This window comes from Python bivittatus, unplaced genomic scaffold (assembly GCF_059951505.1).
Source record: "Python bivittatus isolate LINGU-HERP-01145 unplaced genomic scaffold, Pbiv_v1 ctg000200_np1212, whole genome shotgun sequence".
In the NCBI taxonomy this organism is placed as follows: domain Eukaryota; kingdom Metazoa; phylum Chordata; class Lepidosauria; order Squamata; family Pythonidae; genus Python; species Python bivittatus.
Genome location: NW_028277040.1, coordinates 20,100,352 through 20,242,750, shown reverse-complemented (window position 1 = coordinate 20,242,750; position 142,399 = coordinate 20,100,352). Strand labels below are relative to the sequence as shown.

The window sequence follows — 142,399 nt, the reverse complement described above, 5'->3', positions numbered from 1 at the left end:
GGAAATGTTCTCCCCCCAGGACTGATCCCCCCTGGATGCTGGAGCCTCAACCCTCCGAAAGGGCCTAGAAGGGGGGTTTCTGTTTGCATCTCACCCTGAACGCCGCCTGAACGCACCCGCCACACTCACACATGCAGAGATTCCCTGCCTTCTGATCTGGAAAATTAAACAGCATTTTAATTACGGTGATTTATTTACCTGATAAATGAACTGAAGAACGGAGCTGCTGCTGCTGCTGCCGCCGCCGCTAAAAAGAAATTGCTAGCTGCTCCCTTTTTACTGTGGGAATCTCTGCGTCTTGCAGAGACGGGAGGGTCCTGTTTTCAGCTCCTCGACAAGTTTTCTTTTAAGTTAGGCTCTATTTACTTACCTGGTTATCTCTCTTTCTCTCACAGGCACCCTTCTGTGGGGGTCGGGGAGGAGAACACTGTCAGTAAAACTTGGCCGTACGCTTCTGATTCCTAGTCGCTAGAGGGAATAATCGGAGTGTATTGTCCTGTTCAGGACTTGCTTGGGGCTTCCCATCAGCAAAAGGTTGGTCCCTGGCTGGGTTTGGGACTTAAGTTGTTTTCCCAGTCATCCTAATGCTTTATGCCAGGCTTAACAGTACAGGTTATTTTTCATTATTTTTCAGCCTCCCCCAGCCCCCAGATGTGTTGAAATTAGGGGTTTGGGAGTCAACCATATTTTGGCTCTGGATAAGTGAGGGCCGGAACTAGCATCAATGAGGCATTCTGAAGTCCTTCTGGTGTCAAGAGGAGACCTCCCAACAGTCCCACTGATATTTCTCATTAATGCAATTAAGACTTGTATAAATGCTTATATTTTGGCAACGCCCCCCCCCCCAGTAGTGTAGCGACCCAGAGGAATAAATTTGGAAGAAAAGAAAGAGTTACGGTTTGTTAGTCCTGATTGGCCTTTCATGCCGAAAATCTGCAGATGGACGGAAGCCCCCTGTGCAAGGACGCCTCCGGATTCCCGACTCAGGGACCTGGGTTCAAGAGCTGTGTGGAGAATGTGCTGCAGGGTTCCCGTGCCTGGAGGGAGAACAAAAGGTGCCTTGGCTGTAAGTTATAATTGTTAGAAGTGGGCACGGGTGGTGGTGGTGGTGGTGCGTAATTTAAACCCTCACGGTTGGAACCCTTTTTCCAAGGGTTTCCCAGCAAGAAATATCTATGAAGGGCTGTCATCAGTAAGGCTGAATCTTCTAATCTGCTCCTCTCTCCAGATGGGAAGTTCATTCATAGCGTTCCCACGCAGCACTTCTCCCTCCAGCCAAGGAATCCAGGAAGGAAGGTGCTGTGCGGGGTGTCCGCAGGGTATCGTCAAAAAAGTCAAGATGGCGGTCATGAGGGCGCGATACAAGCTGTCGTGGCCACCATCTTGATTTTATTTACCATGCCCCGCGGACACCCCCGATGCCGTGGATCTTCCTGTCCAGATCCCAGAAATAATAAGTTTAACTAGCTAGTAACTAAGTAACTAAAGATTCACAGTCTTTCTGGTGAGTTTTTTTAATGAGAAATGTCCTTATTAAGCTATGAAATCAAAACTGTAGATATAAAAGGGAGTTTACTGAGAAAATGAAATACAGAACCTCAAGAGAAGGCAACCATCAGATTCCAAATATAATCAATACAGTGAGGCTATCTGAAAGAAGTATTTATTACCTCCTCGAATAAGCTCTGGGTTTCCAACCCATGTCCAGAGTTTATCGCAGCCATTCACTGTTCTTTCAAAGAAATGTCCTTTGAATTATTGCTACTGCATCTACTGCTCGTAGTAAGAGTAATAATAATGTGAGATTCAAACCACGGATCCTTGAAATGCCTGACTAGAAAACACGGGTTATAAATCAAAGAAAGAAAGAAAGAAGTAAAGTCGAGCCCAATTTAAAAGGCGCGATCCGGTTCAGTTCAGAGTGTCTGTATATTTCCCAGCCGTTGGAGAAAGGCGGTGGTTTTAAAGCGAAGTTCACTCAGTCCAGCAAGGGCCTTTAAGGTCCAACGAGGGCCGGTGAGCCATTACAGAAGACAACGAGGAAAACGCCGTGATGTCCCAGGGAAGACCCGAATGAGAGGTTCGGGGCAGGTGGAGGCTGAGAGGGTTGGCGGTCACGGAGGCCTCGAGGAAGGATGGAAGCCGCACAGCCGAAGCTTCCGAGGCTCAAGAGAGAGGTCGGCGCATCGGCGATTTAGCACGAGGGTTTTCCCAAAGGCCCATCTGGAAAGCTGCTGCATTTCTCCAGAGCGGCCCCGCAGCACGCCCCTGGGCTTCGAAAGCCGAAGCCGGTGCTTGGGGAGCATTGCTGTCCCGCGAGGCGCCAGCGAAGCGGCGGAGAAAAGGCCAGGCCACCGCCGCCCCCCCAACGCGGACGCCCGCGGACCGAGCAACCAAAGCACGGCCGATTTGCTTGTACAGTATTTAAAACACGGAGCCGACGCGGTCGCGGAACCTTTGCCTTCCTGGTAGGTGGAGGTACTGCTCCCGTCAGGCTGAAGCGCGTACTGGTCAGGGCTGATGGGAGCGGTAGTCCAACCCGTTGGGAAGGCTGGCCTCAGCTTTTGACAGTCCGCACAGCAGAGGCAGGAGGCTCGGCGGACCGCGGAGTCCTTCCGCGCCTCTTGCTTGCATTTTCGCCCGACAGGCGGCTCAGCTTTTCTGGCGGATCTTTCTCCGGCCGGGTCTCTGCCAGCGATAGTGCCCTGCTCTCGGCTTAGCGTTTTGTCGTATTTGGGGAGAAATCGCCCATCGGGCCTAAGGCGGCTGTGGACGTTTCAGAGCGCATTCAAGGTATTTTCCCCAACAGTACTTCTGCCGCGTTCCTTATTTGCTTAGGCCCGCCTTTCCTGAACATAATTTTTAAAAACTTGTTTTAAGATAAAATCTGTTCAAAACTATTTCTCTGTGGTGGAAAAATAATAAAATAAAGCTGCAAACTCCCTCCCTCCCCTTGCCTCTCCGGCTGCAAACTCTTTGCTCCCCCCCCCCCCCGCTTCCCCTTGCCTCTCTTTCTGCCGCCCCTTCCCTCTTGCCTCTCCTGCAGCAAAGTCTTTCCCCCATTTCCCTCTGCCGTTTCTGCCCCCCCCCCACACACACACACTTGCACATGTAAAACAGGGCCAGTCCCAGGCTATGGCATGACCCAAGGATGACCATGTTCCGCTGCTGAAATAGCCCTCTTAACATAACGCTGAGGAGAAGAACTACGTTTACTGCAATGATCGTTGGGTGCCCGCTTTCCAAGAAAGAGGGACCCAATGATCATTGCAATAAAGATGGTTCTTCTCCTCAGCGTTGTGCCCCTTTCTTTGACAAAAATTCCACAACACCTTCCTCAACGGAGAGTGTCTGCTTCAAACTGTCCTTCCAAGGCGGATTATTGTGTCAGATAATAATTCCATCAATCTGCTTCAAGGGTAGGGAGGAGTGAACAGAAAGAAAGCCAGAAAGAGGGGGGGAAATGGCGATTCTCTATTTCCCCCGGCTGCCCAGGCCCTTCTCCCCGCTGAACAAATCGGCGCTATATTTCTGCCCTTCTTTTGGGGCGGAGGCGGGAATAGGGTGGGGGATATTTTCCATTTTCCAAGCCATTAATAGTTCGGCTTACTTCGTTTTCCAAACAAGAGGACGCCGCGCGTTCTCTCCTGCGGCAACCTCCCTGCTCATGATAAGTGTCCCAGGACTCAAGGTAGTGATTGGCAGAAATATGGTTTAGACACTAAAGTTTAGTGTCCCTGAGAAACGATTGGGGAACTCTGGGGCCGGCGGCAGTTCTTGCAAACCAAATCGGTTCCTTGCAAGATGGCTGCTCTATCGATTCCGACCATTGCTTTTTCTAAATGACTCCTGAGATCTGGTGAAAGTATTTTAATATGGTAATGGTCCGGGTCAAGCGATTTTTAAAGGAATGTATACAAAATACCTACAACTCGTTGCAAAGAATACGCTTATTGAGACAAAGAATATTCTACCATGCGTCGTTTTAATGGAAATCCTGGGAAGAAAAAAAGAGAAAATTTGCAATACTAAATTGGCAGGAACCGGTCCCTTTTAAGGCTTAATCCCACTGATATCTATTTACTAATAAATTGTATAAAATTCAATGAAGTTTCCGCCCAGAGAAATTGGTCTGGGGATTTCAGCCTAAGCATAAAGCGAGGTTGTAATGACGAGCAATCTCCCTTTTTGTGGAACAGTTTGAATTAATATCTGCAATTTTACTCACCAATTGTATGCAAAGGTAGGGTGATCTTTTTCGAGCACCTCTTTGATTTGCATACATTTCAATTTCAGTGGATTACCTGTGAAGTCCTGGGCATCGTGCATCTCCCACAAACCGCTGGAAGCACATCTTACACTTGCAGTCCTTTGCACAATCACCCAAGCAAGGATTTTGCGTTTTGCAGCAAACTGGTTAGCAGAGTCCCAGGCTTGCACAGATATGTTGCACCAAGTTCAAATTCTAAGGGAACCCAGGCGGCCATCATTTTCTGCTTCCTGGTGGGCCCAGCCCTGGGTGCAATGGCACACGTATTGGCCCAAATAGGGTAGAAGGGGTATGGGGGAAGGGACCCAGATGGACTAGTGTGTACTTGACATGTGATTCCATAGCTATTACTAACTTTGGAAGAATTCCAGGAGAAGCCATGATGTAGTCAGAAATAGAACGAATCTTAATTGAGGGAAAACACTAGAAACGGCTTTGCTCTGGGCAAGGCGACTCTTGAAACCAAGCGAGGGAGGCGGGGCGGGGGGGGGGGAAGGAGGGAGGGTCTATGCAATCTTCCCCGCCAAGGCATTTCCCCATCCATTTGTTCCTGTGCTGCAAACGTCCCTTTATCTCTTTCCCTCCCTTTCCCTTTCTGCACCAACCTCCTCCTCCTCCTCCTCCTCCTCCTGGCGTTGTTTCCATATTTCCAGAGATCGCCTCTGTAGAACTTCTGCGAAAGAGCCGTTTAGTTGCACCAGGCGGCGGTGGCAGCAGCGAGGCTGGCGAGAAGGTTGGGACCTGGAAGCACTTAGGACTCCATCCTTCGATTTTAAGGAACAAGGGCTGGCTGCAGGTCCTTCCCTCGCAGGGCCATGTGCCAACCCATGTGCCATCGCAGCATCTGCCCAGGAGGCCCCGTCTATCTGGCCTCTCTCTTGAACTTGCCATCGGCTGCCGACTCCTACTTCCCCGCCCTGCTCTATTCGCAGAACTCCAGGGTTTGGACGGGCGCCCGTGGCCTCTGGGCAGCTCCGGGTCAGCCATGCTATGAGTCGCTCCGCGCAGCCGCCGCCTTACCTCGGCCCGGCGGCGGATCCCCTCCCGCTTCCCCTGTTTCTCGTAGCAGCAAAAACCGCCCGGATAGCCCCCGCAAGGCGTCCTCCCTTCACCGAGGAGCGCTAAACCCGGACGAGAACGGCAGCCGAAGTCGCTGAGGAGCTTTGGCTGAAGACCCCGGCGGGGAGGCGGCAACGGGTGGCAGATCCCCAGCAACGGCGCTCCAAAAGCAAAGCGGGGGGTGCCGGGCTGGCCAGCGGCCGTTCTTTGGAGGTCGGCCCTGAGCGCCTCGGGCTGTCGGGTGGACCTCCAACAAGCCGTCAACTTGAACCTGACGCTACAACTCGAGACTGCCCAGCCTGGCCAGCGTCGTCGCCTGCATGAAGGTACGTTCAAAGGCGCCCCAGGCCATTAGCTCCGCTCTGCTCTTGCTTCCAGCTTCCAGCTTCCAGGATCCAGCGGGTTAGGGGTCAGCCCCATTGGTGTTCTGAGCCAAACTTTAGGAGCGCCCGATTTCAAGGGAATGTGCTTCTTTAAGGAAGGGGTTGGGGTCCTCGCCCCATGTTCCGGATCGGGGCGCGCATGTTATACCACGGCGGGTCGTGTGCCCGGAGAAAGGGTTGCAGGGTATTGACGTGGCCGGCCCACCCCTAAGCTGCTTTCATCGGGAGGCCTCAGGTCCCCGCTCCCTTCCTCTTTCTCAGATCCGGCTTTCTCGCCTCCTGAGCAGCGTTCCCCGGACGCTCATTCCCCGGCAGCTGGCTGAGAGGCGGCCCCTTCTGGGAAACCCCGACCGGACCAAATGACCGAACCCTGGCCCTGTTTGTCGCCGGTTTGCCTTGGCTTCCCCGGCGAGGAAGGGCGCAGAGGAAGCGGCGCCTTACACCAAGCAGCAGAGGGCCAAGCGGGAAGGCCAGTTCCTTCTCCAAGAGTTCAACAGCCGACAGAAAAGGAGAGGGTTGTCTCGCAGACCCGCTCTCAGCGATCAGCAAGTGAAGCTTTGGGTTCCAGAACCGGAGGATGAAGAAGCGAGGGCGGCGGCGGCGGCCACGTGAACAGCAGGCGCTCGCCCGCTCTCCCACCCCGGGTGCCGCGCGTTGGCGCTTCCTTCGGGAGCTTCGAGGACCGGCCTCCAGAACCGCTATTTCTGGAGCACAATTCCGGTGGGGAGTTTTGGAAGGGATCCAGACCTCCAAGGGCAGATCTTTGTTCATGAACCGTTTGAGCTCCGCAGATTGGCCGGACTCGTCCTTCTCAGAAAGCAAGGAGGAGAAGGATAAAAAAGTAAACGAGGGCTTTCCCTCCGCTTTTCTTCAATCGATTTGCTGCTTGCCACCTTTCCCGCCTCCATCCCGCCTTTAGTTCACGGCGAAGACGCGCAAAACTGCTCTGAAATCGCCATTGGCAGAAGGATAACGGTGCGCGTGACGCGGGTTGGCTGGAACCGAAGCAGTCTAGGCAAAAATCATCTAGGGATTCTCCGTCTCTCTTGCAGGAGGAGGATGAAGCTGTGGTTCCCGACTTCTCACTCTCCCAGCGGGCATGAGGGTGCTCTTCACAAAATCAGAACACTTTTGCAAAACAAAAAATCCCCCCCCCCCAATTTGCACAGATTATTTGTAACCCGATTATTTGGTTGAGCACCTCCGCTTTTCGTCTGGCGTGACCGTGCTTTATTCTGGCTTTCGGAGCGACCCGAGGCCTTAGGGGAGTCACGTGACCGTCCCCTCCAGTTTCCGCCTTAATCTGCCGCTATTTCTTCTCCGGGAGCCGCCGAGACTTCGCTCGCTCCCCTTGCTGGGCCAGGCGATGCCGCCAGCGCACCCCGCCCTCTCTTTTAATTTCTACGGTTTCAGAAGGAAAGAAAGGTTCCTTTTTGACAGAGGATGGCGGCAGGCGCTGGAGGCCTGATTGCCTTTCTTCCTGTGCTCGGGGGAAACTCCCGGCCGCCAAACTTCTGCCCAGCCGAACCGGCTTCCGTCGATCGGGAAGCCGTTCAGTCCCTGGAATTCGACCGCAACCCCCGGCCCGCACCCCTCCAGTTTGCTTGCCCCGCACAAGCTCTTTCCTGGAAGCTGAATCGAGAACCGCGGGGCGGACTTCCAAGGACGTTTTGTCCGTCTCGGAGTCGGAGCGTTGTCGGAGCGGAACTGGACAGGTGAAGGCTGTTTGCACCCCGGGGCCTGTTCCGGAGTTTCCTTGACCCCTTCTGGCGACTCGCAACCTCCGCCGTTCTCCTCTGGCCCCAATTTCGCCCCTTCACCAGCTTTTAAGTGGAAGAAACATTGGGGAGGAGTGTTTGGCGGACCTGTTGTGTGGGATGAGTGTGTGTGTGTGTGTGTGTGTGTGAGAGAGAGAGAGAGAGAGAGAGAATGAGAGAGAGAGAGAGAGAGATTCCCCTCATTCCTAACAAGCATCTCCGGCAAGGGGGGTGGGGAAGACACGTACCACCGCCCACTGCCAAGGACAAACTCTTTTCTCTTCCCCTCGGAAGGAAGAAGCTACCAAACTCTCTCATTTTGTGTTTTGTTTCTTCTTTTTTTAGCCCGTCCTCATTTCACCCGGCCCCACGTCCCGCCCCCCAAAGCGGACCCATTTCGTCTTGCAAGGCCCAGCCCGCTTTTCGGTTTCCCCAAGTTCTCCCTCGCTTCCCCAACCGCTGCCGTTGTCTGTGCGCTGTGCCTCTCCTTCCCACAGGCCTCCCTCCGTGGTTTAGCTTGACTTTGGCCTTGTCCCCAAGCCACAGGCCAAAGAACTGGCGGGCACAAAAGGGCTTCGGGTCTCCCCAGGCCTGGCTTCCCCTCCCCCCACCCCCACCCCCGTCGCTGCAGCTCGAAGCTTCCAGTTGGCTCAAGTGTCTCCCAGGCGCAGAGATCCCGAATGATCTTGTGTGCTTTCGTGGATAGTCCTGTAAATCGTTTTCTAGGTGACAAAATCTGAGTGGGATTAGATTAAAATACAGGCGTCATGGGGCATGCATTCTTTTCTTTCTCACAGAAGAGAGAGTAAAGTGTTTTGTGCAATTTGATTCCACTCCTCCCCCTGTTCAAGACAATATTTCTGATCTGAACTTTCATGATTAAAAAAATCCTTCCAGTACCTTCTGTAAGGAGGAATTCTCTGCAATCTACCTAAAAGGAGAAATTAGTAGGTAAATTATGTTAATCTCTATATTAAGTCTTAATCTAATTTAAAGAATCAATTTAATACTATTTATGCCACATCCATGCTGAGATTATTTGACTGTAAATTAGTAAATTATTATGATAATAATGCTATGTCATGTGTGAAAGCATCTATCATATTTTAATGCGGACATACAAGGTTAATTTTATACACTTACTTTTTTCTTTAAAAAAGGAATGCCTAGAATTATCTTTCAGGAAAAAAATGACTGTAGTTACAAACAATCACCATTTTACAAACCATGCTTAAAAAAATACTGAAAGTTTCTAATGAGAAACACAAATATTGTAGTATTTGATTTCATATTATCACTGTAGTGTTCTAAATATTTCACAATGTTTATAATACCAAAGAAACAAAGCCTGCAAACAGTTGATTCCCAAGAAGAAAGTTCTATTTGTTCCTTCTGCATTTTATAGCATACATTTTTTGTTCACCTACTGAGGACACAATAGATCTCAGCCTTTTGCTAATGCATTAAAGCCATTAAAACCAAACACTTTTTCATATCAAGACTCTGCACCATAAAATCAGTGAGTTCTTTCTTTCATTGAATCAACTGGAGACTAGGAAGCTTTGGTTTGATGTATTTCTACATTGCCTGGAAAAAATGCAGTTATAGCAATGCATTATTTATTTAGTGTAATGATTCCTGTGCCATTGCGGATTATGTCTTCTTGCAATATTTATCCTTATGTGAAACGAACTAAAATAAGGAAGAAGCAGAGACAACACTCTTTATCTATTATGTATATTAGGTAATTTATCTATGGATTTATTTTGATTAGGCCAGTGAAATAGATACAAAACATCTATTCATCCAGGATATAAAACGCTTTTTTCTGTATCAAGTACAGGCATATCTGCCATCATACATATTTTGGTATATGGCGGTAAGCAGATAAAAGATAATAAGGGTAGAATGGAGCTAATTTAGAAATAGTTAGATAGCTGGCTGGTAGATAAATTGATAGTCAGCTCCTCATTATATTCGATACATATTTTCTTTTCTTTTCTTTTTACTACGGTCCACCAGAACGTCCACATGAATCCTGAGGAATGCCCTACAAACATCTCTCTGTAAGAACGCGCATATTCACATCTATGGGGGGGGGGGTTCTTCACCGACATTAAGTCAATTTTTCCTAGCTTTTGATTATAAACCTAGTCCTTGTGAAGTGGGCTCTCGGTAACTACCACAAGTGCAGCCCTCGCACTTGTTTACTCCGATGAAAGCTTCGTATAAAACACAGAGCTCCCCTCCGCCCGCAAGGAAGAGGGCAGACCGATTGCAGCCTTCGCTTAACAGAGGCCAGAGGTGGTTTTGTTTCGTTTCGTTTTAAAAAGATTGCGGGTGGTTTCCTAACCGGACGAGGGGATGGTTATCCTCTCCTTTTTAGAGAAGAAACTCGGGTGTAAGCCGAGTTTGGTGCAGTCGGGTCTGGGTGCTCCACCGCGGCGGTGGTGTGGCGCGCGCTGGGCTTCTGGGCGAGAGAGCGCGCCGCTAGTGTGCAGATAAGAATGCGCTATCACTCTCCCTCTCCCTCTCTCCCCCTCTCCCCCCTCCCTCTCTGGCGCGCGCGCGCACACCCACCGAGGCAAAAACACGCCCAAACAGGATGGCCAGGCAGGCTTCCTTGGTGACACAGGCACGCATATCGCTCTTCTTCTTCTTCCCAAATCCGCATCTTGCTGGCGTGGAGGAGCTGCCCTTCGCTCTGATAGGCTGAGCCGGGGGCGCTGGTGCAGTCCCTGGGACTTTGATAAGGCGGGGGAGGGCAGGTTGCTCGGATTGCTTTCGGCGGCGGCGGGCGCTTTTGTGCTTCCGAAAAGCGCATAAATAATTAAAGTTTGACAGGAAGGAGAGACGCAGACCTGGAGCGGCCATAAATGAAATGACGCAGGATCGCTTCTCCAGTCAGCTTTTACGAGAGCTGCCAGACAGTGTCTGTTCACGTTCGCCAGATACGAGGGGCGCCATAACAAAGTTAAGGTCAAGTTAGTGTCTTATCTTGGGTGGCATCAACATGCCGCTCCTTTTTCTCCTGGCGAATCGAGCAAAGCGCAGGAGAGGAACCAGGGCGAGAGAGCCAGCGCGAGGCTCCCCACCCATCCTGAATCCTGGGCGACTCGTCCCCATTTTCCCCGGAGGCTCCTCGGAGCTGTCACTCGCCTCATCTCGGCAGGCTTCCAAGACGGCAAACGGTAACGTCTCTGCAGGATGCTTCCCCAAGCGCTCGTTTGCTTTCTGGGCTGATGCAGCGGATGAGAAAAGGGGGGGGGGGGACGGGGGGGAGGCAGAGGTGTATTTAATAAGAGGCGGCCGAGTCCCGCAGCGAGTCAACCGCTTCTTCCAACTCCGGGGGTCTGAGCCACCGGGAAGACCCTGGCTGCTGTGGTGGGTTCCTCGCTTTCCCACCACGTAAGTGGCTTTTTGGGCGGCAGAAGAGCGGAAGGCTTTTTGCTCGCTCTCACTCTTATCACCGCCGTCGCCCGCCCTCCTCTTTTCCTATAGCAAATGGTAGCCACGTCCTTGAACTTGGAATGGTGGAAACTAGTTGATGGCTGCTCCAAAAGCGTAAGTCCTTGAGCTTCGGGTTGGTTTGTGTGCTGAGCTGTCGGGGCCCGGATTTTTGGTTGATGGGGTGGGAGGGTGGCTGGTCGAATGAGAAAAGGTCCTGGTGGAATTGTCTGTAAGATCCTGACGTGCTAGTCCGGAGTCTTCGGGGGGGGGGGTACCCAAAAGAACGCCCTGCCTGCGTCTATTGCGATTTGGAAATACAGGAGCCATTTTAGCTGCGCCATGCCCGTTTGGGGAAGGCGGGGGGGGGGGGGGGAGGAGAAGGCGTCCATTACAGCAGAAGCAGAACCAAAAATTCTGCGCCTTGGAAAGGCGGGAGGTGACATTGGTCTCCCGTGGTTGTTATTGGGTGGGTGCGGGGCTGGTAGGTGTCCGGTGATGGTCGAATATCAGGTGTTCGTTGGCTCTAAGGTGCGTCTGAGGCGGTCGATTCCAGGGAAGCAGGCGGCTGTGATCTATGGCAAGCCTTCAAGGAGTCCGGATAGCCCTGAGGCGCAGGATAGTTCCCTCCTCCCTCCTTTTCCTTTTCCAAACAGGGGAAGAGGCTTTGATTTGGGAAGTGGCCAGGCTCTGCTGAAGAATACTTGGCCAGCCATGTTGTCTCTCCCTCTCGGCTTCCTTTCTAGAGCAGAATGCGAAGAGTCGAAGTGCGGGGTCCCTGGGGAAGCCAGTGGCATCACCATTCCGCCTGCAATGTTTATGAGTTCCAAATAATTTCATATTATCAATAAGATAGATTATGTATAATGCAAACACTTGTTGTCTCATCTGTTTTGGTATCTGTTGATAGGTGTGTAAAAAACGTAAAATAATTGTATACACATATACACACTGCTTCACATGCTTATCTGCCTAAAAGCTTCTTCAATAAAACATTTAAAATAGGCTATGATTAGCCATGTTTGCAAATAATTTTTTGCATAAAATGTTACAAAGTTGTCTACAGGATAATTTGATTTTCTTCTTTTCTTAAAATAAGTTAGGTGTCCTTAGAAATTTCCTTTCCTTTCCTTTCCTTTCCTCCTCCCCACCCCCCCGCATCCAGATACTGTTAATATTAAACTAAACAAGCCGCCTCATCTATTAACCACCCTTTAAGGTGATTTTTGGTTGTAATAACGGTATTGTCCAGCATAGGATTTTGGATTGTTATTGCTAGAACCATCACGGCTAGTTTGTTTTCTAGATAACAGAGTGTGATATCATTTGTTTAGTTGGATGTAATTGCGGAGAGAAGATATAGAAATACAATTGGAATTTTTTTTCAGCTTGATGTCTTTAAAAACATGTCTGTTTAGGCACGGTGCATTTTCATTTGGAAGGCAAAGCAACATCCTGGAGTTAAACTTGACTATGGCAGCTTAGTCAAGTTAGGTGGGAAAAGAAAGGAAGCGAAACAGATGGATCTTCTGGAGACATTTGAATTCTGACTTGTGAAATGCGTCCCTTCTTGCTGGAGGTTTTTCCGTGCGTGTGTTGTTGCTTTTATTGATTTTGTGCGCCTTGAATGTGGAGCCCAAGGGGAAGCGGAGCGCAAAGAAAGTGGAGAGGCATGGGGTGTTTCGATTGCACGGGAGTGAGATGAAACGGGAACAAAAGGTGGTCCGGAATTCCCTACCGAAAAGCAGATCCGAAGGGGAAGACTGTTTCTCCCACTCCTTCCCCTTCCAATGACCTTGACCGGCGCGAGTGCAGGTCTTGAACAGCCCCTTGGAATCTCCCTGGGCGCCCCACTCTAAAATGTCTGGTGTAGAGCCCCTCCTCTGCTCGGTCAGATGCTCTCAGAGGGTTGCTCAGTATCCAGAAACAAGGACCACTTGCAGAGATTCAGGGTGTAATCCTTTTTTTCACTCCCCGCCCCCCTCTCTGAGCTGCACTACACTAAAGTGTATGGAATGTGCATGTCCCTCTGGGTGTGAGAGAGTATCATCGAATAGAAGGGCAGCGAAGAAGGTCCTTCTGCCCGACACGGTGTTTGGGATGTCCGTTTCAAAAATAAAAATAGGGAGAGCCGCGGGGCGAGGGAGGAAGAAGCCTCTAGGTGTGGGGTGAAGCCGTGGGCGAAGAACCCCACTCTGCTCCCAGAACTTTGCCAGAGCGAGGCTATCAAGAGGGAAGCGAGCGAGCAAGAGAGCGAGAGAAGAGGCGGGGAAGAAAAAAAAGAAAGCGCTTAGGTTATTTTTAAGTGTTTTTTTTTTTTAAATGAGGATGCCATAATCCGATATTGGAGGCTGGCTCGCAGAGCGGGGAGGGGAGGGGAAAAATTGCTCTGGAGCACATTTTTGGCCTTACAGGCTCTCTGACTGCCTGGTTGGGGGCTGCTTGTGTTTCAGAAAGAGGGAAGGAAAGGGGGGAGGGGGGAGCAGAGGCATCCTGACGAGCGTTTGCAAGAATGGGGCTTGGCCTCCGGGTATTGCTGGCATGCCCAGGTGATCCGCCGTCCTACTTATAGGTCGCCCTCGCTTCTGCTTCGGAAGGGGGGGGGGAGGGAGGGCGGAGGGAGATGGAAGGCGGGCGAGAGCTTGAAATGGTTCCCTTAGGGCGAGCCAGTGCCCGGTTTGACTCCGCGGAGGCCGGGGGCTTCTTGGAAGGGCTCTTGAATCAAAGCTTCCGCTAAGGCGAGCAGGCAGGAAGACCAGCAGCTGCTCTGGGGTGGGGGGAGTGGCTGATATAGATATAAGGACATTTCTCCATCGCCTCCGTCTCGTGACACAATCACCCCTCGAATCAATCAAGATGAATTGCGCGTCAGCCCGCGGTGGGACTGTTCCCCCCTTCTCCGCGGCGGGCCCTGCCCAGTGTTTGGCGGGCACATAGATGGGGCTTCTGGAGATCCAGAGAGCTCAGCTCCGTGGCTGGTGCCGCCGCCTGCTTCCACTCTCCCCAAGGCAGCGGCGGAGGAGGGGAACAAGCAGCCATGAGTGACTTGGACGACTGCGGCAGCCCTGGGGCCCTGGGCAGGTACCTCCCCGCGGCCTATTATGTCTCCCCCTCAGATTTCCCCGGCAAGCCCCCGTTCCTGTCCCAGCCGCCTTCCTGTCAAATGCCTTTCTCTTACGCCTCCGCCCTGCCCGGCCAGGTGCAACCGGTGGGCGAAGTGCACGCTGCCTTCCGGGACTACTCAGGAGGCGGAGGAAGCAGCAGCAAGTGGGTTTACCGAAGTGCCTACTCCCCGGGCTACTACGAGGAGGTCTTCCACAGCCGGGACTTCCTGCAGCCGCCCGCCCGCAGGAGCGACGCCCTCCTCAAAAGTGACCAGGTCTGCGGCGCCCACCCCGGGGCCGCCGCCGCCACCTTCTACAGCGCCGTAGGCAGGAATGGCATTCTCCCGCAGGGCTTCGACCGGTTTTACGAGGCGGCCCGCGGCGGCACCCCTTCCCCGGCGGAGGCAGAGCAGGAGCGCGATAAGGACCTCAAGCCGCCGCCGCCGCCGCCGCCGCCGCCGCGGGACGCTTGCGCCACAAGCTCCCGCCTTCCCAGGCCGAAGAAGAAAGCGGGGAACGAGAGCAACGCGGACTCCTCCGCGGGGGAGGCCCGCGCTCTGAAGAGCCCCAGTGCAGGTAAGGAGGAGGGTGGCTCGGCCCTCTAGAGCCCTCACCTTCCTCCTTTCTCAAAAGGGGGAATCCCAACTCGAGAAAGGTGGACGGAGGGAGAAGGAGGCGGCAGGCAGACGGGAACCCACCACTTTGCCAAGCCCCGGGCTTTTTTAGGTGCCGTGTTATAAGCACCTTAAAAAGCCTCCTTTATATATTCTCGGTTTATAAAGCCTGCTTGGGAAAGGAAGCTCTTGGAGGTGGGCTTCGATCCTTTCCTTGGAGGAGAATTGTAACTGGGAAGAAACTGGGGAGGAACGAGCTTTGCGAAGACATTTCTGGTCCCTTAAAAGCACTCAAGCAAACAAAGGAAGTCGGTCGCTGTTAAGCGGGGGGTTTGTCCGATGGGATGAAGGGTTGTTTCTGAAGAGAGGAAGGAGTAACGAAACGGGAGCCCTGGCAAGCCGGTCTTCGTTTCACCCCATTCAAATCACTTTCCTTTCAGAAATGCAGAAGCCAAAATATCCTCACCTGGGACTGATTTCCATTGAGTTCAAGGGGGCTTCAGCCTCAGAAAGCACTAGGCCCTTAGGCGACCTTTCTTTCTCCCTTGCCTCTCCAGCTTTCCTTTCCAAGCCACTATACCGAACTTAACTGGAGGGAGGCCGAAAGTTGGAGGAGGAGGGGAGAAGGAGTCAGTTTTCCAGGGAATATTCATGTCTAGCTGTTCATGAGCATTTTGGAATGAGGCCACTTCTGTTACTTCCATTCCTCCTTTTTCTTCTTTTTCTGAACGTTTCAGCGCTTTCCCAGAAATCACGGAAAAAGAGGTGTCCTTATACCAAGTACCAGATTAGAGTCCTGGAACGGGAATTTTTCTTCAACGTGTACATCAACAAAGAGAAAAGACTCCAGTTGTCCAGAATGTTGAATCTCACAGATCGACAAGTCAAAATTTGGTTCCAGAATCGAAGGATGAAAGAAAAGAAACTAAACCAAGACCATATGCAATATTTCACAGGAAACCCCTTGTTTTGAGAGGACAAGCGGGGACAGTGGGGAGGAAGGACTGGTCTCCCTTTATTATCCAACCAGACATTTGAGCACAAAAATCCAGAGGTTTACATGACATCCACTCTGCGGACATAAGAAGCTTTTTTTTTTTTAATGGTCTACACTTCTTCTTTGTCTCCTGGTGATCTCATGGGATTGATGGAACAGAACCTTCCTAAAGGCAAATGGGGTAAATCCAACACTCCATACTAAAGTTGTTGTGTTGTCTTTCTTCTTTAAAAAACAAAAACAAAAACCAAATCACCCACAGCATTGATTTATTTTATTTTCTCACCCCCTTTTCATGGCTGCAACCATGGTCCTCATGTGAATCTGACAATGTAAAAATGAGCGCTGTAAGCAACCCAGATTACTCTTTCCTTCTCCTCAGGGCTGTGAGACAGGAACACACTTCTCCCCATGCACCCCATATCGTTGTAAAGGGGATACTGTGCACTGGATCCCTAACCTCATGCTGGTTAGAGAGGGTTGGGAGGTCTGTTGTCATATCAAAGCATGGGACACTGACTTGTTCTTGTGCCTCAGCTGTGGCTAGTAAAGCTGAAGTTGTATCTTCCACCTGCATTGTCTGCCAAATTATCCATTTCTGAAGAACCACAACCTCATCCTTTCTGGGGCACATGAAATTGAATCATCATGCATGTGGTCTGATGAAGCAGTGATGCCTTATATACTTTCTAGAAGGCCCCATTGATTCATATTTTTAATGGGACAAATTCAGAAAGGGGAATGTTTTCTACACCGAGAATCTGTCTGTTTGTTAATGTGAAACTTTATCAGGATTAAAGGCTGAGTAGCTAAACATGTGTAAAAGTCCATCCCATTGTCATCAGTAAACATTGCAAATATTTTATCCCAGAACCCTAAAAACAGGGTCATAAAAATACCCTGATTAGACATCTGGTGTATATCCATACAAAGAAATCTCACTATGTGGTAAAGTTTGGAGAAACTCAGCCGTGGTCTTGGAACCATTCCACTCTTAGAAACTTCCAGCTCCAAAACTTGAATTTAGTGGAGTGGAATTGGGCTAAGGAGAGCAATATTTTTAAAAGGCATTTCTTCCATATTGTTGATATGCAGAAACAAACCAACAGGAGAATTCTTCTTTGCTACTAAGTTGCTAACACTTAATTTTTTTTCCAAGAAGAATTTGGGAGAGGCTCTTCTCTCCACTTTGTTGCTGTGATCTGTTTAAGCTGTTTACAAAACCTTGAACTGTCTAGACAACACCATAAAAACTCAGGGTCTGTAACAGCTTAATTAGGCTATATTGTACACCTTGTGGTAGGCAGGAAAAAAAAAAAGATTTCCACAAGTGCAGTAAAAGAGGCAAGTGAGAAAACAATTTGACTTTTTTAAAGAAAGGAAAGGGAAAGGGGAAAGAAAAGGGAAAGGGAAAGGGGGGGGGGAATAGAAATGGTTTGGATTTTCTTTGTATCCATTAAGGCCAGATTGAAGGAATAAAATACCAGGGAACACACAAAGCATGCCTTAAACTAGGAGAATGTATGAAGACAGGGAGAATAATTTAATTTTTCAATTAAAACCAGAGAAACATAAGTATATGCCTTTGAACTTCCAAGATGTCAAGGTCATCACCTTTAACCTTTCTGAATAATTAGAAGCCTTAAAGCTTTGTCTCTTATTTTCAACTACCACCCACCCGCCTGGGCTTTCCCCCCATTTCTCACTTCCCATTTTCCTCTCTTCTTTTTCTCTCTCCCACTGGCAAATACATCACTCACCCATACACACGCAGAGAGAGAGAGAGAGAGAGAGAGAGAGAGAGAGAGAGAGAGAGAGAGAGAGAGAGAGAGAGAGATACTGCATATCAATTCACATCAGTGAATCCATCAGTTTAAACTTAGAGCACTTCCCTGTACTTATCTAGAAAGAAATGTGCAGAATATTTCATCGGTCTGTTTATTAGAAATCCCTTTTCAGTTGTCTTTTAAATAATTCCTTTTGAAAATATTATTGTTAGGGTTTTTTTCCATGTAAAATATTAATTGCAAAAGCATTATTCTTCTTAGTCTAGTTCTCTAGTTAGATCAAGCATGTGTTATGAAAAATTGTTTAAAAGAAAAGAAGAAGCAAATTGATTTGATTCTCTTAAAATAAATGAGAATGAATTCTTGGATTCCTGTGGAACATTGATCACTCCAAAAAGTGACACTTTGAAATGCAGATGCTAGTCTATGTTTCATAGGAAATACAGATAATCTTAAGATACTTGAGGGAAAATTATCTTTACATTATGAGAAATATATATCAGCCTTATTCAATGTCTAACCATTTTTACATAGAGATGAATTCTCTGTTAAGATATCTGCCCAATGATAGATTCAGTCCATCAGTATTGCATGTATTTCTTAATAAATACCATAAGCATTTAAAATAATAATTCCAAATATCTTGTACAAGTTTATATTTACCCTTATATTCCCCTATAACAAAGAAAGAGAACATAATGGTCAGAAAAAGAAAACACAGGAATTAAAAACAAAATACACCATATGCTATTCTAGTAAATTCCACGTGAGGGCGCACTCATATTCCAGAATGTATATTTGTCCTGATATTCGGGTATTTCCCCACAATAATAATGCCACTAATAAGATATATAAGCAACTGGAAGTGAGAAAACACAGCAGAATCAAGATTTATTAAAGAAGTAATTCACAGATATAATACAAACTATATTTAATTAAAAATGGATTTTGTGTCATTATCTACAATATGACACAATATGTCATATTGTACACATATTGTACATAGTATGACACATAGGATACACATACACAAATACATGTGTGTGTGTGTGTAATATAGTTTATGATAGGGGGTAATCTGAATCCTGAACTGACTTTCAATGAGAAGACAAATGTAGGCAGATCGAACAGTTTTGGAAAATATGTAATCTTAATTAATGGAGAAATGGTTGGCTAACATTTGGAGAGTCTCTTCTCGCAGGGAAAAAAAGAGCATTATTTACCAGAGAGAAGGTAGATTTTTCTTAAATGAACGGCTCATTACTGAGGATCTAAATTTCATTCTCAGCAGGAAGAACAGTCACAACTACTTTTCAGAAGATATCTAAAATGCATCTCTTTTTTTCTCAATAGAAAGAGAAATTTCCCTCTGAGGTTGTCCATTGATTTGGCCAATCTTAATTCTCTCCAAAGATGCACTTTTAAAAGAACTATAGCAGCAAAGGACGCCATTCCCTCTCCTTTCTTCCTCTACGTAGGTCCCAACTACTGAGGGAGAGGCAAAATGGGAGATAACAAACCAGACAAAGTCGTCTTTGAGAAATAGATGCGGGATTCTATTTACTGGGTAGATCTTTAATATTTTTTTAAAAATTTAACAGGAAGCTCATTATTATTCTAGTTACCTAAAATAATGAATTCTACTCAAAATAAATTTTAAAAAATATTCGTGAAAGAATTGGAAATCTGGGAAATGATTATTTACCTGTTTGAATAAAAAATAAACAAAACAGTATAATATTCTGAGAACAGACAATGTCAAGACGTTTTGTTGCCTTCCCCCCACTTTGATTTGTTCCCCCATTCAATTAGTGCACATGCTGTATACCATTGCATGGAGGTGAAAAGAGACTGTTAAATTCCACCCCTGAATCCTTTTTTCTACCATTTTTATCATGTTTTAAAAAATGTAATATTGTGATTGAAGGATATTTCATGTTATATAATTATCTATCATTTATATCTATCTATCTATCTATCTATCTATCTATCTATCTATCTATCTATCTATCTATCCTCTGCCTATTTAAAATTGTTAAATATGTATATTTGCTTTGTCCTTTTTGGGACTTTAAGACATGAGTGATTCTGGTTCTGGGTGGAGTTACTAGATTACTATTTCATTATTTCTTTTAATGTAGTTCTTGTTAATGATTTCTAAACTCAGCCAGTGAAAGCCTTGCATCTATCTTACTCTCTGTCTGTCTATCAGCGTTTAAATTATGATGAATATTTCCTTGAAAAGCTACACTGGCTTGAAATTAAACATAAGGCTCACCCGCCCACTCCAGTGGCTTTATGTCCTGTTTTTTCCAGGTCTTCTGGTGAACAGAAAGACTATATGTACACGGCTATAAGCGAATCCGCCTGGCCAGACCCCCTCCCTGATGAAATGCTTCTAGCATCTGAAACGGAACTCTGCTTCCGTGTCTGAAACTCCTCTGTTGTGAAACAAAGGCAAAACATGGATTTCTCTGACGGGGTTTTGTTCATCATATGCACCTTCCTTCTATAACATTTATTTGTGTAACAAAAATAATGAAGAATTGGGGAGCTGTCCAAATATGGTCCAGAATTTTGACTCTGAATTTTGGCTTTGCGCGATATTAAAACATCTCTTCCCCTCTTTGAATAGAAATATTTTGGCTGTTGCATAGGCTGCAATGAACAATGAAAATGGAATAATCTAATTCTCATATTATTAAGAGTGGGGCACTTTGGTGCTGTTTGGCAGTACGTTAACGGGTCTTAATTAAAAGGAAAACCTTCTGATGCACTCAGCTCTACACCGGGGAGAAATGTAAGCAAATAGATCTGTTTATAAATTCCTCCTACAGGAAAAAATTAAATGAACAGAAAAAGTCCATCTGTATTACAGCTTTTCCGAGGTTCCTCTATTTCTGATAAATTCCAGTCTTTTCATGATATTTAATGATCAAAAGTTCAGCTTTGCGTTTTCACGGTGTAATGTCTCTCGATTAAGAGGATTCTCCCTTTCGCTTTAATAAAGAGAGCAAATAAAAGAAAAAGCAGCAAAAATGTGGGGGGGGGAGTGAGAGTGGGGAAACCCTACCCAGATGCAACACATGGAATAAATCTGAAGGATTAAAATTAAAATGCTAAGCAATGACATTCCTCTCAGCTTTTACGTTCTATTATTTATTCAGACAGAAAAAAGTAGCATCAACACATATTTTACTGCAAATAGTCATCGACTTATAAATGGAGCTTCTGAGGGTTTCACTCCTTTCGAAGAAAAAATATGGAACAGTCAACAGGAAACCCTTTGCTGTAATGCAGATTGTATATCTCATTTATGGCACAATATTGATTTATTTATTCATGTTAATTACTACAGTTCCACCTTAATATGATTTAAAACTGGAGTGACATTAAGTACACAAAGTCTAAGGAATCAGCTTCTTAAAGAGATGCTTATTCGCCCTCTGGAAGTGTTACACAAATGTTACATTTCGATTTTCATCCCCACCTCTTCTTTTCAAATCACCTCACTTGCTCAGCTGAAAGCAGGTTCTTTAAAGGAGCCATTGGGTGTGAGCAGGGCTTCCTGAGGAGCAGCCGGGCATTGCCCTGAGTCACCTTTATCTAGACCCAGATAATTGGGGGTTAGATTTTGTGGCGGTAATAACTGCCATCCCAAATCCAGAAAAACGCAAAATGGAAAGCAAGTCAACTCCTTGAGTCTCTCGAAATAGAAAGCAGAGCGAGTCCCAGATTATTGTTTTAACGTTACAACTGGGCGACAAACACCAATAAAATAGAATAGTTAAAATAAGATAAAATAAAATAAAATAAAATAAAATAAACCTCGGAGAATGCTCCCACTGGGCTATTGCTAGGGCCCTTCTTCAAATGACGGCGGGGTACGAATGGCCGTTTGATGGGAATAAAATCCCTGATTAGATTTCACGGCAAAGTCTTAAAAGTGCAGGCAAGGGAAGGGGGAAACGAGGTATTGGGTTGCTTTAAACTCGGCGGGCCGTCTGGCGTCTTGTTTTGAGAGGAGAAGAGGAGAGAGAAATTGCTGGGAAGCCCATAAAACCCCGGCCCCCAAAGAGAGAGCATCGTGACCTCCACTTTTGTCTGCTCCCCAGCCCGGCCAAAGGCTTAGCAATGGCTCTGATAATGATCTCCAGTTGGAGATGAGCGAGCGGGGTCCCTCTGTGCTCGCCTCCGCCCTAGGCGGCCACCAGACTCCGGTGAGGAGCCTGCTCTCTGAGTCCTCCTCCCCACCTCCGCCCAGGACACCGGCCAGGAGTCGCCCAGGATGGGAAAGTGCTTCGCAAAATCCGGACGGTGTTGGGTGGGGAAACTGTTAGGAAGGTACAAAGACTTCAACTCTCGGGTCGCAATAGAGCCGGGAGACAAAAGCTGTAAAAAGCACCGCCTCTTAACCTGGCATTGATGTTGTATTTGAACAGCTGCGATCAACTTCTGAAAGGTCTGTCTCATTGTCACAGCGAGATTTTTTAAGCCGGGGGTTGTGTGCAGAAAAAGGCCGCGGGAATCTTTTTTTAAAAGGAGAGAGAGAAAAGAGAGAGAGGAAAGGAAACCGTCCCCTGCAATCCCAGGGATAGGAAATGATTTCGAGGAGAGTAGGCTGGCGAGGGAGCTCTTTGGCAACAATAGGATGCCAAGAGGGTTTGAACCGGCCTTTAAAAGATCTGAGATTTGGCTTGGCTGAAGTTTTCCTTGAAAAGGAAGGAGGAGAAGGAGAGGGGACCTATTCAATTAACAAGGAGGAGCGGATGGCCCCAGATATGACCATGAAGCAGCACCATATTTATTCTTCAAAAGTGAAGGATGAATGTGGTATGCCGGACTATGCATATCAGATACATTTTTAAGAGGAGGTGAGAGGGCTAGGGGACGGAGAAAAGCATATTCAATTTTTTAATGAAAAACCTAGTAATGTCACAATCATGCGTTCCTTAACCTTATTTCATATGAAAGAAAGACAAAACTCTATTCTAATCTATACTGAAAAAGTACATTTTAAAAAAACTTTTAGATTTTCAAATCGATAGACAGTGATGCTGTTCCATTTTTATGTTGGGCAATTTGTGCATCCTTGTCATTTTTGAAATGTATAATGTAAGGCCAAGAAAAGTATAATTTTTGTTTGTCTTAGCTGAGCTCATGCATTGGTGTTTAAACAGTTCATCAGTATAAGATAAAATTATTGTAGAATGCCTTTTAACATCATAGCTTTTTTTGTTCTGTTGTACTGGGCAATGTGATTTTGTTCATATGTGTATTAAAAGAGAGGTCTGTGATTCCTTTTTCTTTTTTTTCCCCCATGACCTAAGAAAACTAAAAAAAAGAAAAAGAAAAGAAACCCCTTATCGTAAAAGTCCAGCTTTTATATCTGACAATTTGTATTAAAACAAAAGTTGACCTTCTTGGTTAGCAGAGAAGAGGAAAAATCAATAGTATAATTTTCAATAATTCATAACATGAACACTATTAGGCGAAATCTTAACTATTAATCTTATCCTTTACAAAGTCTAGATTGATTTGTTAATAAAATATCTTTCTTGTGTGTGGCTACAGAGGGAATAACTCTTGAAAAAGCTTCAGAAGCAAGAAAATTACCAAGTGGCCCGAGCATGTAGATGAGAATTGTATTGATCGCCCTGATTCCTCTTAATCTGTATTAATAAATTCTGTTACCTTTTGGATCTTATACTTGTCAGAAGGCAATGCTTTTAGAAAACCATAAAAGGAAAATATTTCTCACCCTTGTATTCTTCCGAAATAATGACATTTCTAGGGAACATCCATCCTGCAGATACTCTCTGTCCCCAACCAGCTCTCCATGTCTTTCTTTTGTTAGGGAGATGTTACTGGTTGGGTCCCCCCCCCCCCCGAATAGTTTAATTCTGAAGAGAAAGACAAAAGTGTGTGTGGTCTGAGATCGAGGAACAGTTCTTCTGAGGGCACAGTTGAGGCCAGTTAATGGAAGTGGGGCCATCATGCATCTGGAGACAGAAACTGACCATGATGATGGCCAGTACTCTACATTTTGCATTATTTGACTGCATGTTTTGGTACCGTCCTCTCCCCACCCCCCTTTTACCCTCTATGTAGCCTAGCCAGGCTTATAACTGAAGGAGCTGTCTTATATTTTTGGAACAAAACAACAGAAACTGCTTTAGATTCAGGCTGAGCTCAGACACTGACTGACTCGCTTCTGTTGTTGTTATAAAAAGGAATTGGGGGGGGGAGAAATTAGGTCAGTTCAATGCATTTCCTTGCTTTAAATCAGCGCAGTGCGCCAGGGTTGACTTTTGCAAATACACCCCCCCAGAAAGAGGGGTGGGGGTACAGAGAGAGAGGAAGAGAGGCAGAGAGGAAGAGGAGGAGAAGAAAGGCGGCAGGGGCCGCGGCGGGTAGGCAGAGCGCGTGCACTTCCGCGTGGGCGTCCTAGGTGTCGCTGTTGTCCACCTTTGCGCCGCAGCTCGGCGTGTCCCGGGGAGCACGTGATCGGCGGGGAGGTCGCGGCTCGCAGGCCGTTTTCAAATCTCATTGGCTCGGCTGTCATGTGGTTGTGCGGAGGCATCCACAATTACACCGGGAATGTTTTCGTAGAGATGTCAGCCTACAAAGGACACCCTCTCTCTTCTTCCAATTCCTCCCCAAAATGTCTTTTCCCAACAGCTCTCCTGCCGCCAACACGTTCCTAGTCGATTCCTTGATCAGTGCCTGCAGGAGCGATAGCTTTTACTCCAACAGCGCCAGCATGTACGTGCCACCGAGCACAGACATTGGCACTTATGGGATGCAAACCTGTGGACTTCTACCGTCTCTGGCCAAAAGGGAAGTCAATCATCAAAACATGGGCATGAACGTGCATTCGTACATCCCTCCAGTAGACAACTGGACCGACCCCAGCAGGCCGTGCCGAATAGAGCAACCTGTTACGCAGCAGGTGCCCACTTGTTCCTTTGCGACCAATATTAAGGAAGAAACCAATTGCTGCATGTACTCGGACAAGAGGTCCAAGCTGGGCTCCTCTTCCGACGTTCCTTCCTACCAGAGGTTAGTCTCTGACTCGTGTCCCCTCGAAAACCCCGAGGTCCCCGTCCCAGGGTATTTCAGGCTGAGCCAGACCTACGCCAGTGGAAAAGCCCAAGAGTACAGTGACAGCCCTGAAACCAGTTCCACTCTCATGCTGCAGTTAAACCCGCGCGGCGCTTCCAAACCGCAGGTCGCCCCGCAACTCCCGATGGAGAAGAAAATGAATGAGAACCCCGGCGCCAACGCCGGCGCCAACGCCCCCGGCAACAGCAGCGGCGGCGGCGGCGGCGGCCACCAGCACCACCACCAGCCGGAGAACTCCGCCAAAGCCGCTCAAGTGGGGAGCCCCGAGCCCAAGTCCGCGCTGCCGGACGAGAGGAGCTGCCTGGCCGAAGCCACCGTCTCCAGCCCAGAAACCCACGAGAAGGAAAGCAAAGGTCGGTATGCTTGCCACGCTGGGAGCGCCAGAGGTGGTGGCCAGGCTGGCCGAGCCAGCCTGTAAAGCGAGGGAGCCACTGCCTAAGGCAGCCGTCACTGCTCAGCAGAAAGGACGCTCCCTCCCTCCCTCCGTCCCTCCCTCCCTCCGTCCCGTCCCGTCCCGTCCTCGCTCGCCCGCTCGCTTCCCCTCCGTTGGGTGCTGCAGGTGCTAGGCGCTCAGGGGAAGTGGGAGCTGCTAGGGGCTTCCCACAGTCCCTGCTGAAAGAGTCTCCCTCCTGGCCCTGGAGCTCGCTGTCTTCCCTCATTGCAGCGAGCGTCCAAACAGTACCTTCCCAGGTTGTGAAATTACGGTCTGTGCAACCCCCACCCCCACCCCAGACAGACTGAGATCCAACCTCACCTCTGTGGATTTTCACTAATCTAACTACAGACACATCAGACTAATAGTGTTCTTCTTCCTTCAGGGGAGGCGGTGAAGAACTAGGTAACGTGTGAAAGAGGGAGGCAGTTAGAAACAGCCTTTTCTTTGCTAGACCAGGAAATCCAGTAATTGGATCCAGTTTGGATCTCCAAAGGTTAATGATAGTTTGGAGGAGGATTTTATTAAATACTTAAAGGATATGTGCTTAGTTCATTATTCTTTAAAAGGGATGGGCGGCGAGCCACAGATTTCATCTCCAGGGGTTGGGGGGAGGAAGAAGCCCCAAAAAATGTTCAACCCCACAAATAATTTTGCAGCCCCTGCTGAGAATGTGACCTTATTTTGTGCATTTAAAATAAAGAACAACAGCAGGCCACTATGAACAAATCAAAGTTAAATTCTGCATCTAATGGGAGGATGGAGTGGAGAGAATCCTAAACGGCAAATGAAAAAATATCATCACTCAGTTTGGTATTCATTGCTCAAACTTTGGGATTAGTTGAGAGTTTAAAATATCCCTGCTTTTGGGGTTTTGTTCAATGGCAGGAGCGTTATAGATGAGGCCCTTTCGAAATGAATGGGATGAGAGGGTTTTTCACCGAGGTTTTCCCTCCATTCTTTTGGTTAGAATCGGTGGTTTACAAGGTGTGGGCTGATTGTAAAAGTCACACCCATCAAGGTAGTATTGTTGACAAGGCGGCAGGGTTGAAATGGTCAGCCGGCATTGTAGCTGAGCCAAAATGTGTCTATTCACAAACTGAGTGCCTAGATATGCCACAAAGAATACAACTGAACAGTCCCTATCATGGTAAATTGTGTTGCTGGCATTTTAGAAATCCTAATATGGAAAGAATGTTTAAAAAATCACGCTCCTTCCTGAGTTCATGTAGACACCTCGCTGGCAATGTTTCATGCCAACAAGGAAGGCACCCTGTCTGTCAGACACAATGGAAATGGGTTCATGGCCAAGGCTATAGTATAACAGACTGAGGTCTTTTCTTTTCTTTTCTGTTCTGTTTTGTTTCGTCTTGTCTTCCTCCCCCTCCCGCTTCCTTCTCCCTTTGATTTTGCTAGAGGAAATCAAGTCTGATACTCCAACCAGCAATTGGTTAACGGCAAAGAGTGGCAGGAAGAAGAGGTGCCCTTATACTAAACACCAAACACTGGAATTAGAGAAAGAATTCTTGTTCAATATGTATCTCACCCGAGAGCGCCGCCTAGAGATCAGTAAGAGCGTAAACCTCACTGACAGGCAGGTCAAGATCTGGTTTCAAAACCGCAGAATGAAGCTCAAGAAGATGAGTAGGGAGAACCGAATTCGAGAACTGACCGCTAATCTGACCTTCTCTTAAACTGCTCAACCCGGGCTGGCCATAACTCAGATACAGGCGCCATTGCCACCGGTTGCTCCATAATTAAGAAAGACTGGCCCAGGGCGGGAGGGTGGGAGGGTGGGTGGGGGAGTACATGCCTTCATGTTCCATTTTTAAAATTTCTGATAGAATGTGACCTTTTGTCATTCTTTTTAGTGTGCAAATGTCCATGTATGTTCCTATGACAAGTACGTCTCTCTCTCTCTCTATATTAAAAAGGGTTCACACGTATAATTTATTTGTTTTTCTTCATCGTAATGCAGGGTAAACTCTGATTGATCCTTATCATTTGGTCTTAACTTATTAGAGCTGTTGACTATTCAGACAATGTAACTTTTTTATGTTTTTAACTAACCAAGGAGTATTTATGTGGGGATTACTACACGGGCCATAACATTTGGAATATATGCAACAGTTTAAGAATGATGAAATAAAATAAATAAATAAATAAATAAATACGCTTCCTGGATTTGGGAAGCGAAAGAAAAGACAAGCAAGCAAGCACATTTGACGATGTAAATCTCCATCCTTCCATGTGCTTCATGGTTTGTGCTTCATGCCACGGACTCTTTCATCCTCAGCTATAGACGTATCCTTCTCTCTCTCCTTGTGGTGCATACGTGGAATCGTGGTCTCTAACAAGCAATATGTCTCCTTTTTTGTGCATGTCCTATTCGCATGTATAATGCAATAAATTCTGTAAAGTTATCGAGTTCCATTGGTCTTTCCAGAAAATCTGAGCAGCAAAGGGTTGGCCAAATCCCTTCCTGCGGGCATGGGAAAAGGCAAGCACGCAGGGAAGGGAAGCTGGCCACCGACTGCTTCCCACCTTCCTCTTTCTCTTCCTCCTTCTCCTTCTCCTTCTTTTCTTTCTTACTGTTAGTGTAAGGCCAAATGCAGCGGCTAAGTGCTGGTCGCTGTGTGGCCGGGAACCTTTCAGGGTTGGCAAAATCTTTGATCTAAGGCCAAGGCAAACCTCCCTTCCACTATTACATGGTCAGTGGCTTTAAAAACAAGCAAAGCAGACACCTCAAACTAAAATAAAGCGCTCTTTGGAGACAGGATAAACAGACTGTTTTGTAAATATTGGCCACCAGCAATCTAGCAGGCAAGGGAAACTTAAGCGAAACTCCCCACACGTTTTGCTTTATTTTCTTTAAATGCTATGTGTTTAACTGGGCAGGGGAAACTCTGATGGGTGTTACTCAGTCGCCTTCTGAAAATCAGGGAAATAACTTTGCCCATCTATCCGACCTAGCCCTTTCCCCTCCACTTTCCAAAGCTGCCCCGTTGCAATGGGTGCACAGGATTCATGTGGGCCTGGATCAATACAAATCTGTTTCAGTGTCCTTGCAATCTTGGAAACTTTGATTGTTCTTGCACCAACATCAGGATAATGAAGTTCACGACTTTTTGCCTCCCGCATTCCTGCGAAATAAATATTGCCAGCAGCCACCTTACCTTCTGCAAAAGGAAGATGGAAGGGAGGGAGGGAGGAGAAGGAGAGAGAGAAAGCTGGATGCAAAAAACCCGTGGGAGTTTGCAAATGAACGTGACTCTCAGGTGAAGTCCAAATGCTTGGACGCGCGTCCACCTTCGGAAAGCGAAGGGGAGCCTTTCCTGAAAAGCAGGCATCCATTGACCCACCTTGAGTTCTAAACCAGGATCCTGCCAAAAATACTGCATTGCTCTCCTAATGATACGGTGGAAAAGAAAACCCGAGCATCCGCTTGGTTATCTTCTGTGGCCTCCTTCACTGCTTTCAGTCCGCGAAGGTGGTTCTTTGAGAAAAAGGCTCTCGCTGGTGAAGGGCTCCGTCCTTAGGAAACTGCGTATTACTAACCTCCAGGGATGTATTTAGGAGACTTCTTGGTTACCCATTAGCTTTCTCTTTGTTTATCTGTAGGATGCGCCTCGCCTGTCTCTAAACGAATACCTTTTGATCTGGTGGAATGTGTCGAGCACACGTTTTTCCTTATACAGAAGGCTGAAATGTCAGTCAATATGTATCCGAACACTTGGCTATCACGGTGTATATAACATATATTGGGATTGATTGTTGGGGGGGAGGGGAAAAGGTGTTTTCAAGAAACACCCAGAGAGTTTGCCTTCGTTGGCAGCGTCTCCAAGCCCACTTTACTTTGAACGTAAATTCTGCTCCAGCGGAGGCCAGTGGTTTCCACGTTGCTATACCGATTAGGATTGGTACGTTTCTGTCTTACGCGGGGCTGGCTGGTTGTGCGTGCTTGTGCCTAGACCCACAGGCACGCACGCACGGGCACCCACCTATAAACATCTAAGTTTCCCATGGTAAACAGAGGGCCTTCACGTTGCTTGGAACTAAAGGGAATGGAGCTGTAAACCTGCAACACGCCGGCTTCTAGCAAAACTCCGCAAGGAGGGGTAAATAACTGGAAAAAGCTCCGCCTCGTCTTTTTCCGCCTCCCGGGAGGCAAATGGGTCTGACGGCAGCGTCCGGCTTGTTTTACTTGACACAAGGCTCTAGATTCGCACCGATCCTGCCCCTCATTCAAGCAAACCCAGTTCTAGCCTTTCTAGAAAAGAAAAGAACACGCGCGCGGGCGCGCTTGCCAGTAAGAGAAAAGAAAGGAACTGAATTACTTGGCACACCGGCGAGGCCATTGTTCCTCTAGTGCTAAAACCTACAGCTGGAAACTTGGCCTCCACCAGTCCACAATAAAGGCGGTAAAACGCGGCTGAAACTCCTCGATTTAATTGGGGCGGGGGGAGGGAACAGAGGCAGCCAGAGGCTCCCGGCTGGTAAAAAAGCATTTCTTCCTGGAAGTTGGCATGGGCACCCCCACCCCAGCCCTTCGACTGCCGTCGTCCACCAGGCTGGGCGTAGCGAGGCCATGCTGCTCCATTCACTCGGTTTACTCATTCATTTTTGTTCTCTCCCGAACTCCTGGAAGTTGTACTACCGCCGCCTTTGAAGTCCTCGCGGTTCAGACCCCTGGGAAGGGCTGGCATTCAGCTTGATGTCAGCCCTAAAGGCAGAAAGGGGGACGGAGAGAGAGGCAAAGGGAGAGAGGGAGAGGCTGTGTGCCATCAGTCCGTTTTATTAGACGACGAACACATTAATCTGTAATCAAATGCACCTCATAAAAAATTTATTGAAAAGCATAAAATCATCGCGGAGCGAGAGGTCTCGACTTCCACCTGTTTTCACACAACACAACGGGCAACTCTCCCTTTCTCTCCCTCCCTCTGATTCAGGGTTCCTTTTCCACTCAGGCTATTCTGCGCGGCGGCGTCTGTTGCTCGGTTTGTCTGGCGATCCCGCGTCCCGCTCTGGCAAGCTGGCACGGGCCGCCGCGGACCCCACTTGGGCCGCAACGTCGCGCAGCTGCATGAGGCGTCCGGGGCGGCGTCTGCTTCCTCGGGCCGGGACGGCGGGGGCGGCGGCGGGCGCTTCTCCTGCTCGCCCCCGCCCCTCCGCCCCGGGCTTCCCTCCTTCTCGCTGCTTTCAGCGGCTCTCGGAAGCTTCCAGTGACAGGGACGAGCCCAGCTGGCCAGCGCTGCCTGCCCGTCGGCTGAGCGCGGAAACTAACAGCGAAGAAGCGCCCCGGGGAGGCCAAGAAATAGTCCGCCAACTTGGGCTGCTCCTGCGGACGGGCCACGCCCTCGTGGAGCCTGGCTGAGGCAGAACCAGGGTGGAAGGATCCGGCTCCCCGCGCCCTCTGCCCCCTTCCCCGGTGGACGGTGTCAGGCCCGTGGCTGGCGCTGTCTTTTTGAATTCAGTCGGGAGGGCCGTTCTCCCTGTTGGTCGATAAGTTTGTGGGTATTTTTTGAAGCACCCCAGCAACCCCCCCACGCCAATGTAGCGGATTGATTTACTTCGAGTATTGGTAAATATGATCACGTGGGCGGAGGGACCAATGGTTGAGGCTGGGGAAGCTGCAAAATACCACGATCGTTCCCCTGGCCGGGCGAACATCCCCAGTTAAGAGTGTAACCTTTTTTGGCTCTTCCCCCCCCCACATGCCTTGCCACGGAGGGAATATTCCCAAAATGTCGAGCGGCACCCTCAGTAGCTACTTCGTGGACTTGCTCATAGGCCCTGACAGCGAGGAAGGGTACGGCGGAAGAGCAGGGGGCGGCGACGGCGGCCGGTTCCTGCAAGGAGGTCGCCCCCTCGCCGTCCCCCGGCTGCCCTCAGGTGTGGTGGCCGGGGGCTCGGACTTTGCCCCCTGCAGCTTTGCGCCCAAGCCGCCCGCCTTCTCCTCCTGGCCCGCCGTCCATGCCCACCCCCCTCCCACGCAGCCCTCGGCCCCCGCGCCGGGCATCTACCCTCCGCACGTGCCCCCGCCACACCTTGGAGGGCCGGGCGAGGGGGGCAGGTACGTGCGCTCCTGGATCGAGCCCTTCGCTTCCTTTCGCGGCAGCCACGCCGCCTCCAGCCGAGACGCCGCCGCCGGACGCCTCTACGGGATCGGCAGGCCGGAGCCCGCGGCCGCCGCCTCTGCTTCGCCTGCGCCCCGAGCCGCCGCCTCCACCTCCAGCAGCACCCCCGCGTCCGCCTCGTCGTGCGCCTCCACCCCTCCAGCCACACGGACTGAGGGCTCCTCGCCCGCGGGCCGCCCGGGCTCTCGTGGGCCCGAGTACACATGCAACTCCTCTCTGGCAGCAGCCCGCGAAAAGGCGGCGGCGGCGGCCAGGCTGGGCGCGCCCGCCCTCGCCGCCGCGGCCAGCAACGCCAGCCTCAGCCCGGCCAAGCCAGCCTCTGGAGGCAGCCGCATTCCCAGCCCGGTCAGCGACCCGAAGGAGGAAAAGCAGCAGCAGCTTGGCCCAAGTAAGTTTTAAGAGGAAGAAAATAAAAAAGGAAGGAAGGAAGGAAGGAAGGAAGGAAGGAAGGAAGGAAGGAAGGAAGGAAGGAAGGAAGGAAGGAAGGAAGGAAGGGAAGGGAAAAGAGAAAGAAAAGAAATGACACTCCGGCTGATTTATTGCCCCAACCTGTAAGGTCCAGTGTGCAAAACGGATAGTTTTACTAACCTATAAAAACGTCTAGACGCCTATCCCGGCGCAAGCAGCCACAGGCACCCATAAAAAGGGAACCCCATAACCACCTTCTATCATCAAGAAGACATCACTCGTCCAGTCAACAGACTGGGCCCTTCAGGCTTTTATGATAATCCCTCCTCAGTTGTGGAAAGTGCAGGCACCCTTCTGAAAATAATTTAACAACCTTCCTCTCACCCCCCCCCATGGCTGCCCTTGTTGCCCATCAAATCCTCACTTCCCTTTTTTTCTTTTATTTCCCCCCTTTTCAGATACCCCCGCTGCAAACTGGATTCACGCTCGTTCCACCAGAAAAAAGCGTTGCCCTTACACAAAATTCCAAACTCTGGAACTGGAAAAGGAATTCCTCTTTAATATGTACCTTACCCGAGAACGCCGCTACGAAGTGGCTAGGATTTTAAACCTCACAGAGAGACAGGTTAAAATCTGGTTTCAGAACCGAAGAATGAAGATGAAAAAAATGAACAAGGAAAAAGGGAATAAAGGGGACTAGCACCTTGGGGCATGTGGGTACTTGTGTTTGTGAAAATATTGTGGGATTTTTCTGATGAAACATGCACACGTGCACACACACACATATACATGTACACATAGCACTGCAGCAATTCATTATTCTTAACATTATTTTCCCAGGTGCATTGGTTCAAACTTGATCAAAGTTTTTTTTGAAATGAAAGACATCAGTGCATGTGGTCCTTGGTATTTTAGAACGGAAAGAGATGTATGGAAAAGCCTTCTCTGGGCGGAGAACACTATCGCTAAAAGCCGTTCTCTCTTTCACCTTCCCTTTGGTTTTGAGATAAAGTGAGTGCATATTCTTTGGGGGGAGTTTACCATTTGATGTGCTTCATACAAGTGACTTAAAACACCTCCCTTCCCAATGTCTTGTCCAGAGTTAAAGCAAAGTTGAGGAGCTACCAAAGAGAGAATCCCAAATTATAAAGCGAGCTGCTTGAATGGCCTCAGCGCACAAAGCCTGCCCTTCCTCAGAGACAATCTGGCTGTTCCCCCGTCTCTTGGTTCTGTATACTTTGTTTTCCAAGACTCTTGCCAGAGAGGAGGAGAAGGAAAAGGAAGAGGATGGGGATTATCATTATCATTATCATCATCGTCATTATTATTATTTAAGCACGGCTTCCCTTCTTCAGTGCAGTGTATTAAGAGTGGTACTTGAAACTTTATTAATGTTCGTAGGCCTAAAACATTTTGGCTCACAGTCCGTGTTTCATCTGTGATCCTACTTAAGGATGAATTATTATTATTATTATTATTATTATTATTATCATCATCATCATCATCATCATCATCATCATCATCATCATCATCATCATCATTTGCTTGTTCCCTGTTTTTTATTTGTTTGCTTGTAAATGTCCTAGGCTCTATAATAAAGTTTGGCCTCATGAAAATGAAACCTCCAGCTTTTGAAGGGGAAAGCAAGTGGGAAGACAGGTACCTGTGTGTGACTTAGGTGCCTTTGACTGCTTGCTGCAAGGCCAAAACCTACCTCTTGCCTCTCTTTATATCCCCAAAACTGCCTGCAAACCCACCATTTCTATCAGACAATGACTAGTCTAAATACAGGCGATTGACCGACAGAGTAGAAAGACTGATTCCATTATTCCAAAGACTTTTTGGTGACTGAAGGATCGTCTTCCAACAGAGCTACCAACCCCAGAAACACCAGTATTTTTTTTGCCCACATTCTATAAACATATTGCTTGTTCAGAAAATAAAAAACCAGTAGAAAGTTTCCTGGAACGATTTCTTTTTATGGGGTTGTGGGAGAACGGTGGGATTAACAAAGCTCTCCATATAGCTCAACCCAAAAAAGAATGGAAATCAATTATAATTATTCCATATCTCCCAGTGGCATCTATTCAGTCTCCTGGAACTTTTTCTTCTTTTTTTAATAAACTTAAGCCAGAAAAAATGATACTTGAAATAGATCCCATTTTTACGTGGTCAGTTCTGTGCCAATAACACTTAATGCTTATTTAATCCTGTGCTTACTTCAATCAAATATTTACCCAAGTGACTTGTTCTGACTATATTTACGTGTGTGTGTGTGTGTGTGTGTTTAAAAAGTATGTTAAAATCCACTAACTGACTCTGAAGTCCTATTGATTTCAGGAAAGGAGATTTAATTACCAACTCTATCTAAAAAGAATGGAAAACTGGATTTGATAAACTAGCTGAATCCTGTGTTGTGTGTGCACTCACAATAAATATGAAATCTGGGATAGATAGGTAGATGGATGGATGGATGGATGGATGGATAGATAGATAGATAGATAGATAGATAGATAGATAGATAGGGGTTGGGAAACGGGCGTAGAAGTTTTTTGAGAAAGAGGGAAGTGTTGCTCCATGCTAGATTTAAGAATCTAGAAATAAATACAGCCTCTTAAGGAATCTGAACAAAGATTTAAACACAGAGAAACTGCCTCAGGGACTTCGGGGCTTCTTGGATCTGGAGATGGTATCACACTTCCCTTTCCCCTGCTCCCCACCCAAGAGGCTGAAGGATAAAGGCCCAAGAAAAAGGTGCTGGCTTTGGTGCTCTATTCATCGTCAGCTCTCTACCTATCCTCCTTTTTGAAAACAGGAAGAACCAAGGTATAATAAAACCATTGAGAAGAGCAGACGTCTGGACCTAATGAGTTTACGATATGGGATGGGACTTTTTTTCTTTGAGACCATCTTTATTTCGATGTTTGTGGGGCATTTTGGAAAGGGTAAAACACAAACGTTGACAAAATGAGGTCTTAAAAAGTTGGACCATAAATGTCAACTGTTAGACACCAACGTCTGAAAAGTGGGATAATTCTAGAGTTGGGAGTGCTGTTGGAGGGTGAGTTTAGAAAGGCTGAAATCATTTTTGAACAGATGTGGGTAACGGCTCTTAGCAAGTGGGACAGACGGTGACAAAATTAGATCCCTCTCAGACTTACCAGACATGGCAGTTTAGGGCAAGAGAAAGCTCGTTTCAGTTTTTGGGGCTGAGCTGAACTGAATCTAAACTTCCCTTGGTTAATCCAAGTCCATGTTGTATTGATTTCAAAATGGCACTAGTTAGTGTGGTGGAATCTGATTGGAAATATGGGCAGCTTAAATCCCTTCCAAGTTGCCTGCTCCTATATTAGCTCGAGAGTCCATTTTCGGTATGGAAGGATCGCTATTATCACGTATAGGCGGGGAAATGAGGCTTGCGGTCAGGATTTTAAGTTAAAAAAACAAGTTCAAGGAAGATTGGGTATAATATGAAAATAAAAACAAACATAATCCTTAGATGTGGAAAATTTACACTACATCAAATTAGCTTAGAGTTCATCGTTTCTTTTAATTATTTTTATGTCTTTCCTCTTAAATAAGACATTTGGTTAAGAAAAAATACCTAGTAATGAAAATATCTTTATGTGCTGGCTAATGCAGGACAGCACTGAACGTTCACTGTATCTATTTTGCAGTCTCTAAAGATGCCAAACAAGGCATATACAATACTTTCTCTTACATTTCTGATTATAGGTAGATTGGTAATTTTGTAACAAGTGTATGCTTTGCGTTAATTTTTCAATTAGGTCAATAATATTCATACAAGGGAAACTAGCATAGGAGAAAAAGGTTTCTTATTAACGGGGATTAAAAGAGAACATAGTTAACTTCTTAACGAGTGTAGAAAAAACCTGATAAAGTTGTGGGATTTTACTCGGAAAGCCGATTTAGATTTTTTTTGTTTTACCACTAGAGGGCGGTGTCGCTCTATTCTCTTATAATTTCCTGGCTTTGTCCAAGAATAATTGTTAAAAAATATGTATAGTCTATCTGGAAAAAAACAGAAAAGGAAATCCATGGATTTGACCTTTTTTTACCAGCATACGTGAACATGACTATTCTTTAGTATGTTTTAATTCATTATGGGGAAAAAGAAGCAGTTCAGCACTTCCAAAAGTACTTACAATAATTTATCTGTGAAAGCTAATTTAATCATTACAGATTGTATATATGTAAATGAAAAATATGCATTTCCAGGCAAATCCAGGACATTCTTTTGTATTTAAATTTAAAGCACAAATCAGGAATTTAAATGAGACCTATACAAGTTTGTATGTTGTTTATTTTACTTTATTTTATCAAGGGGTTTATGTTGTTAAAATATTTTATGGAAACAAAACTGAGAGAACTTGCTGAAGATTTGCCACCAAAGGGTTTCAAGTTATTCTTAGGGGCATGTAGCCCAATTAACTAATTAAACTTGTAGGCTGTAAACCATGATACCCAATTAGTCATTAGAGGAAAAGAAAAAAGCAAAACTTGGTCTCAGTTGTCTTAATTTTTTGTTCTTCCACTGTGCTTTCAAATGTAGCAAACATAATATTCACTATTCAGTTATGTTCCTCAGCAGATAGCAGGACTTGGATGAGTCCAAACTAAGCAGGGTCACTCCTTGGATGGGACACCATCAGGAAACCTCAACCCAGTGGAGTAGGCTGGGAATCCCAGAAGAAGCCAAATGGTAAACCACTCCCCCCCCCCCCAAGAAAACTGCTCAAGTGTTTCCAGGGAGTGATCAGAGCCCAACTGGATCTTTATTCAATCCTGGAAATACACAAGGTAACTGGAAGACCAACAAGGCCTCTCTTTAAGTCTGAGAACACTCTGGGTGTGTGAGTGAAGAAAGGTCTCAAGAGAGCCCAAAAACTCCTCTGCTATGTTGCCATTAGCCTGGCATTGGATACCCTTGCCCAGCCCTGGATGAGAGTTCAGAATAAAAACACAGACACAAGGATATGCCTTAAAAAGAGAAATTTATCTGAAAGTGCAGCTAATAAAGAGAAACAGTCGTTATGTGTTAGTATGGTTCTGATTCTTCCCCCCAACCCAAAAGAAGAACTACATGGTAGAGCCTCACGAGCTGGTGGAGCTCTTTTAAGGACAGCGCTGTGCTGGGGCTTTAACTTCCCTTCCAGGTTTGCTCAGTCCGGGCTGAGTGTTGGGGCGGAATTGCCCTTGTTGCTCTGTGCAAGCAGTCTGCCAGCCTCCCAAATCGAGGCACTGAGTATCTGGCCGGGCCGGCGCTAAAAGAAATGCCCTCCGCAGGGTCTCTTCCTGCTTGGGCACCACGCCCTTTCCCCGAGTGAGAAACCTCGCCGGGCGCAGCGCTTGGCGGGAGTTCCTAGTTCCTGCGGTTTAAGAAGGCCCGGCTCGGCTCGGCTCGGCTCGGCTCGGCTCGACTGGGAGGGAGGGAGGGACAGACGGGCTTCTCCGATCCTTCTCCGGTCCGAGTCACGTCCCTCCCCGCCCGCTCCGCTGGGACTTTCCCCGAAGACCCTCGGCCCGACTCCAAAGCAGCGCCAAGCCTCGCCGCCTGGGCTCCTAAGACGCGCTTTGGCCGAAGACTCCCGTCTCCGGCTCGGCTTTCGGAAGGAAGCCCTTGCGAGAGAGCTTCGGCCCGCGCGGGACAGCCGGATCCGGCTGCTCCCCGACTTGGTCCCGCCTCTCCTGGGGAAACATTCCTCCAGCTCTGCCGCGCCCGCCTTCCGGGGTGATGCTTCCCCACCGTTTCCTCGCTTGCTTGGCTGGGCTAATGAAGCCCGCCGAGGGGAAATTGTGGAAAGCGTATTCATGGGCATGATTGCCATTAAGGCCAATGAACCCGGGAGCTGCCGCACTGCGTCAAGGGGAAATGGGCATCTCGCTTGCCCGCGGCCTACCCGCTGCATCCGCCGCCCTCTCCCCTCTCCTCTCCTCTCCTGCCCGGCTGGCTTGGCTTTTCTGCCGGCCCCCCTCGAGCCTCCCCTCCTCCGACCCACGCTGTCTTAGCAGCTCATCGCAAACAGCCCATTCGGTCGAAATCCACAGGCCTGAGCAATATACGTAAAGGCCGATTGATTTGTTCTCGACGACGCCGGCGGCGGGGTATCGCACGTCCCTCCCCCGGGCCCGCTCCGCCGCCCTTGGTCCCTTCTAGTGCTCTCGGGGCTTCGGGGACCGCGCTTCAGCAAGAGCGCCGGGCCGCGGGAATTGGATCCGCCCCCCACCCAACCCGTGGCACTTTACTTTTTGGAGGCTCGGCTAGGCCGTTTGATCCGGAAGCAGAAGCCCTCTTCCCTATCCAAGCTGGTTATCACTTTGCACATGTTCAGAGACACGGCATCTTGAAGAAATGGCTTCAACGCAGAATGCTCTTAGAATGTAAAGATGGCCACATCCTTAGCCTAGATCACAACGACAGCAATAACATGAGCGATTGCTCCCCCAGCGCCCAACTCCTGCCGCCTCTCCCAAAGGTTGTCTCCCCAGGAGTCCAAAGGCCTTCTACACTCGATCGGTTCTCCTCCTCCTCCTCCTCCTCCTCTCCTCCTCCCCGCCACGGCTCCTCAGCGCAGTCCTTGCTCTGCCTTCCCCTCCAGTCCCCGCGCACTCTGCTTTATCTGCCCTTGATCTCTCCGCTCGCTCGCGCTTTTTCTGCTCAGGCCTCGCAGCGGAGAACGCGGCGCTTCCCGAGGGGCAAAGGGGACAAAGAGGAGCGGCTGCTCGCCGGGGGCGTCGAGGAGGCTACTTTGGGAGGGGGGCGAGCGGGCTGGGATTTCTCCCCCCGCCACTTTTTTTTTTTTAGTTTGGGACTTCGTTTTGGCCTCGGGAGGTGAGCGTGCCAAGCGAAGCCAACCCGCTCTCCTGCCTTGCCCTGAACTCCGGCCCCTGTGAGTGAGTGTGTGGCGGCGGGACGGCTCGTGTGTGCCTAATAGGAAATAGTAAAAGCAGTGAGGCAGGTCAGTCGGCCAGCGATTACGGCCCGGCTCTGTTCCACGCCGCCAGCGCGTCCGCAGAGGCAGCCGCCGAAGCAGCCTGGCCGAGCAATTGGGGCGTCCGGGCGGCGGCGGCGGCCGCGGGGGCTGCTGCTGCTGCTCTCCTCGTTTTGCTGCTGCTGCTGCTGCGGCTGGCGGCGCCTCCGCTCGCCCCCCGCCCCCCGATGAGCTCCTACTTCGTCAACCCGCTGTACTCCAAGTACAAGGCGGCGGCAGGAGGGGGCGAGCCGCCCATCAATCCCGCTTACTACGACTGTCACTTTGCGCCCGCCGCCGCCGCCGCCGCCCTGCTCTACGGGAACAGCGCCGCGGCCGCCGCGGCCGCCGCTGCAGCAGCGGCCGCCGCCTCGGGCTATCCCCCTGCGCCGCCAGCTGCTGGGCCCGGCCCGGCCGTCAGCGGCCCGGACTACTTTCACCCTTCTCCCCATGCTCCTCTTCCTCCTCCCCACTCGCAGCAGCAGCAGCACCACCTGGCCGGGGGGAGCCCCTCGGCTTACCAGCCTCCCCCGCCTCCTTTGCAAGCCCCCTGCGCCGGCCTGCCGTGTTCAGCGGAGCCAGCCAAGTTTTACGGATACGATAACTTACAGCGACCGACGATTTTTACGACACACCAAGAGGCCGAGCCGCTTCAGTATCCCGACTGTAAATCGTCCAGTGCTAATCTTGGCGAGGAACCAAGGCCCTTAAATCAGAGCGCGTCTCCTTCTCCAGTGTTTCCCTGGATGAGACCACAAGGTTGGACCCAAACGGATTGCCTTGTTTGTTCCCGTTCCCGTTCCCTTTCTCGCCTGCGGCGAACTAACTTTTTCCTTTCCTTTCCTTTCCTTTCCTTTCCTTTCCTTTCCTTTCCTTTCCTTTCCTTTCCTTTCCTTTCCTTTCCTTTCCTTTCCTTTCCTTTCCTTTCCTTTCCTTTCCTTTCCTTTCCTTTCCTTTCCTTTCCTTTCTCTTTCTCTTTCTCTTTCTCTTTTTCTTTTTCTTTTTCTTTTTCTTTTTCTTTTTCTTTTTCTTTTCTTCCTTCCCTTTTCCCCTTTCCCCTTTCCCTTTTCCCTTCCCTTTCCTTTCCCCCTCTAAACTAAGCCAGCAATTTTTCCATCAATCTCCTTTTTCTTTCCTCCGTTCTCCTTCTGCAATTGTAATATTGTTGTTATAGTGCTAATTCCTCGCTAACAATACACTCGGTACAATTGTTTCTGATAATATAAGGATTTCTTAGAACACCCAAACCACAAATAATTTGAACTGTGGGATCAAATCAATATTTAAAAAACAAACAAAAACAAACTAGATAATATTTCAGAAGTTATTCTGAGCGTTACTACGTTTGGATCACATAGGCAGGGCACTCAGAGTACTTGGATTTATAGCAGGTTAATATAAATTCGGTTTGTTAGTTGTAACTGAGGAAGAGGTTTGAATAAATAGCCGGAGCTCGTGCTTTGGGCTTTGGGCAACAGTACGTTCAACACGCTTTGCTCTCTCAGCTCAGAAAAGCCTGAAAGCGCTGGAGCTGCCGAGCTGCGGTTTTTGTGTGTTTTGTTTCCTGGTTTATTTTTCTTCCTTTCCTTTTATAAAGGAACGAACGCTGTGGTTTTTGTCTCCAACAGCGGCTCCGGGGAGGCGGAGAGGGAGGCAAACCTACAGCCGCTTCCAGACTTTGGAGCTGGAAAAGGAGTTCCTGTTTAACCCCTACTTGACCAGGAAGAGGAGGATCGAGGTCTCCCATGCGCTGGGACTGTCCGAGCGGCAGGTCAAGATCTGGTTCCAGAACCGGAGGATGAAGTGGAAAAAAGAGAACAACAAGGACAAGTTCCCTGCCACGCGGCAAGAGGGGAAGGAAGGAGGCGAGGTCAAAAAGGAAGCCGACAGGGACCTCGAAGGACAAGCCCCGGGCCCAGCAAATTGAGCTCTTCCTCCTCCTGCTCCTGCTCCTGCCGGGAACCTTGGCCAAAGACTTTGGAGCATCAAGGGACAGGACGGGCACTTGTCTTGGCCTCCACAACTTCCACCACGGTTGGGACTGCTCTCAAGGCACCTTTTGTTGTCTTTGAAACTACCTTCTGACATTTCTGGTCTAGATGAGAGTTTGGCTTTTGTTACTGCACGGGGCGCCTTAGCTCGACTCCCAGATGGCTACTGCTGCACTTTCTACATTTTTTATTGTCCTTCCTTCCTTCCCTCCCTCCCTCCCCTTGGACTTTGATACTAAAAAGGGTAGCAGTTTTGTTTTGTTTTTTACCTGTGGATTTTTACTGGGGATTTCTTTTGTCCTCCGAGGGCAGAATGTCCGGCCTCTCCCAATACTTTAAGAATCAAATCAGCCAAGTGCACTTCTTACGATTGTTTTAAATTTTCCAGTCCCCCTTATTTCTCGTAAAGTAAGTTAATTAAGAAAGGAAATAATTTGTGGGCCGATGAGGGATGAAAGGAAATATTTTAATTAAACACTGATTTTTCATTATCGATAATCATAATAATTAAAAAAAATCCGACGTGTTATTCATGACCTGGCTCCTTCCTTCATACCTTTGTCGCTTGTAGAAGTAGCCGAAGACAAGCAGGCAAGCTAACGGAGGCATTTGAGCCCCGTTTCTCCGAAGGGACCTCGAAAGCGCTTTGTTCCGCGACCCCCTTCCCGCGTTCATTGCCCTCGTCTCTGGGAAAGCTGAGCCTGCCTCCGAGAACCAAGCCGTAAGCCCAGCGCCTGCGACGGGAAGCCGAAGTCCTTCCCTTCCCTTCCCTTCCCTTCCCTTCCCTTCCCTTCCCTTCCCTTCCCGCAGGTTTCGGGAGGAAAGCGAGGCCCATTTTCTTTCACACGGTCCTGTTTCAGGTAAACGCGTTTCACTGTGCACGCTGCAAAGAACAGCTAGATTAGTGCTCAACGAAGGCACGATTATTAAGGCCTCCAGGCCTCTGTCCGGCAAGCTGCAGGCCCCCTCATCCCCCCTAAACGCAAAGCCGCCTCGATTCCAGCCGGAAGCGCCGCGGGTGCGAAGGTCTGCTTCCGATTGATTTTCATGGGATTTCAAAGCAAGCGCTGATTTCCTTTGATTTGGGAGGGAGCGAACGCCGACATACCAATGCTGACTTCTCAGAAATGTGGGCTGCTGAGACTAATCTTTATCCCTAATGTTACTTTTGCGTTAGTCCGGTGTTGAGAATGAATGTATACTTATTCATATATTTATTTATTCATACACACACACACTTTCTTTCTCACCAATAATGGAGCTTCTGTAACATTTTCGGCAGGCTTATTCATGGTTAGTTAAGGTGGCCATGGTTTATTAAATGAACACAATGTGCTGGATTCGCATGACCCACTGAACTATAAATTGGGCTGCTTTTACCAATACGCTGGGCTAAAATGAGGTTGGCTAGTTTGTGCTCAGTTTATGCCCTGCAAGATGCCCACCCCACACACACACACACACACGCACACACACTTTCTGACTGGCTCCTCTTGAAGACAAAATGCTGGATTTTGGTATCCAGCAAGGCAGTCCAGGTACACATCCAATGTGCTAACCATGCATAATCTATCAAACCTGAGTGCACATACATTTCTACAGTTCAAGATGAATTAGAAGCTTCATTAGAAACATGATCTGTTTTTTTAACTATCACATTAAGCACTCAGATATTTCCAAAATCAGTTATCCCCTATTTATAAAACACTTGCTGTTCTTAGTCATCCTAGCTACTAGGAGAACTGCTGGGATTATCTTTAACTTATTTTGGGAGCAGCATTTTCATCTGATTTGCTTGGTACAGTATCTTCTTTCTCTTTTTGGTGTAAAGAGCAGTCCAAGTACATCCAGCTTGTATTGTAGGAGGATACCGAGTTGTTCAGAAGCCTGGTAGTGAATAAGAAACAAAGGAACATTGAGGTGTTCTTACACACTTTCTCCTTACTGTAGCCTTGCCATCGGGAGGGACCAGTATCGTGGATTCCTGCATTAGGATGTGTGTGGAACAGAGAGCCTAGCTTGCCTGAAACCATCTAAAGGGTTCTGGAATAACCGAGTCAAGATTTGAAGGCGATCTGTGTTAAGGATGGCAACAAGATTCTGCCAGTCAGGCTCCTAACCACCATAAGTAAAGTGCAAACAGCAGTTAGCAACAAACAATTAGGCTCACCCATTTGTAGCAGTCCCGGGTCTCAGAGAGAAAGGGAACCTCTTTAAGCACCTTCAGCAAACTCTCCTCTCTGCTGGAGAGTGTGTGTCACCCATTTGTGGATAATAGGTAGAAGGTTCATGGATTCCAGAATCTGCCTAAAGTTGTCTCTGGTGAATCCATCCCCTCCTCCTTCTTCATCATTTAGAAAATGGAATGAATGTGCATGTATTGTATATCCAATAATTTATAATTCACAATAATATTACTGAGAGGTACTGGCCTGTAACCCTGGTTTTTCTGGTTTGTAAACTTGTACACAACTGTTTTATTTTACATTATTCTCTCTAATTCTTATTCTTCCCTCCACCCAACCACCCATGGGCCAATCCTCTCTCCCCACAGTAAAGGAAACACATATAAAAGAGCGCTTTTTCATGTCTCTGGCAATTCTCATCCTATCCTTCTTTTATTTCAGTGAGACTGTATGATGTAGTCCAAACCAGCATTTACAGCCTTTAACTTTAATGAAGAATTGGTCTTTCCACATCACCTAAGGAAGAAACTATTAGTATTCTCCTGGCAATTTTAAACAGGATGCTCTTCTGCCTTAAAGATGCAGCTAAGTTAAATAAAGAGGTTTCTCTGTCAAGAAGCCCCTGGCTGATTGTGGTTCAGAAGGCTATCATCTGAATAGCTTTCATTTCACAACTCCAAGATAATTGTTTATAATAGCCTTTCCTCAGCCAAGCCACAGCCCCATCTTTTGGAATTCCAGCACCTATCAACCCCAGCTGGCAGTCAGGGAGTATGGGAGTCACCCACTCTATCTAGAAATCAGAAGTTGACGCAGGTAGGCTTACGAAGTGGCCTGTACATAGAGAGCAGCACCTCATACAATGAGTTCAAGTTACATCCCTTTGAAACCAAGAACACATGAGCCAGATAGGAATTGTTCTTGTTCCACTGCTAAGAAACTAAAAATTGCCATATTTTCTTCTCCTTCTCCTTCCCACAGAGGTCAGAAGTCCTCCAAAATGGTAAAGGAGGGCAAAGAACAATCTCTGGCAACCTTTCTGATATGCTATACTTAGGAGCATTTTTAAAACTTAAAACCTGAGGGTTATTGGCCTGTGCACCACCCAAGTCACCATTTCTGCCACTTCAGAGCCTCTTGTCAGGGCAAAGTATCGGGACTATTATTAGGCACATTCATATAATTAATATACATCAATCTGTCCAATTTAACCCCACAGAGATATGGATTTCCCTGGAAGATAAGTTAGCAGGAACAACACCCTCCTGATTTTGGCTGACCATGCTGGTTGTTATTGCTTAATATAGGTTGGACTCATGGATCATCATCTTTTCAGATTGAACTCCTTGAAGCAGACTGAAGGCAGTCTCCCTCCCATTCTTCCTTCAGTTAGTGGAGCCAGAAGCAGCAGAAGTCTTTGGCAAGGAAGTAATAGAAAGCGGAGAGCTGCTTTTTCTTAACATGTATCAGTCATTCCCTTTTCTTTAAAAAAAAAAACTAGTTTGGGCTTAAAATAATGTTGCACACCCGCACAGTTCTGTGCTGTGTGGTCCATCTGCTGGGCCACGGATCGACTAGCCTAGCTAGGCTCTTTCCTGGTTCCAAAGGGGCCCCTCCCTCTCTGAACCCCCCCCCCCCCCGCCCGCCCTGTGTTTCCAGCATCACAGTAGCAGGCTGGGAGCTCATCCACCATCCACGTGGAGGGGCTGCGGCAAAAACTGCAAAGCAGACGATTTGGCGCAGGAATTTGCATAAATGCGGCAAAACGCCTTGCTGGTCATTCTGCTTTTAACTTATGCAGGTTTAAGTCTAGGGGAGCAGCCCCAGAATCTGGCAAAGGAGAGAGTGCATTTGTTCTAAGTGTACACACTAAACAATGAACGATCTGTAGGAAATGTTTTTGATTGTTCTAATTTAGTATTATATTTTGTAAGCTGCCCAGAGTTCACTGGAGTGGGTGTCTATTTTAAATCTAAAAAATCAATAATAATAAAATAGTGATGAAATATCTTAGTGGTGAACAGATTTAGCTGAACATTGCAATGCAGGCCAAATAGCTTACTCAGAAGTTAAGTCCCAAAAGGTTAAGTGGAACTTACTTCCAGGTGAATGTATGCATGCACGCAGGCAGAATTGTCTTGAGTTTTATAGAATCAGTGGTATTGGGGCGGACGTATGTGTTGGATTTTGTAGCTTTCACATAATGGACAGCATCTTAACTGAAGGAGAAGCCATTTTGAGTGTCTCAAAACAGACCATCTTTCCAAGTAGAACAAAGAGGGTACTCCACATTTATCCAACGCCAGTTCCAAAATTAAACTAATGTGCTTTTGAACAAGGTGAGTCCTATTCTTTGCTGTTCTTCTGCTAATTATAGGTGTTCTTTTCTAAAGCAGTCAGTAGAATCACCTCCAAAGCTGTGCTTCCTCTTCAGGGCAATTTTAAAAATTGGCATCAGAGGCAACACCGCCCTCGAATCTGTCCTTTCTTTGAAGGCAGCCGCCATTTTGGAAGCAGTGAGTGTACAGTCCTTCAAGGTGACACAAATATCTGCATTTCAAACATTGAAATTGAGTCTATTTGTATTACTGATTTGGGAGCAAAACCCAAGCAAGCATGAACCCGCCAGGACCCCACAATATGACCCATAAATATTTAGTTCATACAACCACACACACATACACACAGAGTATTAAAGGTTACAATGGATTTACAGCAAGAGACAAAAACATTTAGCAGAGCAATCTTCGCTGGTTTGCTTTTCTGGATCTAGGACAATAAAAATAATGTTTTTCTTCACTTTACTTAATATCTTCATTAGAAGAACGCCTTTTCGATTTCAGTCCTACTTAAGGTCCACATAAAAAACAGCTGATTTCCAACAACCAATTAAGATAGGCTGTTTTGTTTTTTCTTTTTGACAAGAATCATATGCCAACCGCAAAATGTCAACAATTGCCAACAGTTTCATTTTACTCCATGGTAAATAGTGCATAGTTCAATAGGATTTAGGCAATAGCGGTGAAGAAAGAGGAGGAGGAGGGGGGATTTAGAATGGCTAGTACCATAAGAAAGAGGAATAGAGGAATAAGTCGCTGTAGTGGGCCATAAATTCAGGTTCAGCTGAGATTTGGAAGGCCACAACTTAAACATTTGGGAGAAGTCCATTGCACCTTTGAGGTGATGATTTCCCTTTCTCTCTTTTTTTGGCAATTCTTGGTGTATTCTTCCTTCTCTGGAGTCCCACACCTTCTCCATGCTGCAAGGCTACTGGATCCCTGCAAGGCCTATCTGTACGGCCTGGAAAACTTCGAGAAAGCCATTTTCTGCAACCAGAAAGACACTCATGAGAGCCTGTGATTTTTATTTGCTACGCCAGCAAAAGTTGTTAGGGAAATGATAGGCACCAACCGGATAGAAGCAGCCGTTTCTCCCCATGGAGACCTGCTCCTGCCTTAACAGCAATTTCCAATACTCCAAATTAAGAGAGAGAGAGAGAGAAAAATAGGGAGAGAGAGAGAGAGAGATGATAGATACAAATAGATACAGTATGCCCAAGTTTTTGATGTGAAAGACCTCCCGCCTCTGGAAGAGGGGACAAGAAAGGGTTAGAACCAAGTGAGCTGGCTTCCTGCCTTGATGGGCCTGCTACAACCGCTCAGCCACGGAGGGCGGCCGGGTGGTCCTTCTGCAAGGAGACAGGAAGACTGCCTCGTCTCGAACACAAGCCAGGGACGTGACGCTGGGCCTGGATGAGAAGATCCAGCATCGAAGGAGACTCTCCTCTGCAGTCTTGGCTCTACGGACCTCCCTCCCACCTCCCTCTTTCTAACTGCGTAATTCAGTCCCACTCGGTAGACTCTCTCAGGCCTTGGACACGGTTCTGAGGAAGCTGGGAGCAGGAAAGCGCAATGGCGGGGCAGGGGAGAGAGGCAGAGAGAGAGAGAAAGCGGAAAACACACACCCGAGTTGGGGCGGGGGGGCAGCTGTAGCGGCCTGAGTTAAAAAAAAAATCCGCAAGGAATTGCAGTAAATTCCTTTTTGTTTGAAGAAAATTTACAGCTTGGTAATAGACCTTTAATGACCGACTTGGGCACGTCATTGGCTGCGCCTGGTCATGTGCGAGCGCTGCTGGCTCTCCGGGCCCACTCCCCCCTCCCCTCTCCCCCCCGCCTGATTTCCCTGGCGAATTTCACCCCTGCATTCTCCTTTCCCAGCGCCTCAGCCCCTCTTTTTCCAACCTTTGTCTCCGATGAGGCGCATTCCGGCTGGCTAGGCTCGGCGGTCCGGCAGAGCCAGCGAGGGTTTTACAAGCCGGCGTCCCCACGCTCCCCCAGTAGTCCCGCTCTCCTCGCCTTTTCCAGCCCTTACGAGGAGCGGAGTGCGGGCAAGACGGGTGGGCGGGGAACGGCGGCGGCGGCGGCGGCGGGGGGGCGAGCCTAGCCAGCGGGGCAGCTTGTTTATCCCTGGCCACAGAGCTCCCTTTCCTTCACGCCCTACCTGTCTGCCTGCCTGCCTGCCTGCCGCTCTTCAGGTTATAACTGGACTCGGATTCCTACCGAGGGCGCCTCGCAATGGATTACAGGGATGCGCCCGGATTCCTCGCCGCTCTGCGGTGGCAGCGAACGGGTAAGGAAGTCCTTTCGTTTTCATTTCTGACTCCCGCCGCGGGGACTTCCCTTTCGCTTCGACGCCGGAGACGCCACTCCAGAAGTCATAAAAGAAAGTGGCGAGGGGAGTCTGGGAGGACAAGCGCCCACCCTTCGCCCGGCCGGGGTAATAGTAATAGCAGGGCACTCCCAGAGTGGGGGGAGAAAGGGAGCGGTGAGGAAGCGCCCCGCCGCCTTTTGTGCCACCTGTCTGCCTACGGAGGCTCCCCTGCCCTTCAGACTCACCTGAGCCGCTCCCCAACGGGGCTTCAGCAGCTCTGGGGAGTGGGGTGAGTAGGAGAAGGATTCCAGCAAAAAACCCCTCACTGAATTCCCGACTCTGCCTCCTCTAGAGCGGCTTCCTCTCTTCCACACACACACACACCCTTTTCACTATTTTGGAACACGCCTCCCGCCTCCCCCCCCCCTTAATGTTTGGTCTGCTACTCACAGAATTCCAGCGGCAAGAGTCTGATGAGCAACAGGTGGCTCTTCTTCCCTCCCTCCCTCTCTCTCTCCCTCCCTCCCTGCCTCATCCGGGTCCCTAAGAAGGCGCAAACCTGAGGTGCGGCTTGCACCCAGGTTTGCTGCAGGGTGACTGCAGAGAGGTCCTCTGGCAGGTTAAGGTGCAGGAATCCCACCGGCTGGCTAACCGTCCCTTTTCGATCGGACTAGCCGCGCCGAGATGTCTGGACAACCCGACCCTACCTTCCCTCGCGGGGCAGACAGCGACAGCCCAGGTTCGCGTTAAACTTCTGGTTGCTTTGGAGGACGGTGGGTGGGTTAGGGAGTGTTAATGGGATTCTCTCCAGACAGTGTTCCCATGCTGGGATTCCTGGCCATTTTTAAAAGTCGGATCTTGGCTCTTTGTTTGTTTGCTCATGCGTGCGTGCGTGCGTGTGTGTGTTTAAGCAGAGCCATCAAACTGTTCTATAGTGTGCAGTGTTGTGATTGTGCTCTGCCCTAACGCATTTAAAATCTAAATAGATTTCAATGGTACAGTGCAGTGAGGAAAATGGCACAGGTATGAATTATGTACATTATGGTAGTCTAGAAGATGGAGCACACACATTTAGAATTCAGACATTATTAATGTGTTGTACAGCTTATGCCTAACTGAATGAACTCTTTGTGTTTGTGTGTGTGTGTGTGTGTGTGTGTGTGTGTATGTATTGGGATGATCCGAGGATCTGTTGTGTTCATTTTCATAATAATAGGCAGAATGCATTTTTTTTCAGCCATACCCCTGTTAGGAATAAGTACATTATTTCAAGGAGGCTTATTGCTAAATAAATATAGGTGAGATTGCAGACAATATATTGTATTTGCCCTATAATGTTGTTGTCTCTTACTTTTTAAATCTTCATTTTTTGCAGTGTACAATAGATTCTGCATTATTGCCTGGATAAGGAAAAATGTTTTGCTTTTCTATATATTCATAAATAAAATGAATACAGTTCCCCCAAAGTCTGTTGTTTATTATCTCATTGAAAAACAAATGTGCATAGTGTAATAGGTAGAATTATATTATTTCTAAATCAATTTTGTTTCAGAGCTTTACTTCCATATAAAAATACTATATTATAAAATATTTAATGGTCCAATAACCAAGTAGAGAGATAGGAATATCTTTCCTCTCTTTAATACATTTGCAATTTAAGCTGAAAAATACGAAGTGCTTAATTTTGTCTTTCTCTTGGATTTTTGAAAGGAAATGTGTACTCAGTTGAACCCATATTTTTAATCATTTCTGCGAACACTACTTTCTAATTATTAGCAACCATTCTAGATGGAAGAATAAAACATCATTACAAACTCTAGTCCAAACTGCAAGGTGACTGTATGTTTACTGTACATCTTAATGGCTCCCATTTATATCAGAAACTGGCAAAGCATTTCAAACAATAATATTCATCTGTGGTTAGAGAAGTCCGCCCACTTTTTCTTCTGCTATACAACATCTCTCCTCCCCCATAACTAGTCATTAGAACTAAGTTTAGTATAGCTTCATTGATGACACAATATGTACCTTAGAGGTGATTGGGATTTAATTCATGAAATCTTATTGTTCTCATCCCTATCACAGTGGGGTTGCTCAACAATCCGTAACCCAATTAAGATGAAGTATTCGGATAAAAGTAATTCTTCTTCCCTATCTAAATTTAGGGGATGGAAAGAGACTATATGGGGCTAATATGAACTAATTAATAGTTGATAAGATTCTGAGTCAAATTCCTGCTTCTGGACATGCCCATTCATTCGAAGAAATTCCATTGGTTTCAGGCCAATCTTTTCCTTTTCCTTTTCCTTTTTTTTTTTACAGTAGGCAGCAAGCATCTTTGAGATATCTTGCTTCTTCACAAAAGCTTATGTGGTTTAATAACATTTGTTAGTTGGAAAAGGTGCTATCAGACTCCTTCTGATTTTAAGCTCCATTAAGAAATGGCTTAATGTTGTGCAAATGTATCTCTTAGGGTCTAGTACTATCAAGCTCTATTCATTTTTCAAAGAAAATATTAATGTATTATCAGAGCCAAGCCTTACTAATCAAGCAAAGAAAGTTTCATCAGCTGCCTAAAATTAAAAGATGAAAAATGGGGAGAAGAGGAGCCACAGCAAGGGTTTGTGTAATGGGTATTTGTATGGCAGAAAACTACCCATTCTTGTTGATCATATGGTTGCAGATGTTTTGTATGTGAGGCAAGGAGGGGAAAAATAGCACTTAACCCACTAGTTATGTATGTATTAATCATAGCTCTGCAATATGAATGTGTGTGTGTGTGTGTGTGCATGTATATGTATATATGTACACACACACACACACACACACTCATTCCTTCCTTCCTTCCTTCCTTCCTTCCTTCCTTCCTTCCTTCCTTCCTTCCTTCCTTCCTTCCTTCCTTCATTCCATGGCTTCTTATTGAACTGTTTTGTGTTTGTGTGATTTCCCAGAGAAATGTATTTCTGGTGGACTGTTTTATGAGGTCCTGGAGCTGGGATGGGGGGGTGGGAGAGAGATTCGGAACAAAGACAGTATTTCACTCCTTGGTTGGCAGGCAGCTGTTAAAGGTATTTACAGCTCTACTGCATTGCGGCACTGAATGCAGCTACAGCGAGTGTTAGAGCTAAAAAACAGGAAGTGAAGGGGGGGGGAGGAGTCGCCATAAACGCTTCATTTGGTCGATGGGGTACAAGACAGAGAAATACACCCACCCAGAGATAATAAGAGAACATTAAGACGCTTTGCATTTGTGAAAACTGGTCCCTTCCTAACCAGGAGCTATAATCAAATTGGTACTTATAATTGGGATAGGAAGGGGGTATTTTCTCTTTCCATATCTTCTAAAGAGGAAGCAGCACGGGGGCAAACTACCCACAATAAAACAAATGTGAATTGGAGGACGTTCGTGTTCCTAACTTGGGGGGCAGGACTGAAGGAAAAGCAGGATGGTTTTGAGAAGAAATCGGACGCTGCGGCTCAGCTTTTTGTAATTAACGCTGGCACTTTCTTTCCTAGGAAACGCTTTGTTGCTTCTCAGTGGTCTGCTGTGTTACACATTTTTGGATAGGTTCACACCTTGCTTTTCGCTGATGTTTGCTTTAGCTGCGGTTTAACGAACCCTGCGGGCTGGTTCACAAAACACAATTAAACCATAAACCGTGGTTTAGACATCTTGATCATTATGGCTTTGTTCGCACACAATTCACATAAAGCCAAACACCTGGTTATAGCTTAGCGCAATGTGTGAAGCCAACTGTTCAAGGCAAGGTTAATTTCTTGAATGGTCAAGGCATCTAGGAAGCGAATTAACAGAAGCCGTCCCCTCCGAAATGAGTGCTGAGATTGTAAGGGGCAAAATAATCACCTGGAATAACATTATACCGCCGCATTTCAAAGCTTCCTAACAGAATCCTGGAAATTATGAGGATGGGATTCAGAACACAGACTGTCTGCAGTCTCTCGCGGGGTTGCCCAGCAGGGTGGGGAAACCTGTGGCCCTCTAGCTGCTGTTGAACCACAATTCCCAGCAACCCGAGCTAGCGCTGCTAATTGTGGGGGATGCTGGGAACTGCAGTTCAGCAAGATGCGGCAGACCATTGGTTCCTTTTTCTTATTGTAGTGGCCCCGGGGGCAGGTGAGTTTATCACTACAGCTCTCCCTTGTAGTTAGGCAAGGCTTTAGACATTTATGGGAATGAAACGGGAACAGGTACCAAACTGGCGCCAATAGCTAGATGCACTGGAACCAGAAAGGCTTCCAGGATTTGTTGATCATTCACTTTGGTGTTTTAAAAAAGAAATCTATCCCTCTGCTTCGATCTGCCTCAAATTGGCTAAGCGACAAGCTTTCGCTTCCCTTGTACAACGGTGCAGAGAACACCCTGTGGCTGGCGCTGGCCAGCTCGGGAGACCCAGATTCAAATCCCTATTCAGTCGTGAAGGGCCAGTTCGCATGTCTCCTCAATCCCACGATCCCTTGTTATGAGAACAAAGCAAAAGGCATAACAAGAGAGCTGCGTGTGACTTTGCGCAATTTGAATGAAAGGCGGGTGGATAAAATGGATGTCCCAGGGAGGACATCGGCGAAGGCCAGAATTTGATGTCTTGCCCTGACTGCCCCACAAAAAGCGAGAGGCTCGTTGACGTGCCTTGGAAAGGGGGCCAACCTAGACTGGCCCTTCCTCTTGACTGGGTCATGTGCCTTTTATTGTGCCGGTTTGCTTTCTCCTGCTCCGGCTCCTCCAACCTCGACCCCCGTGCATGCCTTCAGCTTCCCCTTTGCAGTCTCTTAAACAATCGCGGCGGCTTTTCCTCCGCCTTGGCAATCCCGCCCCGGGGAACAAACAGCTCAGCTCCGCGTTTCCTGCTCGACCTCTGCTGGGCGAAGCAAGTCCAGAGGGGAAGGGGCGACTCCTCCGGGTACCGAGTAAACAGTCACCCCTCTTCACTTGCGGACCCTTGTTCAACATTGCGCAGACGCCCTTTTTGAATGAAAGAGCAACACTGCCCTTGAAGTTTGAGGCTGCTGCCCCGCGGAGGCGCTTTCGCGGCGGAGCTCAAGAGGGCACCCTTCCTGCTTCGGAGGGGACCGTATCGTGATAGAGAGCCTGGGGGCAGCCGAACATGCTCGTGACATAAGCATTCAGCCCCTTCCTCAAATGCAAGGGGAGCATGGCACGCACGCTGCCACGCTAAGGATTGTTCGTTTTTAAGATGCCACCAACTTGGTTTTCTCCACCATGCGATGCTCTGTAATTTCTCGCCCTGCCCGGAAACTTCTCTAGGGATAAGTTTTCCCTGCGGTTGAACTGTTATTCAGGTTTGAGTAGGAAAACCCTAGACGGGAACGCCGTTTCCTTCCCGGACTCCTAATTATTTCCCCGAAGGGATTCTTCGCCGCGAACAGTTGCCAGTTTTCTCTCCGCCCCTCCTCCCCGTGAACTGGCAACCGGGCACAAGGAGACCTCCCCCCCGCCGGCCTTTTACTCTAGGAGTCCCTCCTCTTGTCCAGGAGAAGGCGCTATAGGACAAGCCTGCAGCGCCTGGGTCTGAAGCCCTGACCTCGGCCCGGGAGAACAAGAGCCGCGGTGGCCTGGCTTGACACAGTCACAGGATCCCGCTGACCGCCGCCGCCGCCGCCGCCGCCGCCGCGCTGCGCAGCCGGCCGTGGAAACGGCCCTCTTTAGGCCCTCGAAAGAGATGGGGAGCGGACATCTCCCCAAATATCCTATCCGTCATGGAGAGCAAAGGCCGCTAGAGAGCCAACGAGGGGACTTGATGAAGGTGGCATTTTTATTTAGCCACTGCAGCTTCATGCTTAAACTACGTTTTGAAAACAATCGGGGGACCTGGGAATCCTGGGAGTCGTAGTTTTATCTGAGAGTCCGCGTTCTCAGTCTTCTCAAAGAGCTCCAGCTCCAGGATTTCTTTCCAAAAAAGGGAGAAAGTGAAGCAGGTGAACTGGTTTCAGTCCAGTTTATATGGGTTGGCCCCCATCTAGGGATATAAGGTAGCAATCTTATCCACACTTACTTGGAAGTAAGGCCTGTGGAACTCTGAGACTTACTGACAGTCAGACATAGGCTCTGGCTGTATGTCTAGGGATGGGTTCACTCATGGTGATAAATGATAATATGCTTGGTTTGTTTCTGGTTTAGCATGTTATATGAACCCAAGAATTGTGGTTTCTGTATCAGTGTCTGTGACTTCACATGTTGTATGAACTCAGTCAATTGTGGCTTATTCAATAAATTATTAAGCAAGCCATGGTTTAATGCTGGTCATTGGATCCAATGCTACTGAACATAGCCAGGAAAACTTTTATCTCCAAGGAAACATGTGTAGGGTTGGGCTCCAAGACTTGGGAACCAGGAGAATGAATCCCAATAGCACTTGCTTCTGAGTAAACTTGAATGCATGGATCTTTCAATTTCTCTGGGTTAAGATCCTAAACCAATCTGCCAAGGAAGTATATCAGACTCATTGTGGAGTTACATAACTGTTTGTCAATCAAAACATTCTGAAGGTTCCTATAAAAGCAAATCCCATGGGACTGAATGTGGCTCTTGCGTAATTACACCCAAGCCAGCCATATTAACAGCCTTCTCAACCTGGTACCCTAAAGGTGCATTGGACTTCAATTCCCACCATCCCCAACCAGGGTACCCCACCCCATTGCATAAACTTGGCTGGATTAATGGGAATTGTTATCTAACACATGTGGAGGAGATGATGATGATCCTGCCATTTATATATATATATATATGTGTGTGTGTGTGTGTGTATATATATATATATATATATATATATATATATATATATATATATATATATATATATATATATATATATATATATATAAAACTCAAGACGGAAAACATACTTCACACTCCAGCCTTCTATTTTCCCCATAACAACAACCCTGTGACGTGGGTTGGGCTGAGAGAGGGACCGGCCCAAAGTTGCCCAGTGGCTTTCATGCCTAAGGGAGGCCTATAACTCACAGTCTCCTGGTTTCTAGGCCAGCACCTTCACTGCTACACCAAACTGGCTTTCAATAACAAGTGATGAGAATGGTGTAGCTAGATTTATATCCAACCCCTTTTTTGACCATGTACAAATATGCATGGGCTTCAGACAGATTCTTTCAGACAAAAGGGGTGTCACCCATGGTCTCACCACCACCACAATGAATCCTAATCATACTGTATTTCCAGATCTCAGTTAGATCAGTACCATTTAAACTACTCTCAGCCAGCATTCTCCATCCTCAAATACAGCCTGTTTATGTGGCTGTATAGATGAGTATCCTTTCGTATCATGGCAAACAAGTGGTCCTTGGGGATCGTGATCTGCCTGAACTTTGATGTTGTCCCTTTGATTGGAAATAGCAGCTTTTCTTCTTAAAACTGCTTGTCTTTCCACATTGCCATAATCATCCCTGGGGCGGTGGAGCAGAACCTGCACAAAAGAAGGTGATAAAAGCAAATTGCTGGCCTAACTTTCCCTCCTTCCTGTCTGTCGTTCTGCCCCAGTTCCATTCATCTGACTTTTTCAAGGTTCATCTTCCACTGTCAAGACACAAGTACTTGTCCTAGCTTGAACTTCGCCACTACTTCGCCATCCTCTCATGACACCACTTCCCTTTTGCTACCTAAATAACTGTCACAGGTGAGATGGATAGTTCACTGCCCTCCTAACAAACCTCTAATCTCCATCCACATCAGGTTTTCCATATGTCTTCAGAATACTGTATCTAAAATCATACAGCCCACTGATTCATTCAGATCAGGGAAACACAGTGTTTGGGCTTGCATGATCTAATTTTTATTCTTTTTCTAGAATGTTGAGATATCAAACAAGTATAAGAAAACAAAGGTAAACGTTTACTTGATTATCTCCATGCAAAAATATGCATTTGCATCTGAGTTTATCTAGGATTTTAGTATTAACCATAAAATTGCTAAACTATTGGCATTTTGGTAATCTCCTGGTGTTTTTGCTGATCTCTTACAAATCACTTTTTTTTTTTTTTTGTGCCTTCAAGTCAGTATTGACACCTGGGAATACCTGGACTACTCCTTGCAGTTTTCTTGTCAAGATTTCAGAAGTGGTTTACTATTGCCTGCTTCCTAGGTCTGAGAGAGAATGACTGGTCCAAGGCCACCCAGCTGGCCTTGTGCCTAAGCCAGGACTAGAATTCACAGTCCCCTGGTTTCCAGCCTGGTGCCTTAACTGCTAGACCAAACTGGGTGTAACAAATTGCCTAGAGATGTACAAACAGATCCCATTTTATCTACTGATTTGTCTGGGGTCTAAGAAAGCTGTACATATCTTTTTGATAGCCAAATGAAAATATTGTGATCAGTGTTTTGTTATCTCTGATTACATATGATGGAAAAATTCCTTCTGGATCATTTTCTCAAAGTTGGTTATCTTCTACATGAGTTGGGCTGAACTCTAATCATCTACTGCTAGTCAGTGACTATAGAACATGTTGTGCAACACATCTGGAGCATGAGGCTGGAGGAAGATTGCTGGGCAGCACAAGGCAAGAAGCATAATGCTATGGATAGAACCAAAGACAAGCCTTCTTCAGTCTGGTGCCTTCAAGAATTTCCAGATTTCAATTTTGCTGAGCAAAAGGAACAAATATCTGTGTCAAGTATGAGTGGTCTGGCAGTTCCTCCAGGAGCTAATTTCTAGTTCTTGGAATGACAAAGAGCTTAATAAAACTGAACACTTAGTAGGCTTTTTCTAATAGAATGTAATTGAGTACAATAGCCCATTACATATTTCATGCCTTTGATCAAGGATGAACATTTGGTCAAGGCAACCTCATGGAGCCCAATAAAACTTTGTTCCAATTCATCACAGTTGTAGGGAAGGTCCTAAGAAATAAATATTGGTGGGTTAGTTTGTATTTACTCCTTAAAAATAGGGTAGATCAGGGGAAAAGAAACACAACTTCAGCAGGATTGGACATTAGTAATCCTTAAATAGGAAACCACCAGAACATTCAGGCTAGACTGGCAAGCTGAAAAAAGTTCCTGGAAGAAGGCAACGGCCACCACTTCTGTGACATTGCCAAGAAAACCACATGGATCCATGGATTCACAGAAATTGAACTTTACTCTGGTGAGTCTTTGTATTTCAAAGGAGCCTCAGAGTATGTGGTAAATGGGTATTCATCTAAGATAGCATGAACATTTTAAAGGTAGGTGGGTGGGTGGGTGAGGTTATAAAAAAGAATAGTACAAATTTAAATATGAAGACATTTGATGTCTTCACTTCACTTCAGTCTCGAGCAGGATGATCAACAGATTTCCCAGTAGGGGGAGATCCAAAAGCATGGAACACAGGAAACAACTGGACTTTTTCCCAAGAAAATGTTACAGCCCCCCTTAACATGGTGTTCTCCAGATACATTTGAGTAAGGCTCCCCCAGATGAACGTTGATCACATTTTCTGGGAGTGGTGGAGTTGTAGTCCAAAAATCTTGAGGCCCCCATGGTGGGAAAGGTGCTTCCCTTCCTCAGGAAAAAAGGAGGCCCTATGTTTTCTCTTTCTAGATTTTGCTTTCCCACAAATCTGTTTGGGATATCAGTTTATGAACTTGATTTTGACTTAGTCTCTTGATCAAAGGACTATGCATGTGTTGGCTCTTATTCTGCTTCCCCAATGGAACAGCTCTCTCCCATGTCTTTACCTTCTTGTGAAGGCCTTCCAATTGCCAGATCTGCTTTGAACAGGGCCATTAAAAAAACAAAACAAAAAACCTCCCATTTTTCACCTGAGAACATTCCGCTTCCTCTTCCTAATGATGTATCCCTGACCACATTAATGAAAAGCCACATCATCTGCTCCTTAGCTCATTTGCTTTATTTCCTCCCTGTGTGATTTTGGAGTATTAAGCTGCCTGCAATTTCCATGGGAGGCATTTATCCTGGATTGTGTGGATTACTACAAAGGATCTGATCCCTCTCCTTAGGCCTTGAAGTTTTGAGAAATAAACAGGCCATTGATGATGCTGTTTAAACCATGATCCAATCAATGCAAGTGTGGTTTTGTTCAGTATAAACCTTGTGCAAAACACCCCTCCTTGTGATCTGTCTCCTTTCATCATGCCTGCCAAAGGAAGCTTCTGAATCGGATTCTGTGCAATTGGAAGAAACTTCCCTTCCTTCCTTCCTTCCTTCCTTCCTTCCTTCCTTCCTTCCTTCCTTCCTTCCTTCCTTCCTTCCTTCCTTTCAATCCTTCCTTCCTTCCATTCAATCCTTCCTTCCTTCCTTCCTTCCTTCCATTCAATCCTTCCTTCCTTCCTTCCTTCCTTCCATTCAATCCTTCCTTCCCTCCTTCCTTCCATTCAATCCTTCCATTCAATCCTTCCTTCCTTCCTTCCTTCCATTCAATCCTTCCATTCAATCCTTCCATTCAATCCTTCCTTCCTTCCGTTCAATCCATCCTTCCTTCCTTCCTTCCATTCAATCCTTCCTTCCTTCCATTCAATCCTTCCTTCCCTCCTTCCTTCCATTCAATCCTTCCTTCCTTCCTTCCTTCCTTCCTTCCTTCCTTCCTTCCTTCCTTCCTTCCTTCCTTCCTTCCTTCCATTCAATCCATCCTTCCTTCCTTCCTTCCTTCCTTCCTTCCTCCCTTCCTTCCTTCCTTCCTTCCTTCCTTCCTTCCTTCCATCCATCCATCCATCCATCCATCCATCCAAGATTCTCAGAACAACCCTGTGACACAGATTAGGCTAAGATCTTTTCTTCACTTGCCCTGACAACTGGATCATCTGATGCCAGCCTTGTCTCACCTCAGTCCATGACTGAAACAGTCTTCTATTTTTGTGCACAAAAATAAATGTAATATCTGCAATATCTGGTCATTTGGCCTAATGCCCAAATAGAACATCCCTATCTGTCCTTGACTGGATCTGTGACCTCTGCCTGCCCTATTACTTGTCCAGATGTGCAATAATGCTGGTCCTTATAGACTGTCTGATTGGTTCTCTCATCTGGCTTTGCTACCATCCTTTCTTCCATACAGCCAGTGGGAGAATAACTCCTGATGGGCACACAGCAAAATTAATGAGGCCAGACTGAATTTATTGCACAGTTACACAATTTTGGGCTACAGCTAATGTGGTTGTGCAATTCTTCAATTTGGGATTCTGGTTAGTTTTTTTTTTTTTTTAGGTTGGTTTATCTGCCCCCCTGCCCCACCTTTCCGTAACCCATTTGGTCATCCTGCAAATTTAAAAGTATGTCACATGAAGTAACCCATGGAGAGTTAGCTCCCGAACCTAAATGAGTTTCTACAGATTTTTAAAATGTAATTGAGAAGCATCAAACAACTTGCAGTTCATACATGAGTTCCACAAACACTGCCTCAGTGGAGTTCTGTTCACTGTTCATCTACCTTGTTGAAAGCCTGGAGAGAAGTTGGTTTCAAACATAGCAAGGAAGGTGATGGGTATAAAAGGAACTCAGGAAAGCCAGCATTAAGAGGCCAAATGCTGGGAAAGGAATGGCAGCAGCCTGATTGGCCATGACCAAAGGGATAGGCATGTTCACACTTACCAACAGGCCCAAACATACCTCTGTCATGAGCACAGCAGGTCACCTAACCTTCTTCCCATGATAACAGCTGGCAAAGCATTTTACACACCTTGAGACTCTGGTGGGACTGGGTGGATCAAGGTGGAAAAACATTTTTTTTTAAAAATCTGATGCTGTTGAATTCATATGCTAGAGACAGCAAGGGATTCATTCATGTGACCAAGAGACAACACTGGTTCTCAAGGTAGCATAAGGCCTGTCTAAATAGGGAAAAGAAAAATAGTCATGGCACAACATCAATATGGGCAAAATCCAAGGCACGCCTGTCACTGTGGACATGAGGTCAGGTGACCTGTTGCAGATACGATTAGAGATGTGCTGGGAGGTGCAGGCACATGCTCTGTCTCCTTTAGGCTTAGCCAGCCTCCCCTGCAGCTATTTTTCTCCCAGTCTTTGCCCTCTCTGCTAGTGCACTGCTTCCTATCAGACCTATCTGCTCCCTATTTTTGAAATCAGTTTCTCTCTGGGCTTCCAGCAAGGTAGAAGAGAGGTCAGCAGAATTCTTTTCCTATTCAGTTTAGGAAGAGGCCGATGAACATATTTTATAGATGATTTGCCAGTTTCATTCACTTCCCCCTGAAAAACTAAATACAATACCATCCTGCAGCTTGTCAGTCTCCTCTCTGGAGCTATTTCTGCCTTGGTGTTTCTCTCTCTGTGTGTCTAATTATACCTCTGTTAATTAGAATTGGTTTGGTGATGTTCAGTAAGTGTTAAACATTTTGTAAACACCTGTTTATGATTGTGGGCCATCTTCCCATATGTTTCTTCATTTTGCCTTCTTTTTAATGGGCAAGATGCCCAAACGGGGCATGGGAAGAGAGGAAGACCAACCACTCCAAAAAAGCCCAGGGCCAAGAGTCCCAACGTTGGAGGATTGCAGAATGATGTTAGATCCAGCCCATGTCTGCCACAGTAACCCGATTCACGGATGGATTCCCTCTACCTGGGATGTGATGCAGGCAGAGAGCAGAAATGCTGGAAGAGGAAACCTGCCCACATTTATTTATTTATATTTATTTATATTTATTTATATTTATTTATTTATATTTATTTATTTATTTATTAATTATTAAATTTGTATGCCACCCATCTCCCCCAATGGGGAGGGGGAGATGGGGGTGCCAGTCACTATGCACTAGTGACTGGCACTCCCCCCCAAAAAACCTGGACAATGCTATTGGGCACAGAGTCACAACAAACACAACACAGGCTAGGTAGGGGTTGGTGATGTAGACAGTCAATTTTATACTGGCACTGTTTTGCCCCTATAACAAGAAGGTGTAGCTAGTGCTTTAATTGGTCTCGGAGATGTGGCTTAAGGGATAATATGGCCTAAGATCTCCCAGTAAATGACTGTGACAGTAAATCTAAAAGTGAATCTCCCAACCCTAGTCAGTGCTCCAGCTTGGCCTTCCCTGACCTGGCATCGTCCTCAGGCACTGGATTACAATCCCCATCTTCTCAGTTAACATGGTCATGGAATCTGGGATGATGGACCTTGCAGTTCAATACATTTGGAAAGCCCCAGGTTTGAAAAGCTGCTTTAACCGCAAGGGCCTTTGGCTGTTCTGTAAAAATTCTGATTCTTGAAATTCTGGTTTGGTGGCACCTTAATAAGTGGCTAATGATAATATCATTAAAAGAGTAATGAAAGATATAATTAAAAAAGTATAAGTAGATGAAAATACTTTTTTGACAGGTTTGATTAATATCTTCTTTAAGAAAACACAGACCCAACTTGTAATGATTTTACATGCTGTATGAATATATATGTAATACATATTCCAAGGGTTGGACTCTGGGCTTAAATTGCCGTGCCGAGTGTCAGAGGCAGATTAAATGGATTCTTTGAATATATACAGAATGCTTTTTCCTCACTAGGACAATTACTCAGGGCATACCTGAGATCAGGGGAAAGAGTTTCTTATAAAAGGACAGTGCATTTCAAAAACTGTTTAACCTTATTACAGTTTTACTTTTTATTGATGGCAAAGAGAAAGATTCTCGTGGGACTTCTGCCTCAGGGCAAAAGACCTTTTCTGGCCCTGGGTGCTCTCTTTACAGGAGGTGGTGGTGATGTCATCTTGCTCTAATCAGAGAGTAAAATGCTTTGGAATAGCTTTACATGAAGCCATCTTCCCATCTCTCAGATGAATTCTAAATATCTATTACAGTATGTGTCTTTTAGCCACTGCCTTTTACAGATTTTGTATCCTTACAAAGCATCAGGATTCTTGTTGACCTATTTGTCAATGCTGGAAAAAAGAGGTGTGGGCAATATGATTTCAGACAGATAGAAACTTACAAATATCACACTCTTTACTGTACTTAAAAGTTCTTGCATCAAAGATACTGGATATCACTCAGAAGGACTGTAGATTTCAGTCTTGATGTATATCTGCAGGGGGTTGATGTTTTTATTATAGGTGGAGACTACGGGGAATATTAACTCAAGGATGCTCCCAAGTAGATGGGGACAATTGTTTAAAAAGGGGAGGCTATATAGAAGCCAAACAACTTTTTAGTCTTAGCTTAAACATTCTAATGGCATGAGCCATTAAAGGCACACCAGATGCACCTTGGGCAGATTTTCCATGGGGCCAAAATCACTTTTACCAAATGCTTGCCGCTCATTTGACAGATGTCCAGATAAAGGTCCATGACGGTCCATCTCTGTAGTTCAGGCTTTCCCAGCCAGATGCCCTCCACACCCACTAGATTGTAACACCTATAATCCCAGTTAACTAGGGAAGTTTGCAGTAATAGTCCAACTCCTAAGTGCACAAGGCAAGCAGAAATTGCATTAGTTAAGACAGTCCAATTGTGAAAGTGTTAACTTTACAATCTATTTAAAGATGAGAATATACCCCCAGAATTAAACCCTGGTTTTCAGAACTATTTTGTGATTCAATAACCCAGTTAAAAATTGTCTGGGTTGTTAAATGGATAGGTTTGCAATTTTATTAAGTCACAATGTTAATCGTTTAGTGGCCAAAGACTGCATTTAATGTTTTTAAGGGACTGGGGAAGCAATGATTGAAAGGCCACGGATCCACTTTTTGCTCTATTCTTCTGTTTCTCTTCTGAAAATGAGGGTTTGCTTTGTATGCTGAGCTGAGTGAAGCCTATTTGGGATTTACACTGAAGTTTTAATGTGTTTCCTGCCTAAAAATGTCAAGAAACCCTACCTACACCATGGAAGGGACTTTGGAGCCTGCAGTAGAAAGACTTCCTGTAACTTGGTTTACTGTTGTGTGGGAACCAGGTCGTTATCGCTTGTTCAACGTTAAAACAAACCATGTCTTAGGGCATGATGTGACCCAACAGTCTGTATTATGGAATCAAAGAACACAGAGGCCATGTGATGTCCTAGCCTGAGGTCTTGTCCATAGAGAGATGCTGTGTAAGCCCCATTTACAGGATTCAAGCTGGGAAAAGTGTTCCAGAAACTAGTACAAATCTTATTGACGTCAGTGGTATCAAAGTAGTGTAAATCTTAGGATTTTACCTAGCCTCATTGAGGAGATCGACTGAAGAGACATTGACTTCAGTGGCTTGACTTGATGTGAGACTAAATTAAACTCTGTTATCTTCACTTCATTTGGCTGTTTGCTTTTTGAATCTTTGGGTTAATGGAGTGTCCTCCAAAGGTCTTGGATCACAGCACCCATAACTGAAGGCAGCACTAACCTACTGTCAAAACACAGGGTGGGAAGCCAACCTCCATGCTGTGATATTTCCCCAAATCCCAGGCAGACAAATCTCTAGACCTATATTCTTCTACTTCCATTATTTGGAAGCAAGCCCCATTCATTCTGATGGATCCAATGGTCTCCATTTCCATCCCCTTCTGCAGGAGTAAATCTCACAGGGATTTGTTTCCAGGTGGTAGGCATACTTTGGGATACTCATCCTTTTCTTGAGCCTTCCCCTCATCTAACAATAGAGAGAGGGAGAGAGAGACACAGAGAATGAATGACAGACTGAGGTTGGGGAAAAGGGAAATTCAAGGGTGTTCTTTCATGAATTAGTTTTAGATTTAGTTACAGCTATTTAAACACCTTGGAAAAGTCATCACATTATAATAAGGTAGTTTCTGGGAAGATTTGGATGAGAAGGATGGGAACACAGACCACAAAAGTAAGTCCTTCCATAAAACATCAGCCTGGAGCCCTTGAGAATAAACAGGTTTAGCTTCAATTTGATTTATATTCTTTAAAAAGTTTGTTTGGCTTAGCTGAATGATTAAGTAAGCGCAACTAAATATACATTTCATTCAATTAGAGCCCAGTTGATTCACATAAATCTGATCATGCTTAAATAACTGTACAAATAATAATAATAATAATAATAATAATAATAATTATAATTATTATTATTATTATTATTATTATTATTATTATCCCTTTTTAATATACAGTATAACTCAAGGTGCTGAACATACCTAACATACCTGCCTCCTATTTTCCTCACAACAACAACTCTGGTGGGTTGGGTTGAAAGAGTTGGGGGGCTCGGCTGAGAGAGATTAACTGGCCCAAAGTCACCCAGCTGGCTTTCATGCCTAAGTTCTACATTTTATTGACTGAATGGATTTCTGTCTATCAAAGGCCTATTTTATTACATAATTTTGGGATAAGACTTCTGATCTGAATACGAACCAGGAAGATTGCTTGTATCCTGGTTACTCTGAAAGATTTATTTCATATTTTCAGGCAGGCATTGTTGGATTCTTTATTTCCTTAGAAATCAAAATGAATTTTTCTTTTTGACTGGTATTATCTTGTTACTAAAAAATTACATTACTGGAGCAACACTTTATAACACCATGGGAATGTAAAGTGTCCAGCTTCTGAGCATTTATTCCATAGTGTTCTTTAAGATATAAAATAAAATTGGATTGAACAGATGGGGCACTGAACTTTTCTTTTCCCAAAAGACTGAAACATTTTAAACTGGAATACAGTCAGATCCAAAGGTCTTTTAAACCTAGGTTCTGTACACCATAGTTTGTATTCAGACTAAGTCATGCTTAAAGTAGACCCAGTGAAATCCGTAATTAATTTTGGACCCATTCATTTTGGGAGCCCTGCAAGAAAGTACTCCTGTCTCCCATGGAAATCTGCTTGTTTCAAGAGAGTTTGCTTCTAAACAGGGGCTTTTCAAATATATCGGACTACAACTCAACAATCCAACCAGGAGTCAGGACTGGTAAGAACTATAGTTTCATATATGTGAGGGATGGCAGATTGGGGAAGATTGAAGAAATGACCGCTTACGTTTGAAGAGGCTCCCAATGTCAGTGCTGGCCAGACCAATCTTTTAAAAAAATAATTCTTGGGCCTTGAAGGGGTGATCAACCCTTTGCTCCCCTGAATGATGCAGGATACCTTCTGCAGAAGCTAAAAGCCTGCTGTGGGGTGGCACTGTGTCTACATCAGTACGTGGGGGTTGTACATAATCTAATCGTGGGATGAGTTCACATGGCAACAGTGGGAAGAGGAGGCCACTGGAAGCTGTCTCAATCAAACCTTTTGAGCCTGCCCCTTTTCTAGTGACAGAGTGTAATTGTCTTGTCCTTCATGTCTCATTTTGGGAGAAGGTTATTGACCTGGATTCAACCCACAGATGCTGCCTTACCCAGCTGGAGAACTTGTTTCTTTTTTAATGATACACCTAGAAAAGGAGATGTGAAGCTTTTCATGCCAAAGCAGGTCCTTCTGAGGGATGTGTAACTTCCTGTGCTCTAGAACTCCTTCCCTTTCAAATTCTCTTTGGTTTACTGCCACCCTTCATGTCTTCCAACATATTCCTACATTTCCTCCCCACTATACTTCTTTTATTGTTTTACAGCCATCCCCAAAGCATCAGCTCTCCAAGTTTTGTGGCAGAGGAAGGAGATAGGAACAGGCCTGACCATTTTGCATTTTTTAACCAATGTTGCACTGCCCTCCTCTCCTGCTCTGGCTATGGTGACAGCTCCAGAAGAGGAGGTGACCCAGTGAGAAGCTCAGAACAGCATTGCTTGGCTTTCTGCCTCTGACAACCACATCCCTCTTGGAAGCACCCAAGCAGTGGCCTTTTCAGCTGGTCTGAGAGCCCCCCCAACCCCCTAGCCCCCCCCCAGTGCCCCCCTAACCCGGCACTCAATTCAGAAATACTGTATACTATCTCTGCCTTCCCAGGCTTCAACATCACCTCCTCCCTTTTTCTATCAAGAGATTCACTTCTAGCAGTTGCTTAGCAGACAGAAACCCTCATGTTGGTCCCAAGACAAAAGAATCACAAACGATTTCTGGGCCAGGCATTACATTTTTAAATAAACAAACCCAAGAACCTGAATGGAATCATTCCCTCCGCCATACTATGTGAGTGGAAGCCTTGGAGCTGAAGGGTGTACAGGATGGTTGTAGAGCAGTGGTGGGGTGGGAGAAACGGGGTGGACTTACAGGATTCTCCCCAATGCTCTTCTCTCCCTCCTCCCAACTCCTCTCCCTCCTCCTCCGCCATGCATATTCATCCAAATAAACTTTGAATCGGTACTCACTCGCAGCGGAATTCAGACGTTCTTTTCCTCAAGAGCTAGACGACCCATCAGTTTGGCCGCTTTCTTCGCCCAAACAACTATTTTAAAAGCCTGGCCTAAATGCTGCGCACCGCGCACACATGCACACAAACACACACGGCAATCCTTGCTATTTTGGACGATTTAAATTTCATAAAATCCGTCCCTCCTTCCCTCTCTTGATCTTTTTTTTCTCCTCCTCCTCCTCCTCCTCCTGCTCCTCCTCCTCCTCCTCCTCCTCCTCCTCCTCCTCCTCCTCCTCCTCCTCCTCCTCCTCCTCCTCCTCCTCCTTCTTCTTCTTCTTCTTCTTCTTCTTCTTCTTCTTCTTCTTCTTCTTCTTCTTCTTCTTCTTCTTCTTCTTCTTCTTCTTCTTGGCTCTCTTTATTTAAGTGAATAAAAGTTTAAAGCTGGAGGTTATTTATTGTTCCGTCGAGATAAGTCCTAAGTGGCTCTTTCGAAGCACGTGATTCCAATAAACTTTGTTTTATGGCTTGAGGGTTGACAAGCCAAAACATAATTCCCACCATAAATTAGTTTAAGAGCGTACAAGTGCAGATGCTTTCATTCCTGGAAGCAGTGACAGAAAGAGTGTTTAAGTGGGAGCCCTCCGCCTGATACTGAAGTCCAAGGAGACCCCTTCCCTCCATTCCTCTTCCCTCTGGGAAAGCTTACAGTAAGTCTCTTCTTATTCCCCCTAGACAGAAGCGTGATGTTTGCCTGGAAGTGTGCGTTTGGATGCGGGCAGGTCTCTCCGCTGAAACTATAGAATACAAGAAACACGGAAATGTAATAGGATCAGATCGTTCCCGTTAAAAACTAGATATGACTGAATTGGTTGCTCACAGTCAAGCAATTTTTATTGCTACTTTTATTGTTGTTGTTTTTGTTGGACAAAGCCGATAGATAATTACTAAGCCTTTATTTTCATCAATTCAACGATGCTGGCCTGTTATTCTAGAAGTAAACAGGAGGAGGGGGAAGAGAGAGGGGACCCCTTGAGATAAAAAGTTACTGCTATGAAATTATTGCTACTCACTTAAATTTGTATCTGTGTTTTTAAAACCCCCTTCAAGAATAACGCAAACAACATGATGAAAATTATTAAGGGATTTAAAAAAAAAAAGAAATCACTTTGTTCATTTTTGATATCTTGTCTCTACATAATGACCGGGAGATAATATAGAATTGATGAAAGACAAGAATGATAATGCAGTTAAATAAGCATCTTGCTCTAACTTCTGTGAAGAACATTATGCGGAGCTTTTCCAGTGGGGATGTTAAGATTATCAGAATAGGTGAACAGAGGCTGCGGATCTTCAGGAATTCTCTAGGATTGTAGTGGTTTTAAGGAAAGTTGTCCTGAGCTCCTTGGAGAAAAAACAGGATTACTATGGCTGTCACTGAATTTAGAGATGTGTTTTACTAAAAAAATCTCATATGGCTCTCTTCTTTATGCCGTTTTAAAATAAGAATCAGGACAAAGCACAAGGTGTGCTAATTTCTCATCCCTGATCTCAGAATTGTTCACAAATATTTCTGGAGAGTTGTAAGTCATTAAGTTTTCCAAGTCATAATCAATATCAGAAGCAGATGAAATATGGCATGATTCAACGGTTTTCTTCACCCTCTTTCTTTCTCTTTCTTTTTAATTGCAACAGGTTCGGGACAATGGAAAGACAGCTCCAGTAAGTGAACTCTTCCTTTTTGCCAAACGTGCTGGGCTTCCAAACATTACCTTGTAAATGTTGCTGATATAAAGAGAGTAAATTCACCTTTGCTGTGCTCATGAAATGTATGTCAGAAGTTACTTGCACTTGAGTGGTTGCGGGGTGGGGGGGCAGTCAGTTTGCTTTCTTCCATCCTTCTCCATCTCTGTGATGACAGATCACTGCAAATACTTCAGGGCTGCACAGGTGCAAGGTGTCATATTCTGCCCCTCATCAGTATTTTCCAGCTAATGAGCAGGATTAGCATTTTAACTGGCTCAAGCTATATGGTGTCTCCCTTTGCAAACATTGTAAGAGGGTGGGCTGTTTGTTGACTTCAAAACACAGTTGCACTTATACCCGGCCTTTGAGGATGTCTAATGAAATAACAGGCTCTAGAGATGTGTGGGGATATTTCTTTAGCTTGAAGAAGTGCAGCTGGAAATAGGGCCCATTGGTTTCAAGGAAAACCTATGTGCCTAGCTGCTATGCTTAGAATCAGACGCATGATGATGTAATGCAGTCTAAAATATTGACGTTAAGTGCTATCCTGATTAAATGAAGTGTTTCTTCCATAGGGTGATGAATTATAATAGGAAAGGTGATATTATTGCTGGATGAATTTAGGGGAAATCGGTTGTCATTTAGTGTGGAGGAACAAAGAATAGGAGAAAAAGATGGATCTGTTTCAAGAAATAAAGGGGAAAGGGAGAGAAAAAAAGTGAGGTCAAAATAAAGAGAAGGGGGGGGAGGGGGGAAAGGAAACCAAGGTTGAGATCAGTTTAATCCTTGCAGGTTTTTGAGGTATGGTGAAAGGAGTTAATCTTTTAATTGAACAATTGAGAATTACAATGTATTGTTTTCCTGTACAAATCAGCTTTTAAATGCAATTTTAAAAGTGACTGTCTCTGACTCTCCCTTTCACACTTGTTCTTGGTTTTTAAAAACTTACCTTACTTCTTTTAAAATCCAACCTGATGTATTGATCTCTATGTTTGCATATTGCTTTTTGAGAGCTCTAAAGAACTAATGAATCAATTTATTACATTTTCTTCCCTAGATAAAAATTCTGTGTGCTTTGCCCTTCTTTTGGGGTTAGGTTTTCTTTTTGGCTAGCCCTATAACTCTTTAATTTTTTTTTTAAACGTCCCCTTCGTTCTGTCTTTCTTTCCTCTTCTTTAAAAAAGTCTTTTTTAAATTTAGTTTTAGCATACTGATTATGAACCAGCATACAAAAAGGCCTGACGGATCAAAAGAATTTATATGGGCAGTTGAGCAGGAGGTGAATATTTAACGCTTTTGTCCATCAATAACTCCTTTGGCTTTGACCTGTCTGAGCAAGTCGTGCAATAAGGTGAAACGCAGGTCACAGCGTCTAACAAATATGAAAATCTGTGCAATTGCACAAAATATTGGAGCAATATCTTTTTTGCTTCTTTCAGTGATTTCTACCCGATCCTTTCATGATGTTGCCTCTCCTGTGCCCAAAAACCACACACAAATACATGTAACATTGATAAAGGATCTTCCTGTGAAGAATTGGCTGCTTGAGTACATTTCATTATTTTAAATAGGCAAAAGGGTTAGGGGCAGGAGGAGACACTGATCTTCCTCTAAAATGCCTTTTCTGCCAACTCTGAAAATAGATATGGACTCAGAAATTTGTTAGGAGATCCAATTCGATTCCTATTTCCACAGGGCAAAAATCACTTTTGGATATAAAAAGCACCCTGCCCCGCAATTCAAAAAAAGAAAAGAAAAGAAAAAGAGCAGTTCTTTAAGCTTGCTTTTCACAGATACACACACACCAATATTTATTTTATTTTATGTTATTTTGATTAGCCAAGCCAGGGGACTAAAGGGAAATGACCACAAGACAGCACTCAGGAATGGGTCAGCCACAATACATGAACTTTTGGACTCGAGTGTGCTGCTGTCGACAAACTAGAAATAATGAAATACTGGGATATGTTTGTAAATGATTTAGGGTGACCTCCCGTCCTGCCCCTCACCATAAATGCAACTGCCTGAAAACCAGAGGAGAGGACTTTTGTTGCCTGTATATGTATATATCTATTTTAAACAGATCCCCTCTGCTTATAGGAGACTAATGGAATCTTTAAAAAGAGGTTTTTTTCCCTGCACGATTAAAAAACAAATCTAAATGCCTCTGTTTTTCTTGTAAGAGGTTCTCCATTTGCACAACGCCTTCTCTTTGGTGATGGAAGATGGTTTATTTATTAGTTGCATGCCTACCTTTGCTTGCAAAGAGGGACTTACTTTGTCAAATGCACCCGTTCCTTCCCCCGGTTCAGACGCGGAGACACCTAGAGCCTTGGACTCCCAGGGTGGCTCAGCTCCGTGATTTAGGAATCTGAATGCCCCGCTAGCTGTTCCTGGTCACACCAGTAATGCGTTTTTGTTCGTTCGTTTTCCTATGAAATCATACCCGCTCCCCTTCCATACCCATGACGCCAGATCTTTCCTCCAACAGAGGCCAGTGTGTATTCCTCGGATGAAAGTCAGAGGGCTGGAAACAGGACAGCGTGGCTGCCTTTGTGTAAAGGAGACCAGAATGTTGTTACGTTGTCTATATATACCCTGTAGAACCGAATTTGTGTGGTATTTACGTAGTCACAGATTCGATTCTAGGGGAATATATGGTCGATGCAAAAACTTCACTTTTCTGCTCATGGTTAGGAGATGTAAAGAGAGAAGATGTGCAAAGACGCCCTGCCTGGCGCTAGACCAGGAGCCCCGGTCTTCGTCACACTCTGTCCTTTGGTAGCACACCCCATCCTAAACATGCTCACACCAACAATACAAAGAACCTGGGAAAAGGCTAGTCGGCCGTTAAAAACCTTCTCTTTCAATAACAGCGGCTATTTGTGAAAGGTGAATAGAAGAACTCTGATATTAGCGAGGGATTTTTTTTCTTCATTTACACGTCCGCTTTTCAAGCTAATATCGGATGTCTTCAAAAGCATTAATATCTTTATAACAGAAATGTCAGCTGCAAACGAGCTGATTATTGCATAGACCTTTTCTTAATGTGCGGGTTTGCTTTTGTTTCTGTTTTGTGTTTGTTTGCTATGACAAAAGAGAGAGAAGAATTGAACTTCCAAACTTCCAGAATAGTTTCCTGTGCCATCTGATTTGTGTTGTCTTTTGACCAAAACCGATTTTAACGCTGGGTGAAAAGGACAACGACTCCGAAGCGAGTTACTCATTGCCTAATTGTATGCCGCCCATCTAGACTCGGGTAACTTTTGGCTGACCCCTGCCACGGAGGCAATGCAGGTCCACTGTAGGCGGTGTTGCTCTGGCGTTTGATGCTGGCTCCTGATTTCCTGTCCTTTCCCTGATATTCAGCGTTCGCCTTCCTTTCTCTCTTCTTTCTGTTTGCTGCCCTGCAGCTAGCGAACCTTTCTCGCGGTCCCTTACCTTTTAAGGCAGGGAAGGACCTCCAAGGGCTAGGAAAGGCAGGGGAGACAAAAGGCAGCGATTCACCTGGGGGAGCCGGCGGGTGGAGCGGGGAGAAAGGGGGCAGATGGAGGTTGCCACACTGCTGGAGCTGGCCATCAATTGATGAATCGGGTTTTACGGATTCACGTCTCCTTTGGAAACATGTGCGGGGGGAGGGGCGGGCAGCGCACACGAGTCGGATAAAATGTGGATCCCTTGATTACCCGTATATTATTTAGTGAAATTTGAGGAAATTGTGGTGTACTGTACACACAAATCCGGTGATAAAGTACCCTGTCTCCCGATTGGCCGAACCGGTCACGTGGGCGCCTAACTTTATTCAGTTGACAGCAAGTAGGAGGGCTCTGTGGAAGGAGAAAAAAAGACAGCACGAGAAAAATTAGTATTTTCTATCTTCCGAAATTAATGGCCATGAGTTCGTATATGGTAAACTCGAAGTATGTGGACCCCAAATTCCCCCCTTGTGAGGAATATTTGCAGAACAACTACCTAGCCGAGCAAGGCTCGGATTACTACGGCGCCTCGCAAGACTCGGACTTCCAGCACCAGGGACTCTATGCACGGCCGAACTACAGCGGGCAGCAGCAGTACAGCTGCAGCAATGCCCAGGGCTCGGCGGTGCAGGCGCGGGGTCACGGGCAGGAGCAACCCGGCCCGACAGGTCACTTCCCTGGGCAAGGGGAGCACTGCCCACCGCCCCCCATGCCTGCCCCCAGGACTTGCAGCCAGCACCCAAATCTCAAAAGCCCCAACGGGTCACCCGCAGCAGCAGCCAAGCAGCCAGCCGTGGTGTATCCCTGGATGAAGAAAGTCCACGTTAACTCCGGTAAGCCTCCCTTTCTTTTCCCCGTCTTCCCTCCTCCACTCCCCCCCCCATCATCCCCTCCAAAGGCCTTTCTAGGTCCCGCAAGGAGAAAGTTGGGTGGAAATCGAGGTTGCCCATTACTCTCACCATAAATGTTTATGGTGGAGGAAATAGGCCTCTTGGCCATGTGCCCGAGACAGAAAGGGACTCTTTTTCACAAAGGTGCTACCATTTTTAAAGTCTACTTGGCGAGCGAGCGAGCGAGCGAGCGAGCGAGCGTATGAATGAATGAATGAATGAATGAATGAATGAATGAATGAAAAACCCATCTGCTAGTAGTAGCCAATATAGTGGAGTATGCAGTGGCTACGGAGGAGCCAGCAGGGTTTATTTTAGCCTTGCCAAGTCTAATGAAAAAGACAAAATTTGCTTATAGGTATTATTTGGGGTGGGAAGGATGTTAACGACTGCCTTTGATTTTTTTTTCTCCCCTCAGTAAATCCAAACTACACAGGAGGAGAACCGAAGCGCTCTCGCACAGCTTACACCAGGCAGCAAGTCCTTGAACTGGAAAAGGAATTCCACTTTAACCGGTACTTGACCAGGCGGCGCCGGATTGAAATCGCCCATACGCTGTGTCTCTCCGAACGCCAAATCAAAATCTGGTTTCAGAACCGAAGGATGAAGTGGAAAAAAGACCACAAACTGCCCAACACCAAAGGCCGCACATCCAATTCATCCTCCACCTCCAGCCAACACTTACAAACTGTTTCCAAGGAACACCAAACGGATTTGACCACTTTATAGGAAACTTGGAAACAAGCCTTTTTCCAGGGATTGGCTTCGGAATTAAGCTGCCCAGCATATAGGCAGTCAAATACATGTGCTTACACGCACACAGTGACACCGACACTCATCCTAGTGAAAGGGAAAGCGACGTGTAACACTTTACAACTCTCCAGTGGGTCGCCTCCTGCTTTCTAAGGTAGTGGAGACAAATGTTATGGACCACAGGAGTGACGGAAGTCAACCTAACCATTCAAACAAACAAATTCTGTATCCAGGTGGTGAGAAAGTGAATATATATATATATATATATATATATATATATATATATATGAATGAAATCTTTTTAAATAAAATTCCTCTGTTGGCACACAGCCAGGCGCCGCCGTTGCAGACAACCCATTTGGGATTGTGCCTATAATCTACAAGGAAGGGTTTGGGTGTTTGAGATTAGCTGTTTTTGCTTGTTTTCCATCATTCCAGTTTGTAGAGCAGGGCAGATCCAAAACTGACCTCTGCCTTGAAAACAGGCAAACGTTATCCTTCCATCTCTTCAAATATTTTCAATAAAACAACTTTAAATTAAAAGCTTACCCAATTCCTCTACCTTTTCAGGAATATCTTTAAACAATGAAGTGAAACGGGTTATTTTTTATGTGTTGGTGATATTGTATTAGCCTATGTATTTATTTGTTGGTTAGGAAAAGAAAAAGAAAGAAAGAGTCAAACCAAAAATATAAATGAGTATGAAAGCAAATCTCTCCCTCCCTTCCGCTGGCTGCTTGGATTTTGTTTTTGAAAACTGATTTCCTTTGCTGCCTCCCTTTCAGGTTCTTCCGTATATAGGAAATCTTTTTCCAGCTTTTTCAGATGAGATGAGGAACAACTCGGATCTTTTTAATTTTGAAATGGACTAAATATTCCCTTTTGTTCATGGCTTGTACTTTAACCCAAGGGGGGGGGAGGAGGAGGAGGAGGAGGAGGGAGAAAGTGGATTAAATCAACCACAAAAACCAAGCCTCTCCCCCACCAGTGTAGTAAATATTCCATGTGATTTGTGACCCTCGAAGAAATTTATTTTATGTCCATCCTAGATCACTGTTTTGGTTTTTTTACTAGCCTCTTTTGATTTAATTTATTGTGTTGGTATTAAAAATGAAGGAACAAAATAGGGAAAGGGGTAGACTCTATGGTTTGGATGGAAAGATCTGTGCTTTCTTTTGATTCAGATGTAAATACGAAAGCTTGGATATATTTTCAACATAAAGGCAGCTGTTACTGAGGGAAGAACAAGTGGTGATAAACCTTGGCAAAAATTCATGTCTTTTGCACTGATGAGTAAGATTTTTGTATTCTTTGTCCCTTCCTTTCTTCTTTAAAATAATTAGGTTTTGCCAAAAGAATTTAAGCTCATGCAATCATGACATAAAGGAAGATTTTTTTTCTTTTAAAATCGTTTATTCTCTCCAATCTTACCTTGTCACAGGAACAAAGCAAAGATTTCCCTTCTGCCCCCTCCCAGCTGGAAAAGCAGGAGAGAGGTTCTGGGTTCGGGTATTAAATTCAGAGTCTCTTTACATTTACAATTTGTGCTCAGGCATGTTTACTTGGAAGTAAATCCGCTACGTTTAGTGGAGTATGCAATCTCAAATCCTATCAATGGAAAAGTTTTGAACTTAGGAGCCTCACACTAACATGCAGGCATCTCATTCCTTTTTTTCAGGCAGACCGATTCTAAATGCATTCCTTGATTTAAAGGAAAATAATAATGAGGAGGAGGAAAGGGAAAGGGAAAGAAAAGGACATGTTTTCCTTAAATAATGGACATAGCAGAGATCCGCACTTAATGTTAGTGGATCCTAAAGGAATAAACCTGGTGGATAAGTTATAAAGCCAGTGGGCAGGAAAAATTCAGGATCGAGATCCTAGAAGGCTCCCCCTTTCTCTCTCTTTCGTTCCAAGAGCCTCTTCTTTGTCCCTTTCGAGATGGAGCTCCCTTAGGCTCAAGCTCTGGCTCGTTCCGGTTTTTCTGCTGAATATCTGCCCGTCATGATATTAAAGATGGATATTTGGGCATTATTTGCGTCATTGTCTCTATGACAAAAAGCGCCCCGTTCATTCAGAAGGAAGAGGACGCCTCCACGTTGAGAGGCTCAAAAGGTATTTCTTTCCTCCCGCTCCCGCTCTCCTTTTCTTTCTTTCTTTCTTTCTTTCTTTCTTTTTGTTTTTACTGAAGTTCGGCTCAACCGTAGAAACAGGTTCATCCAGAGGACAAATTTTCTATTCGATTAACCGTATTTCAGCCTGGAGGAATGACCTCTAAACCCTTAACCTCTTGGACCTGGAGCAGTCCCCCTTCCTTTTCGGCAGCCCAGAAAACCGCGAGACCCCTCCAGACCCGCGTGGAGTCTCCGTTCCCAGGTTTCTTTTCGGAAAGCGCCCGCCTAGACCAGGCTGCTAACCGGGGTCGGATTGTCTCTGGGTCCTGTTCAAAAGCCTCGTCCCGCAATCGTCTGAATCCAGGGGAAGGGAGAGTCCCCATTAGGCTTGGCTGGAGCCGTTGCGGTCCTGTCGTTGGGGAGCAGGAAGCCGGCAGCCTTGGCTCCTTGGCAGTCTGCCTATTTACTGGCAGGCAAGCCCCCACTGCCTTCAGCAGCCTAAGTATTGAGCCTTGCTTCTTCCGAAGACTCGATTCCAAAGGGGCATTCCCTCGGTAAGAGTGCTCGAAATGATTGCTTGAAGAAAATCTGGGAAGAGGAGAGAACCAGAGGAATCTCCTTGGTGTTTCTGGCCCAAACTGTTTCTCCTCCAAACACCTTAACCAGGGACTTGTAGTCCAGCCACTTTGGTGAAGCTAGATTTTAACTTAATCCTCTTTAGGATCACAGATCCGAAGCCTAATCCTATGCATATTTGCTCAGAAGTCAACTCCAGGGATTGGGACGTAGCAAAGGCAGGTTAGCTACAAACCCTAAAGACTGGTTTGCACAACAGGGTGAGAGAGAGAGAGGCTGTAATGTTAAATACTCTAAGAAAGCTAAAATCCCCCCCCCCCGCCCCACTACACACACACAGTGACACCTATTTCCCAATAAACATGTTTTGAAGGAAGCTGCTGTTGGGACAAATTTTACTCCACTATATAGTTCATCACTCCCCAACCCCATGAATTGAAGGGGATGCAGAATGTGTGAAGAAAACAGAACTAGCCCAAGCCCTTTGTAATGTTAATGTCCTCTTGACAAATGTTTAGTTCAAACTTTTAAAGTTGAGTTGAGAGAGTGTGTTTGTGTGTAGGGGAATCCTCTTTGAGCTTTTTTTTTTTTTTTAAGTCTTAAATCTTGGTAGTATGTATGTTAGCTCACCCTTGAAAGGGAATGATAAAGTGGCTGAGTATCAAAGGTTTTCTATTTGATGGCTCCACGTTGTAAACATTTGGTCAAAAATGAATGAAAATGCACATGCGTGCCCACTGTTTACTTCCTACTATCCTTTTTCACTGATTCTGGGAGGGAGGCAGTGAAGGAGACTGTCCTGGCTGTGAGTTATGCTGGGATGGTACCTCTAGCAAATGAAAGTGGAAGTCATCTTCTTTCTCCTGCATAGCACCACTGCCTTTGTGGCCAAGCTGCATTGTCCAACAACCATTCTTTGTTTACTAGACTTTGCCAATGTTTTGCTGCCTCTGAATAAACAACTATTTATACAAATGACTTTGGTCTCCTCATTTGCACACCTAGTTTTGATGCACACACACAAAATGCAAAGGCTGATGTTCTGTATAAAGAACTTTGTCCAGGGCTGGGGGGGGGGGGATGCTTTTCAAAGTCTGGTGTTTAGAAAAAGCTTGTCAAAGTCTGGTGTTTTGGGTTGTTGTTTTTTTTTTAAACAAGATGGAGGTCTTCAGTCTAAAATGCTCAAAGTAAACTTCAACAAATAAGCAAAAAAAAAAAAAAGAAAGTGAGTGGGGTGGTTAGCTAAGAATCCAGTCTCCCTGATTTTAAGAGGTCACATTCCCAAGGTAATGTGCAAAGGCATGCATCTTTACATGCTGCCGTTCCTCAGATTGTTCAGTTTGAGCCTGCTGAGTTCCAAGCTGATCTGCATGGAACTGCACTTCAAATTTCAGGTCTATGCATAGTTACTTAGAAATAAGTCTGGATGATCCCAGGACCAGCTGTTTCTAAGTAAGCATACTTGGGATTACAGTTGGATATGGGTTAAGGCTGCAGTCATCTCTCTGCTTGCCTGGGAATAAATTCCAATGAACCTAAAGGCACTTCCTTCTCAGTAAACATGCACAGGATCACGCTGTAAATCACTCTGTTTGGTGGAACAAAGTCACAAGCAGATGTGGCCAGGATCAAGAGTTCCCTATGTCAGGAGCAAAAGAAAGAAGGTACTTTGAAGTACTGTATTTCTTGGTTTAGTTGAAATTATTCATTCAGACGAAGTTTCTTCTGCTGTACTTCTGGGAACTTTTCAGAGTGCTTTAAAATACTCTGCAACATTATTTACTATCACTGGTATTATTTACTTTTAGAATTTTTTCAGTGGCCATTTAATGGTATTCTATGTATGCATACTTGTCCTAAATCCTGATCCTGAAACTGTTACTTTACAGTCTCCTCTTAATCCAATGGGTTTTCCTCTCCAGAGAAAGCTGTAATTTAGTCCCCACTTCTTTTAGAAAAGTTTAGAACATCTGCATTAGAATCTGAGGGAAGTTTCCAATGCAGTTTTTATTATGGCTTCCATCTGCTGTTGCAGATCTGTGTGTGGATTTGTGTGCATGTGTACATGCACGCACACCCATGTTAAAACAACAGTGGATTCAGGAAATGCTTGGGCATGTTTAAAATAGCTATCTGAATCAAGGCTAGAGGGATGAAGACTAGAATGCCATGGATCATAAACCAACCCCTAACTTATTTCTTTCTATAACATTTTAGAATGTTTGCCTGGGATAGTAGTCCATACATTGCACCAATAAAGTAAACCACTACAGTACATTTTAAAATTATTAATATTGCAGGCTGGAGGCTGCAGGTAAACACTAGCCTATTCATTCCCCAATATCTCCTAATACCTGCACTGCCCAGTCCAGCACTACACAACCCATCAGTTCTCAGTATTGAAGTTAAAATGTGACCTGATGCACATAGTCATGCGTCATGTAAGACCCTCCATCCATTTATTCAGGGCAAAATCAGGCTAGAAGTATAGCGGTGGCTCCATTCCAGTAAATAATTTCAATTCCAGAATCTCTCTTCCACACCCCCCCCAATAGTCTTCCCTCTAAAGTTTTGCAGGGTGTGTATGTTCCTAAACTTTACTCAAGAGAAGGCAAAATAAATAAATAAATAAATAAATAAATAAATAAATAAATGGATGGATGGATGGATGGATGGATGGATGGATGGATGGATGGATGGATGAAATGTATTTCTGGATCAAAAACATGCCAAGGTCAGAATCTTCTATCTGCTTATTTGGACTATTTAAATCCAGAATAACTGTTGAAGAAAAAGAAGCATAGAATGTAAGTCTGAGTGAAATTGCTCCTCCCTTACTGGTTTTACTTTGAAGTAAAATCCACTTACTTTCACTTTTCTGAGGAAGGTTGTTCTGGACAAGCATGTACAACCCTTGAGAAGGACTTCAGATCCCATTGCCATGAGGGACAGAATTTGGGTTGATCTTAAGGAAGTGGTTGCATCCTTTGACTAGAGTAGTCCACTCAGGCTATAAAAGAGATCATTCTGGCTTGATTGTGGCCTAAGGCTGTGTTGAGGCCACAGTGGGAAAGCTGAACCCCAGAATGGTCAGGGGCCTTCTGTACTCAGGCCTTGCTTGCAAGGAAGCCCAACCTATGGCTTCAGGCCCATATCTCTTTCCAAATTTGGATGCAGCCCATGGAGCCTCGGCTAAGCTTCTCCCAAACTGTAACTGTGAATGAGACCCAAAGGGGAACTTAGTGCACGCATGGGAAGTAGTCACATTAACTGTAGTTAATCTCATGTTAATGAAACTTCAGTTGCACTGGATCCATTTGGGGTTCTGTCGTGGCACCACCCACTTTTGGCAACGCGGCCATGGCCTGCCCCTCGCGGGCCCAAAGCAGCCCTCGGCCCCAAGCAGGTGAGGCCCGGCTGCTGCTGCTGCTGCTTTCCTCTTCGCCTTCGCAGTGGCTGGCAGGCAGGCAGGCAGGTCACCGGGGAAGCAGAGCGCTGGCCTCGGCCGCCGTTTGGGTCTGAAATCCCCCTCATATCTGCTCCTTGGACATGTGGCTGATGGGCGTTGCAATCCAACCCATCTGGAGGGCGCCCGTTGGCGGGGGAGGGGAGGGGAGGGGAGGGGACAGAAGGGCAAGCCAGACCTTCCGGCGGCCAGCTCCAGGAATCGGTTGCCCGAGATAGTGAGGGCTGTGAAATTCCTGGAGCCGGTCCTGCCGGAGAGCTCCTCCTCCCTTCCGCCATAAACACCCCTGACAGCCCGTAGTAAAACATTTCTCTTTCCACGAGGTCGATGGCGCTATTTATATCGGAGATATTTTGATTCCACCAGCCAAGGCCCCCCCAACCCCCGCCCTCGCCCGCCTCGCACATGTTGGCTTGTCTTCTTCTGAAGTGCGCCAAGCCTGGAGGCCAAACCCCAAAGATCCAGCCAGCGGGAGAAGGCGGAATGGCGGGGGGAGGGGGAGAGTGGTCTGACCTCCCTTTTATTCAGAAGAGGTTGAGGGCACAATCTCGGGGCGGGGGGGAGGCTTCCCTGCCTTCAACAACCACCACATTTCGGGGCACATTTTACCACAAGGGGCTCCCCCAGGCCTTTCGGCTGCCGCGCTTCTCCCGTTGCCCTCAGCATCTTGCCCCGCCGCTAGTCCTTCTCCAGAGGCGGCGGCGGCGGCGGCGGCGGCGGCGGCGCCCAAAGGCAGCTCCGAGAACAAGGTTCTCCCCACGCGAACAGTAAATGGGGAGCCTCGCGCTGCTCGCCACGGCCGTGTTCGCCAAACCTTCTTCCTGATTTCTTGGGGGGGGGGGAGCGCGTGTGTCCCTGTGTGTGTAATGATGGGGGTGGGGGGTGGCGGGGAAGGAGGAGGAGGAGAAGGTTAAATATAACCATGTAGACCCAAATCGTCTTGCTCTGGAAGAGTCGCGGCAGACAGCCTCTTGAAGTGCAAAGGAAGATGATAAGAATAGATTTTTCTCCAAGTCCTGACCACGTGATGGGCGAAATAATTAATTCAGCGCGTCCCTTAAGAAACGCGGAGTCGTCATTAATCTGCCAAGCAAAGGACTCTATCAGACTTGAAAACTGAAGAGATCCCAAGAATATAATATACAAAGTGGCGCGGGCTCTTTCTATGCACACCTAAGCTCTTTGGCTAAAGCCGAAGGGGGAAAACAAAACAACACAAAACTAAATATATATACATTTGCCACTAATAAAAGAAAGAAAGAAAGCGGAGCTTGGTATGTACACATTTTCTTTCTTTTCTTTTATATTTCGAAATCCTTAATGAACTTAGCTGTCAAATGCTTGACAAATAGGGCCCTTCTTTTCCTGATTTGTAACCCTGCCCTAGTCCGACGCTGTTCTCGGCGGCCGTGCGTGTGAGTGTGTGTTGGGGGGCGAGACACCCCAAGTGTTGACTCTTGGTGATGTGAAATTAAGAAACGGACGCTTCTGGGGACCGCGGTGGAGGAGAGAGGGAGAAAGGAAGGGACAGTTTTGGCCAAAGGCTGCCGTTGGGGGGAAACGGGGGTGAAGATCTACTGGCCGTCTCTCTCTTACGGGGAACAATGCCAGCTGTCAGGGCATCTGCTGCCCGTTCTGAAGCGGTGAGAAAGGGGCCTGAACTTCCTTTCAACCAAGGGTCGTAAATTTTGCTTTGCGTCATAATAGAAGGCTATAAAACCGAGCTAAAATTTTACCCAAGGCAGACTTTAACCAACAGATAATGAATTCTAAAGGTACTTCTGCACCACCACCTCGCAAGGTTGCCGGCGTGGCTCCATCAGTCCACAAAGCCGGGGTGATTTCGGATACTTCGTTTAGGGTTTCTTTGACGGGAGAAATGGAGACCCGGAACGATCTGGAGGATCGAGCTGAAAAGGGATTATTCCCAATGGAGACAGAACAGCATTTGATTCCTGTTGTAAAAGATACTCTGTTGTAAACAAGCAAGCAAACGAACAAACACGTGGTTTTGTATTGAAATAACGGGGATTTTAAACGCTTGTGTAACACAGCTATCTCTTTGTGTATGTGTATCTATAGGAGTAGTTAGATGTATAAATAAAGAGTCTCCCACACTGATATGTGATAGGTATGGAACAAAGCGATGAAATTTCTGCCTGTTTGGAGATATCTTTGTGTAAAGCAGCGCAGCCTTTATTAAGGCTCCCTTTGAAACCTTTCTATTCTCTTCTACTCAGTTGTTGCTTTTTATGACTTCCGTTGTGTGCCAGGACATAGACGGAGTTTCCTGTGTTATGAATTATACATTCAAACAATAACACATTAATTCAATTATTCAGATATGACAAATGATTTTGCTTTGGGATAGTGACTAAGAAACAGATTTGCTCTTTCAGAATCTGAATGCACACACACGCAGGTTGCATATTCTCTCCGTTGGTCCCAGTGAGAACCCAAAATTACACAAGAGAGAAAAAGAGAGAGAGAGGGAGAGGGAGAGAGAGAGAGAGAGAGAGAAGCGGGGAAAGAAACTCCAAGCCTAAACGGAGAAGGCCCTTTAATGATAACGCTGATTCCTGCATATCGCCCAGAATATTTTATCAGTTTGACAATTGCCGTGTTTGTTGTTATAAATCATCGTAAGTAATTCCTGGAATGATGCTTGTGTGTGTGTGTGTGTGTGTGTGTGTGTATACAGGCGCGCGCACGCATATGATGGAGGGGTGGGGTGAAAGAGAGAGAAGGCCCTGCAAGGACTGTAAATCTTTCCATTTTATTACTCTATGAACATATGCTTAGAAGGGAAAAAAAAGCCTTAGATCCTTTATCAAGACACATCTTGGCCAAATTGGATTCCCCTCACTTGCGCCCTGTTTCACACTTGGCTTGTAGCATCCACAGCTTTACTTTCGTTTGCTCCTTGTTTGTTTGCTTGAGATACAATTTCTAGGGGCCCTGGGGGAGGCATGTGAGATTTCCTTTATTACTATCTTCCCCCCCCCCGAAATGATCTTCGCAAGTTGTTTCTTTTATTTCTTCTTTTATCTTTTTTCCCCTTGATTGGTAGCAGGCGTTTCAGATTCTGCTCGACCTAATGAGGAAAAGGCCAGAAGAAAATGAATCACTTTCCTCTTCTGCAAGTGTTAAATTTTAGAGGAGTCCTTCCATTTCCGATACCGGAAGGTTCAGTTGGCAGGTTAAGAGATTGTAAAGGGGATACAGGAGCACAGAGCTCACCAGTCCGGTTCCTATGCTTAGCCCCTATTAAGATCATTGGGATAAAATTCCCCTAAGCCATTCTCTGGGAAGTGAGCTTCACATCAAAAGGGGTAACTGCCCTGGATGTGTGCCTAGGGCTGCTTTCCCAGAGCTACACCTTGGCTGGACTGTGCTCTTGGAGGTGACAAATTCCCGGATAAGAGTTTCTTCTGGACCTTGATGACGGACTCCAGCCTTATTTTCAGTATCTCAGCCGTTTTCTAAAGGCTGATTAGTAAGGTCAGGAGAAAGCAGAATAATATAGATAGATGCTATTATACCTTATAGTGAATGCTATAAAGCCATACTTTCCTGTCAGATTGTCAGGCTTTGGATGGTACAGAAATCTTAGAATATCCTAGATTAGACTGGGCACTTTGACAAAGTTAACTTTAGAGTTGTGAGAGACACAAGAGATGTATTCATTTGGCTGGGCAGCATAGGAATTGTTGGTAATGTCGTTTCTAGGAACGAGAAGTGATTATTTTGTGTAAACAAGCTTTGTGTACAGGCAAATCAGCAGGCATTACCAGAGACGGAGGAAGGAAGGAAGGAGGGAAGGAAGGAAGGAAGATAGGAAGGAAGGAAGGAAGGAAGGAAGGAAGGAAGGAAGGAAGGAAGGAAGGAAGGAAGGAAGGAAGGAAGGAAGGAGATAGACGCAGAGGCACCAACACCGCAGCGTTTTATCTCCAGTGCTGGCTGGCCAAACCCAACTTTCCCTACTTCATTTTTTGTCTCTGAGTCTCACTCCACCCTGGCAGCAAATGGTTGGAAGATTCCGTTCTGTCGAGCTGAGGCAGACCTGCAGCCATACCACAGTGGATTGAACGGAATGGCTAGGAATCCAGTGCTGCCAAGCCAGGCTTCCTGGATTGCCACCCAATGCAAAAATCTCCCTTCCACCCTGAAGCTTTAACACAGAAGTTAAGTGGAGTCGAGAGGAAGAAGCCCCTTTTGTACCATTTATATGAGCCCCCACCCTCTATTTTTTCTACTCACAGATGATGATGATGGTGGTGGTAGTGATGATCAAGATGATGATTAGTCCTATGTAGGTACTTTAATTAAGTTAACCTTGGTGGCTTAATTTATTGTGAAAGGACAGCAAGGTCTGCCTAGCCCGCACCACCTAGCTGAAGAAAGACTTGACTAAGAGGGATCGCACCACCCAGATGTTATCAGGATTTGCAAAGAAACCTTGAAGTCGATACTGCGATGCCCCTTGGCACTGGATAGTAAAAGGACACCAGCTTGGAAGGACCAGATTCTCTAAAGTGGCCTTTTCTGTCTTGGAAGGTCTGGGGGAGCTTTTTGACCCAGTGGGCTCAACCTGCATGAATGGCACAGACCCCCATCTGGAGGATTTCGGGGCTGGATCACTGAGGACAAGCCGAGTGGAAGTTTCAGCCTTAATCAACACCATCTCCATTCTCAGGATCACGTGAACAAATATGCTCGTATTTTAAGGCAGCGCCTGTATTTCTTATTATACAAGGCTTCCTCCAGTGTGAGATTATATATATATATATATATATATATATATATATATATATATATAATAAGTCTCATTGCTTATTATTTACAAACAAAACAAAACGATAAACTGGCATGCTTTTTATTTTGTGGGCTTGTTCCTGAATGATTTTTTTAAAAAGTATATAAGTATATAATTGCTATTATGAAAGCCAGCAAAGCCAGGGTCCATTCGCTCTCTTTTATTGGAGCTCCAGCAGTGGTTTTTATTCTACCGGGAATACTGGTCTATGGAAATGCCTGGGCAAACCCGCAAGATCAGGTTTAGGAGTGTATTGTCTCCAGAACAAAGGAGGAAGGATATATTCTCAAAACGGTCAACCTCCAGATTTTGACCCAGAAGGACAGCTTTAGGATAAGCGAGGATCCAGGTAAGCGATTGCATGAGTTTTCACGAGCGTTAATTCCTCCGGAGCCGCCCTCGGACTAGAATGCAGCAAGAAACTGCAGAATGGCGAATGTCTGTCCAGGCGCCTTATTTAAGCTGGGGCTGATGTCCTTGCTGGAAACTCAACGCTTTTTAAAATGGCCATTTCCCTCCAAAATAACTTGGGGGTTGGATAACTTGGGGTGGGGGGAGGGAACACCAAGATTTGGCTTAACTGAAAAAGAAAAGGGGGAAAGACAGACCCATCCTTGTTTCGGATAGTCGGGTTCACAGGATCCCAAGATCAGGTTATGTAGTTATATTTGAAAACACCGGGTAGAAATGATGCCACTGCCTATTTATTGCTTCGGAAGGACTGACTCTTTCTAAAAAGCATTGGCTTCCCGGTTCCTTTCCTTTGCATGTTAGGTTTACTCTGCCATGTTTCTTTCAGTTATTTCCACCCCCCACAAAACAATAAACAACCAAACGCTGATAAAGCACGCGTCCTCATCATTCCACCATATTTTTCATGGATGTGTAAATATCAGCAGTTGAAAAGTCCATGAATCTTCGTGCCTTTGACCATTTCATCAGAGGAGTCACAAGCTAGGAGGGTAAGACGTACCTGCTCCCATCGATTCTAATGAGTTGGACAGCCAGCTCTTTTGCGTATCTACTCATAGGCAAGCCCTGCTGAGCTCAATGGGACTCGCTAACAAGATTTCCTTAGGGTGGCAAACAGGGGTCCCTCCTTTTCTGCTGCATTGTGGCTAATAATGAAATAATTCACAAAAATTGTATTTAAAATGTTATTATTACCCCGTTTTCACTTCTATTCCATGGTCAAATCTATTTACAGTAAAGCACATTAAAACTTCCCAGATTTTAAGCACCCTTCCTTGGATTGAATATAGATGCTTCAATAGAACTGACTACTGTCCCTACTATAGTGATGTTATTGAAGCCAGACTGTGTTTTTCTTAGAAGTGGAACTAATTTTAAAGTTATGACCAAGTCACTGTGCTGAGAACGGTCCTTGCCAAGAAGTCAGATCCTAGACGCATTTACTCAGAGATTTTTTTTTAATTTGTTCAATCGTGTCCGATTCTCGGAGACCGTCTGGACAAGTCCCTGCATTTTTCTTGGCAAGGTTTTTCAGAAGTGGTTTGCCATTGCCTCCTTCCTAGGGCTGAAAGAAAGTGACTGGCCCAAGGTCACCCAGCTGGTTTTGTACCTAGGTGGGACTAGAACTAGCCTGATGCCTTAACACCAAGGTTAAACACCACTAAATTCAATGGGCAGGAAAATAATTGGTTTCTGCGGGGAATCTAAAGTTTGCCGGAACTTCAAGATACTGATAACCATCTTTCCTTGATTTTATATATACTAGGGGAATCATTAACACTGTTGCCAAGCAATAGGAAAGCATTAAAAAATAGTGAGCTCGGGTCTCTGTTTTGGACCGGCCTCGTTCAGAAACTCCAGCAGCCTCGAATGCCCCCCTTCGCCGCCCCCTCCCTTTTTCCTTTAGTTCTCAGGCCTCCAAGCCGCGGGCCTGACAAGTTAGTCATCTGAATCCAATTAAGGCAAGCGGCATTTCATTTCGTTACGCGACAGGGAACCCTCTAGCAGGGAACTTCACCTAAAATTTCAATCATCTCCTTCCTTCCTTCCTTCCTTCCTTCCTTCCTTCCTTCCTTCCTTCCTTCCTTCCTTCCTTCCTTCCTTCCTTCCTTCCTTCCTTCCTTCCTTCCGTTCCAAGCCATGGGCCTGCAGCCCCATCCGAGGTCGGCCCTGCTGCGATCTCAGTACAGATCCTGAACTGGGAAGAGCGCAGTTTGAGGGCTTCCGATCGGGATGCGCAGCAGGAGGAGGAGGAGGTGGAGGAGGAAGGACCGCAGGACTGGTGGACCAAGGACAGCTGGACAGAGCCTCCTTTCCTCTTCTAGGACAGGCCCCTCCCCAGCCAGCTCAAAACGACCAGGGCAAAACGCTGCCACTCGATTGCAGATTATTCCGTTTCTTTCTCACTATCTGGGGAAGGCCACGTTTCCAAGCAGCTTTTCCCTGCCGGGTCGTGTTTGCTTCTGCAGAAGGATTCAGAAGTCGATAATTAATTAGGCACAAAATGAAAACTTACCACGTTAATCAACCGCGAGCTTTGGCAAATAATGACCCGTCCGCTAGACGCTTCTATGAAGTTCCCTCCCTTTACAGCCGCAGCTGCCTGCTTTTTTCTCCCCCCCCCCCCCAAGTTAAGCCTTATGCTGCCACTGTACACAGCACCTATTCCTAATGAACTCCGGGTTGTGGGGGGAGAGGGAGAAAAATAAATAAAAGCTCTTAAATTGACGTCCTCCTCCCACGTGAATATATGTTCTAAGACACCGGCTGGGCCAGGCCTTGGAGGACCTAGGATCCAGGTTGCAGAGTCGGGGGCGGCCAGTCAGCTCCGCTTTCCCCAAATTCCATAAATCGAAGGTGGCTGGAGAGCGGGGAGGAAGGCGGCTGCCTCACAGCTGGCCTTGGCTCAAGCTAAGAGCAGAAGTTGGGAGCTGGCTTCGGGGCCGGTCTTGGAGGGGTTTCCGAAGCGGGTTCTTCATTGAGCGGTGAGTTATTGCCATACCAGCCAAAGGTCATTTCAGAGGCTTAGGCTGGTGAGATGGTCTCTTTTTAATGACTCAGGCTTCATTGTGGGGGAAGCCCCCTCCTGCCCCATAGTAGTTCTATTAATGTTCTCCAAGCTGGGGGGGGGGCAGAGTTAGAGGTACAAACAGCTATAGGAGCAGCGTGGGAATGATTTTCGGTGCCTGGGGAGTTAAAGTTGATATTCTCTTCAATTAAAATAAAGCATTTGCCTGCCTAAATTCTGCATAACATGCCCTTCATGTGAAATCAGAACAAGAATATGCTAAAAGACTGGAGGGGGAGTCCGATGGCTGGACTTTTCTTGGGGGCGATAAACTCTAGCCAGCCTTGAGACACTTAAGATATGAGCCACCAAATTATTTGTGTGTGTGTGTGGACAGGGTGGGGGGGCGGGCGGATGCCTTGCAACGGGTTAGGTCTTCTGGGTGCAATACTGTGCATTAAGTCTAAATCTGCTTCTCTTAAAACACGAGAAATGTCAGTGGGGCACAGGGTTAGGTACAATCAATCCCTCTGCTTTCTCAGGGCTAAAAAGTTACTACTCACCCCAACTCTAGTATTTCTTTACACGCACATATACTCCTACACAAACACAAACAAGAGCAGGAAAGGATCATCCTCATTGCTTAAAAATGTTATACCTCTGTGTGTGTGTGCGTGTGTGTGTGTGTGTGTGAGAGAGAGAAAGAGAGAGAGAGAGATTGAGATTAGATTCACAATTTATATCCAAGAATACTTTTGCAATTACTTGTCTCCTTAAATGGTTAAATATTAGGAGGGGATGTTCCTGGATGTATTCTTAATAATACGATTGTTCTAGTGTTTGGAGTATAATAATTAACAAATATTAATTACTGTAAAAAAAAATCAGATATATACTCCTGATTAAAGAGTAAATCAAAAGAGGCTGCTATTCCAGGCCTGTGAATCTGAGAATTAGATCCATTGTATTAGAGCTCTGTGAGAGACATAGCTCTGCCTCATAGATACATTATTTATGAAGTCAGTGGTTCAAAACTGCGGGTGGGGTGGGGGGAGAGATAAAAATGCCTCCACCGAATGTGCCTCTTTGTTCCAGGTGCATCTTGTGGTTTTATCCGAGGGAACTACAAGACCATCCCCGCAACATTGCAGATAAAATTCAAGAAAAAAACCTGAAAGGGGTGAGTTTGTCTACAATTTTTTTTTAAAAAAAACAGTGGTTCTGTGCACATTGCCTCTCTCCTGCACGTGGGTTTTTACCAACAGATGTTGTTTTCAATAGAAGAGGTTGGAAAAGAAAAAAACAAAAAATACTCTCTCTGTTGCTCCCTCAGGAGCCTTAATACACATAATGTAATGTAAAGTACCTGACTATTCATAAGAAAGCTGATATACAACGGCCTTAAAAATGTACTTGGAGCACACAGATAAAAGGTTATTACTACCATAAAGGTTATCCCCCTGGCCCCCGGTAGCATTTATATCTATCACAGGCTTCAGTAGATCAGTATTTGTTCTTCTTCTTTTTTTAAAAGGGATGGGAAATATCACACTGATCCGAATCGATCCCACAAAATGTACTTTCTTCCTCCATTCTAAACCTCCATCCTGATCAGACCAGCCGCTAAAAGAATTGGGTCGCCTCGGCACTAGTCCAGCCATTTCAAGCCCCGTTTCCCCGTTTGGGAGACTGGAGAGGGAACTTCCAAGGTCTGCTACCAGACCAAGTGGGCTTACACATGCTGAATTCGGATCAAATCTGGAAGGGTCCTAACAGCCTAACTGCGTTGCAAACTGCGAATTAGCGGAAAGAGGCAAGCAGGCCGGAAGAAAAAGGCGAAGCAGATTTTGGATAGCTGGCAGGGCTCCTCTGACCGCCGAGCAATAGGAAGCCCCAGTGATACGGGACGGCGGTGATCGACTCGGGCCGTCACGGTCCATTTCCATGCGGTACCCGTTCCTCCCCCCGGAAGAAACGCGGCGTTTTCTTCCCGGCGGGCGCTGCAAGTCGCTCCGCAGGCCTGTATTCCAGCGAAGACCCGGAGAGTCCTCCCCGCCCGGAAAAAAAGGACATCTTTCGGGCTAAAATAAGTGGCAGGGCTCCCCGTGGGCGAAAAACAGTCTCTTCACCTCCGAAGCAAGGGTACTGCCAAAAAAGATCGGCGCGGCGGCCTTTTATATACAGATTCTCCGCCTCGCAGGCACTTTTGGCGGCGTCGGGGGGTGGGGGGGGAAAGCTTTCTTTCTATGGCCGGCCTTCCCCCTCCTACGCAGCTGTTGTTGCTGCTTCTCCTGCTTCTCCTTTCTCCGCTTTCCATTTCTTACTGAAGCGTTTACTGCCCAGCGCCAACACTCATAAATTTTGCTACACGCCGCCGTGACAGGTGCATTGATATGCGCTGCGAGAACTCGGCTGCTTAATAACCACTCCTCCGGCCTCTCTTAGTGCCTTTTATTTATTCGGTATCATATTAGATATTGATCCCCAGCAGAATTAAGTGTAGTGGGACGCATTAGTCGAGGACTGTGTTGGTATGAATACGTTGGCCAGGCACCGGATCGAAAGCAGTTTGTGAGCGCCGGGAAGTTATCAGGCGTAGCTCGGGGTTCCCCCGTGGCACGTGATACCTTTGGGGTCCGCCGGGGGGGGGGAGGAGGAGGAGGAGGAAGCCGAGAGGGAGGAGAGCCTCCGCTTCTTCTGATGCCCTTTGATTTCCAGGGATGAGATGGAGAAGGGTGAGGGGACAAAGGGATCTGCCGAAGGGCACTGCGGTTCAGACAAGGTTAACCCCTGGAGAGGCTTGGCCAGGACTTTCGAAGCAGGATCCTGGAGAGACTGGGACTTCTCCACAGCCTCCCACCCTACGGAAAGAGTTGGGGCCAAGCCACCCCGTGGATCTTCGAACTTTCGCGTCGCCGAAAAACTAAATTAAAAAGGAACTTTCAGCGTAGGGCAGCCTTGTAAAGCCAAAACGTGTTAGGAAGGAGAAGGGAAAGAAAAGAAAAGAAAAGAAAGGAAGGGGGGAGGGGGTCTGTGTGTGCACATACACGACTCTGTGTCTGTGTCTGTGTGAGATCTAAAAGATGAGCCCCCAAACAGTAGAGCATTGTCCATGTGATTTATGGCCCTCTGCCTCCTTTTTAGGTTCAAGCAGAGTTCACAAGCAGTTGGTATGTAGAAAAAGAAAGAAAGAAAGAAAGAAAGAAAGAAAGAAAGAAAGAAAGAAAGAAAGAAAGAAAGAAAGAAAGAAAGAAAGAAAGAAAAGTAAGCAAGCTTCTCAGTTTGCTATAATATTCTCTCTGAAGATCTTGTGTGTTGTTTGGGAAAACCTGGTTTTAGTGAATGAACCAGGAGCACCAAGTCATGTGCTGATTCAGAATAAACAACCCCCCCCCCCATGAGCTAGTGAGGTTATAAAGGGCCGAAAGATGGCTTTATGATTATGAATGATTATTTGTGAATAAATGCATCCTTAAAAGCTATTAATGCACACATCAATGGAAGGAAATCCTGGACATCCTCTAGGTCAATTTCTATTTTATTTCATTTTGCTTTTTAACTTGGGCCCCACTTTATATTTCCCCTCTCTAGATTTTGAGAATATGTATCTAAATAAGTGTATCTTTCATATTTTGTGATAAAATGAACTTTAGTTCACCAACATCCATGCCATTGTAGGTTTATAAAATTTGAAGCCAAAAGTTTTTCTTGGTTTTACTTCAACTTATAAATAATATTTTGGGAGCTTATTTTTCATTTATTTAGTACATTTATATCCCATTTTTCTTCTCAAAATTCTCACAGTATTTTAGCTGTTTAAGGGTGTATGTATGTGTGTAGCTTCTAGTGTTTTGAAAAAAACACTAACACTGCAATACTTCCCCTGTTTTTCTCTCTCTATAGTTTATTTAAATTTATTTTAAATGCTTTTTAGATTAAAATACGTTAAAGGGAGTTATGAAACATATCACGATTTAGGTAAAGATGTTCCTGACCTCTGTTTAAAATGCACTGTGAACATTTTGACAGGCAGCTACAATGTTTTGTATGACAAAGATGGGAAAATATAGCTAATTTAGAATACTTTAATGATAAATGTTTTGCAATATGTCAGTCACAGCCATAGTGTCCCAAAATGATACCTGAACAGTTTTTTGTAATGTGAAATGAAAGATATCAGCATCTTTACCAGGATACTGGTAAAGTGCAAAATGCAAAAGCTTCAGAAGAATTACTACCTCCTTTTTTGTGGTCTTTGTGTACCACATCTGCAAACCAGTTTAAATGCCTGGAATCCATGATTCTAACTGTCATTTGAAAATAAAAATGTACACAATTGCCACAATCTAGTCAGCCTCCCTGCTTCAATTTGGAGAGCAACAATCCTTGAGTTTATTTGGGGACCAAAAAGTCCAGTGGTTTCAAATGGTGATTGAAAGTGAAAACAATGGAAAATATGTTTTAGGTTCAATGGCTTATGTGTTCAGCACTTAATGAGTTTATGTGTAACTATCTTAGGGCCACTGGCTGGAGAAACAGAACTTTACAGCATCAGGAATGGGAAATGTTATAGTTTTGGTCCCTGTGGTGCAACCTTACCTATACTTTAGCCCTGGATCTATTCCACTGAGCTCAGTAGGCCTTCTAAATAAGCAAGGCATAACACTGAACTGCTTGGTGCTTATTTAGAAGTAGGGTTAAATTAGAAACAGTAAGTCTAGTTTTTAAAATATTTACTAGTTTTTCTAGATTGTTAATGCCACTTCTCTTCTTAGAAAATTGGGCACTTAGCAAATGTACTTTGGGAGACTCAATCTTGAATGCTTTGCTTAAAAATAAGTTCATGGATTTGACTTGTATGTAAATGCATCGTGCATCTGATACCAAGCATTCCAATATCAATTAACGTGCATTTACCTACCTATTTATTAGTGTATTTAGTCTGATTTCTGTTTTTCTCCAAAGACGTCTATTAGATAACTTCTGTTCAGATAGACTTATGGTCCCAGGATCACCTAGTGAGCCTTCTGGATGAGTAGAAATATAAAGTCTAATGTTTCTCCCCAGCATTGAGGGGCACCTATAAAATACATGTTTATACTCAGAAATGAGCACAGAAAAAATCTATATACAGTACATCACTAGCATTTTGAAAAACCTTTCTTTTGTATATGAGCAATTCTGAAACAGAATTGTGTTCTTCTGCATGGCAATAAACCCACAGAAGAGCTTCTCAATGAAAAGTGCACTCTAAAAATAATCTCCTGTAGCTTATGTAGGTTTTAAGTCAAAATACCTCACCATGAACCTCTGCTGAAATATGTCTGAAACAGAAAAGAAGGTAGCTGACATAGGCATTTCTTCTTTAGATTGCAATGAAAGTTATTGAATGCCCTTAGTTACACTTTAACTTCTTAGAACTCTTCCCAGGAAAAGCAAAACAAAACACTAAGAGCCAGGATTTACAATACAGATCGACTTTTCTCTGGTTTTTCAGGTTCCAGTTCTGGTTCAATCCATCATGTCATTTTTGGCTATTAATGCACGCATGCGCGACTTGAGGGGGAAAAACAAAACAAGAGGGAGGGGGAGAAAGAGAAAATGCAACAACAAAAAAGGTTGGTTAATATTTATACCAAAATAGCATAGCAGTCAAACCCTGAGGATACAGTTATACTTGAGCACAACAAGGTAGAGAAGACTTTATATTTCTTAAGAGCAATTAAAAATAATCCACACAGAAACAATAAAAATGTGTTGTGAAACTGTAGGATGAAATGAAGACAAAGTTTAAATCAACATTTCCTTTTTAATAGCAGATTGTTGTTTAACAAGACAGACTAAATGGCAATGACATTAAGTGCTCTTTATAGCAGGCAATGGTTGTCTTTTGGGGGATCCTGGGTAAGAATATCTTTAGGGCTTCCCCAGAAGATTGATTTTTATAAGCTATCATCTCTTTTTTATACCAATAATAATAATTACTGTATTTAAAGCAGCTTGTCTCCCTCTGATTCTATTGTTGCCCTTATTTTTCTCTTTGCTGCTTCAGACTGATAAGACATTATGCCATCTGGTTGAGCTGGGGGAAAAAAGATCAGGCTTAATGTACTGTACTAAACTAGGCTGTATCCGACATTATTATAAAAATATGGGGCTGCTGCTGGCTACCTGTCTAAGAAGTGGTTGCCAGCAAACTTCACCCTAGATTTACATTTTTATTCATGGGAATTATATCAAAATTGCCCTCCCTCCAATTGCCCAATTTGACCATTCCTGAAATCCACTCTGATACTAAGATAACTGATCTGGCCCTTCTTTGAGAACAAATAATGTCAAGTCCCAAAAAGTTGTTTTTCAAATGTATCCCTTTCCAAGAAAGCAGTGTGGAATATTTCACTCCTCATTAGCTTAGGTCAGCCTTTCAGAACTGGCATTCTCCAAGTGTATAAGATTGTAATTCTTACTTTCTCCCAGCAAACATAGCTGGGGATGTTAGGTATTCTAGATTAGGATCTCTTGAAGGTACCTGTTTAGACTAAAGAAAGTATCACCCAAAATATTGTATGGAAACATTTGTGCCTTTTTGCTTGCCTGAGATTGGTTAGCTTAAATTTATATTCTTACTTTCTTGGATTTTATAAAAGCACACCTCTGTTTGAATGGAAGTGCAAGAGTGTAAGGCTCAGATCTTGAACAAATCAGGACTACTCTCTGCATATCTTGATTCTCAATATTCATATTGGGAAGAGAAACCAGTTGATTTCAATGGCATTTGTGGCCATGTAACTTTGTTTAGGATGGGGATGTAATCTATGAATAGCTGACTGCTGGATATCTGCTTCAGCTGGAGAGAAAAAAACAGAGGGAGAAAGTTGGCTGCCGGCAAGTGAGGCCAATGATGAAATGTGTGAAATGCCTGGATGGCCGCCTACGTGTGCGTTCAAGGGTGAGCATGCAAGCATGGAGCACAGAAACCAGCAGAAGAAGCCACCCATAAATGACAGGGCCTTCCTTGCTGTAGAGGGGCAGATAAATCAAGTGTTAGACTGGACTATTGAAGGTCTGTGATGATTAGGGAAGAAGCTGAACTAATGGGATTCTGCTATTTGAGCCTGTGCTTGTCCTTGCCAGGTTGTGCTAAAAGCATTGGGCAGGTAGGGTGCACAACAAAACCCGGTGTAGGAGCTGCTCTAATAGCTAACAAGTCAATCTCTAGAGCAGTCCTTCCCAAATTGGTGCCCTGGAGGTAAGTTGTACTGCAGCTTCCAGAGTCACCAGCCAGCAAGGCCAGTACAAGCCAACAGGGTTGGGGCTTGTAGTTCAACACATCTGCAGCTCTCCCTGTACTTGTGATGGGGTATTTGTAGACAAACAGGTGTTCTTGGCTGCACAGACATGCTTTTAAAAGAAGCCAACAGAGCTTTCTTCTGAAACTAGATCTCTGGTCAATAGATAGTTGTGCTATCCATGAAGGAAGGGGAACCCTTGGGGAACTACTCCAACTGCAGCTGGAAAAACAGGAATCATATTTATCTGACACCTTAATGTATCAAAAAGAGAGTAACATTTCGAGGTGATAACCTTCTTGTCTTTCTCCTTTGCTTGACTTCAAATGTATACCTATGCTTGAGAGAAGGCAAGAATATGTGGAAGGGCCTAAAGGGTCCATGAGAAGTACTGTAGGGGCCCGCAGCTAGGCCTTTGACTCAGCTGGGTTAACCAGGAGGCCCTTGGGCTTATGCAGCTGTCCCAGCGACAGCCAGGCCATAGCGGCCATGGAAAATGTGCTTCAGTGTCGGATTGTGTCAACATTACACCGGCCTGCCTGGGTGTCTGGATTAAGGTAAACGAGGTGGGGCGAGAGAGCGACCGAATCACGTCGCGCATAACTGGAAAGCAGAGCAACACCATGTCAGAGGAAACCGGGGACGCGGACCAGTCACGCCTTCAGACACGTGCGCTCTCCCGCCTCAATTGACGTCTCGTCTCCATCTCCCCTCTGTCCTCCAGGTGGTTTCGCGGGCAGCGACTGGCCGGAGTCCAAGACGTGAGGAAGCGAAGGCCGCGCGACGGGGCGGCGGCGGTCAATGTTGTTTGAGCAGGCGCCCGAGGCCTTGGCGACCGCAGAGCCCAAGATGCAGAAAACCGCCTACTACGACAACTCGACGCTCTTCGGGGGTTACGGCGGCGGCGGCGGCTACGGCAAAGCGGATGCTTATGGCTACACCACGGGCCCGCCCCAGCCCTACGCCCAGCCCGCTCTGGAGACTGACTACCCCGGGTCGGCTTGCTCCCTGCAAAGCGCCGCCCCCATTCGAGCGCCCACGGCCCACAAGAGCTCGGAGCTCGGCGGCAGTTGCATGCGCACCGGCGGGGGAAGCCAGGCAGCCCCGCAGCCGCCGCCTGGCCTGGGCGACCAGCAGCCGCCGCCGCCGCCGCCGCCGCCACCTCAGCAACAGCAACCGCCGCCCCCCACGCTGCCCTCTCCGTCCCCGCCCAACAACGCCGCCCACGCCGGGTCCGCCAAGAAGGGCAAAAGCGGGCCCAATTCTTCCAGCGGCTCCCCGGCCACGATTAGCAAGCAGATCTTTCCCTGGATGAAGGAATCGCGGCAGAACTCCAAGCAGAAAAACAGCTGCGTGCCCGCAGGTATCCAGCTCGCTCACCTGGGCACCTATCGAGGGCGAGGTTCTTCTCCATCGGCTCCATCAGAGAGGATGACGTCACATGAAAGTCATTTAAACATAAGAGCCCCGGCTACAGCAGACCCAAAGACCATCCACATCCCCTGCTGCTAATCCATACCCAGGGAAAGCCCTCAGTGATTGCCAGGCGCTAGCAATCTACCTCCAAAACTGAAATCCCATTTAGTGGTGGCTACTGACAGCCATTTCTTCCACCAGAGAGGAAGAATGCCATAAAAACAAATAAATAACTACATAACCATAATTAATTCCTTTATTGACATTTTAGAGCCACTTGTTGAGCTATCATCCATAGCCACATCTTGTAACAGCCAGCTGTAGCCATAATTTCCCCTTCCACATCTGGTGCCTTTTGGTGGGGCTGGTTGGGCATGATGAGAATTGTACTCTTACACATTTTAAGAGTGCTAGTTTGGGGAAAGGTAGCCCTAAATTAGCTCAACATTTAAAATTCAGTAGGCAGGACTCAAGATTCTGCCACCAGCTGAATGTTGAAGGGTTTTTGTGGAAAGACTTGTGGTGTCACAACCCAAGTTTTGAAGTTTAGCTGCCTGTCCCAAGCATACAGCTAGCTGGAGAACTCTTGTAGACTTAGCATAGCTTGTAACATCAACTCCTCCCCTCCCTGTTTTAAATGTATTCCTCTTCTACCTTGGACCATTCAGAATTCCTCATCAGAAGTTCCCTACTGAAACCAAACTTTATTACTTTATAAATTATGTTAAAATCAATGCCACTTTTCATGTAAAAACATGTACCTGAAAATGTCCTATATGAACCAATGGGATTTAGTTCCTATTTGGCTGAGTTTGTAAATTGAACAGAAAAGAAATGAGATATTTGAGGAGTTCACTCTCCGTGTTATTTCAAAGTTGAGTAGTTCAAGGTATTTTTCAAAGTAGGTTGCCAGATGTTCTTTATTTTAAAATACATCTTTTCTTTTTCAAAGACCCCTTATTCTAGCATTTCATGGCTGTGGACTAAATATTAAGCATGATGCTTAAAGCTTCTTTTTAAAAATAACAATTAAGTGTTATAGCCAGGGCTGTTTTGAAATATAGTACTGCCTGAAGCCAAGGAGCAAATTATATTTGCCCAGTCTCTGTCCAAGTCATGGTGTGTCGCACCCAAAATTAGGCAACTAATTACGGCATAGGAAACAGAAATCCCTCAAGTTCTTCTCCAGACCACCTCATTACAAAATAAATAATAAACCACCTCCCTTTTGTGATATCCATAGACCTCCAGCCTGGGGCAGTTGTCTTGCTCAGCCTAATGGTAGGGGTGGCCCTGTTTCTATCTGTCTCTAGGACATAATCCCTCCCAGTTTGTTTTGTCCTTTTACAGAGAATCTAAGAAATCATCTGAGGTGCCTAAATGTAGTAATTCCAAAGTGGATGGGTGAAATGAGAGATGAGACTCTATGTCCCTAAGAGTGGCCTTCTTTGTCCTCTGAAAACACCATAATTTTCTAACCCAGCGGGAGGAAGTGCTGGGACTTTGCTTTGGTGGCCCCCACATTCCTCCCCTTCTTCAAAATTGCCTGATGTGCAGAAAGAGGGAGGAGCAGTGGCAGATCCAGATCCTGATGGCCAGCTCTTTCTGACTTTGAAATGGCTGCTCAGTTGGGTGAGGGAGCGAGAGAGTGGAAAACTTGGGTATTTCTGAGCTTTTCCCATGGGAATCCCCAGCTCTGCAGCCCTCCCAGTAGTTAGAGTACTGCCTCAGAGATAATCAGCATGCTTGGGGCTCTCTCGTTAGCAGCCGCTGCTCCATTGTCTTCAGAGTTTGGAGGCTTGGACCCCGTCCTGGTTTGGATCCCTTCGACAGGACCTTCCTGGGTTTTGTCAGGGGATCAATCGATTTCTCCAATTAAATTAGATGATTTACAGCTCTCCTGCCAGAAACTGGAACTTTCTAATCCCTTTGAAGTCCCCCTCCCCCCAAGCATCGAGCTTCAATCACTCGCTGTCCTAATAGGTAGAGAGATTGAATCTAGTTTCCTGCTATCCACTGTATGGAACAGAGGTGGGTGAGATGGGGTGGAGAGCTAAGAACTTCAGAGGTAGGGGTAGTGAGAAGAGAACCACGAAAGTGGTCTAAGGCTTTGTTGGAGGTGTCCCTTGGCACACCCTTTGCATCCCCTGAATACGAGGCAGCAGCCTTCACGTGTTGATTGCTATTGTGCAAAGTGCTGAGACTTGGGCTCTTTTGAATTTACTGTGAAAGCCAGATTGAAAAGGAGGGCGGGGGGAGGAGGGCAAGAATTGAGGGAAGAGAATACAGTCCTGCTAAAACCGCGGTGGCGCTGTGGTGTCCTGAACTGATCATCTACCCCAGCGAGCGCCCTGCAGATAACTGAATGGTGTCCGTTCAGAGTGCTGTGCGAATGGCTGGATTTGAACTGGGCATTCAGAGTGGTTCAGGCACATTTTTTAAATTGGCATGCAGTCCACTGCAGCTTCAGAATGGCAAAAGGTCTCCCTGTTCCCCATTATGCAACACCCTCTGCCCGCATCTGCTAGGGCACTCTGCATGGTGGGTGCCACCCAGTGGGGTAACTGAAGCAGCCCACCAACCCATGTCTTTTCTTCCTTTTCGACAGGAGAGAATTGCGAAGACAAGAGCCCGCCTGGCCCGGCTTCCAAGAGAGTCCGCACCGCCTATACCAGCGCTCAGCTGGTGGAGCTGGAGAAAGAATTCCACTTCAACCGGTACCTCTGCCGTCCGCGCCGCGTCGAAATGGCAAACCTCCTCAACCTGACTGAGCGTCAGATCAAGATCTGGTTTCAGAACCGAAGGATGAAGTACAAAAAGGACCAGAAAGCCAAAGGGATTATGCACTCCCCAGTCGGCCAGTCCCCGGACCGAAGTCCACCCCTAAGTGGTCCCAGCCACGTTGGCTACACTAGCCAGCTGCCCACCGTTGGGAGCCTGAGCTATGACACCGCCCCATCGCCAACCTCCTTTGCCAAGTCGCAACAAAATCTGTATGGCCTGGCTGCCTACACAGCCCCGCTGAGCAGCTGTTTGCCCCAGCAGAAAAGATACCCGGGAGCCGAGTACGACCACCACACCATGCAAGGCAACGGTGGTGGCTTTGCCAACCCTAGTTTGCAGGGCAGCCCCGTCTACGTTGGAGGGAACTTCGTGGATTCCATGCCAGCCTCCGGCCCGATGTTCAACATCAGTCATCTCTCTCACCCTTCCTCCGCTAGCGTGGACTACAGCTGCGCTGCTCAAATCCCCGGCAACCATCACCATGGACCTTGTGACCCCCACCCCACCTACACAGATCTCACTTCTCATCACACATCTCAGGGAAGGATTCAGGAAGCCCCCAAACTAACACATCTGTAGTAGAGTGGAACATATGGAGAGGAAGAGAGAGAGAAAGGGAGGGAGGGAGGGAGGGAGGGAGAGAGAAAGAAAGAAAGGAAAGAAAGAAAGAAAGAAAGAAAGAAAGAAAGAAAGAAAGAAAGAAAGAAAGAAAGAAAGAAAGAAAGAAAAGATCCTCACGTTTCAATTACCTCACTTTTTCCTGATAATTATTTTCAGAATCCTGAGTGTTAGTGGGTTGTGTGTGTGCGTGTGTGTCCAGTAACAGCTAAATTATCTTGTTTATTTCATCGGCAACTCCTAAACTCTATGGTTCTTTGTTTTCCTTTCTTTTTTAAATTAAAAAAAACTTTTAAAGCATGACAGTGCAATATCCTTTAAAAAAATTCCCACAAGGGAATATTAATTGGTAATGATGTACTGGAAGGTAAGTTGTAGAAATTTGTTAGTATTAGCAAAACATGAGTCCTGATGAGGAGTTTAAAACAGTTGGGACCAAAATGGGGAGCTTATTTCAGAGATGTTAATTTATAGGATCCTTCAGCAATGTGAACAATTGCTTTGGACTTAAATAAGATGTATTTATTATTTTAATAACTTTTTAAAAATTACTCATTATTTAATCTTGGCCTTCAATGTATTATGTGGATATTTGTAGAATTTCTTCACTCCCTTCTCCCTAACTTTGGAAGTTTAATTCAGGTCTTTGATGACTATACATTTTCACCTATTTAGTATATTTGGTCTGAAATAGAAAGAGTAGTTTTGAACAGTTGTAACAGTGGGTGGTGTTTGTAGTTTATGTAAGGATTAAGCAAATTGTAAGTCAAGTCATAGATTAAGACAAAATTGAAGCATTATCACAAACAGCCATTGTTTTTAAAACTTATAAAAATACATGTTAATTTATTACATTATTGTTTGGTATGCTTTTACTTTTAAAATGTTTAAAAGATATTTAGGGTGGGAGTGCATCTCATTTAAAATTATCCTCTCCTGTGGCAATCTGATTTTTGGCCATCTTTGACATCCATAAACCCTCTAAGAAACTATTAAATTACAATACAGCTCCATACTTCTCTACTCGGAGGTAAACCCCATTGAGTATAATGGAAGTAAAGTAAAGATTACTTCCAGGTATGAGTGTCTCAAATGGCATCCTTACTATCTATTGCACAGACCATTTTGTCTTGTTGTTTTAACATAAAATAACCAAAACCTTCAAATAGATTAGAAACAATATAATACTATTGGTGTCATTTAGTATTTCCACAGTAATTCAAGCTAAGAACTATCCCTTTCAGTTGTTGTTATTATTATTATTGTTATATTATTTACATGCTATTTATGCTAACCATAGATCAATTTTGTACACCTTATCAAAAACCAGAACTTACTTTTGCTGATTAAGGAGGAAAAGGAGAAGACAAATTTTGAATGAAATATTGACAATCAAGTATCTACAAAAGAAGGACTGTACTAGGATGTAGAGAAAAGAAATCTGAATGGCTTTTGAGATAGGAAATTACTAGATCTATCAATATTTAATATAGTTGTTTGTAGCAGGCATTGATGCAATCCTCATGTAAACAAATGTTTCTGCCTGGAGCCTAAAATGGACAAGAAACACAAACATCGTCCCCGCACCCCCACTCTCTTTATTTATATGTTGTATTTAATCTCTTCCCAGATTTATAAAGCTTTCCTCAACATAAAAGTGACACTAGGTACATGCTAGAAGCTACAGACGTCCATTCATTCAGGAGGGAGCATTTCTTATTGCCTTCCAGAGTGCTCAGTTAGGATGCAGACCTTTCGAAATGCCTTGGACAGAGGCAGAGTGAAACCTCCCTTTTCAGTTTGACTAATAATACCATTCCATTTCTGTGCATCCTGATGGCAATTCCTGCAGCTCTTTTTGTGGAAGAGGTTTTTCCCTCTTCCATTTGTGACTAGCTGGACAATGATGGTGACAGTATATAAAAAAATCATGTTTCTGCCCCTCGCTCCTTTTCTTTTTTTAATATACCATGTTAATGATGAAGATGGAATATGTACCCTTTTGTTAAATCTCACTTTTATCCAAGTGTTGTAAATCTGTAAACAAGACAGAATAAACACCTTCGAATGAAGAAATATTTTAACCACTTCTGGATCTCAAGTTGCTTTCTATGAGTTTGCTTTCTTGGAGATGCACACACCCAGAGCAGTTATAAAACCATAATATGCACGATCAGTGAGCTCTAATTTGAACAAGAACACAATCCCTAGAAAGTCTTCCAGGAAATTCCTAGCCATCAGCATTGATAAATAAATGACATCTGTCTAATTTATTTTGTGTTCCTCATAGAAGGATATATTTCACTTTCAACGCCTATAAATCAAAACCATGCATATGGAATGTAACTTGGTAGGCCTTTCTAGGATGTCTTGGTGTGATCCAGTTTTATGGGCTTGACTTCAAATGGTATCTGAGATGTTTTGCATTATTTTTCTTCCCTGAAGTCATATGAAGGGAAAGCAAGTTATGAACCTTCTGGGGCTGGAGAAGAGGGAGAAATAGAACTATTCACACACACAGATAAATACAAGATAATCCTGGTACAGAGACAATGTTATTTTCAAGTATTTCATTGGCAAAGCTTGCAAATCAAGTCTGGTGTTCTAGTAATTGAACTGGGATCAAGATTGTTGCACAAAGATTTTTATTTCATTTGACTGAAGACAAGGCATGCCCGAAAGATCACATTTTTAGAGTCATGGTGGTGGTGGTGTATGTTGAGATGGGAAAATCATAAATCAATTGGAAATAAATATTGCCTTGGCTCTATTTCTGTTTTTTTGCCTGACTGCAGGGGGCCTGGAACGGCACTACCTGGGGGTTAAAACAAATTACTTGGCAAAAAGCCTCTCTGTGCTCCTATGATTTCACTAGAGTTTACTTCCATATAAACAGGTGTGGATCTGGGTCCAGGAAGGAAGAGAGATGGAATGCCATGTTTTTCAATGGCAAAATTGCTCCTGATTGTAATGTTGCCTTACAATAAAAACATAATTTCTGGCTCAAAGTTTCTCCTGCTATTCAGATCCCAGTAACGTAGGAATGAGCCATTTCCACTTCCAACATAAAACCTGCTTCATTTTGCTCCCTGGACTTATCTGAAAGAACTACAGCATACTGGAATAAGTCTAAGCCGCATCCCAGCCTTTGTCAAAAGCAGCAGCTCCTTTTCCAAGGAACTTTGTGCTTTTTAAGGAGAATATGGAAGGACAGAGGGGATTTCCACTTAACTTTGCAAAATTATAGCAATGCTGAAAATGCATTTCTTGAAGATGTGCCTCCTTCTATTATTTGAAACTTAAGGTCCAACCATGGGGCCCGGCTGCTTTATTTAGCTACCTCAGGTCCTAAACCTGCCCCCAAAGCAAAACGCTACCAGATTTTGAAGCAGCCTTTCTCAGTTCTATTCCACAACAACTCTTATTTTAGACTTACCCATTGTATCCCAAGGTCTCACCGTAAAGTTTATTATCGATTTTTTCCTTGCTTTCTGCAGCATACAGGGTGGGAAGAAGAACAGCTGTAAAGATTACGTTTGGGGATGTAGGAACCTTTTTGAAATCCTTCTCCCTTATTTCCTTTATGGCTGCAAGCATAAGCGTATTTCTCGGAACGCAAACCTCAATGAAATCTATTGGGCTTAATTGCAAGGAAACATGTGGATGCCTCTCCGCTGTCCCTAAGCAGAGCTTGTAGGTATCTTCTCCCTTCTTTCTGTAGCTACAGCCCACCTCCCTCTCTTTGTATGCAATATTGCCGACTTCCTAAAGCCGGAAACAGATCTGCATATACCATCCGTCTGACAATTATTGGTGGTAGCTAATAATAATAATAATAAAAAAAAAACTCGATAGGCGGGTTTTGCCTATCCCCGGCAAGTGCCAAATCCAGTCGAAACATCCGGCTGACCGTGTGACTAACCAAAACAATAACAACAGCACAGCAATAATTTGAGGGAGGGACTTTCAGTTGATCACGAACGTCTTGCCCTCTTACGGGTTGTTCTTTGTCCCTGCGGTCAAAAGAAAACGTGTAATGCTTGCCCTGCCCGCCTGCCCTTCTCCCCATCCTCTTTCTCGTCCCCTGTCCTCCACTCCTCCCTTCCTTCACGATCGGCGGATGAGCTTGTTGAGGTGACCAAGGCTGGGTCATGCGGTCTACTCTACTCGGTTGAAATCGGCAGCAACCTGCCCACGGATTCGTATTTCCCCGCTGAACTGGGACCGGCGGTGCTAAAAAGGGGAGGGGGCGATCAGCGAGCACCTCCGCGCGCCGAAGAACCCTGGAAGGGTCTTCCGCCGCGAGGCTCCGTTCCCTGGAACGATCGAGCAGGCCGCGTTCCAAAGGACAGCGCCGCTGAGGAAGGGCTCGGGGCGCTGAGGGATTAACCCGCCCACACTTGAGAAAACCACCGCCGGCGGCCTCTTCCCTCATTGGCTTGGAGCGGAGCCGGTAGCTAAGCAACTCGCTTGGAGAGGGCACCACTAGGCGGGGTCAACGGGGATCGCTGAGCCGAGTTCGCCGCCGGGCTGCTGAGACGCCCCGGCAGCGGCTTGCGCGCCTCGCCTCGCCTCGCCTCGCCTCTGTCTGTCTTCCCGCTTCCCCGCCTCTCCTTTCTCTTGCCTCGCACGCTGCTGTGTGCGAACAAAGGGCCCTGGTAGCCATGTTTTTCTTTCAGTTCTCCCTTATTACAGAAGGTGCCCGATACGACCCGAAGACGCGACCCCTCCCTGCAAGGCCGCGCGGTTGGATCCCCGTTCCTGAAGGCGTGGGGAGAGGTGGGAGAAAGTTATTCCAGAATGGGAGACCGTTCCGCGGGTGAACCCGGAGTGCTTCTTCCCTCCCGAAGGGGCTGTGAGATACAGCAGCCACACTCAGCCAAGTGGCATCCCTCGAAATAACCCCAGCAGGCTCATGGTGCTGATATGGAGGATGGCCTTGTAAGCCTTGGAGCCTCTGAGAGTAGGCCTCATGGAGCGGAGCGGGAGTGGCTGTGCTTTTGTCTGGCATTCGGAGGCCATAAGCCATTGTACATTTACTTGGGAGCTTTCCTTCCAATAGAATGATATCCATTGACACCCCCCTCCACATACTCACAACAGCAATATACACTGTAGACATTTGCACTTCATATGCAAATCCTCTTTGGTTGAAACAGTAAGGGCCAGGCAAATAGCAGCAGTCTTTTTGAAAAGAATGGCAACTCGAGGAGAGTACTGTAGTTCTGGTGGAGAAACTTTTTTTTGTCTTGGATCTATTACAGAGGTTCAGCTGAAATACTTGAATTTAAGATGACTGATACCATCCTAAATCCTAGCACTGAATTATAAATCCACAGGATTAGATCTCCTAGTTTCAAGTGACTAGTGTATAACCAGGTCAAAAACACCTTAGTGAAATAGAGAAATGTCTTTACATTTAAATCATTAAGCCAATATTCATTCTTTTGCAGTTTTTCTGAAAAAAAGCAAGATATTAGAAATATATCTATTAGAAATATATGCTAAATATAGCAGTGATTAGGACTAAAAATAACAAGGAATTATATATCTGATCCATACAAGGAGCCAACAGTAGAGTCTGAAGGAACCATAGCAGATACAATAAATACTCTTATGCTCAGATCATAGTGAGCATCTGATGAAGTGGACTACAGTCCATAAAAATTTATGCCATGATAAATTTGTTAGCCAGTATGGTGCAATAAGACTTTGTTGTTTTGGGCGAGATGGTGGCTTGTCTTGTTCTGCAGTAGGCAGCATTTGGAGGGCAAGAGAATTCCTGCTTTTAAACAAGGACAGCAGCAGCTGCTGCTGAGGGCAATGGCAGAGAGTGGCGCTAAAGAAAGGCAGAAAGAAGGGGAGAGCAGGAGAAACAACTGGAAGTGAGGCAAAAAAACTTTAGGGTCGTACATTGTGGGGGACTGAGAGATACAGAGGACTGTCTCCAAAATGAAAAGGAGGAGCAGATGGGAATGGCAAAAGATGCAAGGTTGCTTTTTAAATCTGGAACTGGTACACCTGGCCACTCTAACTGGGCATTTTCCAGTGGTAATACTGACCTTGTGAAAGGTCTTTCCTGGTTGATACTTCCTTGACTACCTTGCTGTCACCAACCCCCCACCCCCATCCCAGCAAAAGAAAAAAGTTGCTGAGTGAGATTTGTTCTCTCCAACAGCCAAAATAGAAATGGCCATGGAGGAACAGAGCCTGATTTAAAATGAGAAGGGCAGCCAACTGGACACAGCACGTCAACAACCCTCTAAAAATGACTCTTCCATTGACATTGAATGTTTGCATAGGAGGTTTTGTTCCATTTTTTTGATAAAAAACTACTTTCCTGCCCACTCACCTTGAACAACCCTCAACCAACCTAGGAATATAGTCCCAGGATGGAGACTCCATTGTAAGGATGTTTCCTCAACAAATAGCCACCAGATGGTCTCAGAGCTGGGCAAGGAGGTGTTGTGAATAAACAGAGATGGAGGAGCAAGATTTCTGAGAAGTTGTATGTATGTATGTATGTATCATATTTATATAGCTGCCCATCTCACAGATGTAGAATGAGGGAAAGAACTGGGTTTTCAGAGCTCTAGAGAAGAGAAAATTAAGGGGAGATATGCAAGCAGTCTTCCAGTATTTGAAAGAGTGACCTGCAGAGGATGGAAAAGAGCATTATTCCTTGCTCCAGAGAGACTACAGGTGTTGGGTGGAAATGACAGAGAAGCTGATGTCAGCTTAACAATAGGAGAAGCTCTCTGAAAGCACAAGCTATTCAACAGTAGAAATGACTGATTTATAAGATAGGAAAGACTCCATTGCTGATGGTATTTAAGCAGAGACTGGACAACCAGCTGTCAAGGATGTTTTAACTGAATTCTATACTGCAGATACTGCACTGAGCAGGAGATATAATAGATGACTCTGAGACTTCATCCATTTCTAATTCTATGATTCCAGCTAATCACTGCAATACTTAATTGCAAAATAAACATCCACCTCTATCCTGCAACAACAAGCAAGTTCTGTTAGTATGGTTCTAAAGAATCATGTAATAGAATCATAGGATTGGAAATAACATCAAAGGTCATCTAGTCTAGTCAATCCTTTACTAATGCAGGATATATTTCTAATCAGAAGCTCTAATGAAAGAGACTCCAGTTCCTTTCTGGTCAGTCTGTTCAACTGCCAAACAGCTTCTACCATCCAGTTCTAGTTAATGTTTAATTTTATTGAAATGTGTACTCTTTGGCTCAAGTCCTTTCATCTGAAGCACCAGAAAACACATTTGTTCCATCAGCTATATGGCAGCCTTCAGTGCTTGAAAATGACTATACTTCAGCCTCTCAGTTGTGATTTAGCTTGTAGTGAAGCTAAACAAGCCTAACTCTTGCAGTATTCCTCAGGACTTGGTTTTTAAGGTGTTGATCATCTTTGTTGCTCTCACTGGGACATATTTAATTTTGTGGAAATTGTTACTAAATGGTAAGCAGTCTGGATGAAGTTTTGTCAAAATCAAATAGACTGATTCATTTATTTTTAGGATCCGTAGCATACTTTTGTTGACTGCATTAGTCCGAAATACAGAACTTTGGATTTATCTGTGTTTGGCAACTTGAAGTTTTACATTTTGTCAAAATCATCTTGAACTTTCTGTTTTTCAGGGCAGGAGTGAACAAACCTTTTTGGACCGAGGGACATATTTGCCTTTGAGAGTCATGCCAAGGGATACACTCCAAAAAGTGGGTGGAACCAGAATAAAGAAATGGGTGGAAATTTAATTCCTCCTTCTATCACATGAAAAGTGTTTAGCAGCAGCTTTTGGAGGGTCTCAGGGGAACGCACAAGGCTCTGGGGCAGCACGGCTCTCTGCAGATGCTATCACACTGATTTGGCATCATAAATAGATTTTATGAATAGATCCTCTACTCCTTAGTCCAAATCATTTTAAAAGATAAATTTTTAAAGCATTTTTTGCAATGATGTGGTTTTAGCAACACCTAAAATTACTTATCAGAAACATAAACATAATTAATCATTTATAAAGCTATTAAAACAATATTGGGTAGGATGCTCCAGGAACTCTTTTATTCCTGATGAAACACTATCTCTTGATTGGGGTCCGGTAGATATTAATGCAAATGTGTTATTCTTTTTATTGTTTTTGTTGAATACAAATGACTATTGATACCTACATTCCATTTTTAAAATTATTTTCCAAATAATGACTCAGCCTCCCCCTGGCCAAAACTTTAATCTGGAAATCTAACAATACCAGCAAGTCCAGGAGGACACCCAAATGACAGATATCTTTCTTCTGGGGAAGTATCTGAGTGGGTTTTAACCCACTCAGAGTTAAAACCAGAGCAGGCATACAGCATGATGGTTTCTGGACAAGCATCAGTTCCATTTTGTTAGGGTTCAACTTCAACCTGTTTTATCCCATTCTAGCCCCACATCATCCAGACAAAGGGTCAAGACTTCTGAGGCATCTCCTGCTGAGGGTGGAAATGCCCAGATGGGTATCTTCAGCAGGCTAAACTGACAATGACTTCAGGGGTTTCCTGGGAGGGCAAAATCCTGAGGAACTGCACATGAGGGCTTGAATAAGTTGAGCCCCGCCACTGACTGGTACTGTCAACCTAGGAAGGAGTGGAACTGTTGTAAAGCGTTACTCCAGCCACCTACCCTCCCAGGTGGTCCAGAAGAGAAAATACCATAATCAGTGGTACTGAACACAAATCAGAGGTCAAATAGAATTAGGAGGGGTGCTCTGTGTGCTCCTCCCATTCAGTCCCAATCAAGGTTGTCCACCAGAGCAACCAATGCTGTTTCTGTTCCATGTACATAAAGGTTCAGTCTTGCAGAATGGATACACATTCTTAAACATATGAGAAAATTCACCATTGAAATTTTCATCTGTGATGTGGCCCCCAGTGCTAAGATCACCAGATGAGAATGCATCATTAAATGGGAATGTACCATTAACATGAATAGGCTGGGCAAAGTAACTCCCATTGGGGGAAATGAGTGCATACAAATTTAATAAATAAATAAATAAATAAACTTCTAATTTTTTAATCTTACAGACTTCAAGTACCACACTGAGCACACAAAACTACCTTCTTTTATACTTAGCTGTAAGAGCTGAAATCAAGGTCGGGGGCATTTTTACCAAGACCAGTCAAATGTGAGAGCGAGCACCATTGATTTGTATGGATTCTTTCATAGTGAATGTGCATAGAACAGGACTAATGAGATGCTCACCTTCGCCTAAATCAGATGCAATGGTTTTAAATGACACAGGAGAATGCTGTGTCCTGGTCCCAACACATTAAGCCCTCATTGATTTCACTGAGGCTTATTTCCAGACATCTGCAAGAAGGCGACTTGCAGGAAAGCACTGAGCCCTTAATCTTTTCTGTTTGATCTGCTGTCCTTATATTGGATAGTCCTATAGCTCAGTAGTGGGGAAAGGCCTTCAATATTCCTTTCCACAATAGATTAATTCTGATAGGATCAAATAAAATTATAAAGAAGTGTGCAAGCTTTCTGGTTTTCTTCACCAGGGCTTTCGTACCATCTCATCTGACAGTATTTGAAGAACTCAAGTAGCTGTTTTGGTCCTTCCTCACTGCTGAGTTGCTCTTCACACATCCCTAGGTCAGCAGAAACTATATTGGTCTGAAATTGGCTAATCCCATTGCCAATCCTTATGCTGCCTCCAATGCCTCAGGGGATGAGCTGAAAGCAACGTTGGGGATCATGCAGAAAAAGAAAAGATGGTACCAGGTCAGATTTGTGCCTTAAAGTTAAGTGCATCTGGAAAAAGGTCCTTTGTGCCATTTGGTGCTTAGAAAAGCATTGCCTGCTTACAGTATTTTTTTCCCATCCTCCTTCATGGACCAACATGGCTATCTTCTTTAAACAACCAGTGGGAAATCCCAATGGGCCTTTCAGTCCAGCTTCTTCAACCTGTCATCCTTCAGGCACCTAGGAAAGCATCCAGCCACAATGGCCATCATAAAATTGGGGGCTGGGAATGAAGAGGGCCATAGTCCAACCACTCCTGAGAATATCTGATTAATAAGTCTGCTTGTGTTTTTGTGTATGTGTGTGTGCACCTTCAAGGGCTGAGAGAAAATGACTTGCCCAGCTGGTTTCATGCCTAAGGCAGAACTAGAACTCCCGGTCTCCTGGTTTTTAGCCTGATGCTTTAACCACTACACCAAACTGGCTCTCTAAGCCTTCTTGAAAGCAGTATAAATTTTCCCATTCCTAATGGTAAAAGTTTCCTTCAATCAAGCTTGACTCCTGGTGCCTTAACAGATATGTCCATACAGTTTTCCAAACAGCAGAACAGAAGTGGTTTCTCACTGAAAAGAAGGCAGTCTCAAGATTTTTGCTTTTTTACTTACCCATCTAGCCTATATTCCCGGGATTCTCTTCTCTCATTCACCTACTAAGCAGCCCTCACCCTCCTTAGATTCTGAGCCCAGATGAGATCATCCTGGTCTTGTCACCTTCTTGAGACCCTGAAATTCCCTTACACTGAAGAACACAACAATGCTAACCTTTGATTCTATTTGCACAGAAACTGTGTAAGGCAAATCTATGTGACTTCAGCTTGAAGCAAAACAGCAACGAAGATGGGATTTAGAGCGTCCATTCCTTGGAGCAGCCTCACACATTGGCTTGCCTATAGTAGTGGTTTCTACTTTCCAAACTGCCTGTGCCTGAAACAAAACCCGAGCCCAGGGGTGAACTTCCCGCGTGTGCAGTTTAGGCTCGGATTCTCATTTTGGCCAGCAACGCCAGGCGGGCACACGCTTGGAAAGCGCGTCCACCCTATTCTGGAGAGCAGCGCCACCAACGGGCCCAAGAGCACAAAGAAACCCCCCGTCGCCCCCGCCCGGCTGAACTTAGCCGGAGGGGACGCTTTGTGCGGCCACAGGGAAGACCCGCCCCGCATGCAACCAACGCCGCAACTTTGAAAAGACGCGGGATCCGGTGCGGGGGCTTCCAAGGGGGCTCCAAGGGAAGCGACTCCCCCAGCGAGCAGCGCAGCGTTTCTTCGTCACAAGAGAGCAGTTGTCTTCACTGGGCGCGGGCTGGGAGCGCGTTGCTGGGAGCAGGAGCAAACGGGGGGCTGGTTTCATCGCGGGCTCATCAATCACGCCGCGTGTGTGCCCTGCGTTCGACAGCCGCCCCTCCTCCTTCCGCTCCAGTCTGGGGCCAGCTGGGACCCGACCAGAAAGCACCGGCTCCAGGGCTGGAGAGAAGCCAATACGCCCCCTAAGCCTCTCCGACTAACTTTCGAGTAGCCCGCAGAGAAAGTGCATCTGGGGGAGAGGGGAGAAAAGAAAAGAAATCTGCCGAGTTAACGCCCCTCATCTGCTTGCTTGTATTCTTCACCTACGTAACTCCGCACCGCTGTAAGTAGCAAATCTTAGGAGGCTTACAGAGACTGCGGATCCCGTAGCGGGGGACTAGTACGGGTCGGAGATCTCGAGCCTCTTTCTTTCGACACCGCCTGCGTATTAGTAAGAGTGCGTGGAAGCCGTGGTGCCCGCCAGATTTTCGAATAACAGCTTATAACTTGGAATCGGTCAAGTTTCTGAGGCAGCGTGGGCTGATGGAAACGGTAGTTTTGAACATCTGAAGGCACTAAATTGCCTGTGTGTGTACGTGTTATTCCATAGAAACTACTGAATTTTTCAGATGCTCTTTGGACAATTGGCTTCCCAAACCAGTATGTTATCCCTTTTATCCCCAACAGCCAAACAGTGGAGGAAGAACAGGCTGGTCTAATTTTTTCCATACTGTCCGAGATATAGAGCAAGAAAGTTGCAGGAGTTGGTTCACCCACATAATGTGCTAGAGAGTTCATATTTTTTTGCCTCCCCCTCTCCCGAAATTAGAGGTAATCTCTTCTCAGCTTTGGAAATTATTTCTTCTTTCACAAGATACTCCAGCTTTCACATGCTTCTTTCTCTTCCAGGGGGTGCACGTTTTGAAATATGTGTGTATAAAAATAATTTCTAGTTCCAGCAAGTCCCAAGGAGACAACATGTTTGGAGACATAATAAAACAGATATTTTTCATGTCACAGATGTTTGACCGCCAATATTAAATCTAGGTACCCTCATAAGAGCTCTCTACACTATGTGATGCAGACAAAAGTCTGTATCAAAAGTATGTTCATAAATATCACCTTACTAGTAAACCAGCCCAATGCATACATATAGACATTTCTAGAACAGATTTAAATGTCAGATTTGATTGTTGTTAATCTAGGAATAATGCCCATTGAATTCAATGACATTTATTTCTAAGTAGACATAGGATTTTACTGTTGGTCTGCAGTTCTATTTATCTGGAAGCAAGCTCCATTTAAGAACGTAATAAAGCCTGCTTTTAAACAGACATGCTTATACAAAAGATATGATATAAATAAAGTAGATATATTAGCATACAAGTACTGAACATATAAACTAGGATCTCAGAAACCATTAGTTTCATCTGCTTAAGGACAATCTGGATGTTTGTTGTATAGACACTATCCCCACTCACCTAAAACAGAAAATCACTTTTGAGATGAAGTGGATTTCAAAAGCATTTTGAGATGTGGCATTGGAGATAGGAGCTGCTGTTGAACCTCCTTCTGCCATTGATCAGATACAGTACTGAGGTCAAATGTGTCTGAAATTAAAAAAAAACAAAACACCAAAATTATTATACTTATCACTTCAAATGGGTTTAGAATGTATTTTTAACCTAAACATTACAGGAAAACATTTCCATACTAAAAGCAATTTGGCAATGGAAGGCAGTCTAAGGTAGCAAACCTGTGGCTCTCCAGCTACTGCTGAATACAACTTGTGGTAACCTCAGCCAGCATAGCAAATGGTGAGGAATTCTGGGAGCAATAATTTAGCAGGCTATAAAGGGTTCATGGGTTCTCAGTTCTGGAAGATTGCTAGGATAATGACTGATAAGTTTCCATCTAGGTTTTCAAGGTAGTTGAATATCTTGGGAATGCTTAAACTTCATATATCCTGCCTTAAAATGTGAAATTAGGATCCATATCTGTTAAATTCCTTCCTCATTATGGTTATGCTCATACACTATGTTTGCCATGGTTAAGGGAACCATCATTTATTAAATTAACTTAATTTCTGGGTTTGAACAACACATTGACCCATAAACAACCATTAATCTGGGTTCACACAACACATATATGGTCCTGGTTCCACAATATGTCTGATCCAGCCACTAACCCAATCAGATCTCCTTACTGATGGTTCTGGAAACAAAATCATAGTAACTGGGTCAAAAGTCAGTTTTGGAGTTACTGGTAAATGCTAAAGGTTGAGATGGTGATGGCCATTTAAATTGAGTTCTATCTAATATTTCAAAGTAAAGATACATTAAATTTTGAGTAGCTGAATCTTTTCCAGAGACTGAGAGAGAATAGTGGGAAAACAAGAATTTCTGTGAAATAACACTTAAAAGAAATATTGCTGTTGCTAAGAAATCAAGGCCCAGTTCCAATATCTAAAAATAAGCTCCTCAGTTTGAAAGGTGTCTTAGTTTAGATAGCAAGAACAGCAAACAGCTTGTATGCTGTAAGTATATGGGGCAGCCCTTCTGTCTGCTTCTGGAAAATCTGCTGATATCTAACGATTTGGGGAAGCATCCATGCTTTCTATTTTGTTACAAGCATTGGCTGTACCCTAGGGCTTTCCCCCACTCACCTGGCAATGTGCTTTCCTCCCATCCCACAGTGGTTCCTTTTATAGTACAGTACCTCAGATATGATGCTGTGAGTGCTGCATCCCGCAAGCTGGCCTCATCCCCGAGTCACAGGTTGAGGGCAGCAATTTTAGTAGGACTGAATATTGGTACCCATATTCAGCAGTGCGTATCGAGAAGCGTTGGCTCTCTCCTTTCTGGGCTGACTTGGCACTACTAAAACTGCCCTCCCTCCCCCCAGCTCGTCTCTGGCCATCAGTTTTTTGCAGTGCCCAGGTAGATGCAGATGCTCGGGCTGGCTGTGGATGATCACAGCGGCTGTTCAGAGAAGCAACAGTGGCATTACGAGGAGACGAGGTAGGCAGGACACCCAGGTAGAGCCCAGAGCTAGGACACACAATAGGGCTGCTTTTTTTTTTTTTTTTTTTGCACAAAGGGGCATATTGACCATGGAAGGTCTTCCATGAGGTTGATACTCCTCTGGGAAAACAAAAAGGATTTCAGCTGCCAGGGAGGCCCTGGTCTCTCTGGCAGCCAAATGAGCAGCAGCTGTGGAAGCACAGCATCACGAGAAGAGACGAGCAGGTGAACTGGAGCCACACAAGTCATTAACCTCCCTCATGTGACATAGAACGTTTGCGTAGGGACGGGCATGTTCCATTTTCCAACTGAAAACATTAGTCCTTGCTGGATCTCTTTGATCTGCCTTAGTGGAAGGCCTTTTTGTAAGGATATGCCCTCCACAAACACTAAGCAGCCCATTTTGGCGCTATGAGTTTGTGGATGAGCCCCAAAAGTCATATAGTGTCCAACTGCTACTGCAAATCCCCTCTAAAATTACTTCAAGGAAATGAAGGGAGAACTCCCATGCGCATGACTTTCTACCATAGGAAAGGCTATTAGTATAACAGCCAGTTTGGTGAAGTGGCAAAGGTGCTGGGCTAGAAACCCGGAGGCTGTGGGTCGTAGGCCTCCCTTAGGCATGAAAGCCAGCTGGTGACTTTGGGCCAGTCACTCTCTCTCAGCCCAACCCACCTCACAGGGTTGTTGTGGGGAAAATAGGAGGAGGAAGGAGTATTAGGTATGTTCACCATCTTGAGTTATATATAAAAAGGTGGGATAAAAATATAACAACATCCTGAAGCAACTTTTCAGCATTTAAAACAGGTGAGCAAAGCCAAGTTCAAGTCTTACCTTTTTCATAGCTCATTGAGTCTCCTGGGCAAACCATTTTTTCTGATACATTTGTAAAATAGGAGTGAAGCTGTGTATACTACTTTGTGTACTACTTGGATAAAGCATGTTTTATATTATTTTTATTAATGATAGTACATTCTGTAATCTTATTACTACTACTAAGAACTAGGAAAGAAAGCACGTAAGTTGGATACTGAATCTTAAAATGTTGCTCAAAAAGAGTACTGGTGTTTACATGCTGTAACAAAAACATTAAAAAGTGTTAATCATCTTGAGGACTAGGAGTTTATATCATCAGATGCAAACTGTGCACTAAGGCAGGAAAACCAGTTATCTCAGATTAGCTCATAGTGGGAACCACAAAAAGACAGCAAATTATTAGCTATATCAGGGAGATGCACTTTGGAGATTTCTACTTTTGGGGATCTGGTATCAAAATACGTTGGTATGTTAAGCATCCTAATGTGTGGGTGATAAGGAGACAGCCATCATTTGCTTTTCTTCAGGCAATAACTTCTCTTCGGCTGGCTTGGAGGTAAAGCTCATTAAGATATTCCTCCTCCAACATTACAGGGGCAACCTTAGGCTTTTACTATTCACTTAGAGGCTGGATCAATCTATAATTTTAATAAATGTTAGTCCCTTTGCAAAGGAGCAAGTGAACATGGAAACTAGTGGTTTCTGAACCAGTATATTTCAGTCTCTGAAGACCACTGAGCAATCACTATTCTAACTCAAGAGATGAAAACATTTCAAAATCTAACTCAGGTGTATGAAGCTACCGAACTAAAATTCATCAGTGACTTTGATTCTGTTAATTAGAACTTAATCAAGGAGATGGGTTTCTTGCTAAAGGCATTCAATTATGTAAAGCAAAATTTGGAAGATTTTGTTAGTGACATATCATAAATGTACTGTGTTTCTTGCATTTCTTAGACTTTGGGATTTTATAGCCCAACCCATTGGAGTGTATGTGCATGCATGCACACACTTGCATCATCTGAGGATAGCGCTACACTGATGAAGTGTAGAAGCGAGCTCTAGTTATGAAGAACTGTCAGTCTTAATAATTCTAACAGAAGAGAATACATGTAGCTCAGGATTGAGCTGTGGAGTCCTTGGTGCTGTCTGAGCTTGGTTGTTTGCTTGCAGATGTTTCAGTACCTGACTAGGTAACATGATCAGCACACTGATGATGTTACCCAGTTGGGTAATGAAACGTCTGCAAGCAAATAACCAAGCTCAGACAGCACCAAGGACTCCACCGTCTTAATAACTGCCATAGTCTCTTAGCAACCCCTACTACTTTGCTGTATGTCCCCACCAAATGTGAGTCAATGAACTAGACAGAATTACAGTATGATCATACCATTTTGCTTACTATTCACTATGGATCTCATCCCCGTAGGCAAGTATATTATAAAACCAATCCAAACTATCAGCATCAGTTTACATATTAAAATAAAACTTCAATGGAAAGCACTAAACATATTTCTATCCATCTGGCTACCCTGTTCTATTGCACATGAGGAACAAATGTGGATGGCTGTCCCATATTGTGTTTCACAGGCTTTGGGTGTGTTCCTCTCACTTTTTATGTCTTCTGAGTTCCTTCCTGTGCAGTCTTGAAGATTCCAAATGCCCCACACCATTCTGGGAACCTTCATCCTATGACTTCTCACTATCAGATAGCTTCCAGGAGCCCTCTTCTGCAAAACCGACTATTTTTGCAACTGGATGTACAAGCGTTGCCATTCTATTAAGCACAGCAGCATTATGGCTGCCCCAGGCAGTAGAAGCTGCGGGACAGGTAGTGTCAGCAAGGAATGGGAAGACAGTCCTGCACTGGCTATACAGTCTATTTTTGCTCTCTTGTTAGTTGCCATATCTGCTGCCCTCAGTTTGATAAAGGGTGCTCTTCTGTTGCTAGCATTCAACTGCAGTCTGGTCAGTTTGTATATACATAACATCTTCTGGTACTCACCTAGAGTACCAAATGTCTTGTAAAAACTTGAGGACATGAAATGATGACTCAGCGTGCTGTTGTTTCATTTGTTCCCACCATTGCAGTTATTTGGAGGAAATCATATGTTTACTTTTCTAATCTAGCAACATGAGTTGGTCGGGATTGGAGATCTCTCTTGTACTACCATTTAGCCCTTGTTATTAGTTCCAGTCTGTGCCTATGAAATCACTTGTGACACAGTTCTTCCCATCAAACTGAGTTGGATGTTTTTAAAAGTTTCTGTTTTTTCTCTACCGAGGTGTTGCTTTACAGTTGCAGAGAAAACTGTAACAAATGGCAACCCCCTCCTCAGCAGTCAGTGTTTGCCATTTGCCATCCCTTTTGTATTTACTTTTCTGTTCCTTTAAAAAAAAAAAAATCTTCAAGGTCCACTTCTCCAGCACCAAAGTATTTGATCTTCCTGTGCTATGAAAAAGAAATAAATACAGATTTTTTTTCTAGCCCTGGAGAGTTTGTAGGCTACTGTCTTACAAAAACAGTCTCATGTAAATATTCAGTTTTAAATTTAAATATATGCAAAACCTATTCAAGATACATGAAATTTGTTTTTAGAACTATATATTCATTCAATACGACAAATTTCCCACAACTGAAACAACAAGGAATTCAATGAGGGCCTCATTAGATTTTTAGACTTTAGAATTTTTTTATCCCACCTTTATTATTTTTATAAATAACTCAAAGCAGAGAACATACCTAATACTCCTTCCTCCTCCTGTTTTCCCCACAACAACAACCCTGTGAAGTGAGCTGAGCTGAAAGAGAGTGACTGGCCCAAAGTGACTCAGCTGGCTTTCGTGACTAAGGCAGGACTAGAACTCACCGTCTCCTTGTTTCTAGCCTGGTGCCTTAACCACTAGACCAAACTGGCTCATTAGTAGTCTCCATAAAGAATACATAAAGCTCTAATAAAAAGGCAACTATGTGTCCTGGTTATCACTATAGCCCACTGTTTTATCTTCCATTTATTTTGTTAAAGTCCCATATTTTACAATAAACTCAGCATATGGTGTGAGGAGAACTATTATTTATATGGCTTAATATTAACCACACCACTCTAGGATCCAATCGTACAAATTACTTTCCATGCACAGATTTGGCTCCAGGGCAAATCTTAACAGAAGATAAAGGCATTAAGCTAGGATGGGAAACCAGGCCTTCCGAGATCACTGTTATCATCTAGCCCTTTCTTTATTTGAAAAGGGAGAAGAGAGGTGGCTTGGTTAGAAAACTCCTTGGAATTATGGATCAGTGCTTACTTTTCTTCTAAAATCCTCTGTATAGTTATTGGGGGTGGAGTGGGGAACAGGTGCCATTGAACAGAATAGTACTAGATTACTTCTATGTGAATTTGTGAGGAGCAAGCTGAAAATTTGCAGTTCTATGTTGCAAGTAAGATCCAATGCAATACTGGAACCAGATAGGCCAAGCAACCTTGCATGAGAAGAGGATGCATTGGCTTTCATGATGGGGTGTCTTAGCTTTTTGGTATAATTCAATGTAACTTGGATTTTACCATTCAACATTTTTTAAACTACCACTTTTAAATCACATAGGTCACAGAATAGTACACTATAGACAGTTAAAACCTAGGGAAATGAAGTTAGCTTTAAAGAAGCAGATTTTGATTAACAGATCTGTAAGGGTTTTTGTAGATTTGAGCATTCAATCACTCTTTAAAAACTGCAGCAGAACGACGTAGTGTTTCTCCCCCCCCCAATCTTTTCTCTGCTAATTAGAATAGTAGTCACATCCTACTCTATTGCAGCTTTCCAGGAAGCAACAGAGCAGGTGAGAATTCTGGGAATATAAAAGGGAAGGGTGTGTGTGTGTGTGATTCTCCACTATTCCATGCAACAAGCAACTCCTATTTCAATGTTCTCTGTCTTTTGTTCTTGATATTTGCATGACAATTGTGAAGTCTTTGAAAAACAAAACTCCAGCTACTTTAATGACAATGATAGGATTCTCTGAGAATCTCTGAGAATGTGAATCTCTGAGCCAGGCTTCTCCAGTAAGATAACTCTAGTAAGAATGGTTGAAAGGCCATAGTATTACTCACCATCTTCAGCTTTAGACATACATATTACAGAATATTGGAAAAACTGGATAGTTACTTGAGTTCTCTAAAGAAGTCTTTCCCAACCCAATGCTTCAATTTTCATACTTTTTACCCAACACTGGCTGCTGAAGTTCTAATTAATATAACACATTATATACAATCTTATTGCAAAAAAGTTGAGACCAGTGATTAGCATCTAAGAATTCAAGAAATTAATAGGTGATTGTTCCATACATAAGATTCTGTTGCTATCTGATCCTATATTTACCCCACAAAAGTCCTGCTGAATTCAACAGGGTTGTTTCAAGGAATTATTCATAAAGTAGCAGTTTTGAAACAGTTCTCAAGAATTTAACAGTGAAACTCTGCATTTCATAATCCTACACCTGACATGTGCAAAATAATAACAAAGAGCCTTTGAGCATTTTTGGTGTATGTTACCCTTATTATTGAAAAACAGGACACAGGGAATTATTTTCAACCCAGTTTGAGCTGTGACTGTTAATTTGCTAAAATTAATGGCTGATGATTTTAAACACAAATTATTCTTGCAGACACACCTGGATTTGAACAAATCCCCAAAGTGAGCTTTTAAAGATCAGGACTATGTTTTGGAATGTATTTTGTTGTCTACAAGTTCAACTCTTCAGATGGTCACTTGGGAATTACTTTAGAAGGGTTATGACTTAATATGCCAACTTGGGAATTTTTTCTGCTTTTAAAGGAAAATATATTCCCCCAAAAGTGATGAAGGAGACAGATATTTGAGCCATCTGAGACTTCAGTTAAAAAAAAAAATAGTACCCCTTGTGTGCCTTCCTCCTTTTTTTTCTACTATGCCAACTGAAAGCAGTCATTAAGCAACAAGACTGTTATTATTATTACCAAGGGAAACAACGAAACCCATTATCATCATGAGGCTTCACATTCACTGGCAAGGAGGACTCACAGAGCACTTACAAGCTGGCCAAGGACCATTAATAGCTACTACTCAGTATAGTAGCATGCATTGTTGATACCATCCTGATCTGTATTGGCTTCCGGATGCTTTTTAGTCCAGATCAGAGAAAGCCCACATGGAGCAAGAGATGAAATGCTTCTTAGATCACAAAGACAAAACTAAAATATTGCAGGGACTCATCCTTTGGTGCAGTTGTGAATAAATTCTACTGAAAGCAAATTGTGCAGCTTCTTCCTAACGATGCTGAGGATCTAAATTTAAGAAAAAGGCAGCCCTTTCTTTCAGTACTACAATTAGGGGCAGTTCAAGATATTATACTGTCTAAAGTAGAGAGCCATAGTAAAGATACAAAGCTAGTCAAGAGATTCTAATTCTAAGGCAGAAAACCCCATAAGCACCTCTCCTCTCTTGACGAAAGGAATGATTGGACTCAGACTTAGTTATACTTTGAGTAAACAGTAACCATTAAGATGAATGAGAGGTAAGTATTTATTTCAATGAGTTTACTGGAAGTATGATAATCTGGATCCACGTCAATACTACAAAATTAACAAACTTGCTGCCTTTTCATCATACTCAAACTGCTGCTTGGCATTTTTCTCTTTATGCTCAAAGTTAGGGAAAGTCCAGGGTAGAAATGCCTCTCCATTGCCAGGATTACACAAAGAGCCTTAATTTCCATCATGTTTCAGCCCATAGAATCCATCCCTTTGGGAGGGGAGGTTAGAACTTTCAATTTAGGTTTGGAATGTCACATGGGGGAAAAGTATAGTTTTCATCAAAATGTCAGTGTGCCTTGGACTGTGTTATAGTCTCATGCAGTAGCTCACAAAAAGAGTGACAGATCTTGGGTAACTGTGAGGTGTTGTGAGATTTATTATATTGAAAACAAAGCAGGAAAGTAATATCTTGATTAGGAACAAGAACTGGTTAAAAATCAGATACATTTTTTAAAAGACCAGAAATAATATCTTAGCACTTACCAGGGCAGCAAAGTGCTTTATTATCCAATCCAGTGCAGTGTTAAATACTCCCTGTAAATCATTCACTGAACTCTACCCAGAATTGCAGCCTCACAATACAACAAACAAACAAAGTTCTTGCCAAATCCCCAGCATTGAGAGACAGTGACTACTTGCACAGCTAAGAAAATGTTCTGTCTGCTCATCTCTCCTCAAAAGGGAAGTTACTTCTGTAGAGTTCCATGAAAATTACCTTAAAAGAGGTGACATTTCCGCCTACCTCTATCCACCCTGCACAAACTCAACACAAGACTAATTCCCAGGTATTTTGCAGCTTACAGTCTTGATAGCGACAGATTTCCAAACTGGAGGAGGAGAGAGGATGATTAATGGAAATGACTTCCTCCTCGCTTTCCAGCCCCTGCCTTCACTGGGCCACTACTGGTACCAAGCTTCCTCAGCCCGGACCCTATCAGGCAAAGTCCCCGTTGATCTTTAGGGAGGATCTGGTGAGCTTGGCCAGAGAAGCATTATCTGCACCAGTGACTGGACGCTCTCCTCCTCCGCCTAGAAGCGGGGTGTTTCGGCTACTGGACATTCGCAAACTGTAAGACGTAAACACTTGTTTTTCTTAATGTAAGCCCTCTCTATCTGATATGCAAGGGGAAAGTGGGCTTTGCTTTCGGAGTCTCTAACTTACCATTATGTCAGGGTCTTTTCTCTCGCTCGCTTCCCATCCGCCTCCGGGTTCCAGATGGGACGGGCAGGTTCCACTTGGTATCTGCCTAAGGCCCGCCCCCACCCTTCCCTTTGCCAAAGTTGGAACTGCTGAAGACCAAACCGGGCCGGCTGCATCCCAGGTCGCGCGCCAAGGCTTGCCTCTCCCGAGGCCCCCATTGGCCGGCAGACAAGCACGTGCCAGTCCCCCTGGCTCTATATTAGGACAGTAGTTACCTCGCGGCCGACTTTCCTGGGGCTGAGAGGAGCGGCGGCGGCGGCGGCGGCGGCAGCGGCAGCGGCAGCGGCAGCGGCAGCAGCAGCAGCAGCAGCAGCAGCAGCAGGTAGAGAACAAGAAAGGGAGGGAGAGAAACGGGCGCCACTGCCGCTTCGCAGCCCTGCTGCCGCTGTGCCTTCTCCTCAGCGGTCCTCTTCTTCCTCAGGGGGAACCATGAACTCCTTCCTGGAGTACCTGGCGCGGGGCGGGGACAGCTTGAATTTAGCCGGGAAGTTTAGCGGCGCAGAGCCCGGCAGCGTGGCTTTGCGGCCGCCCTGTGCCCTGTCAGCCGGCGGGGATGGCGCTTACCCGGGTCCTGCAGCGGGAAGCTTGCCTGACTTCTCAACGCGCTTGGCGCCGCAGCACCAGGCGCCGCGGCCGCAGCCGCAACAGCTGGCGCCCTGCGCGCTTCCCTCGAACGTTTTCTCCTCTGCCGAGTTCAGCTTGCTCCGGCCCGAGGCGCCCTACGCAGCCCCGGAGGACAGCGCTCCGGTGCGTTACGCCACGTCCATTTTCCCGGGCAGCGGGGGCGCGTACCTGCAAATGGATTACACCGCGCTCGCCGAGACTTTTCAACCTTGCCCCAAGGATGCGCCGCTGCGGACCCCGCCGCCAGACTTCTGCACCAAGTCCAGCGCCCAAGCGGCGCTCAGCACTTTCGAGTGGATGAAAGTCAAGAGGAACGCGCCCCCTAAAAGTAAGTGCGGGGCTTCTTCGGCGCGTGCCCGGTGGGTGGGTTTGTCCTGAAAGACGGCAGTGGTACTCAGTTCGTCCGATGCCCGAATTGTAGCTGCTGAGTTTGAACATGAACCTTGGCCAAATGCGAATACCTGACGTAGCTTTCTCATTGTACAAGGAGCCCCTGGTCCGTTCTTCTAAGGCTGACCCCCTCACGAAAGTCATTAGAATAGTCTCTTTCAATGCTGGGACTCTCCAGATGGGCTGGACTTAATATATTTCATTCGGTTGTGATCCTCTTATCTAATCCAGATGGAAAAATAGTGTGCTTCCTCCACCGCCTCAATGCATGCATAACTTTGAACTAGAGAAAAATGTGAAAAGTTTTTTAAAGTGTAATCTTTATTATCTAACTCAAGGAACATGCATATTTTATGACTGTCTCCGTAACAATCTGGTCTTCTCAACCAGTGCTTATTGTTTTCAGGTAAACCCACAGCTTATGGGTCTTCCAGTCCTCCTAGTGTGGTAAGAACCAATTTCAGCACTAAGCAACTGACAGAATTGGAGAAAGAGTTCCATTTCAATAAGTACCTCACCAGAGCCCGGCGTGTGGAAATAGCAAAGTCTCTGGGCCTCAATGACACTCAGGTGAAAATCTGGTTCCAAAATCGGAGGATGAAGCAGAAGAAAAGAGAAAGAGAAGGAATAGTGATTCCTGGGGTACTTACTCAAATCTCTCTTTCAGCATCGAGTCCCACACATTCAGGGATGTGTTCTGTGACCCCTTCTACCAAAACTTCACCATAATACTGGCATTGTGATAACACTGAGAATTGATACAGATGCACGATACTGAAAAGACTCCAAAACTTCAAAAGCAAAATCAGACAGCTCTGAAATGTGTGAAATCATGCATATTTGAATTCAAGGGAGAAAAGAAAATAATTGCACTAAGTTTTACACTACCCTTGGAAAAGTCCATTGTATAGAATGAAAACCTGCTGCTTTACACAGAACTGATTCAAGGCATAAAAGGCATATGATAACTTGTTTACATTTTATTTATATGTATTTTCAGGGAAAGCTGCTTTCAGCTTCTATATGCTGCTAAACTTTGTTGCTGGCCTGGCTGAGATTATTTACAGGCTGATATTACATTTGTTTACTTAAATGGAAGCCCCCTTGGACTGATGTGGGGGATTCTACAAAGAAAACCAAAGATAGGGACTAACTCATGGGTGGAATCTATTCTGCACTGATTTTAAAGCAATTTCAAACCAACCAACCTGTGGTTTTCAATCTGACTATAACTGACTTCTCTAGGACTTCCCAGTGCTCCTTCTTTGAGGTGCGTGTATGGAAACACAGTCATTAGTAGGGGAACCATCAGGGGCTATGTTTTGATTCCTTTTTGTTTCTGGGGGTCAGGCAGTGATTTAAAAGTTGGGAGAGAAATAAATGCATTTAGATTATTTATTGCATTGATATATACCAAGGCAAAGTGTAGTAATTAGCACAATTCCAAAACAAAGGACCCCCCCTTTTTTTTTTTGCTTCATCACCTTGTTCCCCTCTGGTTATGCATTAAACAGCTTCAGTTTTGTTTCCAACTAGGTTCTTTAAAAATGCACAAGCACACATGCAAACAACATAGCCCAGGGTATAGTCTAGAGGGTACGTTTTTAAAGTTCTATTTTAATTTTGAATAGTTCACAGTAAAACATGGAATTGTAGTTTTGAGACAATTTCCATCACACTGGGAATAACAAGCATTGCTAAAGGAATAAAGGCAACTTCCTCAGAAGATAATTTTTATGAAAATTCCAGATTTGCAATGTAATCTTCAGGGTCAGAGTAAAGTCTTTCTGGTTTCAGTTATGGACAACTAATTTATTAAATCTCTGAAATTCTCATTCTGAGAAAAAATTAACAGTGTGAATATAGTGAGAAAAAAAAATCTGCGTCTGCCAATTAAACCAGATGTCCCACCTTCATCCTTTGAGGGAAAGAGAACTGGGATGATAGGAAAGTGAAGAACTGTGTCTCAGGAAATTCATGTAAATAGGGAGTTGGGCTTTATTGTTGTGTGAACCACTTAAGCTGAACATTATGATTTTAATAGTACAATTTATGAATAAACTTTGAGTGGGAATCATTTACATGTTGCCGTTATGTCTGTGGCAATCTTGGTTTTTAATTTCATGCTAATCAGCAATTTGAAAAAAAGAGCCCTCTGAGGCTTTTGATATTTCAAAAGGTCTCCAGGCTCCCATTCCAGAGCTCTTTTGAGGAACATGATGTGTTGCTAGAGGAGGGCTTACAGCTGCAAGCGAAGAAGAAAAACAAGTTATAACAGTCCGACCAAGAATTCATGTAAGGAAGCCCTTGGGCCCTGAAGCTAATTAAACCCATTACCAAATAGTCAAAATAAATCATAACTCAAAGACTTTACTGGAATAGAAGTAAATCCATTTGAACAAACGAATTGTCATTGACTTGTGAGTAGACTTGTATAGAACTGAATTGCTCAAGGATTAGAGGGCTAACTTTTTGTTGAAGACTCACATAAGTCATTATCAGATTGCTGTACTTGGCAGAAGTATATTTGAACTCTTCCTGCCCCATGACATCATGGGTATAGGCGGGTCAATATCTTAGTGGCCTCACTTAAACAATTATACTTTCCAGAATAGTAACTGAGGGTTTTTTCCCCCCCAGAAAAAAAAAAGGCTTTGATAGTCTTAAAAACTACCATAACTGTTAGGCACAGTGGATCCCACTGTTTTTAGAAAAGTTTTGGATTATCTGATTGTCACTTCCAATTTTTTTGACTTCACACTTATGCAGTATGATTCCATGTTTATATAGAAGTCTGCCTCAACGTGTTCATGAGCTGTACTACCAATCTGGGCTGCAATTCTATGTACTAGAGAGTACTGTAAGGTCTTTGGACTATAGTGAGACTTTTGTAACCATGCACACTTTCTATGATCCAACTGTAGTCTCAATACAAGACTTTTTAAAATCCCTTTGCTTTCTTGTTTCCTCCTTTGACCTTTCCAGTAAAATCTACTTGATTTTTTTTAGATCACTGGAAGACTAGCAAGACAAACATGCTCTGTCTGAATAAATGTGTCAAGAGAAAATGTGGATGGGAGTGTTTTATTATTGTGAAGTTTGGAAGGAGGAGATTTCCATCGTATTGGGAGATGTTATAAATATGATGCTGTTTTCATCCCATGATAGGTCCTTAAAGGAAGACCGGGTCAAACAGAGTTAATGTAAGGAAAGGGTGGGAGGCTTTTGAGTTCTTCCTATATTTCTGAAAGCTGCTGTTGAAGCATCTGAAAGGTAATTTTAAGCACATCATAAAAAACACACTACAATCCTTTGCATACTTCCTTGGGAGTAAATCCCACAAAACTGAATGAGATTAATTTACTCTAGGTACTTTGAAGTGGCTAAGAGAAGGAAAGGTCTTATGATATCATTAAAAATAATTTATTTGAGCATATATTTTTGTGGATTACAGCTCACTTGTTCAGATGTATAGGGAGAAGTGGGTGGGGAGGGAATAAATGAAAATAGTTATGTGGGAGCTTTGAAGTAAGTCTACTCTGTGTGTGTGTGTGTGTGTGTGTTTAATGAAAATTCAGTTGTACACTGCTTAACTTGAGCACCCTTTTACAACTGAAATTTTGTCCTCAAATTTATTAGTACTCATTCTATAGATAAGTCAGAAGTATTTAGTGGCTGAAACAGACATTTAGGATCATTTATCACCCTAGTACCCTGCTCACCTTCCAGAGAGTTGACAGTATGCTTGAGTTGGTCCTGTTAGATTTGAAGAGTCTAGATGATTTCCATATAATGATAAGCCATCATGCTGAATTTCTACATTGCACTAAGCCAAAACTGGAAAAAAAAAATTGTGGCTTGATATTACATGTGAACTTAAGCTCTGTATTCTCACATATGTCTATAAAGTAAAGCTTTAAGACTGAGTAAGGGTTTAAATAGTGATATCCCTATTATCTTATTAATAGCCACCAAATGGCACATTTATTTGTTTTATTTATTAAATTTCTCCCCGCCCATCTCCCCCCAGTGGGGGACTCTGGGCGATTCACATAAAACATTAAAACCATAAATACATATAAATACATAAAACATAAAAATTTAAAAACATTACTAAAAAAGAGAAAAAGAGCCCAAGAAGGATCTGGGACTGAAGACAGCAAGCCTCTATGGGGCTAGCCATCCCCCATTCCACATTGGCTTATTATATGAAAGTATCTAAGGCATTATTCCTATATACACTTCTTAATAGAATTATCTTCTGAGTAAAAATGCATAAAATTATATTAAATGATATTATCCCCCTTTTGACCTATTGACCAAAGTTACCGGTAGCCCTCGCTTAACAACCACTGGTTCAGCAATTGTTCAAAGTTATGATGGTGCTGAACAAGGAGACTTACGACTGGTCAGTCCTTCTTGTTGTGGCTGTTGCAGCATCCCCACAGTCACCTGATTGCGATTCAGGCACCTGGCAACCAGTTTGGAATTACGATGGTTGCAGAATCTCGTGGTCAGGTGATCACGATTTGTGACCTTCACTGCTGGTTTCTGACAAGCAAAGTCAATGGGAAATCTGACAGGAGGTTGCAAATGGTGATCACATGACATTGTGCTTAACCTCTGTGCAGGATTTGCTTAATGACACAACTGGAACTGCCACAACTGCCATCATAAATCAGTGTGGTTACATTACATCACGCTTTATAACTGCATTGCTTAGCGACAGAATTGCCAGTCTCAATTACCATCATCAAGTGAGGACTAACTGTATTTGCTTTTGGCTTGTAGTTTCCCAAAACACCTATCACCTCTACTTCCACATTTATGCAGCTGGAGTAACCACTTTTTTCTGTTGGGTTCCTACTCATCTTCCTCCCCTCCCCCTCCCCTCCTAAGCTTAGTACCCTTCACATGTGTTAAGTTACAACTACCAAGAATGTCCAGCCAGCATGGCTATAAGACTTTTAGAAGGTATAGACTAAATACCTGGAGGATGCAAATCTGAGAAAGGATGGGTTAGAATAAACAAAGCTACTTATAATACACATACAACCAACATATTTTAAAATATATAATTTTATATTTCTGGTGAGAGCCAGTTTGGTGTATTGGTTAAGGCACCAGACTAGAAACGGGAAAATGTGAGTTCTAGTCCCATCTTGGGTAGACAGACAACTGAGTCACCTTGGGCCAGTCACTCTCTCTCAGCCCTAGGAAGCAGGCAAGAGCAAACCAACTTCCAAAATCTTGCCAAGAAGACTGCAGGGACTTGTCCAGGCAGTTGCCAGGAATCAACACTGACTTGAAGGCGTGCACATACACACACACAAAATCTTGTAGGCTAATAATATGGTTAAACTAGCTTCTAGAATGCCTAGGGAAGTAGAATGAACAAATGAAAACAACAAATGTAATTTGTCACACTTTTCTAGAAGGTGAAGCCATATTATTGAAGGGGATCATCCTGCAACTGACCATACCAACAATATCAGTCAGTATAACTGCCACAATGAAGAAGCCACAAATTTATTCCAAAGCAAAAAATAAAATAAAACGAAATTAAATTAAATTAAAATAAAATAAAATAAGGTAAAACCTGAAATGTCTGGTTCCAGTTTAATAATATTGGTCAGAATATGCATGCATGTATATGTGGCTATGAGTATATGTAAGTATGCATTTACACAGAGATAAACAGGGAATCTTGAGGATACAACTATCAATTATATTACATGGAAGGCCATAGAGCAGTGACAGAATGTATGCTGGGTGTGAAGAAAGTCACAGGTTCAGTTCCCTGGTGGAAGAGGGGAAATAGCCTGTCTAAAACTTGGGAGGGCTCTTGCCACCAGCAAAGTAGATGTTGCTCAGCTAGATGAGCTAATGATATGATTCTGTATACAGGTAGTCCTCATTTAGTGACTGCCTCATTTAGCCACTGTTCACAGTTACAATGATGATGAAAAAGTAACTTTACAACCAATCCTCACATTTACAACCTTCGCAGGTCTGTAAAGCAAAGGAAAGCTGAAGTAAGTTCATAAGGACAGTCATAGCTTCACTTAGCGACCACTTGGCTTAACAATTGAGTTGCTGATCCCAATTGTGGTCACTAAACAAGGACTACCTATATGGCATTCTGCATTTTTTAACCACAACTGCTGCTTGATTCATTAGTTTATTTAGTGTTTTCTCTTGCTTAAAGTCTGATGTTCTTTGCTATCCTCAGAATAAATGGACCTGCCTTTCCTCCCCTAAATAACAGCCACTTAAGACACAAAAAAGATACTGTAAAAAGAGAGTAGCACACAAAAAGACAACTTCCCAGAAAATGCTTTCATAGTTATATGATCACTGAGAGTCCTTTGGGATTGTGTGGAATATAAATGAAAAAAGTAAGTGAGTAAGTTTGTCCAACCGCACTAGGCAATTTCTCATTGCCCTGCAAACATTTTCTTTCATTTCCTGACTCCATGACATGATGGGGTATCTCATCCCTTATGGTGGCCATCAAAGCACTTCATTTCCAGAAGTCGTGAAAAATCCACCAAGGCCTCAATCCTTAGTATACATTTGGAATAGGCCCCACTGAAATAAGAGGAAGAAGAAGTCATGTCTAAGCAGCATTTGTGCTGCAATAGGTTGGTGGGAAGATGGTATAGCTTGTTAGATGTGCGTAAACTAATTTAGTCATAGGTCAGTTAAGAAATATGACATGAATCCTGTTGGAAAAGATAAATGTTCCATATTAACCATCAACTTGTTTTTCAATTATTTGGGAATTGCATTCCAAGATATTCCCAAGCCTTAAAGTATGGCAGTATTCTCCAGCAAACCCATTCCTTTCCATGATCTCATGTAGAAGTTACAGTATTTTTTTTTTTTACGAAAATATTCCCCACCCAACATGGTGCTCATTCCTAGAACCAAGAGTTACTATTATCCCCATGTTATAGTTTGGAGAGCCAGAGTACAGTAGTTTGTCTAAGGCCTTCTAATGAACAGAAGCTGAGCCTTATGGCATCCCAATCTTTACTAATACCACATAGTTTCCAGAAGAAACAGATATACATGCTGACTTTGTAGGACACAGCTCTATATCCATCAAAATGGCACAGCCCAAAGTTGAGACTTATTTGCAAATGAAGACCAAGCCCTGCAACTTTTCACCCTGAGAAGAGATAAGGGAAGAGACATACTTTTTATGATGCGCATTTCTTATTCAGGGTAATTTTCTTCCCATGTGAAAGAGGCAATTAAATGAAGCCTTATTTCCTGACGAACAACCTGAAGAATGTAAGTGTTAGCTACTGCTCCTTTGCATTATTCTGTCAGCAAGGGGGCCCAGAGGAATGAGATAATGCAACTCATATGCCAATTCCTGAATAATTAAATAAAAATGTCTGTAATATATATGGGCATACACATGAGACAAATAAATGATAGATAAGGTCTTGCATCCATTCATACAACATTACGCACAGCAGTTGGGTGCCACATATGTTCAGCGGATGGCAAACAATTGGAAACAGGTTGTAGGTTATGCTGGAAGGAATTAAGGCATGGCTCGATATTCTCACTGGAATTAGAACACAGAGAAAAAGGGTTCCACCTTTGTTCTTAACACTCTCTCTTAATGCTCATGGTTATTCATCTACGTATAATATTTAGTTGTTTGAACTTATTGCCCCTGCCCCCAACATTATTTTTGGAAGCTATTTGAATCTTACAGTGTGTTATGTTTTACCTGGGTACTTCAGAATTATACAGAATCACAGACACGTCAGAGAAGAATAGGCACAAAGTGATCACTGGGGATGTTTACAGCTGCTAGACAATTTAGTAAAACAATTTAGCAACTAAATTAAGGCCAGCAGTGTATAAATAATAAGCACCTTCATAGAACAGTGCATTCCCATTAATAGTGATAGAACGGGCCAAGCACTGCTTTTTTCCCCTTTTTATTAGCAAATTTTGGTGCTCAGTGCTTATCATTCTAAACAAAGCCACCCCAAAATAGGTCTGTGCTTTCTTATATGTTGAAGATGTGCAAACATGAGTCTCCCCTCCCAACCATTGGGGTTGGCCTCAAAATACCCTGCAATAGCTGCAGACAAATCATCCTTTTCACTAAGATAGAAGGGGTAAATTATTACATGATTACTCATATATGGGGAACATATAACTGTTCCCCAGGTCACTCACAGGTCAAGTTTGGCCCTTGGCCCTCAAAGAGTCTACATCTGTATTTTACATATTAGAAGAATACATAAACATTCAAAACAATTTGTGAATTAAAAGAACATGAATATTTAGTCCCCTCAAAATATAATGGGGTGAGCTTCTGAAAGTTGGAGAAATATTGACACTAGTAGAACCAATCAAAGTGAGACATTTAGAATAACATCCCTTTTTTTCCCCTAGGAGGAGAATTTTTAACTGAATGCAAAGAACAGAAATGAACCTCTTTGCCGCTACCTTGGACAGGCAAGTGAATAGGTGGGGTGGATATATACTATCACCCAGTCACAATGTAGCTAGTAGACTGGATTTCTCCATTGTTTTTTATGAGCACATCTCACCTCTCCCAGGATTGGAACAGAAAATGTCAGACATGCCAACACAACCTAATCTCCTTTTCAGATAAATTGACCAGTTTAGTTGATCATCATGTAGTAAAATTTGTGTTTCTTGATTTCAGCAAAGCAAAAAAGATGGTAACATATGGGCTGGACTACCCTACCATTAGATGGATACAAAGCCGGTTATGCAATCATACTCAATGAGTGCACATCAATGGCTCCATGTCAAGCTTGAAGAAAGAGTTGAGTGGAGTACCACAGGGCTCAGTTCTAGGCCCTCTGCTGTTCAACATATTTATAAATGACTTGGATGAGGGGCTAAAAAATTTGATTATCAAATTTGCTGACAACACAAAGATAGAGTGATAACACACTTCTTAGAGGACAATTTCAAGATTCAGGAGGATCTTGGCAAGCTGGAACAATGGGCAGAAGCCACCAGAATGAATTCCAGTAGGGGCATATTCAAAGTCCTTCAATTGGAAAGACATGAGTGTACTGATGGCACTGGCACTGATGAAGTTACCTAGTTGGGTAATGAAATGTCTGCAAGCAAACAACCAAGCTCAGAGAGCACCAAGGACTCCAGCCCTGAGCTTCATATATTCTCCTCTATTGAAACAAGAGTATAAGATGGGGGAGATCATATGGGTCAGCATCATGTGCAAAAATGGTGTGATTGACTGTCGGAGTCCAGTGGAAGCATGACTTCATGTTTTCTCATTTATAATTGTTGATGTTAAAGTTTATATTTGGGGTTGTTATTTTTGTGGGGGCTATTTTTTACTTGGCAATGATTTTGATGATTTTGATTGTCAGCTCCTCAGAGCCTTTGGGAATCTGGGTGTCCTGGTGGATCACAATAAAAACATGAGAAACTAGTGGGATGCAGCTGCAGATGTTCTATTGTGAAGATCAAGAGAAGTCATAATGTCTCTCTATTCTGCATTGGTCAGACTATACTTAGAATATTGTATCTCATTCTGGGCACTGAATTTTAGGAAAAATATTGACAAACAGGAGCATGTCCAGAGGAGAAAGATCAAGATCATAAAGGGTCTGAAAGGAAAAACCTATGAGGAATGGTTGGAGGAGATAGGTATGTTTAGCCTGGAGAAGAGAAGCCTGCAGAGAGACCTAATAGCTGACTCCAGGTATTTGAAAGGCTGTCATGTAGAAGATGTAGCAGAATTATCCAGAGCTGTTTGTTTATTTAATTTATACAGTTGCTCAAATCACAAAACAACCCTGGATGGTTTACAGCTACAGAAGTTAGAAGCTTAAAAAGAAAGGGATTATCTTTATTTATTATTAAAAATAAAACACGATAAACACCCAGAACAGAAAAACAGGAAAAGCAGAATAACTGAGGCCAATCACCACATATTCCATTCACGACTTTTCGATCTGGATGGGCTTATCTTATGCTCTGGCCCAATGCCTGGGGGAAGAACCAGGTTACAAAAGACCATTCAAAGACTGGGAGAAATGTTGTTGCATAGTGTAGGCACTGTAACAGAGAAGGCATGCCTCATGGGTCATGCTAGGTGACATTGCTTTACAGAAAGGACATGAAGTATGCCCAACCTGCTGGATCACATGGGACAAGCAGAGATAACTGGAGATCAGTGGTCTCACAAAAATCCTAGCCTTGTGTTTTATATATGATAGCTGGCACCTTGAACTGAACCCATAAGCTTATAGGGAGCCAGTGTAGTGGCATCGCATACCATACATGTGGCACTGCATTCTGGACCAATTGCAGATTCTGGATGGTTTTCAAGGGCATTTCCATGTATAGCATGACGTAATGGTCCAAATGGAAGGTGACCAAAGCACGAGTGACTATGAGCAGAGCTACCTCATCCAGGAATGGGAGCAACTGATGTACAAGATGGATTTGTGCAAAGGCCCTTTTGGTTGTAGTCACCAACTGCTCTTTCAGCAGGAGCTGAGTCCAAGGGGACACCCAAATTCTGTACCAGTTCTATCGGGGGGAGTGTGACTTCATCCAGGAACAAAGGTAGAGAGGACCAGAGTCCATGGATCCCAAACCCACAGCCATTCAGTCTTGTTTGGATTGAGCTGAAACCTGTTCTTCCCCATCCAGACTTTCACAGCCTCTAGACAATGGGAAAGAATCTTGATGGCACCTCTTGGTCAGCCTAGGGTGGAGACATATAACTGACCTCATACTGATAGATGACCTCACCCAGAGTTTTCCTGTAGATATTAAATAGGAGCAGAGACAGAATAGAGCTGTGAGGGGCTCCTTAAAGCAGGTGTCTTGGGCAAGGTCTCTCCCTAACTATCAACATTGACTGGAACCAGCCCTGGAAGAATGAGGAGAGCCATCGCAACCCCATACTTCTTACTCCCAAACTTCAAATTAGTCCAGAAGGATGCCATAATTGATGGTATCAAAAGCTATTGAGATCAAGGAGGGCTAGGTTGGATGCAGTACCTCCATCCTAAACTTGTCAAAGATAATCTTTAAGTGTGATCAATGCCATCTCAGTACCACATCCTGGCCTGAAACCTAATTGACAGGGGTCTAGATAATCTGTTTCCTCCAGGGCTATCTGAAGTTATAAACTGACCACCATCTCAACAACCTTCCCTAAAGACAGAAGTTTGGAGACTATTTTCTTTTCAATAATGTTGGATCCAGGGATGGCTGCTTCAGGAGGAGAAAGATCAAGATTAAAGACAACCTCTTTAAGAGCTGGAGTTACTATTCCCTCCCTCAATGAAGCACCACTTGGACCTAACCCGATGTCATCTCCTGGGAGGCCTTAACTAATCAGAAAGAACATGAAACTACAGTAATACACAGATGGCAACACTCACAGCAGCACTAAGGTTCTTATTCTCTTCCTCAGGACAAACAGGTTCAAACTCTGCCCAGATAACCATGCCAGACCATACCTTAGTCGACTTTAAGGAACCTGCACAAAAGAAGTTTAACTTAGATGAAATCTCAGTGATTTTATCTAACAGATGCCTAGAATATTCTTCAGAGAACCCCTGTGGGTGTATCTCTAATTGCTCCTTTTCAGGAGAGATTGGGTTTCCCAAAACAAAGTCGCTGAGCTATCTGGACTGGAAAAAATAGCTATGCTTTTCTGTTCTTATCACTGCATGGTAATCCTTACAAGGGCTCTTACCCATGTGTGATCAGCTTCACTTTTTGTCTTCCTCCAATAATGCTCTAGGCATCTATTCTACTGCTTCATCTCTGATGTTCCTCAATAAAAAAAAAAGGGGGGGGAGAGAGAGAGAGAGAGAGAGAGAGAGAGAGAGAGAGAGAGAGAGAGAGAGACTTCTCCAGTGTTTATGGATAGATCCAAGGCCCCTTCATTCCAACTGGCAACAAGAGCATTGGTTAAACCATGCATTAGAGCCCCAGGAACAACTCTCTGTGAACCCAACAGGACCCACCATGCATCTGGATTGGACCAATCAAATAGACCCTGCCTCCCTGTGGTGAAGAGTGGCTACAGAAAACTCCAGAGCTAACAAGAATGATCTGATCATAGTAGGGGATTCATGATAATATCCCCCAACTCCTGGTCACATTGACACTGCCTCAAGACAAGAAACAAGTGTAATGTATGACCACTACTATGAGTTGGGCCTGTAACCAGCTGGGTCAGGTCCAAGTTGCCATACAGGCCATGAACTTCTGAGCTGTTTCTAATCTGCCCTCTCTGGGCATAGTTTTGGAGGCAGCTCAGGAGTTTGTGGCCCCCAGTATCATTAGTCTGGACAACTCCAGAGTTCTTCCAGAAGACAGGACAAGAAACAATGGGTTTAAATAAGATGGAAATAGATTTCAGTTTGGTATCAGGAAAAATTCCCTAATGTTAGGAGCTTTCAACAGACTGGCTCAGGAGGTGGTGGACTCCTTTATGAGAGGTATTTAAACAGAGGCTGGATGGCCATCTGTCAGGGAGGCTGTAGTAGTGGATTTCTGCACTGGACAGCTGGACTCCAGTGTCCTTTCCAACCCTTAGATTACAGTATATGATTCAGTGTGTGGTTCTGTAAATTAAGTCTTCATGAGATGAGTTGAAATTTGGAATTTCAAAGAAGGAAGGAAGGAAGGAAGGAAGGAAGGAAGGAAGGAAGGAAGGAAGGAAGGAAGGAAGGAAGGAAGGAAAAGTGGGCATGTTCAAGCCCTTAATAGTCAACAGTAAATATTTGCAGGAGAGACATTAGGGTTGGGGAGTTGGAAGCTAGGATATTAACCAACCCAACCCAACCCAACCCAAACAAAACCTCCTGTTTGTCCCTATCCTGAAGGAGAGAAGAAGAAGAAGAAGGCAGGTTTCCTTCTCACCATTGTCTAAGCTGCACTAAAATTCAAGTCCCCTACAATTAAACTGCATCCAGTCAAAGTACCTGGAGCCCCTTGTCAGCAAATCTCAAAAATCCCTCTTTCTTCCCTGGCAGTAAAAATTCAAAATAAACAAAATAAATAAATAAAAACCACCAATCATTGACTTTCTTGACACTCAACACCCTGCTGCCTGAGATAATTGTTCCACTCTGCCCAGTGGTAGGTCTATTGGAAAGGAAAAGGTATTTTTGGCATCTTTTACATTTATCCCCAGCTAAAATAAGGCTCCTTTTGTTCCAGGCTGGCAGCAACATACAAGAGTATTCTCTTAGACGGAGGAGAGTACAATGCAAGGTCTATATCATATTAAAGTCTCTCTCCCTCATTCTCTTGGTGTGAGAGAAAGATAGTGTAACATTTGACTCAGTCTGTTGGTATATGGAGAACTGCTTTTTTTCTCCATTATGGCATAGAAGTCAACGTTCTATTATACAACAAGATGAAGCAGACTGTAGTCCTTCTCCCAACCCTACTAAGAATGCAATGTTAGAATCATTAGAACCTTTGTCGCTTGTTTGGACATAAGGGCTGCACCCTGAAATCCTCATCATTTGCAAGAATAGGCTTCTGCCAAAGATTGGAGTGATAGACCAGAGCTAGACAGAACAAAAAGCAAGACTCATCCTGACCCATAAGACGGAGGATAGGACATAGCAGAGATAGTGATATAACAAGGGGGTGGGTGGGTGGAGTAGAAGCCCAAGTCTCTTTTGATGCATGCTTCAACTTCTCCAGTGTAGACTAGCACACAAATCACAAACCTCTACTTAGCATTATGCCTGAGTACTCTATAATGTAACATTGATTACAGAAATCTCATTGCCTAAAGATGCTTAAGTAATAAAATGGCAAAAGGATCTTTGATGGGAGAAATAATTGCAAGATGATTGACATGTTTTCTTTTAATGCAGTCTGTTGCTTGAACCCATCTCCTCATCTGGCGAAAATTGGTGTCTGCTTCCAAGGAAGGAAACCGCCTGACACAAGAAGAGAGTGCTCTGTTGTATCTTTTCCAGAAGCGATTGTCCTATGAATGAATTCCCCTCACAGAATCTGCTATTATGAGCATTTGGTCTTAAACCTCCCTTCCATTCTTATCTTATATGCCATCTTTATCTCAATCTACCTCCTCCAATCTGATATCCATCAAATATGCTGCAATTCCAGTTCTCAGAGTTATAATGCCTACACACTCTCAAGCATGCCAACTTGGGGAAAGCTGAGTTAAAACATAAACCTGATGTCAGGTTTATTTTATTTTAGAACTTTATATATCATTTTCCATTCCCAGAAAAGATATCTCAAACATATCTCTTAATCATTATAAAATGCCAATCTGTTTCAGTCCATTTCAGGGCTTTTTATATGAAAATCAGAATTAATCCAATTTTTAAACTGTGCTACAGAGTTCATAATTCAGAGTCTCCCATAATGTCCACCAGAATTCCCAGACTGTATCTTGACTGAAGATTATTGAAGGTGTGGTCAGATACATCTAAAGGGCTGACATAACAACCTGTGATGCCAGCCATAAGCACTCTGGATAACATTGTCCTTGTGACAAAGATTATGTCTCCCATTTCTTATTCTGTATGTAGAAAAGACATATTGCATCTTCTCATCATTAGAGACTAATAACACCTCCTAATCAGCTGCTGTTTTCCTTCTCTCCCTCCCTCCTTCACTCTCTCTGCAGTGTGGAAATAGCACGTGTCTATATATGTGCAACCTCTGTGACACTGTAATCTAACACCAATGTACTGTGGTTAGGTGGGGTTGCTATATTTCCATGATGGCTTTTTTTTTTAACAGCTTATCTGCTGGTGGAGGCAGTGCCAGATTTAGACTTGGTGAGGCCCTACGCTATATAGAGGTTGGAGGCCCCTTGTTAAAAAGTTACACCAGAAGGTCTCACTAAGGTGTGTACCAAAACAGGACCTTGGGTCGCCACAAAAAAATTGAAAACGTATATATGCCTTTTCACTATTTAATAGCAAGGTATTTAAAGTGAAAAATATAAATTATTTTCAAATGAATGCATTTACTGATGATTATATTTATAATGTGGCTGGCTTGATCTCTCTCATAGATTATAACATAGTATACCCTGGAAACAATACTTAAATGTCATTTTTAAAATAATTTTAGAATACATTAATATATATATAAAATGCTGACAAAATAAGTAATCAGGATCACTTTTATTAATAAAGTAATAATGAACTTGTTTGCAAAATCAGAAAACTGGTGTCTGATACAAATTAAAACATTTTCTTTCTTGATTTCTCAAAAGCAAAATCATGAATTATGTGCTCAAGTGATATGCTACATAGCTTATCGCTTTCTATGCATGTTAAATAAATTCCATATAAAGCCATTTTAAAACTACACATAAAAATTTGCTACACAAGATTTTAAAAACTACAGTACACATAAAAAGCCACTTAAAATCTAAAAGCCATACACACACACACACAATCTGAAATTTTGTGAGTCCCTGTGGATTGTGATGCCCTAAACTGTAGCTTGTCCAGCATTGGGTGGAGGCAGCCATGAGGATCTAAGAAGGAAAACTCAGTTATCTTCCCTCTCACTCTTCCTCCATGCAAAGAAAGCATTCCAACATACAACATAGCGAAAGAACTGACAAAAAAGCTTGGACACCTCACAGAGAACAGTGAATATTTCATCAACACCTCACTATAGTGCCTCCAGAAAATCAAAGATGTACACATAGATGAAGATGAAATCATGGTCTCATTTGATGTCACAGCACTCTTTACATCCATAAACCCAGAACTAGCGAAAGAATCCATATCAGCAATACTACACAACACACCCAACCTAACCCAATACACCCAGATCGAAATACCCAGAATCATGGATCTCATCAACCTCTGCCTCACTACCTGTTTTCGGTTTGGTGGACACATATTCCAACAAATCAGAGGCACACGCATGGGATCACCACTGTCAGGACTCATAGCAGAGATTGTAATGCAACATCTAGAAACTATAGCACTTCCACCCATACAACCTAAAGTATGGATCCGGTATGTAGATGACACCTTTGTTATAATAAAAAAGGAACAACTAGAGAAGACACACAAAATTATCAACAACATCTTCAAAGGAATAAACTTCACCAGAGAGGAAGAAACCAACAACACGCTATCCTTCCTGGATATCCTCATCAGCAGAGGAAACAACAGCAAATTAGAAACCCAAGTTTATTGGAAGACAACCCAAACTAATCAAGTACTCCATTACCAAAGTAACAACCCAACCTCCCACAAGAGGAGCTATGTAAGAACATTATTCAAACGAGCACAAATGCACTGCAGCAACCCAGAACAGCAGAAAAAGGAAACAGACCACCTATACAACATCTTCCAACAAAATGGATATCCACACAACTTTATCAAAAAGTGCCTGACCACTCAACCTACTACAACACAACCAACACAAGCTATGAAAAGGATAACACTGCCATACATCAGAAACGTCTCAGAAATAACCAACAGACTATTACAACCGCATGGCATCTCTGTAGCACACAAACCAACTACAGCCCTCCAAAACATCTTAGGCAAACCAAAAGACCCAGTAGCCCAAGAAGAAAAAACAGGAGTCATCTACAACTTACAGTGTAAGGACTGTAACAACCATTGTGTAGGACAGACAGGGAGAAGGCTGGCAGAGCGCATCCATGAACGCCACCAGTCAGAAGACATGATGAAAACTCCTTAATCTCCCAACACATGGGCAGACTTAACCATAGTTTCAACGAGGAAACTGTCAGCATCTTAGACCAAGCTAAATCCAATAATGTGAGGGAATTGCTGGAAGCTTGGTATTCTGACAAGGCAGCCATCAACAGGCACATAGAGATTAACAACATCTACACACTATTCAAAAGAGACAGTAAAAAGGAAAACAAAAGACCAGAACATCTCCTCACCAGCAATTATCACCCAGATAAGCAGAGATTAACACCAAGATTACTACCAGACATACAAGCAGTAAACAATACCTTAATCAAGGAACTACCAGAGGAGAAAACAAAACAAAACCCACACCCCCACCAACACTGACAGGGCACGCCACAGTATACAAACAGAGAGCAAACCCCATCCCATTCTAGCACTGAAGATGTTACCTAGCCTGGTAATAAAACGTTTGCAAGAAAACAGCCAAGCTCAGAGAACTCCAAGGACTCCAAAGCCTTAGTTTACCTAATGAGCTATGTACAAGTTCAGTACCTTTGTTATGACCACAGGTAATTAAAATACTGTGTTTTTATTGGTTTCTTAAGAAATAAGGATGCTAAGGATGAATAGGAAGCCAAAAAAGTGGATTTGGTCTGTATTACAACTCCTAAGAGTATACTGAAACAACAAAGGAAGAATATACAGAGCATGGCTTCTGGAATCTTTTCCCATTCTTTTACTAGCAGTGGCCATAGAGAGCATCTGTATTTTATTCTGTGGTACAAAGTAATGCGTTGTGTCTCTGTCTGCTTGTGTGTATGTACAGTATGCACCAAGGTTGCATATGCTCTCTTCTGGGTCACATGGCCAGAAGGGAGGGGACTTGGAATAGAGGAGTCAGCAGCCTTCCAAGTGACCCAGAGGGACGCATTGGGGAATTTTTCTTGAATGGTTTTCTCTGCAGTTCCAAGCCAGATCCAGCTCATTTCCTAATTCATTCTTTCTTTTGCCAGCTTCTCCTCCCCACCAGCAAAAAAAAAAAAAAAAAAAGTCCCATTCTATTCTATATTTGAGGAGTTATCCTGCTTACAGAAAAATGGGCAGTCTTGAGCCTGTACTTAATTTCTTTTCCAAGAGGGAATAAAGAGCTTGGGGTATAGTGTTACTCCTTCCAATCTTTTCTTCTCTTGATGTTTTCCTTCCTGTCAGACAACCAAGGGAAACTTTTTCAATTGCTTGCTGTGTAAAGGAGTACATCAATAATTGGAAAGCAACAGTGGATAGCAACTGGAATTTGCAATGGTTTGCAAGATTTTCTGTTCAGAAGTCCTTACAATCCTGAAAAGCTGGCTATCATGCTGCTTTATGTAAAGACAAGGGAAAACCAGAAAGATGGTATCACTGCAGCCCAGCTGACTAGCCAGGTCACAGTAGTGTGCATAATCATATTCTGCCAGGTTTTATTTTATTAATTAGTTTTTTAGCTTGATTTATATCCTGCTTTTCCTCTCATTAAGTGCTTCATGAAAAAGGAACCAGTTCTTTTAGCTACAACAGTTGCAAGCACTCTGAGGAGTTTAAAGACATACAGTAATTGTCAATTTAGGAGAGTTACATTTTCCAGACTACTTATGATATTTTTATTATATTCTTTTAAAATAACTAGCCCTGCCCTATCCATATCACTGTCACCATTGCTAGATCTGGACTGCAAAACTGCAGATAACCAGCAGAGAGGTATAGAAAAGCCTAACTCTCTGCCGCCACCTAGTGGTTGTCTGAATTTTGCAGCCCACAGGGGATAGCACTGATCCCACTGATTTCAGAAAAACTAAATCTCCTATTGCAGACAGTTTATGTCTTACTTGCTGGGTAATGGACACAAAACTTAAAAACATCACACAGAAAAACCCAAGGCCTGGATTTAACCCATTCATAATAATGGTTCTCCTGCATGATTGTGGTTGTCATTAGAAAAGCCCTTAAAATGTAGTCCTTTCAAGAGGCCCTGGGACAGGATAATTTCTGACAACCCCCCCTCCCCACAAGATATGGGTAATTATTATTGGCTGTGTATAGTGTTTCTTCCCTGATATAGTATTATATTTTGTTTTATAGTCATTACTGTTTTTACTATTTCTCTTACAGTTTTAATGCTGTCACTTGAATTATTAAGGTGGCTTATGAATTGAACAAATCATAAATAATAGTGAGATAATTGACTGGGTAATGGAAGTAGCATATTTTGCAAATAGGGAAATTCAGATAAATGAACCAGACAGTGCTAGGATTATTTGGGGTTAAAGTAACTCTCCCCCAATCAGCTGAGTGTTATATGACCAGGCAGATGACATCCTAGAGAGGCCTACAGAAACAGGACATCTTTAGGCTAGTGACTTTCTTTCGGACCAAATACATGACAGGGCTATTGTTGTAAGGAAAAATTGGAGGAGCGAATGCCATATATGCAAACATGAACTCTTGGAGGAGGAAAGCTCCAATATGAATCAAAGGGAAGGGGCAGAAGAAGAGGAGGACAGGCCAAATCTCTGGAAAACGGCAAGCAACGTCTTCATGTAGAGGTTAAGTAGCATATGGGAAGCATAAGGGACCCAAGGCATCCCATAAGCCAACGGTTGTGTAGAAGAAATTCCTGCAGCCATGTGGGGGGTGGGGATGGGGGAGAATGTCTCCACTTCTTACATAATTGTGTGTAATATTGTGACAGAAATACAAAAGTATGAAAGAGTGGAAATTGTGTTGTATTGTCATTGCATCATTTTGGCATTATTGTGGTTAGAAATAGATGCCTATTTTGGCTACTCCTTCTTCTGAGATGTATTGTCAGAAAGAATAAGAGCTACCGCAATACAATGTCCCTGTAGCTCGATTCAGCAAGATGATTTAGAAGGATGCTATGGTTGGAAGTTATTAAAAGTCATTAACAGTTTCAAATGAATCAACAGGGTTGTCCATCCCCAATTCAGTTCCCAGCATAAGTCATCTACCAGGATGACCTTGGCTGGTTCTCTTTCAAAGCCAGACAGAAATTTGAACTGGAATGAATTCAAAAATCAATATTCTCCAATGTCACCTGTGTACATTCTATGACCTTCTAAAAAGATTTATTGTGTGATATATTAATCACACAAAAGTTATTTGATGGCTCCTCCCCTATATATTCCATATGTGTCAGGCTATAATCCCCACCAACCTCAAGTAGCATTTCATTGCTTGTGGTAGCTGAGGGTGATGGCAGATGTAGTTCAACATATCTAGAGAGTAGCAGTTGCACTGGAAAAGAAAGTCCTGAAGATCCAATAATCATTTATGACACATTTATTATAGATAAAATACATACTCTTCATATGATCTCTCCAATCTTTTTATCTCTTCATGTTACTAATTGTGAACCAGCTTCATTTTCTTATTAAAAGAACTGAACACAAGGACAAGATCCTGCCACAAATGCAACATACAGTGGGGCAAAAAAGTATTTAGTCAGCCACCAATTGTGCAAGTTCTCCCACTTAAAAAGATGAGAGAGGCCTGTAATTTTCATCATAGGTATACCTCAACTATGAGAGACAAAATGGGGAAAAAAATCCAGAAAATCACATTGTCTGATTTTTAAAGAATTTATTTGCAAATCATGGTGGAAAATAAGTATTTGGTCACCTACAAACAAGCAAGATGTCTGGCTCTCACAGACCTGTAACTACTTCTTTAAGAGGCTCCTCTGTCCTCCACTCGTTACCTGTAGTAATGGCACCTGTTTGACCTTGTTATCAGTATAAAAGACACCTGTCCACAACTTCAAACAGTCACACTCCAAACTCCATTATGGCCAAGACCAAAGAGCTGTTGAAGGACACCAGAAACAAAATTGTAGACCTGCACCAGGCTGGGAAGACTGAATCTGCAATAGGCAAGCAGCTTGATGTGAAGAAATCAACTGTGGGAGCAATAATTAGAAAATGGAAGACATATAAGACCACTGATAATCTCCCTCACAAGATCTCACCCCGTGGGGTCAAAATGATCACAAGAACGGTGAGCAAAAATCCCAGAACCACATGGGGGGACCTAGTGAATGACCTGCAGAGAGCTGGGACCAAAGTAACAAAGGCTACCATCAGTAACACACTACGCTGCCAGGGACTCAAATCCTGCAGTGCCAGATGTGTCTCCCTGCTTAAGCCAGTACATGTCTGGGCCCGTCTGAAGTTTGCTAGAGAGCATTTGGATGATCCAGAAGAGGATTGGGAGAATGTCATATGGTCAGATGAAACCAAAGTAGAACGTTTTGGTCTAAACTCGTCGTGTTTGGAGGAGAGAGAATGCTGAGTTGCATCCAAAGAACACCATACCTACTGTGAAGCATGGGGGTGGAAACATCATGCTTTGGGGCTGTTTTTCTGCAAAGGGACCAGGACGACTGATCCGTGTAAAGGAAAGAATGAATGGGGCCATGTATTGTGAGATTTTGAGTGAACACCTCCTTCCATCAGCAAGGGCATCGAAGATGAAACGTGGCTGGGTCTTTCAGCATGACAATGATCCCAAACACA

General features: G+C 44.5%; 7 protein-coding genes across 10 annotated transcripts; all 7 read left to right on the top strand.

Annotated features, from left to right (window-relative positions):
• Positions 1–13,953: 13,953 nt before the first annotated feature.
• On the top strand, positions 13,954–15,647 carry HOXD11 (homeobox D11). The gene is made up of 2 exons (XM_088135776.1): positions 13,954–14,596; positions 15,372–15,647. Exons 1-2 carry the CDS (start codon positions 13,954–13,956, stop codon positions 15,605–15,607), a joined length of 879 nt encoding a protein of 292 aa, XP_087991902.1. The 3' UTR covers positions 15,608–15,647.
• Positions 15,648–24,082: 8,435 nt separating this feature from the next.
• HOXD10 (homeobox D10) lies at positions 24,083–26,671 on the top strand. 2 transcript variants are annotated; one of them, XM_007425465.4, is made up of 3 exons: positions 24,083–24,697; positions 24,770–24,896; positions 26,393–26,671. In XM_007425465.4, exons 1-3 carry the CDS (start codon positions 24,083–24,085, stop codon positions 26,668–26,670), a joined length of 1,020 nt encoding a protein of 339 aa, XP_007425527.1. In that variant the 3' UTR covers position 26,671. The 2 variants fall into 2 exon arrangements, with proteins under 2 accessions (XP_007425527.1, XP_087991954.1); XM_088135828.1 differs by having other exon boundaries at positions 24,083–24,896.
• A 3,467-nt stretch (positions 26,672–30,138) lies between these two features.
• HOXD9 (homeobox D9) lies at positions 30,139–34,036 on the top strand. Of its 3 annotated transcripts, none has more exons than XR_015795217.1 (3): positions 30,139–31,504; positions 31,983–32,535; positions 32,625–34,036. XR_015795217.1 is itself a non-coding variant. In XM_088135775.1 (3 exons), exons 1-2 carry the CDS (start codon positions 30,694–30,696, stop codon positions 32,222–32,224), a joined length of 1,053 nt encoding a protein of 350 aa, XP_087991901.1. In that variant the 5' UTR covers positions 30,139–30,693; the 3' UTR covers positions 32,225–32,237; positions 32,365–34,036. The 3 variants fall into 3 exon arrangements, 2 of the variants coding, with proteins under 2 accessions (XP_087991901.1, XP_087991900.1); XM_088135775.1 differs by having other exon boundaries at positions 31,983–32,237; positions 32,365–34,036; XM_088135774.1 differs by having other exon boundaries at positions 31,983–34,034.
• Positions 34,037–38,416: 4,380 nt separating this feature from the next.
• On the top strand, positions 38,417–41,702 carry HOXD8 (homeobox D8). The gene is made up of 2 exons (XM_007425471.3): positions 38,417–39,275; positions 40,145–41,702. Exons 1-2 carry the CDS (start codon positions 38,705–38,707, stop codon positions 40,441–40,443), a joined length of 870 nt encoding a protein of 289 aa, XP_007425533.3. The 5' UTR covers positions 38,417–38,704; the 3' UTR covers positions 40,444–41,702.
• A 5,472-nt stretch (positions 41,703–47,174) lies between these two features.
• On the top strand, positions 47,175–98,430 carry HOXD3 (homeobox D3). Its single transcript, XM_088135773.1, has 5 exons — positions 47,175–47,322; positions 67,187–67,213; positions 87,404–87,488; positions 94,322–94,960; positions 97,622–98,430. Exons 4-5 carry the CDS (start codon positions 94,399–94,401, stop codon positions 98,374–98,376), a joined length of 1,317 nt encoding a protein of 438 aa, XP_087991899.1. The 5' UTR covers positions 47,175–47,322; positions 67,187–67,213; positions 87,404–87,488; positions 94,322–94,398; the 3' UTR covers positions 98,377–98,430.
• On the top strand, positions 69,886–73,265 carry HOXD4 (homeobox D4). The gene is made up of 2 exons (XM_007425466.3): positions 69,886–71,546; positions 72,022–73,265. Exons 1-2 carry the CDS (start codon positions 71,126–71,128, stop codon positions 72,330–72,332), a joined length of 732 nt encoding a protein of 243 aa, XP_007425528.1. The 5' UTR covers positions 69,886–71,125; the 3' UTR covers positions 72,333–73,265.
• Positions 98,431–120,546: 22,116 nt separating the features above from the next.
• On the top strand, positions 120,547–122,073 carry HOXD1 (homeobox D1). The gene is made up of 2 exons (XM_025164927.2): positions 120,547–121,069; positions 121,538–122,073. The coding sequence occupies exons 1-2, from the start codon at positions 120,547–120,549 to the stop codon at positions 121,858–121,860; spliced, it is 846 nt and encodes a 281-aa protein (XP_025020695.2). The 3' UTR covers positions 121,861–122,073.
• The last annotated feature ends 20,326 nt before the right edge of the window (positions 122,074–142,399 follow it).

Bases quoted from the DNA above. Each gene is read 5' to 3' on its own strand.
- HOXD11 (XM_088135776.1), top strand. From the start codon at position 13,954: ATGAGTGACTTGGACGACTGCGGCAGCCCTGGGGCCCTGGGCAGGTAC. The intron at 14,597-15,371 runs GTAAGGAGGAGG...TGAACGTTTCAG, and splicing joins TCTGAAGAGCCCCAGTGCAG to CGCTTTCCCAGAAATCACGG.
- HOXD10 (XM_088135828.1), top strand. From the start codon at position 24,083: ATGTCTTTTCCCAACAGCTCTCCTGCCGCCAACACGTTCCTAGTCGAT. The intron at 24,897-26,392 runs GTCGGTATGCTT...TGATTTTGCTAG, and splicing joins CCACGAGAAGGAAAGCAAAG to AGGAAATCAAGTCTGATACT.
- HOXD9 (XM_088135775.1), top strand. From the start codon at position 30,694: ATGCCTTGCCACGGAGGGAATATTCCCAAAATGTCGAGCGGCACCCTC. The intron at 31,505-31,982 runs GTAAGTTTTAAG...CCCCCTTTTCAG, and splicing joins GCAGCAGCAGCTTGGCCCAA to ATACCCCCGCTGCAAACTGG.
- HOXD8 (XM_007425471.3), top strand. From the start codon at position 38,705: ATGAGCTCCTACTTCGTCAACCCGCTGTACTCCAAGTACAAGGCGGCG. The intron at 39,276-40,144 runs GTTGGACCCAAA...TGTCTCCAACAG, and splicing joins TCCCTGGATGAGACCACAAG to CGGCTCCGGGGAGGCGGAGA.
- HOXD4 (XM_007425466.3), top strand. From the start codon at position 71,126: ATGGCCATGAGTTCGTATATGGTAAACTCGAAGTATGTGGACCCCAAA. The intron at 71,547-72,021 runs GTAAGCCTCCCT...TTCTCCCCTCAG, and splicing joins GAAAGTCCACGTTAACTCCG to TAAATCCAAACTACACAGGA.
- HOXD3 (XM_088135773.1), top strand. From the start codon at position 94,399: ATGTTGTTTGAGCAGGCGCCCGAGGCCTTGGCGACCGCAGAGCCCAAG. The intron at 94,961-97,621 runs GTATCCAGCTCG...CCTTTTCGACAG, and splicing joins AAACAGCTGCGTGCCCGCAG to GAGAGAATTGCGAAGACAAG.
- HOXD1 (XM_025164927.2), top strand. From the start codon at position 120,547: ATGAACTCCTTCCTGGAGTACCTGGCGCGGGGCGGGGACAGCTTGAAT. The intron at 121,070-121,537 runs GTAAGTGCGGGG...TATTGTTTTCAG, and splicing joins GAGGAACGCGCCCCCTAAAA to GTAAACCCACAGCTTATGGG.